Genomic DNA, 135,579 nt, shown 5'->3' with positions numbered 1-135,579 from the left:
ACCGATATACTTTGGCGAACCGGAAGTTGGAAAATTAAATATCCAGCCCTCTCAATAACCATCACCCCACGCCATTCGAGCTACAGATATGTCATCTTACTTAAAGAAAGGTCGTCACTTTCAGGTTTGAATTTTGTTTCAATATAATTATCTCCCAAATATGCATTAATTATAAAATTTTGGATAGAAAAAAAAGTCAATAATAAATTATCTAATCATTTCCTTTTTAATTTAAAATAATTGGAAGGTGTTTTATTAAGTTTTACCAATATCTTAAATGCTCGCAGTAAAAATTAACGCCAGATAAAATTTTGCGAAAAATTTAAATTCTTTTGACAGAGCATTTCTTTCTATAAAACAAACAATGAATAGCAAATGTATGAAAACTTTATTAAAGTCATAAAATAAAACGATGATGCATTAGAGAGATGTTCAGTACAAGACACAACCGCAGCATCAACGTTGGATGGAAATTCTTCGGATGGCCATAAAAATTATGAGATTGATGCATGAAGTGCTCTTCAGTACTTGACGCAGATGCCAGGGAGTTGCGGATACTTCGGATGGGGCTCACAGAAATAGCCCCAAGCACAGATGCCTGCTAAATTATACATTCCCCCGCAGCTCTCACCGGGACCCTAGAAGGAAAAATTATTTGTGACATTGACTACTTCTTCTAAAATGGTGAAAGAATGATGGTTTAGACTTTATTTACTACAACAGAAGTTTCCGACATGTGGTATACACTTATCCCTGGAAGAAACTAGTTTGGATTACTCAAAAATAACATTGGTGTTGGCAGACAAGAGAAAGAAAAAAAAATAATAGAATTTCATATTCATATTTGCAATATGCAACCTTGAAAGCATTCTGAAAAGCAATAAGAGTACAAGAAATCAGTATTAAAACAATAATATATTTAATATCTTTCACGAACAAAGAATTTGTGGGAAAAATATACTCATTTTATTAATACTATCGCAATAAGTGTACACAACTCCAGAAATGAGATTATATCCACCTTCATTTGAACTTATAATACCGAGTAAAGATTGCATTGAAATTGTCCTCCACTGTAAAATATCCACCCCTCCTCTCATCACACTCCACTTGAGTAATTGATTATCACAATGAATAACTATAAACTCTCATCATAAGAAAATGCAAAATTAGTTGACAACTATTATCATTTTTAGGACACAGGAAACTAATATTATTATTTCTAAAAAATATAATTAATATAAAATTACGAATAAATCTACAAATGTTAATAAATCAATTCGAGTTTTTGATTTTTAAGTTATCCCCAACTCTAAATATTATTAATAAAAACTTCTTTTCATAAAGAGGTGGTTTAGATGGGAGATATGAAAATAGAAGACACTCAAAAATAAAAATTGATCAAGGGATAGAAGAAGAAGTAAAGTTTGGAAGCCGTGTATTGACTATAGGGAAGTACAAATTTCGTTTGTTATTCTAACTAACACGAAATAAAAACAATCGTCACATTTAAAGAATATGCTGTTTGTTTCAGTATCCTGAGACGACCACTTTTCGACGATTCTATCTCACTAAGGGGCGAGACGTGGAAGGATGAGCGTACTTCTGGGATTCTTCATCATTCTTTGACCTTGATTTCCGTCCTATTAGATATTTTTTGTCCAATTTTTTTTCACGTGTATATGAATATCGTTTAGTTTCTGACCGTATTATTTTAATTCAACCCGCGAGTAATCCAAGTTTACTTTATTATTAAATGTAATCATCTCCTCCTTTCAACTTTCCCCTCACCCCTATTTTGACGAATTAAACCCATCCTAACGCATGCGCACAAGCGCAGAAGGCTTTAGAATCTATTGGTCAATAATAATAATCATTATTTTTTTTTTGCAATCGAATACATCAATTTAGCTAACAATGGTATTCTTAAACAATCTTTACATAATGCAGCTTATTTCCTCTGCTCCTAAAAGCATCGCATCTATAAAAAAAAAAAAAATGATCTGGTGGTAGAGTTTCGACTTCGTTGTTTTAAAATAGAAAATTGCTTTGACTTAAAGTACTAAATTACAAAGACTTAAACTATTTTAATAAAGTGTGTCAACGATGTCTTGTATAAGTCATTGGTTTCATATCCTTTATTTAATCTGGAAATTTTCATGGAGCAAATCTACTTAAATTCAATAATTGTCACATTTCAGTAAAATTAGCAGGATTAACTAATTCAAAGTAGTTGTAATTCGAATATTTACTTTTCTTTCATATCATAAGAAACATATTAAGATCAAACACTCTTGCAAATTTGCGACAAAATCTAATACCTTTTTTCAGTGTTAAAAATTATTGTTATGAAAATTTAATTTTAATTTAAACCCATATAAGTGTCATTTAAGATGAATATGAATTTAAAAAAAATATAACATTGTCTCGAAGATGTAAAGAGCTATGCCGTTAGTTTAAAAAACAATTAGATATATTAGAACGAAGCAACACGCAACAGCGCGAGACTGGGAACTTACCCATTCCTGATGGGGTTCAGTTTTTATACCTATATAGAATGTTCGACAATAATGCTGTTTGAATATTTAAGAAAAATCTAAAATCTTTCAGGTCTTAGTTAGATAAACAATAGATAACACTTTAAATAAAAGAATTCCAGTCTTTGGATAAAACACCACGGTTGGGATTCGAAACATGGACCTACCAATCAGAAATGAGATACTCTGCCGATTGAACCACGGTGAGTGTTAAATCATTATGATTTGTGCGGCAATATTATAATTCAAATATATAGATATTAAATTTCGCAAAAAAATTTCCCTAAATGAACTTTTACAGCTGCATATTCATTTCATAATACGTTTACAAATAGCCAAAAAAGAAGAAAGCAGATTTTGAAAGAAATTACTTTTTATTTATTTATTTTATATATAGATAGATAGATATAATATTGATATAGTATAGATATATTGAAGTGCTTAAAAGATACTGTTTTGGAGTGATTATGGAAGTGATGTTCCTATTAAACAATGCAACTGATTATTCCAGAAATTTCAGTGGCTGAAAAGCTTAAATGATAATAATACTTGAATGATTAAAATTAAGTGATTAGAACATAAGTGTTGTCAAAATATTTTACAGCTATTGGAAAAACATATCTAAAAAGGTCAAGATGATATTTCAAATTCGTTAAGTATATTTAAATCATCTTGGCCGTTTTCTTTTTAAACTCTATATGCAGTACATTAATTATGTGTTACAATAATTATTACTCTATTAAAGTCCTTCTCTGATAATCATACGCTAGCAACACAAGTTGTTACACGCATAGAAATATGTGCCTTAAAATTTTTAGCATTGAAAATTATTTTTGAAAAGTTTTATTAACCGTAAAATAAATTGGGAAACTATTAATAAATGTAAGAAGCACATTAAACAGTTTTTAATAAAATAGTATAATGAGAGAAAACGGGCAATATATTTTATATCTCCATGAAAACAAATTAGTTATTTCTTTTCAAAAGAAATTTAGACGTTGTGAGGGATAACATTCTTTTGGATTTCAAGACGTACAGTGGCTCACATTTTCTTTTGGACACTTGAGTTTTTGAAACGTACTTACTTTTAAAGAATATCATCTAAACATTGAAGTATTTAGTTCAAAATTTTTTCATTTAAATTTTCTATTATCTGTAATAAAACTGACATATTGAAATAAAAATAAATTTTACAGTTGTTTTTTTTAATTAATTTACCGAGAAGGTATTAAAAGCAGTCTCACATAAGTAACAAGACACTTTAAGCAATCAACAAATATTTTTAAAAAAACTGAGAAATAATCAAACATTTTAATAGTTTGTTGAGTATTCGTTAGCTGAAATTGCCTTTTTAATATGTTCTAACATAAACTCAATCAGATTTTTTCGAACAAATAATATGATTTGTTGTTCTTTTCTCTTGTACCGTACTCATTTGTTTATATATGATGCATTCCTTATTAGTAATAACGTCATTAAATCATTCATGCTTTTATTTGTCCTCTTATATTTGTTTGTTTATTTTTGCATCGCATTTAATGTGGAATTTTTTATTTACTTTGTATCCATATTTTCGATTTTAATGTGCACTGTAACTCTGAACTGCATACTTTCATTCCATTTTCTTGTCAGGTTAGCTGCATGTGTCTTATCTGATATTATCCGTCTCTATAATACCCAGTCGAGAAAGATAGTGTCGAACGGGGCAAGTTGAGGAACGGAACTAGATTTTTAAAAATTACTTTACGTTCATATTACTTCACTATCTTTTGGATACTGCTAGCGTTCCTCACTGAAAGACGCTATATATTCACAGAACAAAACCACTGCATTAATTTCATTCTTGATGATGCTCGGATATTTTGAATGATGTGCTGCAATTAACAATGTCTGCAATGTACAAGCTGACCAGAAGGGAATATATCTGGTTGTTCTTTGTTATACATGACTTCGACAACGCACTTTTTGTAATCACCAGGTATTTTTTTTCTTATTATTGTTAATCTTACAAAAAAATTGGTCTTTTAAGTTTTCCAGCCTAGGTAAAATGATTGAGGTCAAGTTGACGATCTCGTCATCTTGCCTCAAATGTTTATTTCTTTTCTTTGATGCTTATATACAATTATTACTTATTTTGTGGTTTTTGATCAATAATATCTCCAAATTATTTTAAATTTTGATGTAAGTATGTAAGTCTGTAGACCTACAGATGATGTAAGTCATATAGACTTACAGTTAATATTTTAACAGTTTCACCTTATATCTATATCTATATCTATACTTATAATAAAGCTCAATGTGTGTGTGTGTGTGTGTTGGCGCTCTACAGGCCAGGTCATTTGACATACAGCTATCAAATTTGGTACATGTATACCTTAGAGGTCGGGAATGTGCACCTGGGGTCCCTTTTTTTGAAATTTTAATTAGAATTTTAATCATTAGTTAAAAACTAACTTTCCCGCCAAAAAAATCTTCCATTTTCCAAACCGCCAACTTTTCCGCCAAAAAAAAATCTTCCATTTTCCACAACGCCAAATGAGTAAGGCGTCAGTTATTTTTTTCTCCCAACAGAATTGAGGCTAGGGTTAACATTTTTCGGCGGATTATTTCAAACGATTCTGTTTATTTTCTTCATGTTTTATGCATTTAAAATGAAACATTGTTAATTAATCCATGTTTCAGATTCATTCTGAAGTACTTTTGAATTAAAATAACACAGAATAAAGGAAATTAAAAATGTATAATCTGCATAGCGTTACCCCAACTGGCGTAGAAAAATTCACGCATTTGCGTTAACGTAACTGGCGAAGAAAATTCACGCATGCGCATTGTTTTCTGACTGTTGACATGACAACGAACGGATGATTTAAATTATTTTTAGGTTAGTTGCATGCTTCTTTAAGTAAATTGTATTTATGTTAATTATATATTTTTTTGTATTTGCTTATAGTTTTAAGTACATCGTTTTTTAAGTAGTTTTTTTAAGCTGTTTTCAATGATTTAAATTATTTTTAGGTTAATTGCATGCTTTTGTAATTAAATTGTATTTATGTTAGTTATATATTTTTTGTATATGTTCATAGTTTTAAGTACATCGTTTTTTAAGTAGTTTTTTTAAATCTGTTTTCGACCGATTATTTTAAACGATTCATTTTATTTTCTTAGTGTTTGATGCATTTAAAATGAAACATTGTTAATGAATCGATCTGTTCATGATGAATCTGAGAAATTTTTGTTGACAAATTCTTCAGATATTACATAAATTAAGAAAGATATTCTTTAGTGCCCATAAAGTTTAAACGCTCAGTGACTCTATTATCAGTAATCATATTATTAAAAAAAATGCTTTGTTTCAGTAAAAAATATTATTATATTAATTGCAGATTAATCATTTACACTTTAATTTAAAGCATAAATTCTACGAGGGGTAACAGAAAATTAGAGAGATACATATCACGTTATGACTGAAGGCCTTTATAATATTATGAGTGAATGATATGACTATCAAAATTTGAAGCCTTAAAATATTTTGCTGAAGAATCTATCAAAGTTGGAATTGCATAAAATATTTAATGGTACGACCGGAGTTTAAACCCCTGCTCTGGGCAATTTTTAAAAATCGCCAACAACGGCCTTGCGAAATGTTCAAAAGCAAAGGAGCAGATACTCAATTATAGTGCATAATAAAGATTGCCAGCTTTGGCGCGTTATCGGAACTTGACGAAGAAGGGGTTAAACTCCGGTTCAACCTATTTAATTATTAAAATTTAAACGAACATTAAGATTGGCAAACCGGCTGGTCGCCAAAGGCGGCTAGTAAATAAATAAGATAGTTTAAAAAAAGACACATAAGGAGCAACAAGAATATTTAAAACAACAAGCAAGAAACTCGAAATGTGAAAAAAGAAATTGCGACTAAGAAACTCAAATTTATTTCCTGACAATCATGACATGAGTTGGAACTTCCTAAGAAATTATTTCCAACACTTGCATATTGTGATATCTATTTTTACCCTTCTTCAGGAAACTGGAATAGAATGTTGCAAATATTGTGCCTTACACATTTGCAAAATTACACATTATAACAAAAGGATACTCAAGAGGGAAATTTGTGTTCAATTTTTGATAATAAAAAAAGCACTCACTGTAAGATGTACTAATTTACTATGATCTAGAGTTTGTTAACGCAATAATTCTCTCATTACATAGTATTCCAGAAAATATACTTAACAATGTTTAATAAATGTAAGAATAAAAAAACTGCAACTTTTTTTAGGGATTGTCATTTTGCCGTAGTACCTGTGCAAGATACTACGGCCTTATCTTTTTTAAAAAGCAAAATAAAATTGATTACATTAAGAACGATACAATAGAAGAAAAGGTCATTCTAATATTATATAAAAAAACAATTTACATAAAAAAATTTAATTTATTAAAGATTAACTACCAACATCATCATCTTGATCTGGTCTTCCCTATATCCTTTTTACTTTCTCGTAAACGTAGCATAGAGAAAGTATAGTAATTGTCGAAAAATTCGAACTCTAAATTTTGACGAATTTCCACATTTTAAACCTCCCTGAGTTCCAAAAACACATTTTTGGAAAATGTCGGTATGTCTCTAACAAAGAACTTAAAAATGCTTTGAACTAGACGGGTGAAACTTGGTATACGGTTAGGGGCAGCGGTGGCCTGGTGGTAAGGTCTCGGCTTCGGAACCGGAGAGTTTCAGGTTCGTGACCCGATTCCACCGAAGAACCGTCGTGTAAGGGGGTCTGTTGCACGTTAAATCCGTCATGACCAAACGTCCTCCCGCTGGTGTGGTTTGGAGAAGGGGGTGCCAGCTCAGGTGTCGTCCTCTTCATCTGACCGTGGTTCAAAATTACGAGGTCCGTCCCAAAATAGCCCTTGTGTTGCTTTAAACGGGACGTTAATACAACTAAACTAAACTTGGTATACGGTCTCAGTAGATTTTGTAGATTTCTATCAATTGTTAGCGAAATCTACTCAAAGAAAATCTATCTGTCCCTCTGTTCGAATATAAATTAAAATAATTACGAAAAAAAAGCGCTAAATGCACAAAATTTGGTATATAGATTTATCATCTAAAATATAGATATCAGTCAAATTTTAAGCCAAATCCCACCAAGGATTGACTGTCTATAGGTCTATACTTTCAGAAATATTTAAACTCGATAGCTCAAAAACGCATTGACTTAAATGTATCAAATTTATTATGAGATTTTGTGATTACAAGTTTAGTTTATCAAATTTTTGTTTCAATCGGTTGGAAAAAACATGTCTAAAACACGAATTCGATTTTCAGATACAATTAACTACATATCGCGGATTAATCGCCGATTAACTCCAAGGATGACATTTACTGAAAAATGCTAAATTCAGGACAAAAGTTAATATTTTGTAACTATTGAATATTAATGCCATGTAAGGTGTTCTCTGGCAAGACAAATTCATTAAAGAGTGTGCAAGAAAGTTGTGCCGCTAGTTTAAGATTTGGACTGAACAACTTTTTTGGTGGGGGTGAGGATGGGGTGGGCGGGAGTAAGAGGAGCGACTCTGCTAGAAAATATTCATTAATTTTCTAATATATAATTTGGCAACTACGCAGGTTCATGAAATAACAATTTTTCTGTTTTTATTAACTTGTCCTTTTAGGTGTTTATATTTAATTATAATTCAAGAAAGTTCCAAGAATGACTACCTGAAGTGGAAAGCTCTGATGCCGATTGTTAAGATTAAAGTGATCTTAAGTACTTAAAGTTAAATAATTTCCTCTTAACTTAGGAAAAGTTCGATGATCAACTCTGCGGTATTTCGGTTTCCCAGAAATTTTAATTCCGGTTTCAAACTAGCGAGAGTGGCTTCTCCAAAACTTTTTAGCATTTTCTTTTTCTGTTAAAGGTGTTATCCCAACCCGCAGAAAATTATGAACCTTGGAAAAGACCGAAAATACTTTTCATGGAATTGGCAAACAATATCTACAAAATACCATTTTTAATATATCTAATATATCTATAGTGTGATCTTAGCCGATTCTAGAGGGGGGGGGGATCGATAAATTCTTAACATGCGGTTCAAACACAAGTACCCCAAAACCGAATGTGTATTTCTGGGTTCCTTTATTCATGTCCATTTAAACCAAAATGTGACACAAAACTGCAATTGTAGGCACAAAATCACATTTCAAAATTAATTCATTTAAGCCATTTCTTTCTTCTTTTATTTTAATTATGATGTTTTTATGCATGCGAACGTACATATTGACAGAGGTCAACCCTTAGGTAGATTGGGTTCAAAATTTGCTAAAAATCTGCATTTTAGATTCTAAATAGGTGTATCAAATTTAATTCATCTAATTTTGTAATTATCGAGTTTACTTGTACTCGGACAGCCGGACAAACAAATTTTCCCTAAATGAATTTCATTCAAAATTTGATAAAAACATTTGATATAAATTCTTTATATCAAATTTCATCCGTCAAGTTTAAAGTGTTGTTGAGTTATCTCATTCACAAACAGATAGACGGGCGTAATTATAAAAAAAAATGTTTTTCGGATTCGAGAAGACCTGAAGCGTGGCAATTTGTCAAAATCTTGAGTTCGAATTTTCTGAAGATTACAATACTTTCTCTTAGTTATACTTTGTTTATGAGAAAGAAAAAAAAAGAAAGAAAGGTTCCGGAAGTTGGTTTACTGACAAAGCCTCGGCTTCCAGACTTGAACAGTCTAAATTCGAAACTCGATTTGGCTAAAGATACGTCGAGTATGTGGTTTGTAGCCCATCATATTTGATTTCGAGGATCAAACAAACTTCATTTGGTTTAATGCGAGATTTGTATGAAAATTCTCGATTCAGGCGTCATTGTCATCAGCCATGGCTCAAAAATCACAAGTAGGTATTGCAATACCGGACCAAAATTTCAATATCGGTATTCGGTATTTTATAGATCTTAATACCGGTATTAGAAATTTTAGAAAAAGAAAGAAAACAAGGTGTTTCTTTGTTTTATTTGCCAGTTTTGTGAAAGAGTGTAATATCACAAAAAATAATATGGAACTTATAAATTATAACAGTATATAAAGAATCACAAAAAAGTAAAGAAACAACTTATTTATTTAAATCACAAAAAAAAAAAAAATTGTAAATATCACTATTCAGTCTGTGGTACTAATACAAATTTTTGAAATATGATCTTAAAAAACATAATGCATCAGTTGTACTGTCATTAAAGATGAAAAGTAATTTTGTGTAAAAATTACCAGCTGTCGTAAACGCTCTTTCGGCATCTACGTCTACGTTCTTCAGATAGTGATTTGTGCTGTTCTTTCATGATTGCAACATGAAATTTATTGTTGCATTAGCTGTTAATAAATTAAAATCTCTCCGACATAATGCCTCTATAGTCAGTTTTATTGGAAGTAGAACTGGTATAGTTCTGGATATTAAGACGAATTCACTGTCTGAAAAAATTAATTTGCAGGTTTAAGTTGATTATTGCTTTTTGGATTGGATTTCTAAATTTCAAAAACCGTTCCATCATTAGGAGTAAACTGTTCCAACGTGTCTTAGAATATATTATTGACATATATTCTGTTTTATTTTCAGTTAGTATATATATTTTTAATATGAAATTTTTTGTAGGGGAAAGTTTAAATATCTTAACAATTTTTCGAACTTTATAAATTATAGGAAGCAATTCTTGATGGGATAATATTTCATCCTCATTAGCAATATCTTCTTCCACAATTACATTGTCATTATCTTCATTGTCAATATCACTCTCACTCTTACTCTCTTCAATGTCGGAATCCGAAGTTTCTATATTCACAATATTTGGATTCTTCTATTCTTTATTTTTTGGTATATTTGGTATTTGGTATTTACTCCTAATTGAAATCCATGAGCAAAGCACAATTGCTGATTTGCACCAATCAACTTTTCAAATTTTTTCATAACTGTTGCTCCATGAGTCGTTATAGATACAATATCTTCTTTCAGGGATAATCCATGTTTCACTAATTTAGATTTAAGCAATTAATTAAGCCATTAATTAGCTAATTAATTTCGCCAGTTGGGGAGACATAAAAACAAAAACGTATACTATTTTTCTATGTTGACGATCCCTGTGGAGACAATTTAAAATATTTCTAGTAAATACCGAAAAACCGGTATTTAAACTTGTGAATACCGGTATTACGAAATTGTAAAATGGCTCAAAATACCGGTATTCGGTATCCCGGTATACCGGTATTGCAATCCCTAATCACAAGGTTATATACTATATCCTGTTTTGTTGAAAAAAAAAAGGACTTAAATCTAACTAAACTAGAGAAACAAATAATTATAAAAATTTTCAAAGAATGCTTATATTCTCTCTTCAGCATTTTCAAGAAGAGTAATTCATTTTCAAGTATAAATCTATCGGCAACATAAAATTTCTTTCTGTCAATGGTGATAATATTCCTGTGTGTCAGTGCAATTTTTAACACTGTGGCTACCGCGTGAATCGTCTGTGATTCACATTTACTATCTAATAAGATTACCTTTTTACTACTAAGTTAGGCGATTGCAATGAAGGAACTATGTATTAGTTGTATAGTCCGAATCACAGGCATGAATCATGACAGCGAACTTATTAACACTTTTTTTTTTTTTTTGTTCTAAGAGAAATCTGAGATTGCAGAGAATTGTATCCTAAACATATTACCAAGAGCCTTTCGGCGAATTAATAAAATTTATCAATAAATTAAGATTTATAATAATCTTTTTTTAAACTTCAAAACAAATTATTTTAATACATCTGTCTTTTTCTAGAAATCGAAGACTTCTAAAACTTTTGTAAATGAGAATGGTAATACTGATTCAGAACAATTTTCACAAGATAGCTGAACCCGCATTAATTGTAAACAAGAGATGACCTCAATTCTCAGTCTTGTATCTCAGTTTAGAAATCCACTCTCACGATGTTAAGTACCCACAAAAGTGAAAGTTATCTTATTGGCATTTTGATATCTTTCGAGCAAAATAAACAAACAGTAAATAACAATGAGCTGTAACCGAACTTCAGAAAAAGGTTTTTTTGAGATCCCAGTTTGTATATTTACGGTTTTCCATTGAACATAGCATACATCTGTAATTTAATTTGTAAATGACACGGTCTTTTCTAATTGGATCAAATAATTAAAAAATTTAGAATATGTTATATTGGAACAATTTCCTTTTTTAATATTGAAATATACAATGCAACATTAACAGTATGAAAAAAAGTTTTAATGTTAGAAATACTTTTACCTTTTTCTAATGAAAGGAATTGAATCTTTCATTGAAGGAAATCATCTTCACTTTTCAATAGTATAAAATGAAATTAAAAATAGATATGACAGTATTTTATTTCATCTATGCAACCGAAACATTCATATCGAGGAGAATAGATACTTTATTTTATTTATATTTTTAAATTTCGTAGTATGTTAATGCTTGCTAGAAGTACAGACTGAAAAAATTAACGATTGTTTCCTTGTGAAATTTTTCTTGTACTTCACGTACTTCTTGTTCCCGAAGTTCTGATTAAAATTCAATAAATTATATTCTAATCTTGTTAAGAACGGCTTTGTTCGAAGATAATCATATCAGTGTATCTAAGTACAGATTTTATTCAAGGAACAAATTAACCTCTTCGTCGTCCGTAACGCGTCTAGCACTTTCAAGTTAAACTTCTGCTGGGCGGTCGTAACGCGCTTCAAGCATTCTTCTACATTTTAAAACTTTTAAACGTTTAAAACACTTTGTAAATGTTGTTTGTTTGTACTTGTTTTATTTCTGTTTGTCCTAATGCAGCGAAAAAAAGAGGAGAAAAGAAATTTCGCGGACAGGAGAGAGCGGCGAAAGGGTTAAAACAAATTTTTCAATTTCAGTATTCTTTACAAACCAAGATTTAGTCTTTTCTTCTTATTTTCTCCTCAGTGAAATCACTTAGTACCATTACTTAAAAAATAATCGTATTTATTTTGTTATTCATATGGCTTATAATTTTTCAATAATAAATGATATGATGTGTTGTAAAAATAGATCTTTTTTCTTTTAAGCTTATTTTTTAATATTATTTCTGTTAAAAAATTTGAACATATATTTCAAAATATGAGAAAAGAATAGAATTATTTAGTGATAATATTAATATATTACGACTCTATAACACCATTTCCCTGATATATTAATCTTATAGTTAGAAAGAGAGATTTACAGATATTCTTAATAGATGCTAAGCCAATAACCACCAGCCTTAGTAAAAAACTTGGCTGAAAAAATGTAGGCTATGAGAAATGTAAAAAATATAGTCATATTTCTATTAGAAACCGAGATCAGAAGATTCTTCTTGAAAGTTCCATTATGCCTTAAAAAACAAAAGAAAAGGCTTAAAACCAATCACCACCTTTCTAGAGCTTTGACCACTGAGCGAGCAGGTAAGCTACATGCGTTGAGCGCTATTACTGCTACATAATTTAGCGATTTTCTGTTTATGTTGTTATTTTGTACATGTACTGTTCTTTTGTACAGCTCAACTGAATTTTTGTTACTTGGGCTTCGTGTATTCTGGAATATTCGTGGAATAAAGTCTTATTTTACGTTATCCAGCTTGTTGGATTTCATTTAACATGCTTCCATTGCAAGATTTTTGTAACAATATTAATCAGTAGCGGACTGATCAGTCCAATAGCAAGTGGGGCCCTCTGACAGATGACAATATGAGCTCCCAGAATGTGTAAGGAAAAGACAAAGCGAAGAAGTCGACTAAGCAAGATTTCTGCGACTATACTAAACAAAAATAGCAAATAACCTTTAGGCGAGAAATAAATTTTTGTTGACTGTTCCGAATATTCAAATTTTTATTGCTTTAAAAAAAACCATTCATGTGGAACCGTTTAAAAACCATTAGCGGGAAAGAGAAAATGATATCTCCCTTTGCACGGAGCAACTATATATTAAATTTATGAAACAATAAACCAATTTGTGCAATGACATTTGTTTTGTTATAGATTTGACTTCTTGTACTGTTACCAAGTGGCACTATTATCTCCTATTATTAATTAAATATTTTATTAGTTTACTTTGTAATGGATTTATTGATTTATTGGTATACTAGACGCCTTTGGCGACCAGCCGGTTCGCCAATCTTAATGCTCGTTAAAATTTTAATAATTAAATATTTTATTTAACTCCTATTTTAATAGCTTCTTCATCAAAATATTTTAAAGCTTCAAATTTTGATAGTCATATAATTCATTCATAATATTATAAAGGCCTTCAGCCATAACATAATATGTATCTCTCTAATTTTCTGTTAGCTCCCATAGAATTTATGCTTTAAATTAAAGTGGAAATGGTTAAATTGCAATTAATATAAGAAGCTTTTTTTACTGAAATGAAGCATTTTTTAAAAAAATATGAGTACTGAAAACAAGAGTCGCTGAGTATTTAAACCTTATGGGCACTAAAGAATATCTATCTTAATTTATGTAATATCTTAAGAAGTTTTCTACAAAATTTTCTCAGATTCATCATGAACAGATCAATTAATTAACAATGTTTAGTTTTAAATGCATGAAACTCTAAGAAAGTAGAATCGTTTGAAATAATCGGTCGGAAACATGTTAAGCGTTCAAAACCAAATCCGTATCCGTTGAAAATAGAGTTGTCAACAATCAGAACACAATGCGCATACGTGAATTTTCCAATTATGGCAACGCAAATGCGTGAATTTTCTACGCCATTGAGGTAACGCTACGCAGATTAGAAATTTTTAATTTTCTTTATTCTGTTTTATTTTAATTCAAAAGTACTTAAAAATGAATCTGGAAGATCGATTCATTAACAATGTTTAATTTTAAATGCATCAAACACTAAGAAAATAAACAGAATCGTTTAAAATAGTGGGCCGAAAATAAGTTAAGCCTATCCTCGATAGCGTGGGGAAAAAACTGAAGCCTTACACAATTGGCGATGAGGAAACGAAAACATTTTTTGGCGGGAAAGTTATTTTTAATTAATAATAAAATTCTAATTAAAAATTTTAAAAAAAGGACCCCAGGCGCACATTCCCAATCTCCAAGGTATGCATGTGCCAAATTTGGTAGCTGTAGGTCAAACGGTCTGGCCTGTAGAGCGCCAACACACACACACACATTGAGCTTTATATAAATATATATATATATATATATATATATATATATATATATATATATATATATATATATATATATATATATATATATAATTTCATTTTCATATATATATTCAAAACAATGTATTGTTACCTGTTCATTTATGAGTATGCTTTATTAAATACTAGCCGCCTTTGGCGACCAGCCGGTTCGCCAATCTTAATGTTCGTTAAAATTTTAATAATTAAATATTTTATGCAATTTCTACTTTAATAGCTTCTTCATCAAAATATTTTAAAACTTCAAATTTTGATTATCATATAATTCATTCATAATATTATAAAGGCCTTCAGTCATAACGTAATATGTATCTCTCTCATTTTCTGTTAGCACCCGTAGAATTTATGCTTTAAATTAAAGTGGAAAGAATTAATCTGCAATTAATATAATAATATTTTTTACTGAAACAAAGCATTTTTTTTAATAATCTGATTACTGAAAATAGAGTCACTCAGCGTTTAAACTTTATGGGCACTAAAGAATACCTTTTTTAATTTATGTAATATCTCAAGAGTTGGTCAACAAAATTTTCTTAGATTCATTATGAGCAGATCGATTAATTAACAATGTTTAAATTTAAATGCATCAAACACTAAGAAAATAAAAGGAATCGTTTAAAATAAACGGTTGAAAACAGGTTTTAAAAAAACTACTTAAAAAACGATGTACTTAAAACTATAAGCATATACAAAAAATATATAACTAACATAAATACAATTTACTTACAAAAGCATGCAACTAACCCAAAAATAATTTAAATCATCCATTGATAACGGTTGTCATGGCAACAATCAGAACAGAATGCGCATGCGTGAATTTTCTTCGCCGGTTACGTAACGCAAATACGTGATTTTTTTCTACGCCAGTTGGGGTAACGCTATGCGGATTAGAAATTTTTAATTTCCTTTATTCTGTTTTATTTTAATTCAAAAGTACTTCAGAATGAATCTGAAAGATCGATTCATTAACAATGTTTAATTTTAAATACATCAAACATTAAGAAAATAAACAGAATCGATTGAAATAATCCGCCGAAAAATTTTAACCCTAGCCTCATTACTGTTGGGAGAAAAAAATACTGAAGCCTTTCTCGTTTGGCGGTGGGGAAAATGGAAGATTTTTTTGGCGGAAAAGTTGGCGGTGGGGAAAATCGAAGATTTTTTTGGCGGAAAAGTTGGCGGTGGGGAAAATGGAAGATTTTTTTGGCGGGAAAGTTAGTTTTTAATTAATAATTAAAATTCTAATTAAAAATTCGAAAAAAGGAACCCCAGGTGCACATTCCCAACCTCCAAGGTATACATGTACCAAATTTGGTAGCTGTATGTCAAACGGTTTGGCCTGTAGAGCGCCAACACACACACACACACATTGAGCTTTATTATAAGTATAGATTATAAAAAATTTTATTTATATTTAAGATCATTTCTTTAGATTTATATTTTATTCATATTTCCACCAAATTTCTGGTCATCTTCTTATTTTAGGAATGACAACGGTTGTAGAAATAGGAATAATGTCTAGATACTGTAGAGTGAAATGTGTTATGCATTGAGACCACTTACATCGCTGCCTAGCGATGAAATTCGACGCAAACAGTATAAGATGTCCAAAAAAAAGAAAAATAATTTATTTTATGGAAGAAGACACTATGTTTACATTAATATTCATGTTAGAGACGATAATTTTTTTTTTTTTTAAATCGAGAATTTCAAATCTGCGGCATTGCGAGTACACTGCGTTTTTCTCAAATGACAAATTTCTCGATGAAATGACAATTTTCTCGAATTTCAAAAATCTTGAACGGATTTGACACTCGACCGTATTGACCAACATATCTGCAATCGTTACAATGTAAAGAGTGATGAGAAAGGTTACATATTTTTTCAGTTTCACCGTAAATCACTAGACGTGCAGCCAACGTTCTATGCAGAGATGATAAGGAAGGATGCGTCCATTACAAGGCAGTAGAAAATTCTAGATATACTGTCGAAATTTGGTATCAGATGCATGGGTCAGATGAGTTGGTGAGGAATTTGTGATAACAGAATGATGGGCCTAATCAATAATTATAATGCAGATATACTTTGTGGCAGCATGCCTTCTGACAGTTAAATGCTTCTTCAAAGTTCATGAAACACAGTTTTTGACCGAAGAATGCGGGTTTTATATGTTCTATTCTTAATCATAATGTAATATATAAGGCACCTTTTGATACTAAATTGATGATGCTCTACAACTCTGTAACTGTGTTTCTGAAGAATTTAGAGATACGAATACCAATTACAAATCTTGAGCTAAGATGGTGCTGTAAATGATCAAACTGCCTTTACTCTATATTCAGAATTGTATTCCGTCCTTGTCGAGACCATATAGATTTCAATGCATGTTACTTCGAAGGCAGCCCAACCTACGATTATGGTATTATAGTACGCCATAAATAATAATAATAATGAAAAAAAACTCAATCAAATTCGTCACTATAAAGCCTTCCGAATAAGTCATTTTACTATATCATAGCTAACTACTCCAACCCGCCCGTAAACACACGAAAGACTTTGAATGTCCAAATGACACGATAACAGAAGTAGAAACTATGATTGTACCCGAAGGGCCTTTATAAGCCATAGTACAACCCCTCCCGTAGGAGACATGTCCCGCCATCGGAGGAAGTAGTCACCCCATACCATTTTTATAAGCACCAAGGTGGGGAGAACCAACCACCAAGTCGAAAGCTTCTCATTTCCATTTTTGAGGTGTCACTACGGGGATTATCTCTGCTGTATATAAAAACATCACATTTATGATTGCAAATGTAGCTATTTTGAAATTAAGTCGGAGTTTAGGGCTTAACTGGGTACACTATATATTGCAAAAATTATTGTTATATCATTTGATCTCAACTCGTATATTTTTAAAAAATATTACCTCCCCTTATAAAAATTGAATGACAGAACAGAAGATATAAATGAATTCTAAGTGTCTCCTAGCAACCAATTTTGTGAGACTCAAATGACCACGGATATTAACGCTACATTGTATACTGGTTCACATTTCACGCATGTAAGCTTTGACTTTTCTCAATTAATCTTGAAGAGTTTGATTCATTGATTTATAGTTCCGTATACAACATTTTTTCTTTAAAAGAGAAAATTATTAGTTGAGAAATTTTAATTAGACTATTAATGGACTGAATAATATATTTTAACAAATTTCTGAATGATGACCAATTTCTTTATTTGATTATATTATTTTTATTTTATGTCAGCAACAATTGATTGAAGTCAGAAAAATTTGTTTTATTCTTCTGAATTTTTTTATCCAGAACAGTTTTGATTTAAGGAAAATTAAATGTACACATATGTGTCAATATTTTTATCTGTACATATATGTTAATTAAAAAAATATTCAAAATGAGATTTTTATTTATTTTGATCGCCATTTTAAATTGATATAGACATGGGCAACTTTTGGTAAATATTAAAAAAGAAAACATTTGGTTGATTAAATATATATAATTGATATTATTGGCATGTATAATAAAAATAAATAATTATTATTAATTGTACCTGAAGATGCAATCCTTTCTTTTAAATTAACCCTAATCTTCCATTTGGAGCAAAACTTAACAGGCAAGTCTATCTGATTTTGTTAGCGAAATCTTTTTAAAATAGAAATTATTTAAATAAAATTTGTAAAGTTTCATCCAATATACCTTTAACAATAAAGTTAGTGTTTTAGATCATTATAGTGGAGCCTAATTTACTGAACCTGGTTTGAATCATAATCGCCTCGAATAATCGAAAACTTGGATAATTGAAACTAAATTTTAAATAAAGATTTTATTTTCGGCAAATATCCCTAAAATTGTTTATTTAAAATCATAAAAATAAATTTGAATGTAATACCACATATTAATATATTAGCATTCTTTTTTTGGTTATTAAACTTCTTCAAGCAATTTTCGAAGCATTAACTAGTTCTATAAGATTCATTGTATTTGCGCTTTTGCAATTTCAACACCTTGAAATTTTTCATCACATTTTTTCAATGTCATTTTTTTCTTAAAAAAAAAAAATGCATGGAATTTATTGACAACACGATTTGAAGTACTAAGAGGGGAACTGAGCTTCTTTCTCTCCAAATAAGAAAGAATATAAGAAATCAATCCCCGATAAATGATATTTTAAAGCCATCTTTTCATTTACATTCAAGTAGTTTCTTTTTCAAATCTCTGCATCAAGAAAATTGGCTCAACCTCCATATTGGACATTTCTTTTCTGAAAATCTCGATGATTTTATGCAATTTATAAAATGAAAAACGGCAGTTCTATCTTCTAGTACTGATTTTTTTAACAGAGCCCTTGGCTGATAAGGAGTTCGATCGAATAACCACGATTCTACCCAAAAAGTGATTGCAATTTACAAAAAAAATATTGTTGTGGTTGTTAATTTATCGCAGAAAATATATTTTACATACACAGAAAATAGTTTGATAGCCAAAACTATCATAACAGCTTAGTTGATTACATGATTAGATTATTATCTTGTTTGGAGATTATAGTATGGGTATTTTGGAATCTATCTCTGAATCATCATTAGATGACAAAAACGTCATCTGATCCAAACTGTTATTGTCAGAACTTCCATTCCACACCAGTTTGATGAAGTTTGAAACGAAACAGCTGATTTAGTCATCAAAATAGAATCACTATTTGAATCTTGGCCCTATATCCTGGAGCCGAGATTTCACCACCAGACTACTGGGCACGTGATATTTTCCTACTTCAATTACTTTATATTAAAACTGATTTTAAAAAATGACCTACCTTGGCGCATGTGTAACAGCATTCACATACATCCGGTACTTCGCCAAATTCACAAGTGTCGACTTCCTGACAATCATAGTCTTCACACGTTATGTCCTCGCACAGTGCTTCTCGGTCGTCATCATAAGCGCTAAAAAGATAAAAGGGAAAAAAATTAATGAAGATATGAGCCTCAATCCCGAAATATCATATTATGGTAATGTTTTAAGCTTTATTAGCTTTTATTTACTTTATTTTTAACATTTATTCTTCGTTATAATGCAAAAGTAACGTGTAGTAATGAAAATGTATTTAATGTCATTCACTATTCGTATAATTCGTCATTCACACACTCGTATAAATCCAGCAACTAAAGCAATTGAAACAACTGTAATAAAAAAAAATCCTTAAAGACATTTTTTTAATGCATTAAGTTTAGATTTTAAAAAACAGGGAAATAAATTTAGTATCAATGAAAATGTAAATTTAGTATCAATGATATAAATTTGATTTAATGTAACATTATGGTGAGAAACGGAGGGATAACATTAAAATTTGGATCTAAAATGTAATCAAATTTTTGGAATACCTATTTTTAATGATAATATACTACCGAAGAAGCAACTATGTATAAAATTTGGTAAATATGCGTTAAATGCAAAAGTGTAGAACGATTTTTTTTCCTTTCATCTTGCATATAGCATTCTGCGCGCCCCTATTTACAGACAATATGCCATTCTATAAACATAAATAAGAATCGATCCTTCCTCTGATGATTTCATCCAAAATTAGATTCACATTCAAAATTTTTGTGTACAGATCCTATGATCAATTTCATCCACTTAACTCTTTAATTTTTTGAATTGTGTTACAAACACGTAGACAAACAGATATAAACATTAAACTTTAGAACATTAAAAATTAAACTTCGGATTCCTGCAAATATAAAGCTTAGAAAACAATTATGATCTCAAGAGAATCATTTCATGAGAATCATTTTTTAATGCGTATTTCATATACAAGAGAGTAAATTTAAATTATTTTATGAGGCTCCGTATGATATTATTTTGACAACTGCTTGACGCTGTATTCTTACCAAAAACTCTAGTAATACTAGAAATATAACAAAGATAAAACAGAAAATGATTAACTTTTGAAAAATAAAGTATTACAGTTTTATATATTTTTTTAAAAAGAGATTCACTCAAAGGAATGAAATGTTACTACGCAGTCGATTTTAAAACATTTCCAATACAAGCGAAACTTCAGAACCATGTAGAATTTCAATTCATTTCAGTTAGAGATAAGCTGCTCTTGCTTCATTTTATGTTGAAACTATATACTTTTATTATCATGCGACAAATCACTACAATTATGATATAAAGACCACGAGAAAGATAAAAAGTTGAATGCCTCGATGCTAGATTTAATAGTCACGCTGTTTACAAGCAATGGTAAACAAACGGTGCTTTTCATCGAGAACAAAAAAGAAATAAGTCAACGAACAGTATTTAACCTGAATAGTTCTTTCTTGAAAACCAGCCTCAGATAAGAATTCTAGCTCTCATGCATACATCTAAGTTAAATTCGTTACATAACGAAATACCGTGTCCAGTACTGTTGCGCATTTTAACCTAATGCCAACTTCATGAACCATTAGTTAAACGTGATAATTTACTTAAATGAATGTTAGAGATAGCGATATTATCTTTAAATAATCATTGAAAAATTGTGAATAATGTACAGAATGATCCAATAACTAATTTCTAAATGGTTAGAAACCGATATATATTACCAATTTTTAAAAATGCTGTTAGTAACGTAAATTATATTATATTTTGTTCTATTCAATGAATGTGCTTCTGAAAAAATTACGAAGTCTATTTTTATACAATATTTTGGTCCTATTATTCATATTTGATAAGTTGTTTTTCATTTTATATATACACGCACGCTCACAAATGCTCTACTCTTATCGCACTAAACTGATTGAGTTGTACAGTTTAGAATTTCACTATTTTAGTTCCATCAACAACCACTACAAGAATCTAAAATAGTGATATTCAAAGCTTCATAACTCCATCAGTTTCTGAAGATGAAATTTTCGTTTAAAGTGTTTGTACATAAAGAATATATTTTTTAAATATGGCTAATACTTTGACAATGCATAAAAATTTAGATATCTTAATTTTTTTCAGCAATTCATTTATGGTTTCAAACAACATCAAATGTAATTGTTTACATTATTCAAAAAAATTTTCAGTTGGAACTGTTACATACTTATTCCTAACAGTTTTAGAAATAAATTATTGGACCATGGTTAAAGTGAACAACAGAGAATATGAAATGGCATGGTGCTGACAATTTTTGGGGAGCCAAGCAATAGCTCCAAAAAGAATTGAAAAAATTTTTATGATAGTTTTAACAGGATTTTTAAAAAATCAAAAGTGTCGAATTAAATTTTAAATCACATTTTAGCTGATTCATATTCATGATTATTTTTGAATATTGAGCCAGAAGCTTTCTTTAATTATATTCTTAGTGAATCATACTCTTAATTTGGAATGGCATAAATAGCTGGCTCAGCATTTTAAGCATATTCTCGCCCATTGGGACAAGACGTTGGAAGTTGATAATATTTTTAAATTAAAAGGGGCTTTTAAGAGAATATTTATTAAACTCCAGCCGCCTTTCGCGAGTAGCTGGTTTGCTTGTGTTGTCAGTTACAATTAATAAGTTATATCAATAAAATTTGTGAAATGTTTAAATTAGTTCAAATTCAAAATTTTATATTAATAATTTGGAATTAAAACTATCCAATGATGAAATTTCTATTTGAAGTTTTAGAAAATAATAAATTGTTATTTCTGAAAAAGCACTATTTATAGATAAAACTGAAGATTCCAAGAATGACTATAAAAAATAAAGTAAAACTGTTTAAAACAATGAATTTTTAAATGAAATAATAAGTTCGAAAATAAAAAAATTATAAAAATTAACTTGTATATTTAATTATATTTCAGCAAAGATCTGTATTGGAATATAATTAAAATACAATATTAAATACAGTACATTCAGAATGAAATAATAAAGATATAAAGTTCAGGTGTTAACTTTCAGCAAACTAATTAGAAAAGTTTAAGGAAATGGTTTTAACATATTTATGACAATGTATCAACAAAAAGCATAAATTCTTACTTCGTATGTTTTTTATGTCATTCGAAAAAATAAAAAATTTTTAAAGTATAAAAAGTTATGAAAGTTAACTAATTTATTTAATTGTATTTCAGTAAAAGTTTTTAATGTGACATGCTCTTGAAAATAATTTACTTGATCTAGAAAAATTATAGTAATAATTTCTATTTAAATCTGAATATGTAAACCTTATTATGAGATTTTATTACGGAGTTTAGAATGTTTACTTAAGATTTACTTTGGCTTTCTCCTTAGATTACCAAAAGACGCAAATGAGAATTTCTCATGAAAAACAATCAAATTACGAAAGATGCTATTAGAGTCATCCTGTCAACAATATATTAAATATTCTATCTTTATGTTCAAACTACATTTAATTATCAAAATATTACATGAATACAACAGAAAGATTATTTTATTAACTTACGTTGTTAATGATATGACTGTGAGCAACACACCAAACAAACGGAGGAAAAGCATTATCACCTGTAAAAAAAATCCGAATTAGAAACAACAGCAATTGCATATTACCTTCAAATTTCTTCATATACAGATTTGAGTGAATATATATATTGCTAAAGGCCATCATATCCTTCAGCCCACTTACCCCATACGTGAGCCCACATAATTATTTACAGCCAAAGAGGAAGGCCTTATGCATAGTAATATTCTACAAAAGAATTGCATCTTGTAATATTTGCATATTTTTAGTAAATATTGTAGTGAATTTGATAATAGCTCTCAATATAACAATGTCAAAAATTAGAAGATTTTTAGATTTTTTCCCTGCTGCCTGGTGGAACCTTGAAAGAACCTATTTTGAACTTTAAAAATGAGTAAGTTTTTTTAAAAGTCAGTAAAATTTTGTATGGTTAAAATAATACTTGCAAGAATGCCAGAGAAAAGACAACATATTGAATACAAAGAAACTTAACCTTTATTTACGAAAAGAATAAATATAAAACTAACAGTGGTGAAATAAATAAACACTAACAGTGGTGTTAATTCATGATGCGATGCACGGAAAATATACCTCACCAGTTAAATTTCGGATTCCACTATATATTTTTTGAAAGAAAAATGGGTAATAATTGCAAATGAATATATACAATTAAATGTTAGATAATTTACGCAAGTACACTTTCCATGTGATTGTGACGTCACGAGAACTGATTTCATAACCTATTATAAAGAATATGTACTATTTTTATAAGAATTAATCTACTTATAAGAATATGATGTAACAAGAATGGAAATAATAATCAAACAATAAAGGAGTAGTAGGTATTATTTTATATTTATAGACTCAATATATGTTGTTAAATGCTTATATTTCAGAAAAATTGTCCATTCATTCATACAGAAATTTATAATCTGTACAAAATAATATTTTTCACAAACTCTCAATAAATATTTTATTAAAAAAAATTCTCTCTTGTGACTGAAAATATTTGAAAAGTGACACCAAAAAGTAAGCAAATTTCTTTTTAAAATTAAACCCTTACTTCATAATAAGCATTGAATTGCATGTTGGATTTTGTCATACATTCGGAATCCAATTATCATTTTATGGATTTCGGATTCTCTATTGCAGATTGCACCAAAAAAATTTATAGTGTGCTGTGCAAAATGGAACTCCTCCACCATTGCACACAAGCGATAGAAATAAACTAATAAATTTTGGAAAATGCAAGAGGCTATTTAAAAGGCAACGGTTCATTTTTTAGAAAACGCTAAATTATAGATTTTTTTCCCATAATGTTTTTGAAAATAGCTGTATCTTAAAATGTATGTTTTAAAGATGATTCGCTATTACATAACTTCTACAAATTCAGATTCAAAGAAAAATTAATTAAGAAAGAAAATTCTTAGACCTCTCCATGTTTATGAATAACATGTAATAATACTGAAAGTTTTCTAATATACAGAAAACCTAACACAATTATTTCAAATTATAACACAAGTACTTATCATACAAGAGAACACGGAAAGTCAGAATTACCTATCCATGAAAAAACAGATCTGTTCCAGAAATTTCGAGTTCATAGATCTTCATAAAGAAATATTACAGAATTTTCTTATTTGTTGAGAATGTTGTAAAGTTCACATTTACATGGTATAGTGAAATATTAATAAATAAAATAAAAAATTTCTTTTTCCATTGGAATTTTCTTTTATAAAAATGTTTCTTTTTTACCTGATATCCCTTAAAATACAATATTGATACCATTTTGTAGATTGTTGAGAATTTAGTTTAAAAAAATAGTTAACTTTCTTTTTGGTACTTTATTCATACAAGTTTTTTTTAACTAATAAAATATTCCCAACTTGGGGGTCGACTCTTTTAAAGTAAATTATTGATGAATAGAAGAAATATAAGGAATATGATAATGGTAACTAATTTATATCTTCTAAGGAAAGAAAGGAAGGATTTGAAAAATTCTAGAAATAAAAAAATATTAAAACAAAATCATGCTGACTGAAAAAATAAAATTATGGCCCAATATTATTCCTTTACTTCTTAACAAATTCACTGTGTAAATAATAAAACTCGAAAAAAAATTCTGAAAAAATCTTTAATTATTTTTTTTGTTTTAAAAAATTGTTTGTCTAAAAAACAATGTATTTTTTCCTGTTTTTTTTTTTTTTTTTTTTTTTTTCGTATTTTATTTTTAAGTTCCAACAGAATGAATGATTCTGTGATTATTTGAGTTAAGAATTCTTGAAGAATGTATTTACAAATCGAAAAAAGAAATACAATTTAAAGAAACATTGAAATTTCACTTCACTTTTATGTTAAGCAATTCAAATAAATTTCAAAAAACATCAATTTAATAGAAACCTCTATGCATTCAATCAATTTTATTCCATTGCATACAGAAATGGATTCATAGATATTTTTTCAAAATCTACAATGTATAAAGAATCTTTGTATAATATTATCATCGCAAGCACACGGCAACTTTTATACTAGAGCATCATTGCAGTCTTTTATACTGAACTATTCTAAAAATTAAGCCATTATTCTAAAATTTTGTAATTCGAATATGTTATCCCTCTTCGTTGCATTTCACTTATGAAACAGGATATTGATATCTTAAACAGTTGGTTCACCAGTTTTCTTCAGCACTATCAGTCTCTTATATATATATATTTATTATTTTTTTTCGTATGCAAATCAAAACAGCCGGCAACATTCAAAATCAACAATTTGCATTCTTACCTTCTGTTGATAATCCAAATGAGAGTGTCACCAATAGTTTTGTTACTTTGTCATATTCTTCAAGAACTGTTAGCATCTCCTATTTATTTAAGATTCTAATGAAACTTCCAGGAAATCTTAGATTTATCTCATTTCCTATTTCCGGAACCTTTCGGCCTCCTTAATGCTCGACTTCTTACTCTTGACATTTGGATTTAATGACGTACGATAACAATTAAACGACGGAAATTTTATTTGCAAATGGCGTGGTGCATTTATGAATGAAATCGGAATACAAATTTTGTACGTCAGGTAATTTGAACATTACTAATTCAGTGAAATTATCCACATAGCGATTGCATTTGTTTCAATAGATAAGTCTTATATATTTCTACATTTTAATAGAGTTCTGGATGGATTTAATGAATTCAATAAATGGATATAAATTCAGATTTTTTAAAAGATATTTACTAAAAATAAAGCAGAACGTGTGTCTCTTTGTATGAGTGTCTCTATTTCTGTCTATATATCTCTACTGGCGCTCTATAGATCAAACCAATCGGTCTAGAAATTTCTAATTTGGTGTAAATATACTTTAAGAGGTGTAAATGTGCTCCTCGTGTAGATTTCTTTTGAAATGTTAATTAATTGAAAGTTTATCTAAATTCTGGCATTGTTTTTGTGATAATTTCCGAAAATATTATTACTGAAAAGTAATTTTCACACCACTGTAAAATCTTTAAAAAATTATCTTTCACTTATGCCAATTTAGTTGGCATGCAACTTTTTTTCTGAATTGTTAATCATCTGATATTCTTCCATCATTAAAAGTTTAAGAGTAAAGATTCCGTATTTTTTAAAGCAATTTTCGAAAGGAATAAGAAAGTTACAAAGTACTGCGAAAGACAATGTGCAGTTAGAAGATAAGTTACCTGGATAGTTATGTTTTTAATAGCGCCAAGATGTTTATGAGACTCGGCTTTATTAGGAAGGTTCATGAACGCCATAAACAAAGTAAGTGTAGGGCTGCTAAAATAAAGACTTTAAAGTGTATTTTACTTTACATGTGTATTTACCTAAATCAGATCATCAGTTTGTTTCTATTGGAATGAATACATTCTTTCAGCGTATCAAATGTACATTATTATTCATAGTGAATTCATTATATGTACAAATTCTAAAGATAACACTGAAACCGATGGACTGTTACTGTGAATAAAGGCATTCGAATCAGAATAGGTCTTGCTACATCCGATTCATGCCCTATATATCTATAGGCTTCATATTGCTACAGAATTTACTCTTCCGTCGGGGTTCTTTTAAGATTTGATGGTCGATGCAGAAATAAACAGTCCTTTAGCAGAAAACAACGATGACGTTTATTGCACACGAAGACGATAAATTATACACGAAGAGACGAATACACAGAGATGACAAATATATACAGCCGAGACGAACACAGGACAAGACACAGCAGCACTCTACAGCAAACAATAGCCCACAAGTCGTAATCGGTAGTAATAACAGCCATAGCACACAAAGCGGCCAGACAGAATTCAGCAGGAGAGGGAATCTTCATAGCTTCACTCTACGGTCTCTCCAATTCTCCACTGTCTCCTCGCTTTAGTTGTGTCCAGCTGCTGACACACTACTACACGACTGGCTACTCCTCACAGGACTCGATGCTACTTCCACAATAAACAGCAGGACTCCGACTGTCTACGATTCATTTCGGCTTGAGACTACCGGCCTTTTATAATTCCCGGGAGGCGGGCCGAGAAGGTTCTGAACCAATCAGGCATATCTCAGTTCCTATTGTCTGGATTGCTAAAATTCTGGAAGTTTCCAATAATATCTATTTTGACGCCCAAATTCGTCGCCAAATGGTCTCCATGTTCTGAGATCACTGAAGCGGCACCCGATCAACACCCAACAGGGCTCACCGTAAAACGGTCTTTCTTACGATGAAATTATTCGTGATGGGAAGCAAAATTACAGGTTTATAACAATATAAAGTGCTCGGATACTTCTCTGTTGTACCGTGGTAGTTAATATTCGAAATCCCTTTCTTCGGTTACTCTGAGTAATAGAATTCGAATCAGTCCTGGTCTTTCTACATCCAATTCATGCCCTATCTCTATGGGTCTTGTATAAAGTGTCCGCGTACCTACCTATTGAACCGTGGTAGCTAATATTGGAAATATCTTTCATTTGTTATTGTGAGTAAAGGTATTTAAATCAGCCTTGCTCCTGTAACATCCGATTCGTAGCAACCTCTCTACGTAGACATCATATAAAGAGCCCGGGTACTTCTCTACTGTAACGCGGTAGTTATATTCAAAGCATCTTTACTACATATGCTACAGCTACTACATATACAAAAGCATATACTACAGCAATTCTTTTGCTGAGACGTCGGTATGCTTACTTGTTTCGTAGATGCAGCTTAGCTATCAAATTGCCCTTTGGAAAGGTAATGCTTTCCTTCAACTATTCTTGAACCACAATGACTTCTTCTGTCTTGACCTTGTGAAGCCAATAATTTTAAAAACACGAAGAGTTTTAAAAAAATATCTTTATCTCACACCTTGATTCAGGGCATCATGTAATTTTCAAACGCTGTTAATTCTAATCAAGAGCAGTCATAGGCATATTGTTAAATGTCTGACAAGATATTTAAAAGCCCATTGAGAATAGTAAATATTATTTGGCACCTTATACATTTTATAGGAGTGAGCATCATATGTAAATTTACACACACAGCTTTATGCAAATTATGTAAAAGCTCTAATAAACATTACATCTGAATGATCATATAAGTTAATGTCATTGTTGCATATCTGCATTCAATGTACCAGAAACCGAAATCTAGGACATGTGCGGCATGATATTACCCTATTCATCCACACACACAAGTTTGACTACTAGAAATCTACATTTATAAATCCTCACTCTTTAAAGAGTATATTTCAGAACAAGTGAAAGAATTATTCACTATTCGTTATAACTATGAAAGGTGTTCCTGGCATTATAACGAATTTCTACCTATTCCAGGTTAATTTAGTTTTTTTCATTTTCCATTTTGAAGCAATACGAGAACACACATAGTAATATGGGACAGTGATCAGATAACAAGGATGCCCTCTGAAATGGCTCTCTCTTCTCCGGACTTCCGTAACACATTAATAGGAAGATGTTTGAGTCTCAACATCAGATTTGATGAACACAAGAACCGCAACCACGACAGATCTTAAGTGGACTTTAAGGGTCTCGAACCTGTACCTCTCCGACCTCAAAGTCTAAGCATTACTGATAGGCTTTGGCGGCCTTGTTCATTCCAAAAGCATTGACAAAATTATTATTTTCATATATCATATTAAATTATTTTTCTCATATATTATATTAAATTATTATTTTCATATATCAAAAACATGTTCAGCTGTACATGGCATATCTATTATTAAGAATTTATGAATTACTAACCTTTTTCCTCAATTTTTACTTTTTCATGTACGATACATGTACGATAAAGTATTGCAATCACCAAAAGATTCGAACTTAAGATTTTAACGAACCCCCACGTTTAGACCTCTCTGATTTCGAAAAACAGGGCATTATGTCTGTCTATCTGTAAACACGATCATTCAAAAACGCTATAAGTTAGACGGATGAAATTAGATATATAATTTTTGCATCGAATTTATAGATTTCTATCAAATTTTGAACGAAACCCATTCTTAGAGAGACTGTTTGGCTAGCTGTCCAAATATAATGCTATAGTTACAAAATGAGAGAGTTGGATAGATAAAATTTAGTATTTACATTTAACATTCAAAATGTTGATACCTATCAAATTTGGAACCAAATTTATTAAGTGTGTCATTTCACAAGCATGCAAGTGTAGTAACTCAAAAACATAATGGCTTAAATATGTGTCATTCGATTTTTGATTTTGTGACTACTTTGTAGTTCTGTGTCTCATTTTGGCTTCAATCGATTGGAAAAAAATGGCTTCCAAAATATACTTTCTGTGCTCGTTACTGTGGATTAACCGGATTCCAGCGATTAGTAAACAAAGGTTGCACTCTAATAGAATTTTTCACAACTATTATTGGCCAAGCAAGCGGTTAATAATCCACATTTAATAGAATATAACAGAAGGTTCCGGGGGTCTTCTTCCGGGGGTTTTCTGCTGTTAAAAACCAGGGAATGAGAATTTGTTTTTTTAGCAATCCGTATGTTGAATGATTATAATTGCAATTCTTTAATTTTTTACTTTCTTGTATACGCAGTATAAAGAAAGTATAGTAATCGTCAAAAAATTCGAACTCGAGATTTTGATGAATCTCCATGGTTTAGACCTCCATGAGTTCAAAAAGTACACTTTGGGGAAATGTCCGTCTGTCTGTCTGTGACGAAATTAATTTTAAAACGCTTTGAGATAAATGGCTGAAATTTGGTATCCGGAATTTACATCAAATTTGCAGATTTATGCTAAAGTTTGAACAAAGGCCGTTCTGAGGAAGTCTGTCTGTCCGGCTGTTTTATTAAAAGTTAACACGATAATTACAGAACGAAGAGACTACAAACTACATGGATAAAATTCGACATACATATTTCACATCTATAATTTAAAAACCTCTCAAATTTTGAGCCAAATCCAATGCTAGGTTAAGAAACTGCTGATCTGTACTTTCAGAAACATACAAATGCTGTAACTCAAAAACGCAACAACATAGTAAATATATTAAATTTGGTACATCATTTTGTCAGTACAAGCGTAGGTTTGTGTCAAATTTTAATTTTTATCGGTTGGGTGAAGCGCCTCTAAAATACAAATTCGAGTTTCTGATACTATTATTCGCATGCCTAAGGGAAATCGCCAAAAAACTCGCCAAGGACTATACAGTTGATTAAGAAAAAATGCTAATTCACGCCAAAGGCTAATACAGTACTGTGCAAATTAATTGGGACAAACTCTATTTTTTATAATTTCTTCATTTCTCAGGAATTTTCAAACCGGTTTCAACTGCATTTTCTTACAAAAAAATAAAGTTCTTGGCTAGTCTAAACTGGTTTGGCCATGTGATCATAACATTTAGAGCATTTTACCATCAGTTTTGTTTCAGTCGCTGCAGGAGGTTGATTGTGTGAATTGTCTAGTTCTAAAGCATATTGGAAAATGTATATATCACTCCCAGGAAAAGGATTGGTATCCTCAGTCAGCACACTTCAATAACAGTGAGGGATATTGCTGCAGCAGCTGGAGTTGGAAAATTGAGTGTTTCAAGGATTATTAATCAGCAAATTAATTTAGTTTCTACAAAACGAAAGAATAAATGTGGATGCAAACGCAATACAACACTTCAGACAAACAAATTTCTTGTAAAAAATAGTAAAATGCACCCTCTCAAAACAAGTATAGATCTTTAGAGCGACTGGTGTGAGCACTGATTCATCAATAATATGACGAAGGCTTATTGAAGCAGGGGGGTGGGTAGGAAACTAGTCAAAAACAGTTGTTAACACCTACAATGAAGAGAAAACGTTTGTATTGGACCAAGAAATATCAATCCTGGACTGCACGAGACTGGAATAAAGTTGTATTCAGCGACAATACATTTTTTGTGCAAGGGATTCAATCAACATTTGTCAGACGAAGTGCCGGAAAACTCATCAGAGATCAACATCTTAATCAAAAAGTTAAGCATCCTCAGAAGCATATATTTTGGGGTCATTTTACAACTGTAGGATCTGGTAACTTACACCAGTTGAAGGGATGATTAACTCTAAAAAAAAATGCATTTCAATACCAGAAGAAAAAATTGTGCCGCTGATGTAAAAGTTTGCGGGTAGTGTTTTGCAACAAAAGTTTGCAACAAGATCTTGAGAGCAAGACCTTGCTTTTGCTCTCAATTCTTTACCATCATTCCAAGGTGGTAAAGAATTTTTTTCAAGAAAAGGTATTAACAGTTTTGGATTGATCTGGCAATTCCCCAGATGTAAATCTCATCAAAAATTTATGGTGCATTGTGAAGAAACGTGCGAGTAAAACGGACTGTTAAACTAAGAGAAATATGATTGAGAATATCATAGAAATTTGGTTTCATTTTGATGACATCAAAAACGTATGTTATAAATTAGTGGAATCCATGTTAAAACATGTACAGGATCTCGTTAAAGCTACTGGAGGACATGTTTGCTACTAGATTGCTATACTATGCATGTAAGTGGACCTATACTAATTAAACAAAAAGGTGAAAACTTTTTGTGTTTGTCCCAATTAAATTGCACAGTACTGTGCTTCGCATCTATTATATGTCAATTCCATGTAAGACGTTTCTATGATAACACCTTTATCAGAGAGATGCAAGAAAGTTTTTAGAGAGACCCCTTCAGCTGGTTATCAGCATGTTTCAATGCAATTAACGTGCTGTTGCACATGCTCTTAAAATAGACGCTAACTGTATTACATCAATTTAATGTTTTAATCAACAGCAAGTGAAGAATTAGAAAGTGAAAATTCCTCACAGCATGAAACAATATACAATTAAATGTCCTATTTGGTGCTAGATATTGCCGATAGCTGAGATTTTGGCATTTCCCTTGATTTCATTAAGAAGGTTCATGCAAACAATGAACAAAACAAGTGTAAGACAGCTAAAATAACTTACTTAAATTTCTCTAAATTTCGATCTTAGATTCTTCTAAATGTTTCGTTGAATATCAAGAGTATAAGAATAAATCGAAATCAGTTTCAATTAAAATTTCAAGCAATTTAACTAATCACAACCAGCAAACTATTAGTTTGTAAATAAATCACAATTTTCTCCAGTGTTTCCATTAAAAAAAAAAAAAACCTAAAAGTCAATAGTCGTTTTTATAAAATTAAGAAAAAAAGCGAATTCAGAATATTGGTAAGTAGACACCATAATACGCATTGAGTTCTATAAATATCTTGGATCAATTCAAAAAGACGAAAAAAGGATGTCTCAATCAGCAGATCATATTTTTTCTTTTTATCTCATTCAGGGCTTTCGGGGAGTTTCCGTGTAACTTTTTTCTTTACTTCTTGCCACAGGATGTCTTTTTATAGAATAAGAAAGGAAAAATTCTTATCAGGCAGAAGACAGCGCACCTGAGTTCTCTGATAAAAGGTTTCTGGAAGAAATCACTACCGTTTCATTTGTTAGATAAGCTTCAAAATATCACTTTTTTTATTATTATTATTCTAACCGATCGGTTGATGCACTTTCTTGGAGATTTTTTTTCACTCTAAGTCTGAAGAATGTTTTCCTTTCTGTGGTTTAACCAAATATGGGTTACACTTCGAGAAATCAACACGAGCCTGATCGAACTTCAAGGTACTCATGGCCTTCAAACTTTCTGAAGTACTTCAAATTTAAATCAAGAACCAACTCAAAGCGAAACATTTTTATGTTGCATTTAGGTTTATACTTGAAAATAAATTAATACTCAAGAGACCACGGAGACAAGGTTTAGGTTGCAGAATCAGGTTCGAGACCCGATTCCACAGAAGAACCGCTGTTTAAGCGACTCTAGTGCACGTTAAATCCGTCAGGGTCAAACATCCTCCCATTGATGTGGTGTGAAGTTTGGTGAGAGGATGCCAGATCAGGTATCGTCTTCGTCATCTGATCGCGGTTCAAAATTATGAGGTTCGTCCCAAAATAGCCCTAGTGTTGCTTTAAAACGGGACGTTAATATAGCTAAACTAAACGCAAGAGAAATAATAGGTTTCCTCTGAAAAATTTCCAAGCCATTTTTTTATCTGGTTAGTGTGCTAGTTAGTTTAGTTTAGTTTTAGTTAGTTTATTTATCTAATTTAATTACTTACGACCATATTTTCAACAAAACGGGAATATTTTGGGACAAACTTCGTGATTTTGAGTCATGGCCAAGTGACGAGGACAACACCTGAATCGAAAACTTTCATCCAAACCTCGCACTAAACCAAATGAAGTTCGTTTGACCCTCGAAATCAAATATACCACATCCTCGAAGCATCTTCCATCGAATCGAGTTACGAATCTAGACTACTCCATCAGGAAAGCCGAAACTTTGTCAATAAACCACTTCTGGCTCGGCTTTTTACTTTCTCATAAACAAAATATAACAAAAGAGAAAGTATAGTAAATCGTCAAAAAATTCGAACTCGAGATTTTGACGAATCCTCATGCTTTAGACCTTCCTGAGTTAGAAAAACACATTTTAGAAAAATATCCATTTGTCTATGACAAAGATAACTAAAAAATACTTTAAACCAGACGCATCAAATTTGCTCATTTCTATCAAATTTTATGTAAAATCTATTCATAGGAAATCCGTCTGTTCGAATATAAGATAACTACAAAGCGAAGAGAGCTAAACAAATAAAATTCGATAAACAGACTTCCATCTATAGTGTAGACAATTATCAAACTTTGAATCAAATCCAACTACCGGTTGACTGTCTGTCGGTCTGTACTTTCAGAAACATGTAAACTCAATAATTCAAAATCGCAATGACTTAAATATATCGAATTTGATATGATATTTTGTGACCACAGGTGCATTTTTATTTCAATGTTTTGTTTCAATCGGTTGAGAAAAATGTATCTAATATCCAATTTCGATTTTTGGATGCTGTTAACTCATGCTAAGGATTATTCGCCAAGGTTGACACGATACATTCAGTAAAAATGCTAAATATAAGCCAATGTCATGCAAGAGCATTGTTGCATAACAAGTTTATTACAGAGTATGAGAGAAAATTTTGGAGACCACTCCCGTTGATTATTAAATTTTATTGCATAAAGTATATAAAATTAATCTATCAGATTCGAAACTTTGCAATTTTTGACAGTCATCCAAATTAAATCGCAGATGCAGTCCCCTTTTATCTGTATTTTAACTCATTTTTATTTATGATCAGAGTGTTCATAAAAATGTAACAAATTAGTTGAATGTTTCCTCTTTAGTTCTGTCTTATAATTATGGATTTGAGACCCTCACCTTTGATAGATGAGTGGTAAAATCCTAGATGGGCCCCCCTCTTGGCGACTTATTTGAAATCTCGCCAAGTTGACTATTAATTGAATATTTGTTATTATTATTATTTTTCAATTAAAAAACGATACTTGAAGGCCAGAATAATAATAAATATAATATACTGTTACGAACCTGTGATGCTGCTTCCCAGCATAGTTGGTTCCATAGGAGCTCCCAGAGCTTAGCGACAAACTTGGCGACTTTGGCGTCAAAATAGATTATACCCGAAACATCAAGAATTTTCCCGATCCGTCCAGTAGGAACCGAGTTACGCCTCGAACGTTCCTGATTGGTTGAGAGGCGTCTAGCCCCGCCTCCTGAGACCTATAAAAGGAGCAGCCTGCAGATGCCGAGTAGTCGTGAACCGGGGGTGAATTGAGAAGTCGTGGACAAGTGGAGTCGTCGTAGTCGGGATCGACGGTAAAGAACTGGCCTTCCAGAGATTAGCAGAGCAGCGACGGAGTGAAGCTAGTGCTGCACTAAGCTGTGCGCGACTGTCTACAGTAGAGACTTGTTGTATGCTGCTGTTTATGCTGTTTTGTTTGCTGCACGTCTCGGCTGAAGATAATCGTCTATTGTACTGTATATAGTTGTCGTCTTTGTGCTGTCCTGTGTGTCTTTGTGTAAATAAACGTCGTTGTTTTATTTCCTACTGCCGCCTGGTGATTGAGCGTTCTCCACACCATATAACTCCCACTTTCCAAAAGAACCCCGGAAATTTCGTAACAATACAAAATTGAAAGTGAGCGCTATAAATTAAAGAAATGAATTATAATTCATTCCTCTAATTTGTTGCGTTTTTGAGATACTGTTTTTTCATGCTCACGAATAACCAGAGAAGCTGTTGAAATGTCTAGATGTTCATATATCGTTTTCGGTGTAACCAATCAATTTTTAATATTCTTTTTCTAAATTTTGTAACGATTATTAAATAATAAAATAAACACAAAAACTCTAAATCGAAATCACAGTAAGCATTGAAAAATATTAATCCAAGCCATTAGTAATTGAATTCTATAAGCAAGAAGATTCGATAATGAATGCATTCAAATAAAAAGAATGAAAAATCTTCTTGGCGTAATATTTTTGGTTAAGATTCCGAAATGAATGTATATTGTATAAAAAAAAGAATCTTTATAATTCCAAATAAGTGAAATAGCCTTAAAAGGTCAGAATTTCAAGAATGTATTGTTACGATCTGTAATGTTGCTTCCCAGCACAGTTTTTCCTATCGTAGGAAAGGCAGTTTTACTGTCAGCTCTAGTGCATGAGGATCAGATGTCTGATCAATGACCTCCAGGTTTGGCGATTTTGACGACATTAGAATCTTCTGGAATTTTGGCGATGGAATCAATAGGAGGCAAGTTATGCTTGATTGTTCGAGACCTTCTGTGTCATACTCTGGAAGTTATAAAAGGCCAGCAGTTCAAGCCGAAATCAGTCATGTCGTGAATTAACGATGAATTGTTGGATCAGTCCAGCGAAAAGAAAGCTTTAAGAGAAGCTCAAGAAATTAGTGGATTAGGAATTGGTACTGTTCACCACGCATTGGAGACTGAAGCAGCGTATTGGAGCAGCATCGAGTCGTGCGTGGAGTAGCTAATCGTGTAGTAGTGAGTCGGCAGTTAGATACAGCTAAAGCGAGGAAACAGTGGAGAATAGAGGGCGTTTCGAGAGGCCTTAGTGAATAGTTACATAAATTCTCTCCTACTGCTGAAAAGAAAAAAGCTTTGGCTGCTTTGTGTGCTATTGCGGTTTTTTACTACCGATTACTACTTGTGGACTGTTGTTTGTTCTAAGTGTGCCGCTGTGTATCACTTGTGTACGTCTCAGTTGTGTTTTGTGATCTGCTTTCGTGTTAATAAACGTCGTTATTTGTTATCGAGCCAGTTGGACTGTTACGCAATACATCCACTACAGGCGAACCCTTTACGGACTTAGTGGTGGAAGTTCCGTAACAATATATATTACCATTAGTTTTTGAAAAAAAAAAGGGGGGGGGCTACTTAGTGAGAGAAATTTTAGAAAAAAAAAAGTACTAAAATGTAATAGACCACAAGGGAAACAAAAATTATTTTAATAAATAAATATTTTATGAACATTTAAAGTTGTCTCTAATGATTTTTTTAATGAAAATTCCGCTATGTTTAGAACAGGAATTGACTATAATATATTACTGTATGAAGCTATCTTAAAAAATCGGTACTCAATACACTCTCAAAGGTTCTTAAAGTATGCATAACAAACTTCATAAAATTTTACTGAATTGTTTGCGAGATAATCACATTACCCGCGAACTAATCTTAGTAAAATATTCTTGCACCAGAAAAATGCACATTAGTTCATCTAAATATATTAGAAACAAAAGGCCTTTTCAAGCTTTCTTTAATAAATTCATCTAAAATAAGTAAACTTCGACTGAATAAAAAGAGATTTAATATAAACCTTTCAAATATTATTTTTGAAATGCTTATATAATGAGCTGAAGGATTCCTAGTTCTCAGAATTCCTGTGGCCATGACGAGACACAGTCCTTCATAGCGTCCTTAAGTTCACCGTCCGAGTTGAAGCGCTTCCCTTTCAGGTGTTTTTTCAGGGGACTAAACACATGAAAATCGCAGTATGACATGCCCGGTCTGTAGGGCGGATGGTCGAACTGCTCCCACTTGAATTTGACCAGTTCCGAGTGCGTGACCCTGGAGACGTGTGGACGCGCGTTATCATGGAGCAGAACCACACCTTCCGTGAGTAGCTCCGGTCTTTTTTCTTGATGGACCTGCGTAGTCTTCAGATTGGCTTCTCAATCGTCGAATTTTGCAATGTGAGCGCCATCCTGTTTTCACATGCACTGCCATGTCAATTCGACGGCGATCTTTATAAGAGCCTCTGCTCTCTCCTGTGCATGCGGGCGACCGCGCATGCTCCGATCTACCAATCCCATCCCTAGATGTCTCGCTACGTTCTCCCAAAGCGGCATAGGCAAATATGTTAATGGTTACGATGTTTCGTACCTTTTCATTTGAACACCCCTTGTATCACGATTCTTAGCTTCAATTTTATCTGTAGTGCGTTACCGAAACTGTTGTATCACTAGTTCTATTTTAGGTAGAATGAAAATAAAAACTATTGCAGAAACTACAATTTAGTCTTTATTTTTAGATCATAAAACAAAATTTTCAGGGGGAAAAAAATTACAACCTACTCAGATACCTTAAATTTACTTTCACACTTATGTATTATTTAATCTAGAATATTTGGAGTAGAGTTTTTATATTCAAAAATACACATCTCCCAAAATGTTTTTATAGGTTGGTGATCATGTATTGATAACCCATATCAATATTTCACAAATAAAAATAATTACGGATTTGCTCTAAATAATAGAAATTAATCGGTTGTAGGTCAGAGTGGTTGAGTATTATAGTTGTTCTGAAGGCAGATGAGAAATTATTTCCATGCTTACGAATATTTATAGGTATGAACAGTAATAAACTTTTATCTCTATCTTTACAAATAATAAAAAGGACTGTTCATATTTTAGGGTACTTTTAAGTCTCACTGTCAGAGCTAGAATGTCGATTTCAGTACACTTACTGAGTTATTAATTATACTAATAAATAAATACAATATGTTGAATAATTATACTAGATATTTTGTTTAAAAAAATGTTTCGATCCACATGCTTTAATCCAGCTTACACGCTATTGGATATGCTTATATAGCTGGTCCTAATTTAATGCTGGATCGAGGGATAAGAGAAGATAACAGTGTAAGGCAATATGTAAGTTAAAAAATGCTCACAGTTATGATTTTGACTTCTGACTAGACTCTTGAGAGATTTGTGTTCAGAAATAGTAAACTAGATATAAGAGAGATGATAGAAGTCAAATTTCTATCCATTTGGACATGCTTTGGCGATGAAACCATAGTCATGAATACAAGAAATAATTGGAATCAACACAACAATATTTCAAGAGAAGCAGCTGTTTGCCAAATGTGGGTAGTATATCTTCTGAACTGGGATTACAGTAGTGTTCATTCAGGTGAATCCAAGTAACCATTCTTTCATTACTTTCTAGAAACCTGCAATCCTGAATTGAAGGAATTTTTAAAGCGACCTAGGGAGGCTCTGGACTAATTTATTCCATTCATGTAAGCATTTGAATTTTTAATTCATGTTAACAAGAGCTTGTAGTGGTTGTTAAAGTTATTTCATAACATTTGGGTTAGTAATGATTTTGTAAATGAATTAAAAAAATGTTAACTTATAGTTAATTCTTAATTAGAGTCGCACATCACTTGCCTCCTCTGTTTGGTTTTTGTGAGAAGGAAAAAATATATATATATTTTCGATAGTACATTACATCAAGATCAAAACAAAATTATTGCATTTTCAGAGGAATGCTTTGCATACTGAATAAAATCATATAAATTGAAATATAATCAGATGATCCTAGAAATAGTGCTTCAATAAAAGGGGAGAATGTTATGCATTTGACCGATTTAATGCATTTTTTAAATTATTATTATTATTATTGGTTTTGTATTAAGTTCACAATTCTGTAGCGAATGCACATCTTAACTCTGCTCAGTTTTACATTTTATTACATCTTCTAAAAGACCCACATTTCCAATTTTAACATTTTAAATTCTTTTTTGAAGATCCTTACACAATGGTCAATAGAACAGCATATATACCGTTAAGCCGAGCTTATTGTAAAAACACACATGAGATAGCTATTTTTGATTAATATCCAATTTTTATATGCAAAAATAAATTATTTAAAAGAGTTTACAGTTTTTTAAAAGTTTGTTCTTTTTAGAATATATTAATTATGCTGCTATTTAATAAATGAGAAAAACCTTTACTGGGCTTTATAATCTGGGGAAAAAATTATAATTACTTCCAGAATTCATCTTTTCTTTAACTATTTTGTTAAATCAGCACCCCTATAAATATATATATATATATTGTTACGAATATATATATATATATATATATATATATATATATATATATATTGTAATGCTGCTTCCCAGCATAGTTGGTTCCCTCATCAGAAAGACCGTTTTACAGTCATCTGTATTGGACGGAGTCCGGGTGTCGCGTCGGAGGTCCCAGAGCTTGGCGACTTTGGCGCCAAAATAGATTATACCCGAAACATCGAGAATTTTCCCGATCCGTCCATTGGGGACCGAGATACGCCTCGAAAGTTCCCGATTGGTTGAGAGGCTTCTAGCCCCGCCTCCTGATACCTATAAAATGAGGCAGTCTGCAGCTGCCAGAGAGGGTAGTCGGAATCGACAGTAAAGAGCGAGTCTTCCAGAGATTAGCAGAGCAGTGACGGAGTCAAGCTAGTGCTGAACTAAGCTGTGTGTAGGGATTGCAATACCGGTATACCGAAAACCGGTATTTTGAGCCATTTTACAATTTTGTAATACCGGTATTCACATGTTTAAATACCGGTTTTTCGGTATTTACTAGAAATTTTTTAAATTGTTTCCACTATATGTTCAGCGATCGCTAACATAGCAAAATAGTATGCATTTTTTTTATGTTTCCCTAACGGGCGAAATTAATTAGCTAATTAATGGCTTAATTAATTCCTTAAATCTAAATCAGCGAAACATGGATTATCCCTGAAAGAAGATATTGTATCCATAATGACTAATGGAGCAACAGTTATGAAAAAAGTTGGAAAATTGATTGGTACAAATCCGCAATTGTGCTATGCTCATGGAATTCAATTAAGAGTAATAGATATATTATACCAAAAAAAAATAAAGAACAGAAAAATCCAAATACTGTGGATATAGAAACTTCGGATTCCAACTTTGAAGAGAGTGAGAGTGATATTGACAATGAAGATTATGACAATGTAATTGTTGAAGAAGATATTGCTAATGAGGATGAAATATTAACACATCAAGAATTGCTCCCTATAATTTATAAAGTTCGAAAAATTATTAACATATTTAAACTTTCCCCTACAAAAAATGCCATATTACAAAAATATACACTACCTGAAAATAAAACAGAATATATGTTAATAATAGATTCTAAGACTCGTTGGAAAAGTTTACTCCTAATGATGGAATGATTTTTGAAATTTAGAGAAGCAATCCAAAAAGCAATAATCGACTTAAATCTGTAAATTAATTTTTCAGATAGTGAATTCGACTTAATATCCAGAACTATATCAGCTCTACTTCCAATAAAACTGACTATTGTGGCATTATGTCGGAGAGATTTTAATTTATTAACAGCTAATGCAACAATAAATTTCATGTTGCAGTCACTGAAAGAACAGCACACATCAGTATCTGAAGAATTATATATTACATTGAAAAATCGCACAGAAGAAAGGCATACCGAAATCGAAAATGTCTTATAGTATTTTCATAATTATAATGGTTTTAAAAATGAAAATGAAAAAGAAGAAAATAAAATAATCAATTCAAATCTAATTAAATTTATAGTAAATCTTTTTACAATTTTTTACCCACAAACCTATTCACATTGAGAAGAATTCGGTTCAGTTATCGAAGATTATGATGACACTAATGTCGATAGTGAAAAGGAATTGTGTCTTGAACAAAAATAAGAATTAGCGATAAATAAAAAAAATTCAACAAACCAAAATACAATAAAGAAATTAGCTATATCCAAAACCATCCGATGAGAAATTGATTTAATTGAAGATGAGGGATTTAGAGGTAAATACTTGGTAAAAGTATATGACGTATTGCTAACAGTATCATCAACTAGCGTAGATGCCGAAAGAGAGTTCTCGACAACTGGTAATTTTCACACAAAATTACTTTTCAGGCTTAATGACAGTACAATTGATGAATTGTGTTTTTTAAGATCACATTTCAAAAATTTGTAATAGTAACACAGACTGAATAGTGATATTTACACTTTTTTTGTGATTTAAATAAATAAGTTGTTTTAGTTTTTTGTGATTCTTTATATACTGTTATAATTTATAATTTACATATTTTTTGTGATATTTACACTCTCTAATAAAACTGGCAAATAAAACAAAGAAACACCTTGTTTCCTTTCTTTTTCTAAAATTTCTAATACCGGTATTAAGATTTAAAAAATACCGAATACCGGTATTGAAATTTTGGTCCGGTATTGCAATCCCTAGCTGTGTGCTACTCTCTTTCAGTAGTCTTGTTGTGTGGTTGTGTGCTGCTGTGTGCACGTCTCTCGGCTGAAGATAATTGTCTTCTCTGTGCTGTATATAGTTGTCGTCTTTGTCCTGCCCTGTGTGTCTTCGTGTAAATAAACGTCGTTGTTTTTTTTTTACTGCCGCCTGCTGATTGAGCGTTCTCCACACCATATAATTTCCACTATCCAAACGAATCTGGAAACTTCGTAACAATATATATATATATATATATATATATATATATATATACAAAAGTATTAGAATCAAGTTAATAGAAAAAACAAAAAATCAAATAAAAATTAAACCAAAAAAAATATAAAAAAAGAATCCGGCCTGAAGACTTTTTCAAGGGTCACCATCAGGCAGGGATTCAAAGAAAGGGATTTTTTCTGTGAGGAAATACAGACATTGTCTAATAATGATTCCTCGTGACCCGAAAATCCCCTGAAAATATGCTCAAGAGATATACCATTTTAACAGAAAGGAAATATAAAACAACAAATTAGAAGAAATTAACCACAACAAAGTAAAAATACAATAACAAAAATAACAATAAAAACAAAAAATAGCACTAAAATTAAAAACGAAAAGGCCAGTACATGCCATCAACAGTCAAGGAAACTTTAAACTATCGATTGTGATTCCCTGTTTTTAAAAAATTAACGGTAAATTATGTAAACTGATGTAGGCTCCCAGCGCCATCTATTGAGTGATCCTATATATATATATATATATATATATATATATATATATATATATATATATAAACATCATAGCCTGTATGTGGAGGGGGGGGGGCATTTTATTTTAAGAGCATCAATGTCTATAAAGCTAGTTCTCATGACTGTTCTGTGTTAGTCTTTAATTTAACTTTTGATCCTTCTTTATTTGCCCTATTCTTCACTGAACCTTTGGGAAAAGTTCTCACATTTTCAGTAGGGATGACGAATATTTTAAGAGCGGTTATTACGTAATATCAAAAAGTCACAAATACAAGTGATCAATACTTTTCAAAGAGGGGTGTGATTCAAATCCTTGATACGATCTTACTGGTGATATTTCGATTACAGGTTTTGGATCACGATAGAAAGTAACAATCGAAACGATATCACTGAAACTTACCGGAGCGGTGAGTCGAGGCCGTGCGCGAAAAAGATAAACAGAAGTAGCTATGCAGGAGGCCGAAAGGTTGAATTCGTGACGTCCCAGTCGAAAGCCTCTGCTTAGCTCTGTTGGTGATGTAGGAAACGCTATTCCTATGCAGAAACTAACTATTTCGTCTTTCGATAGAAATTTTTCTATCTTTTTTTACGGATTCAAACTAACCTCGGAATGAATAGCCAATAAAAATTAAGAATTCATAAAACCTCTTTAATTAAACATTTATTTTCTTGCGGATTAAGAAGACCTTTGAAATGAATAGGGGATTTGTATCTTTAAATCCATAAGTTTCCTTTCAAATCAAATCGCATTTACAGAAACACAACAGAAGTACAAAGTTTTTGGCATTTACTTACTACTGAATGAATTTTTAACATCGACGATTAATTAAAATAAATATTTGAAAAAAAATAGTACAAGTAAAATAAAAAAACTTTTAAAGAGGCTTTGACACAAATTTCAATTGCAAGAAATGAATTTTGATAGATGATCCACCCATTGTTTAGAGAAAAAGTACCAGAAACCAAAAAACATTTTTTTTTTTTCATATTCATAAAATAGCATATGCAAAAAAACTGATATTTCATTAAAAAATCAATTTTAAAAAGATTAATACAAAGCAGGAAATTCTGATGATGGATAATCCAGTGGTTTGAGAAAAAATATACAAAAACGATAAATTATTTAATTTTATTTACAAAAATTTCTAATTAAATTGTTAGAAACAGCTTTCCACATCACCCTGGGGGTACTGTTTCTAGATGCACTACCCCTTTTCAGAAATATTAAGCGACGGTGGGTTCCCCAGTAGGTCTATTTCCTTCGTTTGCTAAAAGATTAATATCCTAAAGTTTATCCTACTAAGAAAAAGTTGACAGTTTTCTTTTCATATTTTTAGCTCTAAGCTGGTCATTCTTAATAATGGGGCACAGGTTCTACAAAAAATGTAAGATTAAAGCTAACTAAAATTAAAAAAGCTAAATTAGCATTAAGTTCAAGGATCTCGACAAATTTAAATTATTACCTGTAATAAAAATAATATAGGAAATATTTCATTAAACTATTTCAAATTAAAATTCGTCATTCTGTATGTTTAAAAAATAACTGCGTTTCTGAATAATTTTCTAGCGATTTCCTCCAAAAACCTATTATTTTCTTTTGTCCACAATTGAATTTAAAAAATTATGTATACTTTACATAAAGAAAAAAAGTCCGTTAATTTTCAGCCGAACAATTTCGTTTTGCTTGGCCCGCACAAGCGAGTTGATTTTTTCCGTACTTTAGGCTTAGCCGATCTCGGAGAGTAACATTAATTTCTAACCATTATGAAATGCTTACATTTAAAAGAAGCTATTGAAATTTCTAAGCTTTAGAAGAACCTAAGAAATGCTTACATTACATAATTAAATAAACGATAATGTAGAGGTAATATAATCAACAATTAAAGCATCAAATTAGACTTGTCACCACGTAAGTAAATACAAGAACAACTTTATATGTAAAAATATTGCAATCAAAGTTAACTCTAAAATATAACTAGATTATATTTTTGTATGGAACTAACATAAATTTAAAAAACTTACTTTAGAATGAGTTAATCCAAGAATACACCGGAATTTCGATATGTATTTCTTTAAATCAAGCGCGCATTCCAATCGCAAGCACTCAAACGAAGGCTTTACGCTGTGACGTCACAGCAGCCAAATTTCTCATGTTAATGGCCTCCTCTAGGTAGCGCTCTTGTCTTTTTCGCGCACGGCCTCGGGTGAGTTCACTGGAAAGTAACAATCGATACGATCTGTCCAATGGAAACTCTCGAACATAACAGAAAAGGAAAAATCTGTGAACGAATTGAAAAGTGAACGGACCGGTTATTGGAATCATCGTATCACTGAATTGCATATCACTGAAATTTATCGGAGCGGTGACTTCACTGGAAAGTGTGAAGTCGCCGCTCCACTTCATGAGAGTAACCGGTCTTACAACTATTCGTATGTGTTGATGCACTGTTCCATACAAATCGTTCTCAATTGCTTGTGATTTGACTTTGCATATATTCCATTTACTGCTGGCGCCATCTATTGGTAGAATATAGAACTAAAGTAAACAATTTAAAGAAATGATATTTATATTTATTTCACATTTTTCAGAAAATGGTTTACTCCAATACAGAAATTAAATAAATAGTTTTGAAAAAAAATCAAATTTAAGAAGTAAGCTGAAATAGATAAATTAATTCAATCACACGTTACTTAAATTAGTAAATAGAGTATTAATTACAATTAATAAATTTTATATTTAATGTTAAATAATAATTTTAAATTAATAATATGATTGAAATAACAGATATTTGGACCAAATATTCAAAAATAACAATAGCAAAATTATTTGTTTTTCAAAAAATCGTGGATTATGCATCTCTAATTTTCAGGGGATATAACTGAAGTGGCCAATAATATATTAAAACTGACAGGATTTTGGATCAGAACATGAACTTCCAATGGCTCTAGCATGTTTGAAATTTGGATGAATCATATGTCTGTTAGATATAGAAGAAAGCAGGAACTCATTATGAATAAAAATATTCTTACTAAAGGAACAAAACCAGTACTTCCAATGCTTACATATCATTTCGAATCATAGGTTTAGTATGTCAATTTAGTTACGTCATATAGTTGCAAACCTGTAGTTTTGGCTTCCCAGCACGAATAGTGTCATTGTAAGAAAGACCGTTGTACGATCTGTCCTGTGCATGCTGAGCGGGTGCCGTGTCAATGACCTCAGAGTTTGGCGATAAAATGGATCATACTGGAAAGTTCAAGAAGTTTGACGATCCATCCAGTAGGAACCAAGATACATTCAGATACGCCCTGATTGGTCTGGAAGATTCTAGCCCCACCTCCCGGAACTATAAAAGACAGGCACTCTGAAGCTGCAGGGAAGTCGTGTGTGACAGTAGTCGGAGTTGCCGACAAATAACAGATTTTGGAGGATTAGGCAGCAAGCAAGCTGCTGAACTAGCAATTAAATGCGCTGCGTTATTACGATTGATTGGCGGTGTTTTTAGTAGAAAAATTTTGTAACACTTGGTGTCAGAAGTGGGGTTAGTTGAATTTTCTGTGTATGCCTTGGACCAGATAAATGGATGAAAAATTCGCAGTGTTACTTGCCATGATGGCAGAGATGAAGAAATGACAAGAGGAATTGAACGCCGGATATGAAGAAATAAAGAATGAATTAAAGAAAGAAATTTTAGAAGATAAAGGTAACAAAATCGAAGATGTCCAAGATATCACAAAAGAAAGTGAAGGAAACGGCGAGAGCCAAGTGGAAAAAGAGAAGACCGAATGGAGACCGGTGTCACTGAGGAGAAACTTATCCATCCGGAGGATGAACCAAAGTTCAATAAGGAGATGCACAAACAGGAAGACTGTCAAATAATTGCTGAGCTGAAACAGGCTTCTCCGAATGAGTCCCCTGAAGTGAAATTGAAGGAGCAAACACTTGGGATGGAGAAGATGAACTCTGTTTGGACGAGTCTGTTAGTATCGACCCATGCTCGATGCCTATGGATGCAGGAGTTGATGTGACCCTGTTTGGATTGGATTCATCCCAGAGCTTGACGAGACAACCTCTTTGCAAGAATCTTAGTATCTCCTTGCATAGCGATAAGGAAGAAGACTACGTGGCTGGAATTGCTGATCCCTGTAATCTCGGCCTCGATTTCCTTCAAGAATTCGGCTTTGCTGTGGATTTGCAAAGGGGTGAGATGCAAATAGAAGGCCGAAGAACCTCCTGTGTATCTGGTCAAGCTACGTCGTCGCAAAAGAACCCTTCCAGCAAAGGCTGATGAGCTCTTTAGAAGATCCTGTGTTGAGAGCTGCGGACAGTTCTCAAGTGTCGAGAATAAGCCGGGAATAGTTGGAAATACTCCCGTGAAAGCTTTGAAGACGAAGGCGAATCCCTGGCTTTCCAGTGGGCTCCGGAAGACATTATTGGACCATCCTGACATTCCGTTAGTTCGATGAAGGAAGTTCAAAGTGACCAACCGACCAGCCTGGCTAGAATTCGTTCCGGAGAACTCTGCTGCGATACGGCGTTTGGTTCCATGGAACATCTTGCATTTGAAAAAGAGAAATCAAGCCTGGAAGTATAATCCGAAGCTACGAAGAGGTCTGAGTCAAAAGCATTGAGAAGGTTTGGATGGATCTTTAGCCGCCGCCAAATTAGTGAATGATGTCATCTTCGAAAGTGCGGAAGTAACCAAACGCATCATCATCATCACATCGTTAGTAAGCTTACGCCAGCTGTTGAATGGAAGTGGGACTACCGGGTCGTCAGTCTTTGAAGAGGGGAGCAATGTTGCAAACCTGTAGTTTTGGCTTCCCATCACGAATAGTGTCATCGTAAGAAAGACCGTTGTACGATCTGTTCTGTGCATGCTGAGCGGGTGCCGCGTCAATGACCTCAGAGCTTGGACAGCATTTGGCGGCTTGGCGATGAATTTGGCTACAAAATGGATCATGCTGGAAGTTCCACGATCCATCCAGTAGGAACCAAGATACATTCAGATATGCCCTGATTGGTCTGGAAGATTCTAGCCCCGCCCCCGGAACTATAAAAGACAGCACTCTGAAGCTGCAGGGAAGTCGTGTGTGAGAGTAGTCGGAGTCGCCGACAAGTAACGGATTTTGAAGGATTAAACAGCAAGCAAGCTGCTGAACTAGCGATTAAATGCGCTGCGTTACTACGATTGATTGGCGGTATTTGTAGTAGAAAAATTTTGTAACAGTATATAGTAACATGTTTACCAGTGTTACATGGCATTAAAATCCAGTTGTAATGCTTCTGCCTGGCTGAAATAAGTTTTGAATGGGTTGAATACATCCCTTTCTAACCATTTGGTTTGGCATCTCAATGATAGGAATAACAATTAGGTTTTTCAGGACTTGGCAAGTTATGAAAAATAAATTACTTAAATAACTGAGGAAAAGTAATCCTTTAAAAGTCAAAAAGTAATCTCGCAAGAAAAAAATAAACTAATTGTAACCAAAAGATTAATACATTTAAAATTAAAATAATGTACAATATCTTAAATGATAGATTGAAATATACTAAAAATAAAAAGTTTTTATAGTTTATAAAAGTTTAAAAAACTTATACTTGAAAGAATAAATTAAAGTGCTTTAAGTAATCTTTCTTTCAAGAGTAAACTTTTAATACACAGAGAAATGAAAACACTAAATTTACTTTGAGCTCCCAAAGTATATTTGCATTCCCACTGGGCACTAGAATGGAGATCTCTTATAAAAGCCTTAAGATTAAGAGTCATATACATAAAACCAAATTTCCCCCAATCTCAGAAAATAAATGAAGTGCTCTTAGTTTCTTCTAAATAAGATATACTGATACTCTGACCTAGTCAATGGAACAACATATCATAAGGCAAAATAGTAATATGCTTGTTCCCAAACTCATTCAAAAAAACTTTAATCTTTACACTCATTTTTGATTAGGCATAGTAAAATCTGATTAATCGTCTATCTATATAGTAAACATGTACTAATATTTCTTAATTGTATTAAAAAAAATGTTATGAAGCAAAAGTTATGTTTGAAATACTTTGTTTTTAGTTGTTTAGAAATACTTTGTAATATTTTTTATTCATCCCAGTAAGCATTTCCTTAAACCTGCAACATTAAATATCTAGTATTTAATCTTTATACTAAATTCTAAAACGTTCAAATTGTGTCAGCCATTAAGCAGAAACCAATGCAAAAAGATGTCAAAGGAACAATACTCTCTCCTAATAATAGTAATCTAAACTACTTGTAGAAATCAATGCACTAATAATTCAACCATCTTTGCATAAATCTTATAGTGCAATATATATATATATATATATATATATATAACCAATCTAAAGTAAGAAAAAGTTTGAAAACGAAACTAAAATGAAAACGAAACAAAACAGTTTCGAAATCGCAACTAAAATTTATTATCTATTTAAACTAAAACCAAAAAGGAACTTCATAGTATTTAGAGAGCGCAATTGCAGCTACTTCTAAAACACAGATGAATTTATACAAAAGTATTAGAATCAAGTTAATAGGAAAAACAAAATCAAATAAAAATTAAACCAAAAAAATTATTAAAAAATATTAAAAAAGAATCCGGCCTGAAGACTTTTTCAAGGGTCACCCTCAGGCAGGGATTCAAATAAAGGGATTTTTTCTGTGAGGACATACAGACATTAAGTCTAATAATGATTCCTCGTGACCCGAAAATCCCCCGAAATTATGCTCAAGAGATATACCATTTTAACAGAAAGGAAATACAAAATAACAAATTAGAAAAAAACCACAAAGTAAAAATACAATGAAAACAATAACAATAAAAACAAAAACAGCATTAAAATTAAAATTAAAAACAAAAAGGCCAGAACATACCTTCCAACAGTGAATGAAACTTTAAACAATCGATTGTGATTTCCTGTTTTTGAAAGTTAACGGTTAAATTATGTAAACAGAGGTAGGCACCCAGCGCCATCTATTGAGTGATCCAATATGCAAGTAAATTTCTATTTTTATTTAAGCCAAAAGATTAATCCCAAACCATACCTTGTTTAATTAAAAAATTGACATTACAGTAATTTCTAGGAAAATCATTTTTAATTAAATTTTTAAGGAGGATATTTGATGCTTCAATATAAGAATTTTTATTATTGCAAACCCTTTTGATCCTGTTAACTTGTGAGAAAATTAGATTTTTGAAAATTTTAGAGTTTAGATTGGAATGGTAGTTACATAGTTTTGTTATTTTAAAGTTGAAATCATCCCTTTTATCGTATATACCAACTATTGTTTTATCATTAGCAATTTCGATTTTTAAATCCAGAAAGGTAGCCTCAAGTTGATTTATATTTGTATCTTTTAGAATTAAATCTTTTGGATAGCAATTAGTAATAATATTAGTATTGTCGAAGTTAATCAAAAGTAGGTCATCAATATATCTCCACCCGTTTATTAAATTATATTTAATTATTTTTTTCTCATAGTAATGCAGGAAAATATTAGCTAAAGCACTTGAGAAAGCTGTCCCCATTGGAATGCCCTTGACTTGTTTATAAAAATTAATACCATTAAACACGTAATTTTCAGTAATATTAAAATTACATAACTCAAGCCAGTTATTTTTAGGAATGATATTTTCATTTAAATATTCGTCATATATAAAAGTGCAGACCTTTATTAATTTTTCATGAGGTAGATTAGTGTATAAATTTTCGAAATCAAAAGTATTAAGTTTATTAATGTTGTTATCTTTAAGAAAATCCAATACTTCTTTGTTACTAGAAATAATAAAGTTGTCTTCATTTTTTATTTTGTCCAGGATAATTTTTAAGTATTTAAAGAAATGTTTACCCGTATAGTAATTATAACTACCAGTGCTACAGGTTACGAATCTGAATTTTAATGGATTTTTATGAAATTTAACTGTTGGGAATAAATAAGGATAGTTAAGAGAGCAAGTCTTAGTTTTGGTTTTTTTTGCAAAAGCTAGCATTCTTTTATCTAATTCCTTTTTTCCGGTGTTCTTTAACATATAAGTTGCATTAGAGTTATATTCATTAATTAAAAGTTCTTTATAATAATATTTACAAATTAAACAGAAATTATTTGCTGATTTATCTATTACTGTAATAACAAATTTTTCTTTTAAATTTTTTATTTCATTTTTTAATGTTTTACTAAAATAAATCCCACGTTCTTTAGATCTGTCAAAATCAGTATTCAATTTTATTTTAATTTCCTTTAAAATTCTCACTTTCCATTCCCCGAAACCTTCCGCAGGCCAGTGGTATTTTCTAGCTAATTTGGCAATAAAAACATCCAAATCATTACCAATAGAAATCAAAATTTTGTTATGGTTTATTTTTTCTCTTAATCTAAATTTTGTTCCTCTTCCCATCAAATCTCTTAAAGAGTTGGATTCAATAATTTTTAAATTACCTGTAATAATATGACCTTTATCAATATCTATAAAATCTTTATATTTTTCCTTGTTACAGTAACAATCTGTTTTATTTATTTTATCTAAATTTTTGCTATAGTAATTATAATTACAAATTTTTTTCTTTAAAGTTGAAGTGTAACTAAACGCTATTGATACATTAGTTTTATCTGCAAGAGGAAAAAATATATTATTATTATGTATAATTTTGGGTAATTTTAGATATTCGAAGTAAATATCCAAGAATTTAATCACACAGTATTCTTTGTAAACATTATTTTTATTATTAAAAAGTAAATCGTTTTTTCCAATGTTAAGTTTACATTTAATAAGATCTAGAATAATACATTTAGTGTACGAATTTTTAAACTCTAATTCCCCGAATTTATTATTTAAAAACCATTTCATTTTATTATTTCTAAGACCAAAAATGTATTTCCTAATTCTGTGAATGTTTTCACTATTGTGTTCCAGATTACAGTAATTTTGAAATTCCTCAAATATAATTTGAAAATTGCCTCCTTTCCCTTTACCTCTTTTAAATCTTTTAGAAAAGTTATCTTTATTTAGAAAATTTTTAAAAATGTTAAATTTGTTATAAATGCAATTATTGTTTAAATCTGCATAACCTTCCCCATTTAATTTACTATTGAGACCATAAGGAAATAAAGTTTTCAGGTTGCAAATATAAATGTTTTCCAGATCTAATCTTTTGTTTAATTCGTTAATATTGTCTTCTAGAATGTAGATATTAATATTGTTAAAGTTATGGTTTTGAAAATGCTCCAGTTCGAAGTCAGTGGTCCTATTTTTTATGAAGTTTTTTATATCGGATCTGTGATTGTTAATTCTTAAATTAAGCTCGGTGCTAGTTTGGCCAATATATTTTAAATTACATTCTGAACAATTAAGGAGATAAATCAAATTTTTGTTTTTACAGAATGTTTGTAATTTTGAGTTTTCATTTTTGATCTGTTCCTTATCTGCCAAAGGACATGTCCTACACTTTCCGTTTCCACAAATTTTATATTTTTTTGTATTTTTAAGATTTTTTAAACAAAACAATTGTGTCAGTAATTTTTTCTCCGTGAATGCTCCTGACACAAAGCTATCCACAGTGCCCCTTGGTAGAGCGCGCGACGGGCCATGCGCTATGATAAATTCGTTATTAACTTTTTGCATAGTTTAATTTATTTATTAAAATGAAAATATATCTCCTAAACGCCAAAAACAAGGAATTCTCGAAAAAGTAAAATCAGGAAAAATGATCTGAAAATTCTTAAATTTTTTAGGCAATACACCAAAAAACCTATTGAACCCCCCACCACCACCAAAAAAAACTATTAAAAATATTTTATTTAAAAATTTTGCAGTTCGTTCTTTTTTAATATTTTTTAATAATTTTTTTGGTTTAATTTTTATTTGATTTTGTTTTTCCTATTAACTTGATTCTAATACTTTTGTATATATATATATATATATATATATATAGGGGAATATAGAATTATGCATGTATATAAAGGGGTATAATAATATAATCTACAGTATACATTATTAACATATTGTTTTTGAAAAAATAATTGCAATTTAATTACTTCTAAGAAGCAAAATTAATTTGCCAAGAAATTATTTATAAATTTGGATAAAAATGTATAGTGTGATGTATCAAGTACAGAATTCAGACACTTATTTTTTCATTTTGTTTATTAATGCAGTATTTTCTGTTAACTATACATGTTTAATTATTTGATGTTTGTTTTGATCAATTTTGCAATAACAATAGTAAAATCTTACATTATTATATCATACAAGAGTATATATATATATATATACTCTTACGCTGGCTTATCAAACACTCCACATGTAAAAAAAGAACCATCAGCATAACAAAAAATTAGCAATTGCAAAGAGGAAATTAAAATTTCATCAAAATAAAATAATCCAATTCATCACATATATCACAAAATTTATAATGATAAATTCTTATTTGTACTTTCTTCCTCTTAAACAATTTTGTATAGATTCAAATAAATCGCAAAAGCAATTATATTTAAGCAAAATTCAAGAAGTTGAATGTGTCCAACTGCACAGAACTGTTTAAAATTTACCCTGAGAAATAGCCCACACAGATGTGAATAAGAAGTTCCCTACATTCCAAACAAGATAAAGTAATTTTAGTAGAAACCATTTATGAAAATTAAAAAAAGGAAAGAAAGAAAGAACAGATTTTAAAAAGTAATACATAACATACACAACCAAGACCTCAGTTAGAGTTAAAGCTCTTAATGCATTAAATTGAGAATGTAACAATTGCTAATGGAAATATTTTATTCAATTCATTCATTAGATAAATATGACTTAGCATTATCACTTTGGTACTTAACCAAACATAAGTGAAAAGGCAAGCACTACTTGGCAAAAGAAGAAGGGGGGGGGACAATTAAAAATTGTTCTACATCCTAAATCAAATTAATCTATTTGTTTGCATAAGGCAAAGATTAAAAGAAAAAAGTAACGGTGCTGCGAAGTATTTATAAACATAGTACTATAAAAATAAATAGTCTAAAATTTTGCAGAAGAAATTAAAATTTTTCCTTTAAAAAAATGTACTGAATTCAATATTACTTTACTGGTTCTATCAAATTTTAATTGCTGTAATATTTTATTCCTAAATTTTATTACTAACAGTCAGTGGGGGGAATATATTGATATGTAAATATATTAAGTTATTCTCCTTCTTAATATTAATAGGATTAAGAACTTTAAAATAATTCAAAAAAAAAAATTAAAATACTAATTCAATGGAAATTAATTCTGAAGCATTTTGCTGCAAAATCCAAATAATGATAAAGATGTACTAATATGAGTAATAATCCACAATTAAGCACAAAACTATTGCATATAAAGATTGTAACAATAAAAATTTTCAAATTCATTCAGACTACAGGTTTTTATAACAATTTCATATATCAACAGTTTGGAAGGTAAAATAGAAAAAAAATATTTTTCACCACAAAAAAACATTGTTCTTAAAGGTTAACTGTATAGAATTATAAGTTAGATTCCTATAAAAATAAAATCTAGATAGAAAACACAAACATCACTGATTGATAAATTATTGCCTATATATTTCAGACAACATTTATTACAATAATTTATTATTAAATTTACAGAACAGAGTAGAAAGAAATACATATCACGTACATAATTGCAGATAAATAAATATTGTCTTTAAAAAATTCCTTCAAATAGAAAATACAAGTAAAAAAAAATTAAAAATCTGCAAACAGAAAAATCAATACTGCTGAAAGAAACAACACAATTTTTTTTTTCTCCAATTAAGTATTTAATACATGCTTACAAACAAAATTAGATCAATCAATCCAAAAAAACACAAGTCGATTCCTTTTAAATACTGTTCTACCTTTACCAAGTAGGTATTGCTACAGAATTTGTTTTTCTTTTTAAGATTCATTTCACTGCGAGGAAGATGACCAGGAAATTCTTGCACAAAACAGAAGGTATATGATGCAATCATTACCCATTACCACTTCAAAATGTACAGCTACCGTCCATTAAAGCTTCATTTATACAATGCGTTATTTGCTTGTGGTATCAAATTTTGTTGCTTACACACTTTGGCTGAGAAGCTACCAAAATGCAAGTGACAGGTGGCATCCCTTTTGAATGTTTTGCAAAACTTCACAGAGTGAGACTTTACCTGTCACTGGCGTTTATATTCAAGGCACTGCTGAGGAGGAAGAACCTACTTTATCTTTTTTCAGAATGTCACCCAGATTTGTATTGGAAGAGCTTTTAAAAATTTGCAATGGTAACTAATCTTTAGAAAATTGAGGTATGCACCTCGAATAATTTGCAACAGTACACATCATTATCAACCACCGGCAAAATGCAAAACATGAGTTTTCTCCCCAGCTGAATTATTAAGAAGTGCTGACAAATATATTCATTGTTATTACACTAATGAATTAAGGTGAAATAAATACTATTATTTATTCACAACAATATATAATAAGTGAATAACCAGAAACAAAAAATTTGTGATATTAAATACTCTTGTAGACAGTAACTGCAATAAATTTCTGAGTTTGTAATATTTTTACAGCAGAATCTTAAAATTTTCATTGATTTTTCTGGCAATGTTTATAATATACGTAAGTGTGATCTAAAATTTTTACAAATAAGAGACATAAAAACATTAGAATGACATAAAACACATCACAAAAACTGATCTTGTTTATGTGACAGCACTTTCTAATTACAGACATGACAAACATATGCATTTGGCTAGAAGCAGAAAATGTTGCATTAATGATAGCCGAAGTCTTTCTCTTTTTTTTTGCTTTTATTTTCAATTTGGTTAACTTTTATTATATATTGTCTTTGACAACAACTGCACTACTTGAGAGGGTAACACTTTTCTGCACTGCCGGTGTAATGAAAACTACAGTGAACAGATGGTAATCTCAATCTAATATCTACAGACTTTGACTGTCACGGCCGGAAAAAAATTGCCTGAGTTCATTTTTATCTTTCCGAAAGTATGGAGATGATAATGATGTAATTCTTGGTCTACATCCTCCCTGTATTAAAATAAATAAGCTGCCCGTCTGAAAATAGTTGGTATGTACACAAGGCTTGCATTACTAAAATTGCAAAACAGTAATATTACTGCTTTTCATTTACTAAATTACCAGCCATAAATATTACACACTAATGACTTCTATAGTTTTTAAGTACAGATGAACACCATATGTCATGTAGGAATGTTGGTTCTACTGAAAGCAGCAACATATGCAGTCTGAAGAAGCAGATATAAACTGCTCACAATTAAAAAACAAATTCAAAAATGATTGATTTTTAAAAATAAAATTTTATAAAGGTTATTTTTGCTTTCGGTATTTTAAAATTTACATTTTGTCGATATGAAAGCCATTGGGATTAAAAACATTATAAGAAAACCTTTTTTGAACAAAACACACAGTGCAACAAACATAAAATTAAAATGACACAGGTCCATTTTTTCCTATTAGGAAAAAGAATGCATTCAAATAAATAAAAAATTTCACCTTCTTTACAAGCTGCATGGTTTAAAATTACTAACACATAATTCACAATTCTGATTCTTCATTCATTCCTAGCCACAATCATAATCACAATGGAAGGAAATGTTTAAAAAAATTAAATAATATACAGCTGCATCACAGTGTCCACACAGAAAAAGTTTCATGTTTGTCATTTATTTTCACTAAGAATGTTTACTTTCAGTGTCAGTACTATCTGAGGTAGGATCATCGTGCATTCCTCTAGATTTACTTGATTCTACACTAGGATTTTCATTGTTAGTTTTTGCTAAAGACACACTTTCAATGTCACTCTGCAAACTTTTCGCAGATGTGTGTGTGATAGTACTACTAGATGCTGGGCTTCGCCTAGAAGAGTCCCTGAATCCTTCTTTATCACTGTCATCTTTATCGGGATTGTCATAAATCTCCATTTTGCTATCATCCAAATCATCGTCGTCGTCATCATGATTTCCCATTAAGGACTTCAAGCTCTCATCGTCAGTTTCCTGTCCATCTGTTAAGTGACTTGGAGTTGAGAGCTGTTTGCTTGGAGATGTGTGGGTTAAAGATTTAGAAACAGAAGGCGCCGAGGACAAAATACTGTGTGTAGAAGGGGTAGCGACAGTGGCAGATGACATTGCTGAACTAAGAGTTGTGCTCAACGAGCTGGTAGTAAATAGTGGGTTATTCAAGCCAAGTCCATTAACCAGGCCACTCTGAGTAAAGGAACCGAAAGAGGCTGGAAGATTTGGAGGAAGAGTGAAACCTCCTAGGCTTAAGGGATTGTAAAGAAGTCCAGGAGGATATAAAAAGGGAAGTGTTGATGATGGTAGGCTTGTGGCAGCATTTATGCTACTAGAGGTGGAACTCGAAGAAGCAGGGGTGTTCTTCCGTGATGATGAACTTCCTGATTCCTTGTCATTTCGACCTTTATCATTGTCTTTAGAATGATCTTTTGAGCCAGGCAAATTAGCTGCACCTAATGGCGATGAACCTTGAAGTCCAGGGAAGTTGAACCCAGGAAACCCAAACAATGGATTCGTCAAACCCATACCAGCCAAACCACCAAAAGGCAAAAATATTGGAGGATTGGTTGAAGTTGTAGATGAAGCAGAACTGGTTGTAGTAGATGTTGTGCTGGATTTAGGTGGATCCATAAAGAACTTCATATTCGGAAAACCACTAAGCATACCAGTATTTGCAAAGCTTAAGGGGTTCAAACCTGCAGTTGAAGGAAATGACATCGTTGTAACAGGTGGAACCAAATTTTGATGTGCACTTGCGAGCAAAGAAGCAGCAGTTCGTCTCCCTCGTTTTTCTGAAGGAGTTACAATTCTTTTTGACATATTATTAGGAAGATTGCCCTGTAAGTGAAACATGTGTTATAACCCAAACAATAACTTAGCCATATCACCATCTATGCTACAAGTCACTTTCTAAAGTGCATTTATTCATGCATCACTAAAGTATTATACTAATTCAATTGAAAATACAATATTAATTATGAACAACTTTTTTTAGATAAACTGCTCAAAAAAATATTAAGGGGCAATTCTTGAGGAAAATAAAATGGATATTCTACTAATCATTTTTGTGGAACTTTTTAAATAATAATTGTGCAATTTGATTTAATACTTTCTTCCATATACCACCATAACAATATGAATTTCATTAGCATTAATAAAAACCAAAAATGGTCTCACAAATTTAATTTTAAAAAATTATATATATTTGATAGAAACTAAATCAAAAATAATGATTATATGCAATGCATAGTATGATGCATTATTTTACTACTGCTTTAATATGAGCTATGATGGCCATTACAAGACAAATGATCAAAATTAAAAATGAACACTGATGGATGTGAGATCAATTATGTATATTCACATTAAAAGAACATTTTTTGAGCAGTTTATTACAAAAATGAAGATATGGCAGCACTCAGATTCGATGTAGTTCTAACCACCATACATCATTAGTAAAGCTGTGATGGCAAACAAGTAAATTATAAGGGATAAAGTGGCATGCAAAGCAAAAAAGCACCTTTTCGCGGACTAACGGTCCCCATTTCGGATCAACGTCGAACATAGGATTTTTGTCCAACCATTCTGCAAGGTACTTCAAGGGAGGAGCTTTGCTTCCAGTTATCTGCATCAGATGTTGGGGAAAAAATTAGCAAAAGGTGAAAATTGTCAGCATCTTCATAGCAAAAGAAAAAAAATTTAAACCACCAAGAATATTACTGTGCAAGAAAGAAACCAATGCACCATACCCATGAAGGGGGGGAAAGCGTGCTAAGAAAAATAAGCAGGAATAAAAAAAACTAATTAAGCCAAGTTAAAACATTAATAAGCAATTTTTAAAAGAAACAAAAACCATAAACCAGGAAAAATTTATGGGACACAAACAAGTGCGGTTCTTTAATTTATTTTAATTAGGTTTCTTATATGGCTCGTTTTCCCTTAAATCTGGATTCAAAGTCTGAAAATCTCAACACATATAATAATTATCTTTTAGCAAAGTTATAACAAGTACAAAAGAACAAGAAAAGTCAGTCAAACCTTCTTTCCAGTTAGCCTGTTTATAACTGATACGTTTTCCTCTCCTGTGATTTTATCATAATCGAGTTTGGTGGGATCAAGACGTGGCCTCCTTCCCCTTCTCCTACCTTCTGGTAATTCCAAGAGTTCGGTCTAATGCACAAAAACAGAATTAGAACATAATGTTTATGGAAAACATAAACCTGGATGAAAGAATCCTTAGAATAAAACTTATAAGAAACAGTCTTGTAACATCTCTACTAATAACTATTAAAAGCATGAACTCACATGAGAAGGAAAAGATGATACAGGACTGAAAGCCATGGCAGCAGCTGCTGCTGCTACTAAATTGGGATTAGCAGCAACCAGTTCAGGATGATCATCGATCCATTTCTTAAAGTCATGGTGCATTAAGGAAGATGGATCTAGTATCGGTGTAGTACCACTTGAATGATCATCAGATTTACCTGAACCTAAAATTAAAATAAGAATTTCGAAATGCATTATTGTACTGAAAATATGCTGGATTCTTAAGTATAACTAAAAATAATATATATTAAAAACTGCTTATATAAGGGGAGAAATGCTTAGCTGAGACTTATTATATGATTACTTAAAAAATTTGCAACAGTGCATGTGTGAGAAAGGAGTATACAGATTTCCGATTTTATAAGTACAAAAAAAAAAAAAAAAAGCTCTTCAAAAAGAAAATTTATTCAATCAGTCACAATTAAGATTCATAAAAATTAACTTCGAGATTTTTTTAAAAATATGTGATGAGAGTAAAGCAAAAAGTTCAAAAACATCATACAATCACTTTGGATCTTTCCAAATAATCCAGATTTCTAATGACAGATAGAGGAATCAACAACAACTATAACACTTGAAAGCAAAATAACTTTTAAATGTTGGTTTAATCAATGAAACATTTCTGTAGTCTGAAATAATATTTGGAAATATTTTTGGATTGAAAAATTAATTATAATTTTAACAGGCAGACCACAAGATTTCCAAAGTTTTAAAGAATATTTATATTATCCCACTGACATATAAAGGTGTAACCTTTCATCACAGCAAGAATATTCAAACACTGATATTTTTATTTCTTGAATCAAAATTATGATTAAAATTATCATAAATAATATGCCTTATGAATTGACTTGCAGAATAATAGTATATAATTTTAAATCAGTCCAATCTCTTGTTTCGGATTTATACAAATGGTGCAATTAACACCTCAATGGTAAGATATGAAAAAAGTATATATTTTTTCATTCTTGATTTGTTCCCGATTTCTACCATCATTACTTAATATCAAAAACTCATCTGAAATGACATCATCCTCCTAAGAATGTCCAAAGGGGATTTCCAAGGTTCGATCTGCCTTTTGAGAATGAAGAAGAGAAATTATTAAGTTTTATTTAACAAGAAAATTTTACTTAAAATCATTTCAAGTATTGCAAACTATGCTCAGATTTTAAAGAATCAATACCTAAATTCATTCTGCTAGAACCAGATCCCATGTTAGGACCCAAAAATGATGAATGCGCAGGAGCAGGTGTCATATCAAAGCCTCGATTTAAAGCCTTCCGTACAGATTCTTCACTGTATTGAAGCTAAAAAGAAAATAAAATAACATATTATAAATAGTAAAAACTAAAAAATATTTTTTTAATTCAATAATTATACAATTATAAAGTCCTAATATATGAAATATGGAGATACTAATATGGAATAGATAGTTCAAATATAAATCATAAAAAAATTACTAAAGGAAATTAATATTTTAAGTGCAAACAACAATTTTAACATTTTTAAATTAAATAAACTTAGTCATGCTTATTTCGTTTGCTAAACACATCATCAGTTAATCAAATTTGAACTAAATCAGAATTGAATTAAATCAGAAAAACAGATTGAATAGTTAAATTTTATTTTCAAAATAACTACTTAGTAGCTATAGATAAGTAAGCTGTGTGTGTGTGTGCAAATCTAAAGCTAGCTTGTTAAGCAAATGCATTAGTTTCATATTCAGTTTCAGCAATTTCTTTTACTATAGAATTTTTTTTTTTTTCAGTAAAAAGATAGGAAGTCAGATCATTTCTTTATTTTTAAAGTTATTGGCAGAAATTTCTTCAGCCCCGCATTCCTTTAAAAATAGATATTTTCTCAATATTCTCAAATACTTAACAATATTTCTAACTTTAATTTTTGCAATCCATCAAATATTATGTATTCACTTTTAGAAGACCACAGTTAATTATATACACATTTCTCTGACTAATTGTTAAAAAAAATAATCTAAAACTTTTTTACAAGAATTATCCTTTTATTTATTAAAAATAATATTGAAATATTATAATCAAATTTTTTACAAAGACAAGCTGAAGTCACTTAAAAACAGACTTGTGTGATTTTGAAGAATAAATAAAATTATCTCCGTAAGTAAATAATTGTTTTCATATTTAGATAAGGAAATGGGGAAGAAAGAAGATTTGAACCAATGAAATGTATATATTTTCCCAAAACTGAGATAAAGCCTTTTACACTGACTTCTGGACCCATTGGCATCCACTAAAGATAAAGCTCAATGCCCGAAAGCAAATATTTTCATGTAATTAGGCAGATATAGCATAAAATATTATATTATATGTATATATACAGAAAAAAAGAGCACTTTTAATACTCTTATATAAAGATAATTAAAATTAAACAGTTTCTAAGGACTTTTAATGATGCTATACACTCTGACACTAACAACCCATGAATTTAATTATCCATAATTAAATACATTTTCTACAGAAAAACAAAACAAAAAATGACTTTTGGAGAAAAATGTACCCTTCTTATAGCAAAAAAAAAAAAGCTTAAAAACAATTGTTAATTAAAATGAAGATGCTATGACTCCCTTTTTAAAATAAATAGTTTGCTATATAGTGAAAAAGCATTCAAATAATAGAAACTAACTCTTTTTTTCCTCAACTTAGCTTCTTCGTCTTCTATTCTCCTCTCATGATGATGATGAGAATGGTGCCTAGATGACACAGATTGCGTTGGGACATCATCCATTTCACTATGATCTTTACTCTTGTCTGTAGCTCTTTCCAACATGGATCCCATATCCGCTAAGGGATGATGTTGTTCTTGCATTAACTGCTGCTGTTTTCGAGCCTGAAGATTCAAAGCAAGTGCATCAATGCGACTACCTCCTTTAGCTCCCCTTTTTTCTTTGGGCTTAGAATGCCCCTGACCTTTAGGTGCACTTGGTTGATTTGAATTACTGTATGGTGCATTTGCCTGATTTGTGGCTCCAGTGCCACTGGATGAAGCACTCAGGTCAATAGGAGAAGTTGGAGATCCCCCGGCACTAGCAGGCGATTCAATTGGAGCTGGCTTGCTTTTCTGAGGGGCAGGCATAGGAGTGAAAGGTGTTGGAGGAGTGATAGTTGATTTCACACGAAGATCTAGAGAACCTAAGTTGGTTGCCATCCTAGGAGACGAGTTTTGATGGGCTGGAGGAGGAATAGTTGGCGATGCTGTAGGAATAGGAGGTGCTGGAGAAGGCACATTAGGATGCTGAACTTTATCTTCAACATGTTCGTCCCAGATTTTGTTTCGGAGGGAAGAAGAGGCCAAGAACTGTTGGACATGCTGTAATTGTTGCTGATGATGATGTTGTTGCTGTTGCATGTTGTGTGATAAGAGTTGGCGCAATTTTGCTATACAGAAAAAACATTTTTTTAAAATAAAACATATATACAGAAACTTAACAAATGTTTACTGAAAAATAAAAATAAATAAATTTAAGATTAATATACCACGTTCAGCTTCTATCTCAAACCTCCGTCGGCGCCGTCTTCTGCGATGTTTAGATGAATCAGTAACAGGCTAGAAAAAAAGTTTATACATGTATCAATATAATAAATATCATTTTAGAAAAGAAAAATATTCTATTTGCAAAAAATAACATAAAACTCTAAAAATGCAAAAACAAACTTACAGCTTGTGGAATATGTTGGAGAGGACTTTTACGCATCACATTATATTCTGGTGGGGTTGGAGTTGGTATTTCAGGTAGTATAGTTTCTCTTTGAGGAGTGTGTTCTGGAGTAGCTTGTGGTGTAACTTCTCCACTATGGCCTTGGCTAGAAACACTAGGAACTGGAGATGCTCTGTGTGAAACAGGACTTGCAATCACAGGTGGGTGAGGAATGGGTGTTGTTGAAGAAGGAGGAACTGGAGGAAACGTAGGTAAGAAGGTATGCCTGATGATAGGCCATTCATTTTTCTCTACTGCATGGACAATATGTTCTAGCCGAATCTGAAGAACCTTGTCCTGGAAGCAATACAATGAGAATGCAGCCATTTAGAATAATAATAAATGAAGATGGTCTATGTTAAAAAGCTTGTAAATAAAACATTTATTTAAAAATTGCAGTTGAAAAATTTATTTCATTTTCAGAAATTTAGTAATATAGGGCAATTTAAGGATAAATAAAACTCCACATTTTTAATGCAGTACTATCCTGTGTTGAAGTAGCATACATAGAAAAGATCAAGTTATAATCAAAAAATATAAAAGTTTAAAAAAAAAAAAAATCAAAACTGGCTTAGAATGATATTTAAATGGAAAAATACACAGAAAAAAAATGAATGAATTCAGAATATTTCATACATTTTTCTTAAGGGGAACGGAAGGAATGCAGCAACTTACTTTAGGCCATCTTACAGCATTTCCATTGGTAAAAGCTAAAAGCTGTGCAACAGTGGGTTCACCCATTTCTGATTCTAGATTAAAACTAGCCTGACTCAGTACATCATCATTTTGTGACATACATCCCTGTAAAAATGCAATCATCTTAAAAAGATGAGGAAAAAATCACATTAAAACACATAAAACTGATAAATAAAAATACATGGCAAAGATATTTTTGCATCATAATTATTTGTACATAAAAGTAATTCTATCATTTAATTTTATCTTTTTTTGTTCTATTTTGCTATAACTTTACTGTGAGGTATCTTAAAATATAATCAATTAAATAAATTTAAAAAATTGCTACAATTTTCTACATTTTAATTAATATTTAGAACTAAAAGCCATCTTTTACCTGTGAATCATCAACATGAGAATGAAGATCGTCCTTTGGAAACATTTTCCTTATATTATATTTCTCTCGAAGTCCATCCTCAAACATTAATTCTTCCTGTTTAACCTTTGGTAACATTTTTTCAGAAATCTCACTATCCAATTTTTCAGATTTTATGGCCTTCTCCATTTTAACAAGTGGCGATTCTTCATTCTCTACAGTCTGTGTCGGTTCAAAATTACATTTGGACTCAGTATCAGTATCACAGTCATATTTTTGATCATCTTTTTCAACATCTTCCACAATAGCAGGCGATGCCTGAGGACTTTTAGTTTTGGAGGCAGCAGGTGCTTCTTCATTCTTATCAAGAGTAGGTAGTGCATCTTTGGCATCATCCTCTTCTTTACGCAAATCAGTCTCTATATCAGTTTCTTCATCTTCGGCTTTAGCATCTTCATCAATTTTCAATTCACCACTAGAATCAGCAACATTATCTATATCCATTAATTCAGTTGTAATGGATGTAGAATCTTTATCACCTTCATCAGCTTCTTTCATATGGACATTTTCTATTGTGCTTGCTGCTTCTGTAGTATCTTCAATTGTATTTGTATCACATACTTCCATAGCTTCGCATTCATCTTTAACTTGTGTGGGACAAATAGATTCTTCTTTGGATACATCATCTTGCACAGCATCTGAATTTTCTTCTATCTTTACTTCATCCTGTTCAGCATCTTTGGTTTCATTTTTTATGCTACTGTTTGCCTCCAGCAAATCTTGATTGATTTGATCATCCTTCTCACTATCAGTAATGCTATTTTTATCAGTAACTATTTTTTCTTCTTTCTCTGCAATGGAGACATCAACTACTTGCTTTGGTTGCTGCATTTCTTCCTTAACACTAAATTCATCAGCAGAAATAGGCAATTCTTCCTTCAATTTACGAATATTTTCATCTTTAAGTACTATGCTGTCATCTGTGTGGTATATATTTAATGGACTAGAACAACCTACAAAAAGATAACATTTAGTAAGAAAACAAATTCAGAAATATGACAAATAAGCAAATGCAAATCTGACATCTTAAAGGTTTTGCATTTATATGAATAAGGGGCCAGAAATAAATACATAGTTACTAAAATGAAAAATAAAACAATATAAAGCAGAGAATGCAGATAATAACAATTTCATAAACAAAACATTAACGGGTATTTTGCATTGTGTTTAAATAAAAATGCATAATTTAGATACTCATTTGTCAAAGTATGATAAATGATTGTCTGTTTGTATATCCTTGCAACAAAAATTATCCCAATTATAGTAAACTAGCTTTTACCCATGATTTCGTACACATGGAAATAGATTGGAATTTATAGCATCAACGGCTTTATCTTTTGTCACTACTGTGCATACGTGAATTTTCAACGCCAATTGGGGCAACACAAATGTATGAATTTTTTACGTCAGTTGGGGTAGCGCAATATAGATTACAAATTTTTAATTTCCTTTATTCTGTTTTATTTTAATTCAAAAGTATTTCAGAATGAATCTGAAAGATCGATTAATTAACAATGTTTAATTTTAAATGTATCGAACACTAAGAAAATAAACAGAATCGTTTGAAATAATAGCCAAAATCATGTTAAGCTTAATCTTATTGGCGTGGGGAAAAAAAAACCCTGAAGCTTTACTCATTTGGCGATTTTTGGCAGGAAAGTTAGTTTTTAATTAATAAACAATTAACCACTCAATTAAACGGAATAAATAGTAGTCTGTGTCCTATTCCAGACTATAATCTATATCTCAGCTAAATTTCATCTAATTCTGTTCAGCCATTCTGGCGTGATTGACTAACAAACATCCATCCAAACTTTCGCATTTATAATAGTATAGATATAAATACAGTTTAATTACAAAAGCATTCAACTAACCTAAAAACAATTTATTTACATAGTATACCTGAAATAAAACAAATCAGCAAATCAAGTCCGTGTTTCTTTAAAATCAAGTCAAGTGTATTTTATTTATCAATCGAGATTGAGACAGCTAAACATAATTTTAAAACTTTCAATTAAAATGAAAATACAGTTGTCACCAATCAGAACACACTGCGCATGCAAGACTTTTCAACGCCAGTTGGCGTAACGCAAATGCATGAATTTTCTATGACAGTTGGGGTAACGCAATACAAATTAGAAATTTTCAATTTCCTTAATTCATGTTTTATTTTAATTTAAAAGTACTTCAGAATGAATCTGAAAGATCGATTCATTAACAAAGTTTAATTTTAAATGCCTCAAACACTAAGAAAGAAAATCCTAATCATAAAATCTTTATGTATCCTATAATAATTTTAATAATAACATAACCTTTTAAATACTTACCAACAGGTGCAGATAGCATATTGCCTATTTGAATGGTTTTTGCATTAGGATAGTTTTTTAGAACATCTTTGAATGAGAGATTAGGATCATGGAGCAAATGATAATCCATCCTACTAAGTCCATGCCTAAAAATTTTATTTAGAAATTACATCAATGTTAAAACAAGCCGATAACTCAATAAAAGAATATAAACAGATATTTTCTGTTTAAAAAAAATTCAACTTAAAATTTTCTTATTGTTTTACAATTATTGAATACTTACCACTTATAAATTAACAAAAATACCAGATAAAATAAGATACAAGAATGATAATAAAAAATATTTTAACTAATGTTTATATTCATTATGACCATTATGAATGATGATAGTCATAATCATCATTCATGATTACGACCATCATCATTCATAGCCAATGTTTATATACATTTATGATTCAATATTTATGTTTAATTCAAATCAAACTTCAAAGATTGCATTAATATTTGGCAAATGAGAACTATGCTTAAAGTTAAAAAGAACAAATTTCTGAAAGCGGAAGTTTGAGTGAGATTTGACAAATGGCACATTTGAAGATGCCTTTACTAATTGGATTTATTTGCTTGCTTTTGTTCAAAAATATGAAAGAATATGCTAATCTGCAAAGTGATAATTAAAAGCAATAATTGAAAAAAATTAAAATCAGGAATAGTATAGAAAAAATTGATATATGGAGAAATATGTAAGTATTTTTTTCATGCATATAACTATCAATACATGCAAAAGAAAATAATTAAAAGATTTCATACAGGAAAACACTTACTTAGCAGCACCTATTAAGAGATCTTTATCATGTTTTCCACATATCCACCAGTCTGGAAGGTCCATTGATGGCTGGCATAATTTTAACCTCTCATCAAGTTCAGGGTGACATAAAATTTCCTCCCTTATTTTGTTTAGTAACTCAACACGCTGCAAACACCGACTAGCCCTTTCCTCGGATATAGGCTCAACATTCATAGAAAGTTGTTCTGTAAATGAAAATAACTTCATACAGGATACAAAAATTAAACATAAAATTGAATATAGCTCAGAAACTGAAACCTAATAAATGAAAATTTTGCTTATCACATTCTACATCATGATAAATCTCATAATACTATTAATAACAGAATTTTTTATTAACTTTTATTTGACTGATAGTCAAATGACATCATGGAAAACACACATTTTACATTACCAATAAAAGTAAGTTAACAATCTCAAACATTTTTCTTTAACTTATTCTGAGTATATTTAGTTAAAATCAAAAACATAACCACAGACTGTTAAGTATTTATAAAGATACAAAAATATATCACATGATTTTATAATGTAATATTTTTTTTTTTTTATCCTCCTTTTTTTTCGACTAATTTCAAAGATTCCTCTTGAAAGTTCCAGCTTTTAAAAAAGCATTTTGATTATCGATTTGAGGTATTTAATTTTCCTTCTTGTTAATCAGTTTCTTTTTAAACAGTACTGTTTAGTTAGATTACTGAATTAATCGTTTGCTCATATATAATCAATAGCAAATTTAGCAATGCGTAGAATGATTGCCAAGCAATCCTCCTAAGTCTGATATGTAAACTCCGACTGTCTCAATGAGCACACTGTGCATCTTAGCATAGCTATTCAGAAAAACCTTGTTCAATTTAATTGATTTCCTTCTGGTACTTTTATTTAAATCAGCAAAACAAAATTCCCTGATCTTGAAATATTTTCTTTCCATTTAATTTTCAAAGCATGAAAGAGACAAATTCAACAGTTAAATGAAACTAACAAATAAATAAGTGCAAAAAAAGTAAATACGTTTTTTTTTAAATATATAAAGTAATTCCTAAAAACAAATTATAAATTTATTAATTAAAAATTTATTGTATGGATTTTTAAAACAATTATCTTAGTTATAAATACTAATGTTTTAAAAGAAACAATATACTAATTGATAGATTGATATGCATGAGAATTTTCTAAATAATTAATATACATTTAATAAATGACATTAAGCAACAGAATAAATTTGATCTGAAAAAAATTTTAAGTAGGAATTAATGGTACGAAATTTAATTTTACTATTATTTAAATGCATATTTATTGTTCTAAATATAATGAACTGTATATATCTAAATATAGCAAAAATTAAAACTGATAACTGCCATTGGGTTTTTTATTACTTATTTTCTTATAAACTCACTCTATTTTTCATACCAGTGTGTTTTTTTTAAATAAAGGAAAAAATGTTTTTGATTTTGCCTTAAATTTTACCAAATACAAAAATTTTGAATATTAAAAAGAAAATCAAAATTGCAAAATATTTTATAGTCATTATATTCATTTTCAATGATATTTTCAAAAATGAATATTAATATCTTCTACAATTAATATTAAAGCCTTTGAATAAATGCAATAAGACAGACCTTAATCAAATATAATAGAATCAAACACTTATTTATGAAAAACAATTTTAATAAACTCTTCTGAATGTAGTTTAGTCCACACACAACAAACCTTTTACTCTGTGCAAGCCCACAAAAGCATACAAAACAAAAAGCAATACAAATAATTTACATGGGAAAAAAGGAAATGCAATTTTAAAGAGCAAACAAATGCATTTAGCATGTCTAAATTAAGTAAAGCAAGGGAAAAGAAAAAAAAAAATTACAGTTGCTTTTTACTAAGAATTTAAAAATTAAAATTTAAGAGCAAATAATGCTTTTTTAAAGACAAGTAGTGACCTAAAGTAACACTTGTCAAGTCAATCAAAATGTCAGCTGCTTGCTACTAAATCAATTATTTTTCAACATGACTTTTAAGTAAAAAATCGAATATTTTAAAAATAAATTTTCAGTAGATAGGGAAAAAAAGAAAAAAAAAATAGCTTTTTGATTTTTTCATTATAGTTTTCAAACTTCCCAATGCACATATATTGCTCAGGTTCATGGATCAGTTCCTCACGAAAATTCATATAATCATCACTGAAATAAATCTGATAGAGGGGGACAGTTCAAGCAGTATCAAGCACCTACCTTCTTCTTCAGTCAGCTCTCTTCCACACACCCTTTTGCACATGGCATAAAAACATTTGTAATATTCAGCAAGAGTTTCATCATACTTTCTTTCTAAACGTGCAATACCTCGAAATTTGGACCAATTGTATTCTTTAGTTTCATCATTATACTCCACACCAAAGGAGGAGATGGTGCGGTAAAAGTCAGCTTCTTCCCTGCGAGACCATTTACTATGAAGAGAAAAAGGATATTTTTTATAAACAAGCAAAAAAGCAATTCAATTTAAACTGGAAACATTACAATGACAATGCAACTAAAAAATTCAAATAGTCTGCAATCTGTATAAATCTTACCGCTGTTGCAACTCTCTCTTCTTTAATTCCCGTTCTCTAATTGCAGCTTCAAACTTTTCACGTCTTTCTATCTTCTAAAATTAAGAAGAAAGAAAAATGAATTGATTGACTATAGAAAAAAAGGGGGCGGGATATTTTTCTGGTGAAACAAATTCTGAAGGTTAAGTTATTTTAAATGCTATTATGAAAAAAGAAAAATTAAAATAATAAAATTATATATTAATTTCATTATTTTAATTTTTCTTTTCCTAATATATACACACGGAAGACAAAGACAATAATTAGAATATGAAAATTTCAGAATTATCATAAATAAAAAGTAGCTGGAGTTCTTTATAAGGTAACCACTTACAATTTCATGCCAATAACTTAGAATTTAATATTTTGCAAAGGTAAGCAAACATACAAAAATATTAATCAATTAAATTTTAAATAACCTAAATAAAAGATTGACATTTATCACTATGCATTTGGAATTTATTATAAGCTACAGTATTATTACACTTTTTAGAAATTAAAAGATGTGCCTGTCTAGAAGAGCTTTACCCTGTTTACCTTAGAATGATTGCCACAGATAAACAAGTGAAAGTAGTAATGGAAAATTTGATACTTTCCACAGACTGAAAGAATGTTTAAGAAATAAAAAAATTATTATTTGCACTAGACAAGGAAGAGAGAACATAATGATTGAGTTTAAATGCAAAATAATTAAAATTGCAGGCCTCAGCTCATTGTCTTTTCCTACAATCCAGTGAAGGAAAAAATGTAAAACTTCTGTTCCCACAATTAATTGTTATTCATGCTTAGCTACATTCATAAATTGATAAATCAATCAAATTATGGTTATATTAATAATTTCAATATTTTTTATTTAAATTGATAAATCAATCAATTTAAACAATAAAAAGAAAAACGTCTGCATTGCTCAATAGCATAACTTAGTTGAGGTAGGTGTACCAGATGCTATTACCAGGGGGTGCACAATTGTGAAATAAATTAGCCACATTTAACAAGGGGGGGGGGGAATGCCTTTCATCAATTCTTAATCCACAGAATTAAAATAAAACTTTAAAAATTAAAATTACTGTCTTTCAACTTAACATCTTAATATACTGCGTTATTTTGAGAATTTCCAAATTCAAATCATATTTGAGTTCTAAATGGGTATTTAGAACTCAACTGTATCTGAGATTAACAATTGAAACATGAATGTTGAAAATATTTTTATGATTAATAATCAAAGACTGATATATGGCCATAATGTAAACATATCATGCAAGCAGCATTTAATAAAATTAGTTTTAATGTAAAATCAGAAAACAATTAGTGTTTTAAAATTGTTGAAACTTGTTTAGAATTGCTGTAAACTAAACAAGAAAAACTTTAAAATAAACTTCATTAATAATAAAAGTGCTAAAGACAAATATACACAAACAAAATGCATTGAGGTGATAAAAGATTACATTGTTTTGATATTTGCCAGGGCAACACAGCATAGGGGTATGGCATTTTATGTTGCCAAAAAAGAAGATGGGATTTGAGTAAATAATGATGTAAACCAAAGTGTCAAGGTTATTCTTAACTCCACTTTGTGTTACAGATGTGATTAAGCTATTCTATTATAGATCACAGAAAACTTTACTAACCAATCTGGAATTTATGAAAAAATATTTCCAAAAATAAAAATTAAACTAAAATCAGAACACAAATTAAAACATCCCTAAATTTATCCTAACACATAGGTAACAAAAATCACAAGTACAACAAAAATAATTGCAACTAATATGGCTGATGAAATTAAAAGACACAATTTTTGATGTGCATGGTTCTACTAATTTCAAATCTATTACTATCAATGAAAATATTCAGTTTGCATTAGAAATGAATGCAATATTGTTTGATTTTAAATTAAAATATATATATATATATATATATATATATATATATATCAGTAATTCCAAAAAAAAATGTCAATGTACAGAAAATGGAATTGACCTTCAAATTCTTCATTTGCTGAACAATATGTGATAACAAAAACAAACCATACAGAATACAGTCTTTTCTATCTTATCCTTTCTAATAAAAAAAAAAAAGAAGAATAGATTTTGGAAAGATCTAGAGTTTGCCACAGTTAGCAATAAATGCATAAGCAAAATCTTCCAAGTATACATATATCAAACAGCTATAGAAAAATTGCATGCTTGAATAAAATGTATCTATAATTCTGAAGAATGACTATATGAGGAATTTTGTAACCAAACTGAGATTCACTTATAAATAAAGGTCACATATCAATTTATCACACTGAATATTTGAAATAATAAATAAGTACAGAACTCATGTTTAAGAAATCATTATAAATTGGGGGGGGGGGGGTTCTTGCATAAATGTCTTAGAAAACATTTAAATAGAATAGCAATAGTCAAATCAAAATTTTATTTAATAAAATATATTAAATAACTAATATATTTAATATCCACAGAATATGAAATAAAAGTCTTAAGTGTAAATACCCTTCAGATTTAGGCTTTAGCTAGAAGCAACAAAAATGAAATAGTGAGCAAAAATGTTAAACTGCTGTGTTTATCAATTGTGCAATCGGATAGTGATATATACTAGTTATCATCTTAAATTTACTTACTCGAGCCTTTTGTGCATTTCTAATCTCCAATTTCTTGTTGTTTCGCTGGAAAGCTGTAACCAACCTTCTAACTCGCGTATTAACATCTGTCACAGAAGGAAACTGTATAACACCCATTTCATAGCCTAAAAAAGTTCAAAAGTATGAGATAAGACATCCATATAAATTAAAAGAATATGCAATTTTCAACAAATTCAGAATAAATGTTAAAATTATATCAAGAATGAGAACTTTAAATCTAAATCTTACCTTGTGGAGCTAAATAATTATTTTGAATAGGTTTTGGTGGTTCATGTTCACTACTGGGTGATAATGGTTCCAAATCTTCATCCTTATCTTTGGGTGCAGACGGATCCTCCATATCATCCTCGGGATTATTTCTACAGAAAGTATGAAAATGTAAAATCAAATGTATCTATAACTAAATAGACCACATATAATTTGGATATCATATATGCAAGACATTTCCTAAAATGTAAACAGACTTGCAAACAGAACATTTTCAATAAATAAGACAATAAATATAAAGAAAAAAACATTGATTTAAAAATTGCTATATTAAAAAAGATTTTGATAAATACAAAAATGAAAAAATTACTAACACATTATTTAATTCAGCCAGCAATGCAGCACCATCAGGAGGACCACAACGCGATAGGAAGCACAAGGTAGGATCTTGTCTCATTATATTATACCGTTCAAAACCTTAAAAAAAATCAAACAAAAATATTCTTACACAGGATGAAACAAGTGGTAACACTAGTATATACATCAATATATAAATCAATCATATATATAATCAATATATTAAAAAAATGCTGAAATAAAGACTAGCGAAAAGAAGCATTCTGATAATTTCTTCTATGTTGTAGATACTAGAAAATAAACATGTCACTATGTGTATGATTGCAAATAGAAAAAACACACCATGTTTGTAAATGCCGAGCAAAAGACTTTTGTCAAGTTCAGTATCCCACCATGGAGTTGGTGGCTCACCATCAGCAGGAGGAACATAAAGGGGAATTTCACTGCAAAATAAAGAGTAGTACATGAACCTTTAGACTGCATTATATTTAAACTATTTCAAAAAACTTCTTAACTAATAGACATTATAGAATGAACTTTACATCACAATTTAAAAAAATTAATATGCTTCATGATTTCTATGAAAATGTAATGCTGATATACGATCTGAAAGATGAGCCTCATAAAGCAGCTAGTTATAGATATAACTTTCCTGTAAAAATCTTTAACATTGCCCACTGAGAGTAAAAAGAAACCTTCTATTTTTAAGTAAGACTACAAGAAATTTATGATAAAAGTTTAATTTTAAAACTGAACTTATAACTATAAAGTTTTGGAATTTTAATTTACAGAAGAAAACTTTAATAAAATATTATGTATTAAATGTCATTTTACCTTGCATGCTTTCCAGAAAATACCAAATCATGCAGATCTCCAATAATTTCATGTTTTAAATAATATAAGAGCCGTACACGAAGAAGAACTCTGAAACAGGAAGTATATAAATATGAATTTAAAAAAATTAAAATAATAATAGTAACAAAAAATAAATAAATACAGAAATTAACCTACTTGTTTGAATGTCTGTTTAAATGCCTTTTATAAATTTCATCATTCAAAAGAGAATCAGGATTGCTAACCTCTTCTTTGGTCCACTCACATTCTTCAATTATTTGATCAATTGTTTTAGTTTCTTTTTTTATTTTTTTACCTTTACGACCCCGCGGTACCGGTGCAGATAAACCTAAAATTGTATCTTAAATTTAATAAATATTTATAATAACTAGTGTTAATCATGTGTATTGCAAGGAATTTTTCTTTCTGCTGTATACTGCAATTATTTTACTCTAGTGCAGTGCACTCTTATAAGAGAAGTATTTACAATATTAAATGCTAATCAAATTTATTGTTCAAAAAATTTAAATTAAAAAAATATTTTTCACGAAAATTACACTTAAAACATTCTGCAAAATTAAAAAATTTTAATTAAATAACAAACTTACAACAAAAAAATTTTTTCTGTATTCTTTAATAGAAATAAATGTATAAAACAAAAAATTAATTTAAAAAAATGGAATCACAACTGTTAGTAACACTCCATATCAATATATGCCTCTGCTTTTTCTGTCACACATATAAAAATAAATTATTAGGAAAAAATTTAGCAAGCAGTTATTTAAAAACAGAATACAATGCAATGCAAATCTATTATCTGCAAAAAAAGTAAACAGCCACTGCTTTTTTCAATTACAATGAAATATTGCTTGCATTAATTATGAACCTATTTAGGTCCACTCACACCAATATTATGCACACACAGAAAACATAGATCAAAAATTATAACAACAACAACAACAAATGGACAAAAAAAAATCAATGATTCTTATTATTTTAATAGTGTAATGCAGAAAAAATAAATTACACACACATACACACATAACACAGTAGTATAACATCGCAAAAAGGAGTCCCAAAATGCATCACAGAACAAGACGTACTGAAACTGGGAATCATGCATGTAAAAAAAGAGAGAAAAGAAAGCCAAATCATGACAAGAATGTGAAACAGTTCAGCAGCAAGCACAAGAGAGAATGCTAAATATTTCTAGCAAAAAAGCAAACAGATGCACTAAAACTATAATAAACTCTGGGAAGGGCCAAATCGCCAAAGCCTCATTCAACAGATGACTGCAATCATTTCCGAATTTCATCTTACCCTGATCATGAGCAGAAAATCCATCAAAAATACAATCTGGTTCAACAGGAGTTTCAGACTCTGGTTGCATGAAAAAAGGGCAATTTTTTAAAAAAACATTCATTTTATTCTTTCTTAAAAATTTTTTAACACATCAAGACATAAATTAAGACTGGCCTACCAAATCTTACAACAACTTTTCTTTTTTACTACATACATTTCTCCCCAGTTTCAAAAGAGAGAATAGGTAATTGCATTTTCTTTGATATTTGTATTTAGTAACATAAAACATTATAATTTCTTTTTGTGTAAAGAATCGGTAGGGGAAAAACATTTTGATAAAAAGGGAAAAAACATCCATATATATAAACCTGGCAAAAGATTTCAAAATCATTTAAACAATTATGAAAAGAAATGTTTTTCATTAACTCACCAGAATGGTTCTTATGAATTCTTTGCTCTCCATCATAATTTGGACAAATTAAATCCCAGATAAAACTTTTAATTTTCTCATCACCTTTGTAATGTAATAAACAGTAAAGAAGCTGTAAAAAGTTTCAAAAATAAGATTAATAAATTTCTCCAATCATAGTAAATCTATTAACTACTAAACAGTACACCATATTTTAAAATCCATCCAAATTTTAGAAATTTTTTTTAACATATTCAAAACTTGCAATTTGTCTGGTTATAAAATAATCTGTAAAATAAAAAAACATATTTATGATGAAAGAATTTAGACACATCAAATTTCTACTAAGAATATATATATATAACCAATCTCGAAACGTACATTTAAAAAATCATTTCACTTGATTTAAGTTAACAAAACAAATATGGGTGGGGAGGAAAAGGAAAAAAACACACAAAGGAGTTTATAAAATAAATGAAACTTACAATAGTTCTGGAAATCTCTTCACAATCCTTATGAGATAAGCGTCTTCTGAATTGCCCTAATGCCATGCATTCATCCCAACGACCCCAACTGGTCGGAAAAAATAAAACAAAATTTATAAATAAATGATGTTTCTTCCCTGAAATTGTTAATGATCTTTAAATTATTTACTCATCGTTTAGAAATAATTTATTCATTAATTAGAAAATGGCAAATTACAAAATGTAAAACAGTGAAATAGATATCTGTTGACATTCTTCATGCACAATGCAGACAATTATGTGCAAATACAATAAATTATCTAGCAGAATATTATTTTATAAAAATTTAAATAGTCATTCCATAACATTGCAAAATAAAAAAAGATTCATTAAAAGAGACAATATGAGAAACTAAAGATTTAAAAAAGAAAGATCATTCCATGTCCAACACTAATATAAAGAAATATTAAACAATTAATCAAATTTGTTTTTAATCATTTTGTTAAAATATTGATTTAATAGAAATTAGGTTTCATTTTAATAAATTCTTACCCAAATGTAAGCAATCCTTTTTCCATTTTGTAGCACTCAGCACGAGTCCAGTTTCCAGGAGGAAGATCATCCATATAATCATCATCATCCCGTCCTCTGTTTTTAGATCGATTTTTAGAACCTTTCCTAGATGCTCTAGTTCGGGCAGAGATAGATTCATCATCATCATCACTACTTTCTAGCTCTGATAAGTCAATCAAATCATCTGTACCAAATCTCCTTGTCTGAGTACGTCGTCGAGGTTCTTGGATTATAAGCTCATTCTACAAGATAATAATAGTGATGACGAGAAATAATCTAATATATTCACATTTCCCATGAGAAATTTTTTATATCATTACTGCAATTAGATTAAAAAAGTAGAGAATTATAATGCGAGTAAAAAAAAAACTTCACAACATAAACTCAAATACTATTTTTTACAAAGACATACAAAATCATCATGGTGAAATCCAATTTAAGTTTTATTTGAACTTAGAACATACATGTAACATACATTAAACATAGATTTAATATAAAAAATAAATACCCTATTTTTTAATTCATCAACATCCAAGTTAGCTTTTTTAGCCCATTTCTCCCAGAAGTTTGGATCATCAATCTCTATGTCTGATCTAGTACTGGCAGATGCAAAAGTAGCTTTGGAGAAAGTAGAACCTTTAGTTCCACTCTCTAGGGTGATTACTTGAGTTCTTCTCTGAAGAATTTGATCAATATCTTCTTCACAAAATTTATCTCCAGCATTGTCATCTTCCATGAGAGCACCATATGCTCCCTTGCGTAACAAATCCTCAATTTCTTTTTTTGATAACTGTTGATTCTGTATATAAAATGTTGAAATCAGTGGAATATATGAGGCAGAATGATTATTTAAAACAAAATTAATAAATGATTTATTTTTTAAAGTAATTGTTTAAAAACTAAAAAAAAAAAAAATTATAATGCAATACATTTTTAAAAAGTCAGAATAAGAACTGGATATATGCATATTGCAAGTTAATAATGAAAGGTTGAAATTCATATATAGGTTATTAATTTTTGCATCTTTGAACAAAATACAGTTTATCTCACTTCATCTTAATGTAGGAAATGTAGACTGAGGTATCTCATAATTGCAATAAAAATACCAATAACAATCAAATAAGGTTATACATGAAATAGAGTATATTACCATAAATGCTTCCATGCTGAGACAACAATTTTTTCAAAATTGTATTATAATAATTTCAACTCCAAATAGCAGTCTGGTTTCTTAATTGGCCATTTATGTATATATCCAACTAAAGAAATAATTATTCACTAACTATTCCGAACATTTAAAGAGTTGTGCAAATTTCCTGTAGTATTGGGAGGGGGGGAATACAATTCTTCTCCAGAAACATTTATGGAAGGAAGTTTGAAAAATATTCATTGCAAACAATAAAATACTTTAGTATCATTTGCCCTCATAATATAATTTGTGATGGATTTAAATTTCCTGAAGTATTGGGGGAAAAAAACAATTCTTCAACAGAAACATTTATGGACGGAAGTTAGAAAAATATTCATTGCAAACAATAAAATACTTTAGTATCATTTGCTCTCGTAATATAATTTGTCCTCAAAATTTCTACATAGTAAAGCTACAAATGATTGATAGATTCAGCATTCTGAAGATGACAAACATACAGCTTTGGTCAATTGGATTTGTATTATCAGTAAATTTCAAGTTTGAACAATAGGGTGAACATTATTTAAACATTAATATATAAGAAAACTTCAAAACAAAGTGAACATAAATACATTAAATGAAAAATACACAAAAAAGAATTAAGTGTGATACTTACCATGCCAACATTCTCCTTCATTGACATGGATTGCAGAACAGCTTTATCCAAACCAAGTTTAAGACTAGCCTTATCAAACATTTCTCTTTCATATGTATTACGACAAATGAGGCGATAAACTTTTACAGCTTTTGACTGACCAATTCTGTGGCAACGAGCTTGAGCCTATTATACAAGAGAATTCATAAAAATCACATATTTTTTTTAAATATATAAATTGCAATTTTTTAAATACATACTTGTAGGTCATTTTGAGGATTCCAGTCTGAATCAAATATAATGACAGTATCAGCAGCAGTCAAATTAATACCTAAGCCACCAGCCCGAGTGCACAATAGGAATACAAACCTATCAGAATCTAGATATATGAGGAGGAAAAAAAAATTAATACAGAAAATCTATACATTCCAAGCACATCATTTGCATTAAAATAAAAAAATGGAATTAAAAATCAATATAAGATTAAACTTTATATATAGATTTTTTATATCATGCAAGATGGCTTTAAACAATTTTAATAACTCTACATTAAGATAAAAACCTTCAGAAAGAACTGCCTTTTAAATTCAACTCACCTGGTTTACAAAAACGATCAATAGCTGCTTGTCTTAAATTCCCACGAACTCTTCCATCTATTCTTTCATAAGGATATCTAAAACAAAATTTATTTTTCATGAAAGATACAATACATTCTTAGATATTAGCATTAATAATTAAATTAACTAACAAACTAAAATCATATATAGAAAGAGAGACTATATTAGCTTAGATTTATAAATAGAAAGAGAGAGATGAATATCCATTTACCTTCTTTTTTTTAATTTTTACAAAATGACAATTAAAGATCATTTATATCATGTAAGTATATAAATTACTTTATAATTAAATTTGAATTTTAGTAACACTAAACTATACCTTTTTTGTACCAAATAATCTTCTAAAATATCCAGACATCGCACCATCTGTGAGAAAACCAGTACTCGATGACCATCAGATCTTAACCTAGGTAACAGTTTATCCATTAATACAAGTTTACCAGATGCTTGAATCATGGCGTTTAAATGACCATCAGCACTGCCTTCATGTTGTTGTTTATAATCATTGACTATCTGCTCCTCCGCACCTAGAAAGATATTAATAATAAATTATCTCTGACCATTTTCAAATGTAATTAAAATTAAGTTGGTGTTTTATTTAGTAACAAATTTTTTAATACACATGTCCTTTTAAAATGCAAGAGCAACTAATTTATAACCATTGAAATTGAAAACCAGTAGCTTGTCATATTATGTTAATTATATATTTATTTTTAAAACATTCATAAAACTCAAAGAAATAAAACCATTGACCATTTAAAGATATCAGTACAGGTAACAGATATATTCTTCAAACACTTGCATAAATTTATAGCCCACTTCTACTTCAATAGTTTTGATAAAAACGACTGTACAAATTATTACTGTATGAATACAAAATAATTATATACAATTTCTATTAAAAATTTATTAAAATAAAGCGGGTTAAAGTGCAGTAGAGAGAAGAAAATGTTTAACTGTAAACTTCTTTTAAAACAAGTGGACTTAACTCTGAAGAGAAAAAAATTCATTGTTTATAAAATGCATAAAATATGAATTATATAAATAAGAGGTGAAGAATGATAATAATAAATCAGTAGTAGTAAAATATATAGTCAAATACAAATTAAAGATTAAAAAAAAACAATTTCTGGGTTAAAAAAAAAAGCAAGAATGCATTTCAATGATGATACACTAAATGAAAAACTACAGGTTTCCACATCCTACCCGCATGCTCAAAACTGTATAGTATAGTATAGTAATTCACCCATATTTCCTACACAAAGTCTGCTCATTCCACTTGCTACAATAAAAGCACTGTATATCCAAGCAGAATAAAAGTTATAAATTGTTAAAAAAAATCTATTTAGTTTGAGCTTAATGTATTTGATTTTGATACTTTAATTAAGTACAAAATAAAATTTGTTGATCATGCAAAGAGTTTTTTTCTTGCCTTTTTAAGCATTTACAGGACAAATTCAATAATCAAATGAAGTTGACAAAAGTAATTATGAAAGTGAAAAAAAAATTGAATGAAATTCAAGATGAATAAAAACAATCTTTAAAATCTATTAACACAGAAATTGCAGAGAAACAACTTAGCACATATTTTTAAAAAATGACTATATTAAAAAAAATGACAAATTTATAAATTAAACAAAACTTTAAATTGATTTCCTTTTAAACGAATTCACTTTAAAATAAAATTTGCTGGTCCTGAAAAAATACTTTTTATATAATAAACTCTAGATTTTTTTAAGAATTACTTAAGCTAAAATTTATTTAATACATAAAAATAAAAAAATATTAATATGAATACATACCATTAATTAAAAAAGGATGAATGCAACATTTTCTTAACTCCATCATAGTATTCATCAAATTTGGAACATTAGAATAACAATTTCCTTTGGTTAAAAATGTAAAATTACGCTCCAAAATAGCTCGGTAATATTTCTTTTGAATATTGGTCAATTCAACCTTTAACACACAATAAAAAAAGAAATTTAGAAAAATTGAATAATGATTAAATATTATATATTAATAAACATTAAAACTAAGAAATGCAAATACTGAACACTCAAATATTATTTAGAGCACTCTAATAATTCTTTCATTCATGAATTTTCAAAAATTAATAAATTATAAAAATAAAATTTCTCTTACACATGACAATCTAATTTTGTGTCTTATTATATGGTACACTAAGACTGAAGGAATTTAAATTTGAGTGAAAATATATAATGGATGTTGCTTTACCTGTCTTTAAATATATAATAATATTATTTAGTATATTAAAAATTGGACATTAAGACAAATTTTAAGCCTAATTTTGGTAAGTTAATTCAAAATGTCCTAAGTAGTTCCTTTATTAATAAAACAATCTACTAAACTCAATGGCACAACAGCCCATGTGGGCCAAGGCTTACAGTGCCCATATCTGCTTTCTTGACTGAGGGCCATGGGTGCAAGGCGTATGTCTCGGTTAGAAGGTCAGTCTAATGTGGAACCTCCAGTGTTTAGTTCCCAGGCGTGCTTAGTCCTCAGTTTATTAACCAAGTGAAGGGATGAAAGGCTTAGTCGACCTAGCCCAGTCCGAGGATTGAATTTCGGACCTGAACTTTGGCAGCGTGAAGCGCTACCACTACGCCATTGGACTTCAATAATATAATCAATTCATCTCAAATTATCAATTTCTATGGACAGAATTGTTCAATAAATATTATTACAGTATGGGAAAAAAAGTAATTCATAGATGAAAAATTCGAATTTCTTTAAAATATAGCATAGTTCCTGTTAGATAGGAGTAGAGCAGAAATGTTATACACAAAATTACTAATATACACAAGCAGAAACATTAACAGTGGCAGAATAAAATTTGTCTTAACAATACCAATAATTTTTAGGCTGTTTAATCATATATTCAAAGTAATAGTGATAAATGGAACAAATAAAATTACATAAGTAAATTTCATTTTTAATAACCACGATTTTTTTTTTTTTTTTGCATGCTTAAAAATATAAAAACTAAGTTTTCTTAATTTCAAAATTTTATTTTTCTTCCATACTTTTTAACACAGGTAGAAACGGAATTGAAAAATTATTTGCAATAAATAAAAAGATTTTAAATCAACCAAAAATATATGTAAAATAAACAAAAATGTTATTTACCTCAACTACGGTTTCTTCTTTGGGAGCTAATGATTTTTCCACATCTTCTTTTAATCTTCTTAACATCATAGGTTTTAAGAGCTGAAATAATTATTGAAGAAAATTAATAAGATAACTGCAATTTACCTACTAAATACATTTAAATAAACAATGTAATGTTAATATTTTAATATATCCACAGGGTAGCTACTTACTGCTTTCAATTTATCTACTTGGGATTCAGTTTTTAAGTTACCAAATTCCTCAAGGAAAGCTTCAGTTGATGCAAATCTATTGGGTTCCAGAAAATTCAAAAGACTGAACAATTCTTCAACATTGTTTTGAAGTGGTGTACCAGTAAGTAAAACTCTGTGTTCCTAAAACATTTAATAGAAAAATTTATTAAAATCAGATAGAAATTATATATTGCTAAATTAACATGAAGTATTTATATAATTCCAAACTGTTTATTCACCAAATACATGAATTAAAGAAGAACATGATAAATATAAAAGAATGGAAAGTTACAGTAAGGTGGTGGTTCTAATCCTATTTGGTCTATTACCATCTAATTAATCTATGAATCAAGGATTCATAATGAAGAGAAAAATGTCTTTTCTAATGATGAAAACACTGATCGGCACCTATGCAAAGCCTACAGCAAAAATCTGCTATAAAATAAAGAATTGGCCATCCCCCCGGAAAAACTGATTAGCATTTGTGCTTCATTCCCAGTAAATTAGAAAAGCTTACATCAGCCAATACAAAAGCAGAAAATTATTTATTACAAAAAACAGATATTGGTTCCTCCACCAATTTTTGAATTCAATTGATTATGAACACAAACAACGAAGAGAAATTATATTTTTCTTTGATTCATGTTTCTCAGCTATGGCATGATATAGCTGAATATGGCACTACTAAGTATGTTAAAGTGTAAAATGCTCCATTCAAGCCATGCAAGGAAGCACAAAAGATGTTACCATAGCAAATTACTAGTTTTTATTAAATCAGCAATTGTTTTAATTGCTAACTTTTATTATTATTCTAATTACAAGTATTTAATTTTTTCTCTCCAATAATGACAATTTTTTACTTAAAATAATAAAAAATATATTTAAAATTCCAAGCTTTTGAAACTATACAAAGCTATCTTTTTTAATTCATAAATAATTAAAAAAAATAATGACATGCAATGTCAGTAAATATTTCACTTACAGTATTTAACATCCTCAACCCTTCTAAAAGTTTGCAATTTCTATTCTTCAAACGATGAGCTTCATCTATAATAACACACCTCCATGGTATAGATTTTAATTCCATACAGTCTGTCAGTATTATCTCAAAAGTTGTAATCATGACTTGAAATTTAAATACATCCATTATACGTTCGCCCTATACAGGAAAAGGATAAAAATATAAATACTAGAACAAATCAACATTTAAAATAATAATTACAGGTTCAGATAAATATTTTACCTTTTCATTTTTCCAGTACATTTCATATTCCAAAATCATATTACGACTTGGGGAACTGAAAAAAAAAAAAAAAATACATTTCATTGTTTTGAAGAAAATTTTAAAATCAGTATCATATTTTCTAATTTAAAATAAACAAATATGAAATTAAAAACAAAGAATGAAAACAAAAATATAGTTTGCTGCTAAAATTCACCTTCTACTTTCTACCTATGAATGAAAATTAAACATAAAGATTCTTCTTTCCCTCTATATCAGTTGAAAGTAAAAACTGATCAGTTAATAACAGATAAGAGACTGGTGATTATTTTTACAGTAAAAAAATAAAATAAAAAATTACAACCATTCTAAAAATACACACATATGCAATTTTTTAAAATAACTAATTTTATTTATCCAGCAATTAAATACAGTTTAGCATGTTAATGCAATATTTAACAAAAAAAAATGGAAAATACAATATTCTAAAAGAGTTGCATCAGAATTAGCACATTATATATATATATATATATATATATATATATATATATATATATATATATATATATATATATATATATATATATATATATATATAAATTCATATTACATAGGAAAATTAGTGTCATCACATTACAGAAATTTATTCACAACTATTACTCAAGAGCAATTCTATGGAAAACAATAATTGTTTCTTGATTTTTAAAGACATTTTCAACATATCTTTAATAAAACAGACTCTGATAAAGAAATAAGTTTTGTGTCCTTTCCATCCATAATTCATCAGTTAAAAAAATTCCCATAAGATTTAAAACCAAGTTTAAGCAGTCATTAATGTGAATTAATCAATTTCAATGAATTTATTTACCTCAAAATTGCAAAGACTGAGGGAAAACATTGTCACTATTCCAAAGCAAAAGAAAACCATAAAATGCATTTAAATAGACATCAAATTTCATTCACATTGCACAGCACTAGATGTCTATATTTAAGTCAAAAATTTGAAATAAATTGACTTATATTAATTGATATTTGTATAAATTTATAACATGGAACCTACGACTGCAAAACAAATACAGGCTGAAAGGAAATCAATTAAATTCAAATACCTAAAAAAGTTGAAGATTCATTCATAAAGCTAAAATATTATATTGATATTTTTTAAATACTTAAAATAAGTTATTTAATTTACACTAAAAATTTTAATAAATGAAGAATTTTCATAAAATAAAAAAAAATTAGAATATGGAGGCCTAGATTTTGCAAGCTTTCCAAGTTATTTCTAAACTCTAAACAAATTTTTTTTAAACTTTTAAGTAAAGGTAAGATTTATTAAAGATCCATATTTTGAAAGTGATGAAACCAAATTGTAGGGGGGGGGGATTTTCTTGCAAATAAATAAAAGAGCAAAAAACATACTAACCTTCCATGATAAGTTATTGTATTCAAATCTGTCCATGTTTCAAATTCTCTTTGCCAATTCCCGATTGTGGATAATGGTGCAATAACTAAGAAGGGTCCAGGAATGCCATAATTATTTATTTCATTTAAAAAAGTGATTGACTGTATAGTTTTGCCAAGACCCATTTCATCAGCCAATATACAATTTTGGCTAGAAAAATTAAAATGTTAATAAGTAAATTAGTGAAATATTAAAATAATCTTTAAAATAATAACATTCATTAAAACTATAGGTATATTACCTGTTATACCAACAAAAGGTCAACCAATTTACACCTTCTAGCTGATATTCTCTCAAAGTATTGCCTCCCTTATAAACTGGAGATTCAGCAAGTTGATTCCATTCTGATGGTTTAGGACGTTTCTTTGTCTAAAATAATAATTTCATCAAATCAAATGAATACTGTTTGTAACATATATGTCCATTAACATACAGCAACGAATGGTTAAATTTTTATTATTAAAAATCCAATTTCAATCACAAAAAAAAATCTTGTAAAATATGTTCATTAGAAAAATATTTTACATTATAAACAACATTGGGGGTGGGGGGTGGGGGGGGGGGGAGTAAACTGAGTGCCATAAAAAAAATTTGTTGATTAGAAATTAGACCCTTTATATATCTAATTTCTAATGATTTTAAAATTCATTAATGTATCAAATTCGGAACTTAACGTTGATATCAGAACTAACTTTTGATTTTAATTAAACTCGTGTCTTTCTTTGAGAAAATCAGTCTTTTTTTAATCTTTAAACTTTTAATATGCAATGTTTCACTACATGGAACGCATAACATTGTTCAGTTATAAAGGGAAAAAAGTAAGTTTAGAATTAATTTTTTTTTTTTTTATAAATTACTGAACAGGTGTTAGGCGAACCCGAGTTTAAAATTTAAAAGATTTTGTGCCACAAAAGGTTAAAAGTACTCCATTTAAGTATTAATGAATGGTAAATTTTAATAAATTGTTTTAAATCAGGATTTTTTTTTTACTAATACGGAAAATTTAGAAATCAGCTTTCTCAGACATTTTATAATCAAATGCTAGCTAAATTTTTGCTCTTTATAATAGTATAAGGATTTTTTTTTTTTTTTTTTACAATTTACTGAATCAAAGAAATTTCTGTTAATAATCCTCCAAAATATTATGTAACAATAAAATATATTTTGTGATATACACAAATTATTCTACTTTTTATCATTATGAACACATTTTGATTTGAAAAACATGTTCCCATTTCATAAGAACATTCAAATTTTAGATGAAATGATAGTAAACTAGAAAGATGCATAGTACAATAAACATAACTATTAAAGGGTTCTAAAAGAGTAAAAGTTTCAAGTCTATTAAAATTTGAAGTTAAAAATACTTTTCCGAGAAAGACATTAAATTATGTATAAACATGTTAATTAAAAAATTTTTTGAGGTCAATAATCTAAGAAACCAGCTGATCACTGCAGTGACTAATATTAAATAAATGCCCTTTATATAGTGGCATTTTAAATTTTCAAAATAGCATACAAAATTACTTACTTTCCATTTTTCTTTTGGAGGTGGATCTTTAAAGCGCAAAAATTGTTCGATTTTATCTTGATCAACATCATCTTCTAATTCCCAAGTACTTTCTTCATAAGTTAGAGCTCGCCATTTGACTAAATAGTGACGAGTCACTTTACACTTTTCATTTTTCTGTTCTGGTTCTTTATTCTCACTCGATGCTGCTTCCTTTTCTTCATCGTCAGCTTTAACAACATCAGCAGCAGAGGTACTTCCATCAGTTTTGGAAATTTCCTCATCAACCATTTCTTTTGATTCAGATTTTATCACATCAGATTGTTCAGAAGTATCATCAGTTTTAACTTCAGAATCTTCATCATCCTTCACATCTTCAGGAAGTGTTTTATTTTCAAGACTAATATCTGAGTCTTCTGGTTTTACCTTATCTTCTTCATTAGATTCCTTATCTTCTTCATTAGATTCCTTATCTTCTTCATTAGATTCCTTATCTTCTTCATTAGATTCCTCAACCTGAGGCTCACTACTGGCCTCTTCTGGCACAATTTCTTTGCCGGAATCTTTTTGTTCATCATTTTGCACTTGTTCTTCAGATGCTGGTTTTGGAGATGCTGCTTCAGTTTTTGTAGAATCATCTGTTGCAACGTCTTTTATTTCATTCACATCAAGCACTCGGTCCACTTCAATGTAATCAGGGTTGAAAGGTTCTTCCTCCAGCTGAAAATAAAAAAAGAATAAGAGCGTACAGTTTCATACCTACAAGCCAGTAAAAACTAGAAATTTCATTACTTACAAGATTATTTGCTTAGTTGAAAGGTTGGAGACAATTTTTGAGAATAAAATATATATACAGTGTACACAGCAAACTTAGTTATTAAAAATTTTAAACTTAGAATCTAAGCAAAAAAAAAAAAAAAAAAAAAAAAAAAAAGATGCTATGAACATAAGGAAAGGTATTTCAAAATTCTACTAATTCATCAACATATTCTATGAAAAACAACATAACATGATAAAAGCAGAAGTAAAGACAAGCAAGGAATGAAGTTCCATCTTCTATTCAAATCTGTTTTACTACATTTTATTTCTATAAGTTGCACTCTGATAAAAAGGGTAAATTATATTAGGCATTAACCATATAAAATGGAGTCTGCTTAATGTGATTGCAATTAATCTTATATGTTTTGTAGTATGAAAAACTTAGGCTTCGGAACCAATGCATTTAAATACATGCAAAAATATTCGTTTAGTACAATCACTACAACTTTTAATGTTATCTGTTTTGAAATACAGAACTAACCAAACTTTCACTTTCAACTAGTATTAACATTTGAAGAATTTTTATCCATATTTGTAAGGATACATCTGGTGATCATGCCATGTCACCACACAGCTATCAGGAATTCTGTGTTGAGAATTTTCTTCTACTTCTACTTTAAAAAACATGCATTTAGTATGCAGAGATGTGTTTTGCATTTTTTTTTTATTTGGGCATCTTTAAATAAACTAACAAATCTGACTTGAAATCAGTTGAACAACCAAATACCACTATTGTTGGTTTGGTCTTTGAATTATTAATGAAAAATGGATTAAAATAATAATTAAAAATGACTAATTTCAGAATTGGATAAGCAAAATGCAGAGGTGCAGTTAAAAATTTCACAGTCTTTTGTCTATAAAAGGGGTTCTAATAATAAGAGTAAAAGGAAATGAAAACACCAATTGTAATAAAAGCATGTGATAAAATGGAAAAATTCACAAAACTTTAGTTTACAAATCTAAGTAAACAGGATATACCAATCAAAGGTCACTAATATGAAAAACAGAAAAAAATTTGGCAGGGAAAAAAAATAGGCCAAAAAGAACTGCAGAAAACTGGTAAGCATTGTTTTCTTAAACAAACTCAAGGGAAAGAAAAATTAGTTGATGTAACTGTGGCAGATCAATAGATAAGAAAATAGAGACTGGAACTCATTGTCATTTGCTCCAAAAAAATATGTAAATCAAAGATGAAAATGGACTATATCATAAAGTAATGTCAAGTCAAATTTATCTTTCTAAGGATAAAAGTACGTAAAGTCATAAAGCTTAAAAGGAGCATATGACCATTCTGTACTGCAACTAAATGACCTGAGAGAAAAGATAATTTTTATGTAAAATTAATTCTGTAAAAGCAGCAAAAAATTGACCATTATGTTTCAAAGGCATAAAAAGGCATTTGGTTGTCTAATTCTCAAATGACATCATATTCAACATTTGGTTACTATATATATATAAATATATATATAGGTTAACCTAATTATTATGAATAATAACTATTTTTCTAATCTGATGAGCAAAAACAACTGTTTTACTTCAGTTGCATATCAATCCATTGAAAAGTAAAGAGTTTTCAAGCAAGGATAATGTAGTGATTGTCTGGTACTTGATGTATCAAAAGAAAAAGTTAGAGAAAGGTGCACTTATTATGTTAATTACAAAACAATTTAAGTGCAATAGAATGATCTATCAAAATCTCTGTAATGTGCTCAAGAAAATAATTGTCAAGGTAAACCTTATGTTAATGTTGATTCTTTTAAAAAATGAAAGTATGGGCATAGATGTAAAGATAATGGAGAAAAACCTCTTCTTAGCATATTTCTCTTGCCAGGCGAGACACAATAAAATAAACAACTCATGGCAATGAATTTCCCAAGTTTACTTTGTTCAGAAATTTGATTACAAAAAAGTCCATAAAACAAGCTTCAAAACCATCAAACTTTTTCTTCCAGAAAAGAATGAGAAAGTAATACTTCACAGTTAAAGGATCCAACCAGCATGTTTACAATGGAGTAACAATAATTATTAAAAATCCACAAACTATCTTAATACTCAAAATAAGGAATAGCATTTTAAATTTATTTTTTAGTTTAATCTAAATTTTTAATGTGTGCTCAAAAATTATTTTCTTTCACTACTATTATTATGGGACAAATTAAATTCATTAACTGTAACTATTTTTAAGGGTTAGAAGAAGGAGATTTTATTCAATTCAGTTATCATTATTAATAGGTTAAAGTTATCAAAATTCTTGAGAAAGGAAATACTAATATTGAATTGAACTGATACTGATATTGAACTGAAATACAGTTACTGAATAAAAATACAATTTCAACCATCTAATTTTAAATAAATAAGAGCAAACCAAAATTAAATATTAACTTAATAAAATCAATACACCATTTCAAGTACTCAAAAACAAACACTGTTGCCTTTTAAAGCACCAAAATCTGATTTGGGAGCAACAAAATTCCATATTTCTTTTTGAAAAGAATCTTTTGAAGAAAAAAAAAAAAAACATATATTAATCAAATACTATATAACAGGTCTATAATGTATCAAATCTGGGGAGAAAGCAAATAGCAATATCATATAAGTTGATAGGCCACAAATTAAGATTCATTTTCAAATAACATTATTTACAAATTATACATGACGAATTCAAATTTTCAAAAAATCTTGCAACAAACAAATGCTCAGCTAATTCTTCTAGGATCTGAATATTTTGTGAATCAAAATAAATATATTATGTCAATTCTTTACTTCCACGAAGAAAATTAAAATTAAAATAATTTTGAGTGAAAGTAAAAATAAACACAGTAAAAAAAATAAAAAAAATTATACGTACAAAATCAAAAAAGTTAAAAGTTTCCTTCTTCTGTTTGAATCTTTTAACCTTCTGGATGAACCGCCTATCCCCCTTTTCCAACTCTTCCAAAGTTTTCCATTCACAATGAATATATGACCTGAAAATTTATAAAACTCATCAATATAAGGAATCAAAAATAAGAATACATCAGTAAATAAACATGGCAAATAATTTTTTTTAAAAAAATATAGACAATGTAAATTTAACTTAGGAATCAATAAGAACCAATAATTACAGATTTTTATATTTCACATAGTACTCTTCAACACCAACAGTTTCTGGAGTACTGTTTTCAGCATCACTTCCTGCATTATTTTCAACCTGTAAATAACATTTAATTAAAAATTATATATTAGAATTTAAACAGAATTAAAATATAATAAATATTAATTTTTCTTAAAATTTCCATTTTTTACATAATAAATATACTTATATTGTACCTCCTTCTGAACAGTTCTAACAGCCAATATCTTTTCAACAACCATGTAGTCTTCATTGTGATTATCCTATAAATCCATATGAAAACATTATTGTTATAGGTAAAACAGCCTAAAAAAATTCTAATATGTATAAATTCTAACACTCAATTAGAATGAATATTTGAATAATTAAATGAATTTGAATCAAACAGCTACTAATACCTTAAGATCATATAACTACTTTTGATTCTGTTTAAAATCTTAATACTATGCTTTAATAATTTTTGTTGAAAATATTCAGCAAGTAATTTCATATATAATAATTTTGGAAATAATTTTATTTTTGATTTATAAATGATTTTAAGGCTCACCTTATTAGTAACAATATTTATGAGCATATATATTTATTTTGTTCTTGAATAAAATATCACTAGAATTCTAATTAGTGTGACAAAATTATAAAATGGATTTATGCAGGGACATATATTCAGTTTAGATCATATGTAAAGCATAAAATTGTTAAAATAACTATCTATGAAAATTAATTACCAAATTCCTAATTTAAATCTATTAATATAAGAGCATCTATCACACAACTTTTTTACATAGTATATGAAAGAATTTTGCAAACTATATGATATTCAACTTAAGTATTTATTTTAATATTTTAGGAATCATAGTCTAGGCTGCCCTAAAACAACAGTCCATCAAAGAATAAAGCAACATACATGAAATTTACTGATTCAGTCAGTAGGAATAATCACTCTATGAAAATAATAATAATAAATACTTTAAGTTTTCATCACTCACCACAACGACTTGAACAAGTTTTCCATCTTGTTTGGATGACTGTGCAAAATCCATCTCTATTGTTTCATCATCAGACAAATGAAGTTCAATATCATCTGTATACTTTTTTCTCTCAGTATTTCTAGCAGATCTTCGTTTCTAAAATATTAAATTTTCAAATAATTTAAAATGAATTCTTTGGAAAAGTTTCAAGAAGTTTAACAGTATATATAACGAATTTTGACAATCTTTATTAAGATAACGAAATAAAATGTCATTAAAATATCAAAAAAATAGTCAGATCCAAATTTTTGGGGAAAACAATGCAAATTAATCATAAATATTTTTAATAAGATAATTATCAAGATCCTGACAAGAAAATATATAGTAGAAAATTCTAACAAACTGTATATCACACATCAAAAAATGAGTTCCAATTTACAGTCACTTAAGTAAATAAATTGGTATTTTAAATCAATTAATGCAATTACTGAAAAAAATAAAAAGATCTTAAACCAATTATTACAGTTAATATATCACAAACAGTGAACAAAGCAACTCACAAATACAATTAAAAATTGGCATTATTGGCAAACAGAAAAAATAACATATTTGTATGCAAGAAACAATATAACTTTAAAGATTTAATTATTTCAATAGCTAAATTAAAAATAATATTTAAACTAAAAAAGCAAAAACATTTATGAAATTTAAGAAGATAATTTAACAGTTACAAGAATCAATAAAAGCATATTATATGGTTTTAATATAACATTTTTAAGCTAGAACTAATGAGTTTTCATTCTTATTTTATACTTAAATGGGTATTTTTAACCTTTCCAAATATATCTGAAATTTTGAAATGGTGTTGTAAATTTCTTCTCATTACAGAAACTCGTGAATTTGCAACAATAAAAATACTTATTATAATAAACTACTTGCTAGCTTTCAAGTCATTGCACCTTTAAAATATGCAATAAAGATGTAATTGCGCCTTCTTCCTTATACAGTACATGCACCATAATTTAACCATTTATAAATACATCTCATAGCAGAAATATATCAAAATGAATAATATATTTTACTCACAGTTATTCCCTCTGCAGCTTCTGGAGATGGTGGTGGTGTCTTTTCTATATCAGAATTATCAGACACAGCTAAAGGTTTTTTCTTCTTTTTCTTACTAGTGAATTTTAAGGCAATCCTATTAAAAAGGAAAAGAAAAAGAAATGTTATCATAAACAGAAATACTGCAAGGAAAAAGTATAGCAGCTAAAGTTGGAGAAGAATTTCAGTTAAATTAATCTACCAGTTTCACAAAAATATTTTTATGGCATGCACTATACGGCTTTTTAAGATACTCAATAGGCCCATGAAACTTTGTTTCAAAAAATGTGAGAATGTTTGTTGAAAAACAGGAAAAATTGAATTGATAATGCTATTATATTTGAATATTATATTAGACATTAGAAGCACCCAATTATAAGATTCTGCAATGACAGTACAAATCTCCTATGATTAACCCCTTCAGGATGAATGTTGCATATATGTATTTTGCTTGGATTCCCTCCAAGAATGAATGCTGCACCCTGCATCTGGCTTTAGGAATGAAATAAATTCTATCAAAAGGCATACCTAATTCATGTTTTTATCAAGAGACTGTTCCATACATTAGTATTTCTCTACCACAAGGTCAAATTGGGGTTCGTAAAGTATTTGTTAATCATTAGATTTTCGAGGGGAGGGGAGATAAAAAGAAACAAGTGTTTGCTAATGTAAAGACAAACAAAAGCTGACTTTGAAGCAGCTGTTATAACTCATACTCTCATTCAGGATAGAATATTATTCTATCAAGGGCTTATGCCCAATTTCATTTGTGTAGATATGGCTACAAGAGCACTTATCTTTTCAGGGTGTGTGTGTGTGCGTGTGTAAATTTATGAATGATCAATCTATGGATTTTTCCAACAATAGTAAAGAAATATTAAATTTATAGTAAAATAAATTATTGAAAACTTAGAAAATGCACAGTTTGCTTAAAGCAAAAAAAAAAAAAAAAATCTGCTGTCTATGAATATAAATTGTCTAATGTCGAGCTCTACAAAAATTTGTATCTTTGAGATTTCTCATACTCAAAAGCATTAATTATTACAATTTTTATTAAATATTTAAAAATATTATTTGTAGATATTTATTTTTTCTTATGTTTTTATATTTTGTATCAGTAATTTGGTGTAACTATTAATCATAAAACTATTAATCATAATTTAAGTACTATTAATCATAAAAAAATGCACTAAATATATTTTTTTAGTATTAAATGTCAAGTATTTTTCATTGTTTTTAATCATGATTAGAAATATATCAATTGTCATATATTTATAAAATTATTTCATTTCTATGTAAATAATACTTTTTATGAACCATTATGCATATTTTATGAAATACAACTTGCATAAGGCTTAGTGGGATAAAATGCTCTGGTCTATACTGATAGTCAATGTTTGCTTGGCCCCATCTTGTGGGAGCACTTTTTTCCACAAGTGTCTGTCCAAAGGGGTTAATCTAAACTACCAAATTCAGAATTTCATAAAATAATAAATACTTTTTTAAATGAAACTATTTATAAAATTTCAGCGTATTAGAAACACTAAGTTTAAATAGCATTCTTCATTACAGGATACATTTCAGGACAAGTAAGAGAAAAAATTTTTACTTCGGAAGTTTCTTCTTCGGAGAGGATTTCTTAGGTTCTTTAGGAACACCATCTTTGGGAGTTTTAGGAGACTTGGATTTAGAAGGCTTCTTTTCTTTGGTTTCTTTGTCAACTTCAATGTTTTCTTTTGTTTCATCATCACCAGCAGCCACACCATTTGCTTCTGCTGAAGAATCTGTAGGTTTTTCCTCATCAGCATTTTCAAGACTATTATTGTTGCCATCATTGGGGGTATTTTCAACACCTTCCTCTGCTTTTGGTTGCTTAGGTTTCTTTTCAGGTCGTTTCCGTGGTTTCTTAGGCTTAGGTTCTTTAGGTTCCCCTTCATTTTCTTTAACTTTCCTTTTTCTAGGTTTCTTAGGTTTTGCAGGGGGAGCTCCAGTATCAGGAGGTAATTGTTCTCCTTCAGGTAGTGTAACATTATTTTCAGATGTACCTTCAGTAGATGGCTGTGGTGGAAAAACATCCAAATAAATCCAAAAACATTTATTTTTAATTTTACAAAGAGAAAAATTATTCAATTTTATCGAGTGCAAATACACTGAACTATAATGATAAGAAAAACTACTTTCTTCACATTACAAATTATAATTCAATAAACAAAAGTATAAACAATTATAACAATAAAAAAAATTAGTAATCTGTATTTTGTTTTTCTTGTATATTTTTGCAAAATTATATTCCTTAGTTCGGTACTTTTCCATTATACCAGCGCAAATCTCGGCAAGCAGACTTTTTGGCGACAGCACACAGTCGCCGAAACAAATCACACCAAGCAGTTACTTGTTACGGTTACCAGCGGGGATATTCCGTTTGGCGTTGGTTGCATCATTATTGGCGACTTTATCGCCAGAACTGGTAAAATGGAAAAGTACCCTTAATTCTTTCCTAAATATGCAATTTTGAAGAAATTAACAATATTTATAAAATCTACATAAAATTTTTAACTCCAAAACTAAATTTTCATTTATGCTGATTTTTGCCCAATATATATGGATGATTTAGGTAAAATTCATGTATATTAAAGAAGAAGAAAAATAATAACAAACATCAATCTACCTATATGATTACACAATATCTATTACTTTCTTTAAGATGAATAAATAAAATTTTGTAAAATAGGCCCAGAAAAAAATAACAAATCAATCACCAGAAACAGTAATACCAACAATATTCTTATCAAACAATATGGAGACAAGACAAGTACATTTCTAAGAGCAAAACCAAGATGTCCGCAATAAACTGCTTTTGATTAAGAAATGAAAATGCTAAAAAGTTCTTCTCTGAATCATAAAAATTAATAATATTTTAGTTATTTTCCTGTTATTTTATGTTATATATTGTAGCATACTGCTAACTTCAAATTTTTTAGTTATTGAAAATACACAATAACTTAAAAAAACTTTCATGACATGGAAAAGTAACTAATATCTCACCAGTGTTTTATTTAAACTGCTAGAAAGAAAATTTAACACAAAATTACTAAAAAAATCTATTCATATCCTATGTTTCATGCACATGTAGCAAATTTTACTATCAAGGAAATATGTTTTTAGTTGATCATTCAACTTAATTTATATAAAAAGCTACTATATAATTAAAAAAAAAAATCAAATACTTACTAAAACATTATCTTGAAGATTAGGGGGCACAGCATCAGCAGGGGGTGCTTCTTCTGTTTTTTTAGATTTCTTTGGCTTTTTTGGTTTAGGAGATTTAGGTGGTTTAGGTGATTTCGGCTTCTTGGGTTTGGGTTCTTTGGGTGGTCGTCGTTTCATTTTAGGTGGTGGTTCATCATTGAAAGTCATTTCATATGGATCAGGTGTTATTCCTGGTTGTTCTTGCAGAGATAAAGTAGGCATTACTTCAGACCCTGATGCAGGGTAATGATTAGGTCCCACGTTTTCAGAATCAAAGGTGGTCTAAAAAAAATAATAAAACATTTTTTTATCAATAATTCAATATACAGTGGCTCAAAGAATTGAGAGTACACCTTACTTTTACTTGATAAATCCAACATTCAATTTAAATAACACATTATTGAGAAGTGCAAACATATTTTTATTATATATATATTTATATTATATATTTATTTTATTATACATATTATAAACAAATGGTTCAATTTAAAATAAAAACAAAGAACAAGCAACAAAAAAATTTTTAATTGGAAAGTTTCAGAAGCATTTTAAATAAACATATGCAGATTTTTGTTTCAAAAAATTGAAAATACACCAATGAAATTTTTATAATATCTTGCAATGAAAGAAAGTGTCAATATTTAGTTGCAGGTCTTTTGGCTTTTATAATGAACATTAAACATCATGGTACCGATTCGATCAATTTTTGATGGCATCTGAAGATATTTTATGCCATTCTTCTTGCAACACTACTTTAAATGGGTTTTACTTTTAATTTTGTATTTTTGAACTATTATTGAGTGTGGTCCACAGATATTCAATGATAATAATGTCGGTAGACTGTGGTAGTGTGCGTAACTACCATTTACAAGGGGAAAAAATCAGCACATTGTGACGTTACATGCATTCTATTTGGGGTCATTGCCCTGCTGGAAAATGAAATTTCCATCTAAATCCAAATTTTTATCACTTTCCTTTAGATGGCTGTGAAGTATATTCAAGTAAACCATATGGTTTATAATACCATCTATAAGAACTAAATTTCCTACTCCAGATGAAGTCATACAACACCAAATCATGACGGAGTCACCACCATGTTTAACTGCAGGACGTAAATTTTTTGGATCCAAAGCAGTATTAGGCCTTCTCTGTATGGTGCAATGGCTGTTACTATCAAAAATGTTGAGTTTTCTTTCATCACTAAATATAACTTTCTTTCAAAAGTTATTGGTCTTCAATTCATGAGTTTTTACAAACTTCAAATGCTTTTTCTGAATTTGTGATGAATGGTTTCTCTCTAATACTTCGACTTTTATATCCAGCTTGTATAATTACATTTTGCACAGTATCAGCACTTGCATTTTTGCCTATGATTTGAGAAATTTCCACAGCAAGTTGGACAAACCATATGGTTGCAACAATCTAAAGGAAAGTGCTAAAAAATTTGTTTAGATGGAAAGTCCATTTTCTGCAGCATAACGACCTCAAAACACACTGCACATAATGTCAAAATGTGGTGTCTTTTTCATTATAAAAAACAGTTACACCCATCACCACAGCACCCCAGAATCAATGCATGAATATCTGTGGCACACACTTGAAATAGCGGTTTAAAAAGCCAAAACTTTAAACAAAACCCATTTAAAACAAGTGTTGCAAGAAGAATGGGGAAAAATATCTTCAGATACCATCAAAAATTGTCATTATGAAAGAAAACAGACATACATTTAAATACTAACACTTCTGTGAAATATTACAAAATTTCATTGGTGTATTCAAAATTTTTTTGAGGTAAAAATCTGCGTATGTTTATTTAAAATGCTTCTAAAGCATTTCAATTTATAAGTTTTTCGTAGATTGTTCTTTATTTTAATTTTAAATTAAACAATTCGTTATGTGTTCAAATAAAAACATGTTTGAACTTCTCAGTAAAGTTTTATCTATATTGAAAGTCAAATTTATCAAATAAAAGTAAAGTGTACTCTCAATTGTTTGAGCCACTGTATATCTAAACAGAAAATATGCTGAAAATCTTATGGAGTAATATCTTTTGTACTCTAAAAGATATTAATATTTGTGTCAAAATCAGCAATTAATTTAGCTTTAAAATGCAGTAATTTTTAAAAAAATACAGATTAAACTCTGCTTAATTCTAAAGTTTCTTTTAGCATAAAAAGAGTCATTAGAATAATTTTTGTTAAAAAAATTACATCAAATAAACACTATTTATTTAATATTTGAAGTGTACATTAAATTTTCTCTAAATAAACAAAATAAATATGTTAATAAATATGAAAAATATGGGTTAATATTATTCATTTCAGCATACTAATTTATTTCAAATTAATTTATGTCTTTTGAGTCATCAGTAGCAATACACAATATTATAAAATATATGAAAGTACAAAATATTGAAAAATTAAAAACTGCAAGTATGCTAAGCCCAACAATAATATACTATCACTATCTAGAATTCAGGAAGAGATATATTTTTAAATCTCCCAAAGAAATACAAAAAACAATAGTTAAAATTAAACTGACCTCCCAACCAAGAAAAAAATGAAAGAAAATATTTTCATAAACTCATAATGTTTAATTATTCCCTTGAACCAAACTCCCCTACGCACATATCACAATTTAAATACAATTCAAGTTCAGCATTTTAACAAAAATAAGGAGCTTTTTTCCCAAGATAAAATATGCTATCATACCAGGAAATCTCTACAATATATATATATACAGTGTCTCACAAAAGTGATGGGACACTTGTGCTTTACAAAAGGAAACTGTAATAAAATAAATTAAAAAAACATGTACAAATTTTTTGTGGGTGTGTTTCATACTTAAATTTAGTAACAATTATTACATAACATACATTTTATCCAAATATTAAAATATTAATTTAATAAAAATACAATAATTTAGAACGGAGCAAAAAATAGCTCACATAAGTGATGGGACACCATTAGATATGCAACAAAAATAATCTGAAATAAGCAACAAAAATATTTTTGGTGGTTTTATTTTTACTCAAAAGCAATTGGCAATAATTTATAAAATCGTCTGCAGTATTTCTCTTCAGTTTGTTTTGGAATTTTTGTGTTTTTTAGCTCTGTGCAGCCATTAATGCTAAATAAAAAGAAACTTCGCCTGAAATTCGAAAATTAGTTATTAATTTGCATATTGAACGTGGAAAATCTATTAGAAAAACTGCTGAAACAGTTAACTTGAGTCATTCAACAGTTTTCAATATCATTAAACGATACAAAAAAGAATCATATTATTCAGGATAAAAGAAAAGACCTGGCCGACCATCAAAGCTATCCAATGGAATAAAGCGATCGTTCGAAGTATTAAAAAAATCCAAGAAAGAGTGCTCTTAAAGTTGCTGCTGATTTACAAGCATTATATGGAATAATTGTTAATTCTGAGACTATTAGAAGAGTAATTCGATCTGCTGGATATCACAGTAAAGGAGCCAGGAAAAAATTATTCATAAGTGAAAAGAATAGAAAACTCAGACTAGCTTTTGCAAAATCCAACATAAATAAGAATTCTGATAAGTGGAATAAAGTTATATTTGCTGATGAGAGTAAATTTAATATATGTGATTCTGATGGTAGAATCTTGGTGTGGAGAAAACTCAGGGAAGAATTTCGTAAACAAAACTTGTTGCCAACAGTAAAACATGGTGGAGGAGGAGTTATGGTATGGGATTTAATCGTCCGCAGGAGTTGGTAATCTTGTTTTTATTGACAGTATAATGGATCAGTACAAGTATATTGACATTTTAAAGCAAAATTTGAAATCTTCAGCATGGAAATTGAACCTTCATAACGATTTTAAATTCTACCAGGACAATGTTCCCAAGCACACTGTTTTGAACGTTAGACTCTGGCTGCTGTATAACTGTCCTGAAATAATAAAAACACCACTAAAATCTCCAGAGTTAAATCCCATAGAGAATATTTGGCAAGAATTGGAATCAAGAATTCGCAAACACACCATTTCTTCAAAACAACAATTAAAATCGGTGCTTGAAGAAGAATGGGGTAAAATCACTCCAGAAATCACAAAAAAATTAGTCGAATCCATGCCAAGAAGATTAAATCATGTTTTAAAAGTAAAAGGAAATCCAACAAAATATTAAGACCTTTTAAAAAGTAAAATTTTTGGATAAATATTTGATGGAAAAGTAAGTGTCCCATCACTTATGTGAGCCATTTTTTGCTCCGTTCTAAACAATTGTATTTTTATTAAATTAATATTTTAATATTTTGACAAAATGTATGTTATGTAACAATTGTTACTAACTTTAAATATGAAACACACCCAAAAAAATTTTGTACATGTTTATTTATTTATTTTATTACAGTTTCCTTTTGTAAAGCGCAAGTGTCCCATCACTTTTGTGAGACACTGTATATATATATATATATAAATTTTTGGTAAAGTGTGCAAACAACACATCTCATTCTTTAATTTTACTGATTTAATTGATTTGTGATATACATTCACATATATATGTCAAATAATTTGCATATAATAATTTTTTTAAATATTTAAATTTAATATTCTTAAAAGGACTTGGTCCATTTCTAAGAGATATTTGAAAAAGCAATAAAAGAAAATTGGAATTTCATTATAAATAGTTTAATTCCTTTTTCTGACTTTGGTTTTGATAAAGTGATTAATTTATCAAAGTTTAGAATAAAAATATAACAAACATATAAATAATGTATAAAACATTTTACTCCAATTAAATATTTTTATAAATGGTATTTATTCTCTACTCTCAACAGAAATTAATATATTATGTAAGATAATAGCAATAATATAAGTAATCATGACAAACCATCTTAAATAAAATGCTTTATTCTAATTTTTTTTAATTCTTATATAATTAATTGATTTTGCTATCAAAAAAATTTAAATAATATCATATTTTCTGAAATTTTAAATTTGTCTGAATATATGTTTAAAAATTAGTGACATGATTACTTGTTACAACCATTATGAAAACATAGAATGTGCATTTTTTTCTTTTATCACAACTTAATAAAAAGTATAGTTTAACAAAAAGTCAAATGATTTATGTAAATAAAAACAATAAAAAAAAATTTATGAAAATTTAAAAAATTACCGCTTCAGGAATTGTAGGTATATTTTCAGCAGGAGCAGCATTCATGCTATTAGTGTTAATTCCCAACTGGGTGGGAGGCACAGCAACATCTTGAGGTGTACTTGTCTGCTGAGCTTGAGGATTATAATGCACTGTTTGAGGCTGCATCATTGGTTGGTGACCATATGGAGCTGTATTCCCTGAGTTATATATCATTGATCTTGGATAATGGGAAGAGGCTGGTGTAACAGTTGAATTTAATGTTGAAGAAGTTGAGTTACTGACAGTGCCTTGTTGGCCCTGTAAGTATCTCAATCTTTCTTGTAACACCTTGACCTAGAAATAATAATAACCATCACCATAAATATATTTTCTATGAGGAACTAAATGGCAGAATAATAAAAAATATATATATTGCTATTACAGATGATATCTATACATATTATTTCATCTTGGAAAAGATCAGATGTAAAACAAATGTTTGAAAATATCAAAAAAAATTTCCTATGTATTTGATGGTGGAAAAAATGTAAACAACTAACACTTTTAAATAATTTAAAAAAAAAAATACAAATTATAACAACAACCAAATTAGAAATGAACTGATTTATAAAACACTATTAATAAATTATTTCTTTTCTTGGAAATCAAATAGATTATTTCAGTTTTTTTAATTACCATTTATTCTTCAATAAGAAAATACAGTTTCTAATTGGCCAGAGCTCTTGGGACATGCAAATTTGTTTATATGGATCTAACTATATATGTAAGAAATAAAAATGAAGCATTGAAGGCTAATAAATCAGTATAGTAATAGCTCTTACACAGAAAATTAAACCATCAACTGGCCAGAGCATAAAAAGTTGTTCTTTATACATTTAAACATCACCGTTTTCAGGAAATTTATGTTCTGGAATATTTGGCAGTCAAAGGGGTAAAATAATAAAACAATCTTTAAAAAAAAGCCTTTTTTTCTTAGGTAACTAATATAAATTGAATGTAAAGTTTGTACAAAATTCTTAATTCTCTGTTCTGATAGCCACTAGTATAAGCAACCACACTAAATAGCCTTCTCTCTCCACTTGAATGCAATTTTATATAACAGCTGTAAACAGTCATATAAACGTTTCAATACAATTTGTATGACTATTTAACAAATTGACAAATACAATTTCAATTTAGATTTGAGCTTTATTTGTCACATTAATGGAGTTACAAAATTTCAATTGAAATTCTTTGGAGAGGACACGTCCTTTTTACCAACTTGCCATATCATCAAAAACTCCATTCAATTGGAGTAAAAAGATGCACAAGAAATCAAAATTAAAGAAATGAGTATCAAACAAAATTTAATCAAGCATTAAAATAACCTAACCCTCATTAAATGAATAACTGCTATGACTTATATATAAAAATTGATATTTATGTTTTCCAAAACTATTATCTAACAAAAATGTTGTTTGCATCATCTTAAAATTCAAAAAATTAACTTTTCAATGATATAAATTTCATTTCTTTACCATTATTTTAATTATAAATTGGTACACAGTCTGTTTTCAATGTTATGGTAAAATTCAAACTAATCCATCAAAACACTCAATCATGTCTTTTTGCCAATATTAAAATTATTATTATTATTATTTACATGAACTCCTTAGTAGGATTTTCACTTCCACTTTTATTTTGTTACATATATACTTAATTTTCACTAAAATGATTTAAAATAGAAAGATTCAACTAAAGTTATGTCTTTCAGTCATTTCAAATAGCAAGTGGCATTTTAAAATGCATTCCATATTAATCGTTTAACAACCTAAAAAAATGGATAATCTAAGCGAACAAGTGGCCCAAAGTGGTTAGTACAAGAATAATATGCAATTTGTAACAATCGTACTTCTTCTAGCGTATACTTATTTTGGATTCAAATCTACACTGTTAGTTACCAAAGATACTTTCATTATTAAGTAAGTCATTCCAGGTCAAATCAATAAAAATTTATAACAAAATTTATGTCATTTTCTCAGATTTTCAAGAAATTTAGTATGGACACATTATTTATGTAGATTTGGACAAAATATTAAATTTCATTGCCACAACTGGCATTTTTTGAATTACTCTTGAATTACTCTCTTATATTAACATAGATTTTGCCTCTTCAATCCAAGAGGAATCAGATATGCTAAACAGCAATAACATGGATTCATTTCCAAAATTATAGGCGAAATGCTTTTCAGATGATTTGCAATTGGGCAAAAGTGCCAAAATTTTCACATAAATTAGAAATTACATCAGGCTATCTATAAAGGAAATTGATGGCCAAAGTATGTTTTCCAGAAAAATGAAGAACTTAATGAAGAAAAATTTACGTTCCCCCCCTCCCATCCATTTAGACCATTTAAATCATTATCATATCCAAGAAATTCTGGTATTCTGTAAGTAGCAATAATAGAAGTTCTGACAAAAGTGAAGTTCTACTGAAAGTTTAGCAAATAATGATAATCATATCCTACTAATAAGTTTATATTAAGAGTATAAACTTAATATAAACTTACTATTAGTCTCTATTCATTTTTTTTTATTATTATTTATTTATTTTCCTGAAAGTGTAAAAATTTGCAATCCTCTGTTAATCGGCTAAATACAGATAGGATATTACTTTAAGGAAACTTTATTACTTTAATACTCTAATACATTACTTTAATAATTAAACTTTAATTTCCATTTTTTTAACAATTAACACATTGTCATTCCAAATTTATATTTTGCCAGGTAATTTAGAACAATATTAACTATTCAAGAAATTAATCTAAAATTTTAAAATATGTAAAAAAATTACATTTAGATTTCGACAAAAAAAATTGTGCATTAGTCTATGATGCGTTATATATCAAAAAAAATGCATAATTTCCAAAAAAAACATGAAAACTGCAGCAAAATGACACTTTCTCCAGATCTACAGCAAAGTTATGACAGCTCTTAGAGCAATTAAAAAATTTCCCATTGATGGTTCATTTATAGATTTTTGAAAATTTACAAAGCTATAGTTCAAAATTGAGTTGGCATATATGCTAGTTCGCCAAGGCTATACAGATAATGTAATTATGCAAAATTTTATGACAATCTGAGATGGTCTGGTTTATAAAATGTATTTAGTTAATTGGGAACGACTCAAGTTGGAATTAACTTAAATTTTAAATAATGCACTGCAAAATTTAGTGCATAATGCAGTAAACTTACACATTTTATAATGATTATTTATCTAATGTTTGTATTTTTTTTTAAAGATAAAATTGTCATATCCTCACTCCTCCCTTCCTATTAAGCTGAATTTTTTTTATATTTTATGTCATTTATTTTTTTAGTTGACTATCACAAAACCTTCTTTCTTCATTATTAAAAATTAATTTTACATACTTATTTCTTATAATATAAAATAATTTCAAGAATCAAAAAGGAAACACAACTCATAAGCAGGGTTGATTTTAAAGGAAAATATTCAAAGGCATACACTTCATTTAAAATTATTGTAGAATGAATAAGAAATGCTCTTTGTGTTTATTAGAATATTTCAAAAATGGGGGTGTGACCTTTTTGTATTTATTAGAATATTTCAAAAGGAGAGAAAGGCGATCAACCATTTGCTGAATATTTGTCATAGCTAAATAGGCTGATATTAGCTGTAAAGATGTTAAATAAAATTTGATCATTTATTTAGACATTTTAATAAAGTGAAGAATTTAATAGAAATTTACAAAGTGTACATAATAAGAACATCTTGCAGTTATATAATTTTATTTCATTTCTAGGCAATAATTTAAAACAAAAATGCTAATTTTGAATTGTATTCATTGCTATATTTCAGATGAAATTAATAAAGCATTATTCAACATGTCATATAAAAATGCAAACTCTTATCTTAAAAAAAATCATTAAATTCCTATGAAAGGGGGGGACAACTTTGATATAGAAAAGGAATTAAATCTTATTAATTACCATAAACTCAATCTAAATCATACACACACAAATATATATATTGTTTAGTTTTAAGGCTTAGAATTTTTAGCACATATCAATTTACCATTTTATCTTACTTTTTAGCAATATTTGCCAAATTCTGTAAGGTATTTTGTTATTTAATATTCAAATGGTAAACATACGACCTTCACTCAGATTAGCCCTATAGTATTAACTCAAATAATAGTGTTTATTCATATCTATTTCACAGTCAAGAATTACAATAAAGCAATTATTAAGATATAAATATAGTTTTACAAACAAAACATTTAATATTTTTTTTCAAAATAAACTTTAAAAAAATCTAACAATTATTTATAACAAAATTCAAAAACCAATTTTCTTCTGCTTTATGAAAGTAAGCAAAATTTTCCAGCCAGAGAAAAATTTTGCAGTTTTCCTAGGATTAAAAATTAACACATTTTTCCCAGATACTAACTTTTTATCAATACAGTTCCAAAAAACTAAATGAAAACAAAAGGAAAATTACCAACCTTTTATTCAAAGAAAATAGATAAATTTTATGATCAAATCATACTTTATTATTTTTACTTCAACTTTTAGTTCCTTAATTCAGTTCCTTTAGTTTATTTTCAAAATAAACTAATTATAATAATTCAAAAATAAGAATAGGTAATGAATTTTTTTTCAGCTTAGTCTTAAGTCTTTCAAGCTATACCAACTCCACGCATTTTTTAAATCCTGGAAGCAGAATTATTTCATTTTTAAAACCATAGAGAATTTTTAAAGTTTATAAACCTTTCAATTCTAAATGCTGAAAATTGAGGGGTAAATTTATTGCCAGTAATCTTAGTGGCTTCATCATAAATTCCAATTATTTCAAAAGGTTAAATAATAAGAAAAAGTTTAAATAATTGATAAATATGAGAGGGTTTTTTTTATGTTATATTTTACCAATGTTTTTAGTTCTGTGAAAGTTTTATTATTATAAATTGTGATAAAATTATTCATTGGTCATATTTTTTAATTACAAATGAAAATCAAAAATCATCTCATAGGAATCTGATGCAAAAGTGAAAGTACTAATCATCACCTAAGAAAGAGAAGTTTTACTCTGAATGATAAAAAATATTGAATATAGTGCATGCATAGCAAAATGACGCATATATAGGTGACAAATTGTCCTTTCTTTCAAGAATGCAGATTATAAAAATCTTTTCAACAAGAAAAATTACAGATTGACTTGAATTAGACCAACAGTTCTCTTTCTCTAACTAAACTGTCCTTCAATGGCTTTGTTTTCTGTAATTTTTTTTAGCAATTTTACTTTTATGTTACAATGAAGGATAAATTGTTTAACATATAACATTTAAATTGTCTTTAGTTTATAAATGAATAAGCTATTCAGATCAAGATTTTAAAAACATTATCTTAAAAGGTAAATAACTTTTAAGGCTAACTAGAGGAGGTTTTTTTTGTATCAGATAATTATTTTAAAGAAACAACACTGAACAGTTATCAGCTCAGCTAATTGCAAAAAATTATTATCATGCTTTGAATGCAAGAAATTATAGATTGATATATTTTATATAAATACATAATTTATATAGTATGTGCACATTAATCAAATAATAATAATTGACATTGGCAAACACCAGTAAATAAGCATCTACAATCATATGCAATACTAGCCAGAGTTAAAAATATCTCCACCCTTTTGGTCATTCAGATTGTAAAACAAAAGTAACAGACATGCTACTTAAAATGATGACTTTTATCAAGAACTGATGTTCTTCTAAAATTCTTATGCTTTTGTATTATTGTGCTACTCAAATTATAAAATGCTCATTCTGACAATACAGAAATTGTGCCATTAATTTTAACAGACAGTTTCTATAAGAGTATCAAGAATAAAAAAAAAAGTCATTCAGATCTTGAATATACTTACATAATAAACAATAAAAATACACAATTGGTGTAAATATATATTTAGATAGTTTTGGATTCTGTTTAACTGTATTTTTCAAGGCAATGTCATGCAATAAATACATTACTATAATAATTACTATTTATATGTTATTATTTATAGACAATTCAGTATTCAAGATTATTAGATAAATATACTTTTGACACATTATTACACCTATTAATTATTTTATACATGTTTTTAAAATAAAATGCATTGTTCAAATATTAAAAATAAAAATTTAAGAACTAATTTTTTATAGAATTTTTTCCATTACAGATTGTGGATCAGTAAAATTTATACAAAAATCTAGTATCTGCAGTAAATGCAAAAATCTAGCCTACAATTTTATTTTAATACGAAATTAAGACAGATTTAAAACATATCATTGATATCCTCATTTATGATTTTCTTTTCCCAAATGTTTTGAAAGTTTAATAAATTCTTTTTAAAATGCCAAAGACAAATGTTTGTTAAATATCTTTTCCTTTTTATTTAAAAAAAAATCTCTCAATACGCAAGCCATGAAAATGCTGTCAGATCTATTATCAATACCTCATTTTGTGAAAATATTGGGGGGGGGGACCTTTTACATGATAAAAAAATATAAAAAAGATAAACTGGAAAGTGATGGGGAAAAATTCATACTTTATGCAACCAGAGCAATATTATATGAAATCTAAATAGTTCATTTTGAGACACATAATTAATCTATGCAACTGCTATACATAATATATAGTTATTTCAAAGGAAAGAACATGCTATTGACTTTTATTTATTATCATCAGTAAATAACAGCAGTCAGAGCATTATAACTGAAAATATACAAATATTGATCTAATTTTAACAAATAGACTTTTAACTTTTGTATTTAAAATGATCAAGGGACCTGCTCTTATTATCTGCAATTAAACCATTCACATACCAAAATAATGATTTAAGTTATTTACTGATTGAAAACACGATTCCTTGCCTTAGAAAAAATAAATTATACAGAAATTGTACTTAAAGCACAAGAACGAAATTCAATCAATAAAAAAAATCATGTTATTAGAATTAACTATGGAAATCAAACTTTTGAGAAGAAGAAAATAGAGTTGGCAATTAGGTTTTAATGACACAAGAGCCAAGCATGACCATGCTGCACTAAAAATACAGTAAATACCTAGGCACAGGCTAATCTGAAATTTTGGTGAAATATTTTAAATTAAAATCTACTCACTGACAAATATAGTTGAGGTGATTAAAAGCAAGTTATATGAAGTAAATGTAATTGTGTAAAAAAGCCAACAAGTGACAAAAAACAGAAGACATTAGGGTAAGAGCTTTTTTCCCTTATTATAAGAAACAAAACTATTGTCCTACAAAAATTATTGACATTGGAATTCGAAAACTTAGCATTTGATTAAAATATATGCAAATGAACAAAGTATTTGGCACGAACTACATGCAAGTGTGGTCAATAAAAATTAAGTACTTAGATGTAATCACTAAGAGGGAAAGATTTCAATAGAAGTGAATAAGAAATATGCGATTTACTTGGAAGTGAATTAAATATTCAATTACAAACAACTAAATATTGTAGGGATTGGATCTTTGCTTAACATTCTATCAATTTTATTCATTTGTATTTGATTAGTGTTGCACTGCCAATCAATTTTATAGTTTAAATCAAACCAAATACTGAGACTGAATTTTCAAAAATCAAAAAATTTTTAACAGTGTAAAAAGGAAATTCATAAATAATTTTAAATACAGTAATAAAAATAGATATTTATCAAATTTATTGTAAATTGATATATGTATCTCCAACTTTGTTCATCAAAAAATTGCCTTCCATCTCAGGTTTGACTTGTTATTTTTTTGTTTAAAAAGATTTTTTTTTTTTTTTTTTTTTTTGAAACTAGCAAATTATTTTGTTTTGAGAAATCTCAGTAATTTAAATTTAAATTCTTTAAAACTTTTCCATAAAGAATATATGCAAAACAGTACATACAATATAACTTTAAAGAAAAATCTTAAGATAAATCTTTCATATGCACTTATAAAGATAACATTTAAAAAATTTAGCATCTCTTCATGGTTATTAACAAATTGCAGTTCTGTTGACTTATTCATGTGAGGTTAAGATAGATCTGGTTCCCTGTATTATATTTCCTCTAGTGCCAAGAGAATCTCATTATTTTTCAAAGTAAAAAACATTTTGTAAAAAAGAATTTCTCCTGGGCTTAACTATTTGATATTTAATGCTATAACACATCGCAAGTTCTCAGCATCTTTGAACCTATGTTACCAATTTTTTTAGCTTTTATTTCATTAAATTAGAGGCCAAATTATTAATAACTTTATAATTAATAATTCTGATTTTTTTAAAAATTAATATAAACTGGTCCAATAAGATTTCTCAGAAAATCCAAGTTTATTATTAAAGATAATCTGAAGATATTAAATTTTTTCCCTCTATAATAAGATAGTAATTGTCTAATATTATTAAATAATAAAGATACATTACATACATAATAATATTCTCCTTTTCTAAAAAGAAATAAATAGTGGCTATTTCATAACATTTAATTTACAACAGAAAACCAGGTTTAATCAGATTGGTTGATCTCTTATTTATGATTTTTAAAAAAATAACTTATTCTTAAATTAAATATTATACTTTTTAATTTCTACCACATTATTTCTGTAGTAAAACAATCATATTATTTCATTACTCCAATACAAAGATTTTCTCTGTTATACCAGAAAAAAATTTATGCCTTTTCTTTCATATATATATTTTTTTTAATTCTATGTACCTTTCCTTTTAATTCTTTTCTTATGCTGTCAATATCTAAGTATAATTCTGTATAGAATATTAAATTTGAAACTAGTAACCACTAAGATTAATGCTAGATGACAATGAGGGTATAAAAGGTGCTTACCTTTTCATGAGTCTCAGGACTTTGATGCATTCCATATAATTGCTGAATTTCTTGTTGGATTTGCTGCATTTCATATGTAACTGAAGATGAGCTCCCTTGATAAGGACCCTTTCCAAGCATATTATATTGAAGAGATGATGGTAACACTGAATCAGATGAAGTACTTGAAGTACAAGATATCTGGGTAACTTGATCCGAGGTAGGCAGAGGTCCAACGTTTGAAGGGATGCTTGAACTTCGAGGTACATTAGTTTCAGTTACACTTACACTAGGAATGCTGGAACTGTTATCAGAACCATATGACACTACACTATGTTGGCTTGATTCTACAGGCATGCTTTCCTCAGACAGTAAACTTGAGTTAGATAAAGTTGACATAGTAGAAATATTAGATTGTAAGGGCTGTGAATTTGGCACACTACTCACAGTAGGAGAGGGCAACTGACCCACAGAATGAGGTTGGTTAAGATAAGAATGATGAGAATGTTGCTGAGATATATGAGAAAAGGCAGGGCTTTGAGGCTGAGGACGGGCATCACCAACAGGAGGAAGATGCATCTGATGCTGCTGAGGAAGTTGAGCATTAGAAAGATGACCATAGTAATTTCCACCTGCACCAGAATTATGGGTCATGCCTGCACTGGGACCACTAGGACTAACACTAGAAGCTGTAGGTGTCGTTGAAGGACCTGTACTCACTCGGGGCATTACCATTTGTTCCAAATGCTGCAAACTGGACGGAGCATTGGAATTCCCTGGAGAATGACCTTGACTTGGACTTGTCAGGTGAGTAGTGCTCGGGCTATGATAACTTCCCTGAGACTGAGGTGTAGATGACTGTAACACTCTTTCTGGAGTCAAAGGTGGTGGCACAGAAACTTCAGTAGGAGGAGTTGGAGTTAGATGTTGAGGCGAGTGAGTCACTTGAGAAGGAAAAGGGTTTCTATATTGTGGGCTCATGGGTGCTTGGGTATGTGGCTGGGAATTAGAATAATGTAGATGTGGAGGTGTTGCAGTTTCAGGATTTGTAGGTCTTGGTGATGGTTGGGGAGCAGAGTAGGTTTGATTAGGTGAAAAAGGTGGGTGGTACTGTTGCAATCTTGCTGGACTGCCAGGTGGAACAGAATTTGCATGTTGCTGACCTGAGTTGACACGAGAAGCTACAGGAGAATATCCCATTTGATGAACAGTGGGACGAACATTCATCATTTGTTGACCCACCACATGTTGTTGAGATGTATGCCCCACTGAACTACCCACTGCAGTAGCTGCATTGTAATGTGGTCTATTAGTTGTCGTTTGTGACCCTACATAATGTCCCTGAGGAAAAGCAATTGCTTGGTCTGTTTGTGGTAAAGAATTAAGTGTTTGTGACATACCAGATTGAGGTGCACTGTTCATTTGTCCTACCATAGAGCCATTCTGATTAACAGATGTAGAATTCATATTATAAACAGGAGGTCGTTGCATTGAGGATTGCTGGTTTGGGGCATGTGGAGTATTATATTCCTGATTAGTCATATACTGGCTTTGATTTGGAGTAGCCGATCTTTGTCCCTGCATTGACATAGAATTATGATTTAAAGAAGTAGCTGAATGTTGACCAGGCACCATTTGATGCTGAGAATAACTCTGAGAAGCAGGCATACATGGACGTGTCATTTGAGAATGTGGCATTGAATTCTGCCACATATCTGTGTTCTGATTAACCTGCTGTACAGCATGTTGTTGCATTGAATGGTGTTGCACATTACCATAATGACTTGGATACTGAGCAGTTCCCTGAGTCATTTGTGATGCAGCTGCATTGTGTGGAATTTGTTGACCGTAGTGACTACCAGCCATATTTCGATTTTGATACATTTGGCTGGGAACACCAGTTCTTGGAGATGTTTGTTGTGGTTGATCAGGGAGAGATGACATAGGATCACTAAGATGATGAAGTCTGGGACCACCAGATACATATTGGCCAGTCATGTTACTTGCTTGTAACTGACTACCATAAACAGAATACTGATGAAGTTTTTGAGGCACTTCACTTTGTGGATAGCCATGCATTGCTCCTTGATGATATGAGCTCATGCCTCCAGAAGAGAGTTGAGCTCCACTTTGTGCTTGCTGCATTGATACCATATTTGACATCATCACATTTGGGTTCTGTCCAGGAGTATTTGGAATACTCTGAGACATCATACCTTGTCCAGCAGTATTTGCAGAACCAGAATGACTATAGCTTGCAGCATTTACTAAACTTGCTGTTTCATCCATAATATCATTTCCTCCCACTCCAAACACTCCATCATTTAACATATGGTAGTCAGCCATTTCTAATGAGATGGCTTCAATCAATTACATTTTCATCAAACCAGTGATGCAATAGATCACTGGTAAAAATGAATCTGCATAAAAAGTCCATCTTTAAGTCAGCCTTACATATCTAAAAGTAAATAAAACACAAAATTAATAACAAAATATTAATCTGATAATTTTTTAAAAAATATAACAGCATCAAATATTTGCATCAAAAGAATGGACTGCTTTTCAATTGTTTACAATTATCTGATAGTAGCTTAATTTTTAGCATTAAATTAAACAAATTTTCAAAGCCTCAAATATTTATAACATTACATTATTAGTTCCATTCAATAAAATTAAAAATATTTTAATTCCTTAAAAAGGATTAAAATCTCAAAAATCTTTAAAAATACCAAAAAATAAAATAATCCATGACTTTGCAGAATCCCTTTATGACAGGATAGATAATACAAAATAGATGCTTTTGAAATGCTGCTTAGAAGGCAACAAGCATTCTGCATAATATTAACTATAAGTCACAAAAATCTTAATGCATTGCTTTTAAAGAAAATTATTAGGAATTTCAATTAAAAATTAGAAAAATGAAGCTCACATTATGATTTTCACAATACCTTCATAGAAAATAAATAAAAATAAAATGCTCTATATATAAATAATATAATAAAACCAACTTCAACACTTCTCAATAATATCAAAAAAGGACAAAAAAAAATTACTTTCATTTCATGAATTTTACCAACAATTTGGAAGAACATTTTTGTCCTACAAATGTTTCTCCTATGGCTATAAATAAAGCTGGTTTAAATATTTACTATGCTTAGGACAAATTTGAATTAAAGTATTAATAAAATAATGAAATGTCTTTTCTTCTTCTTTTTTATATTTGTATTTATTTTTATAAGACAAAAGGAATAAAATTCTATAGATAGTTTACATGGTAAGGTAAAAAAATATTTTTGTAGGTTAATTATTACTGGAATTCATTAGCTACTCTTGAAGTTTGTAAACAGAAATATCATCACTAACAAGTATATCAAAGAAGTATATCCAAGAAATAGTCTTAAAAAAAATTAGAAGTAACATATTAGCTTGAAATCTATTAATAGTAACATGATAAAATGTACATACATCCATTTCACTATGTTCTTTGAAAGTGTTTTTTAAAACTTCAACTCAGACATCAAAAAATTTTAAGCAAAAACTTATTTTCTACAAATGGATATTTTTTCAATTGTATCATCATTAAGGTTAAGATAACGAAATCTAAAACAATTTCATGAAACCTATTCTTTAAAAAAATTAAAAATCTTCATTTTAATAGAGAAGAATTTTTAGTCAATTTCCTTTAGTATTTAAATGAAAAAAATAAAAAACCATAAAATGCATCATTGAAACTGTTCCTGGACTCTTTATTTTGCTACTGAAACATAATACAAGTTCAATCAGTTTCAAATATTCATAAAATAAACTGTTAACAATCATAAATCGCCAGCAGTGCTTTGTCAATTATGTCATGTATAAAACTTTATGGCCTGATAAGGATTAAAAACTGGCTTGTTATGTAAAGAAGAGGTTCATAATAATATTCATACATATTTCAATACAAATTTGTCATATAAACATTCAGTAAAAGAAGGAATTGCTCACATTTATGCTAAAAATGTTCTTTATATAAATTTTACCCACTTCTACAAGTGCTATTTCTTATAAAAGAAAGAGTATTCTGTTTGTTGATCATCTATAAGACAGATTATTGAAAATAAAACTATCAAATTTGAGACAAATATACTTGGGAAGAGACATAACCCGCCGTTTATCCATCAAATCAACAAATAATTTATAGTAAATTTTCCCCAAATTAAAAAATTAAGATACAATGATACATTTTTTCTTTATAATTTATTCTTATTAATAATTTCAGAAATAAACAGTGATGAAAATTTGTTCATTTCTAAACAGCAGTACTCTTTCCTGTATCATGATTTGAGATATAAAAATATTTTATCATTCTTTGAAATTTACTTACATAACAGTAATTTTTATAACAGAAGTAGTTTTTATAGAAAAAAATATATGAAATTTTTATATCAAACTAATTTTAAAATAATTAGTATAAATAAGAAACTGTAATTCTGAATTTACTTAGGAATTTTATATATATTATAAGCATGTTTCTATTCAACAAGATAAATGGTTTAGTTCAATTTTCATTATTTTTAGCTGCTCAAATTTTGTTATTACCACATTTTAGAGTTCTAGAAATTTTCTGTAAGAATTTTTCTGAAGTGTTTAGTTGTTACTGCTAAAATGCAGAAGCCCACAGAAAAAGAAAAAAAAAAGATAAGAAGAATATACTGATAACATATTTTAAATTATTAACCGTATTTCTCTCTAAGAATAATGCAGAAGAACAAATGTCACTTTCACATTACATTTTTATTCTAAGTTTAAACATTTATTTTCTTTATACTAACATACAAAAAGTTACTAGCAAATTAATGCCAAGAATCAAAGCACTTTTATAAAAAAATTTAAATTAATTTACTCTGATCAATATTTAATGAAACATAAAATGCTATTTTTTCAAAACATTTACAGATATCTTTATAACTACAAACACAGCATTAGACAAGAATAGATATAAATAATTGATTGAAATGGAAATTGAATGAATAATACTGAGATTGAAAAAGGGAATTTTTTAAATTAATTTGATATGCTATAAAAATTATATATATTTGATAGGGTACAAATTACCATTTTCAATTTAATTAATATGAAATAAAAACTACCAAAAAATTTAATGTCTGTAAATATGCTAATTATTTTATTAACAAATTACATAACATAAATATGCTTGTTTATGTTATGTAATATGTAATTACATAACATAATAATGTTATAAATAAATATGTTATATAAATATAAGAAAGCACTGCATCTATTGATGGAACACATTTTGTTTATTTTGAATAATTTCTCCCAGAAATAATGACATCATCATATTACAAACAAATACTATCCAATTAAGCCCAAATTGGATTCAGCAAAAATCCAATAAATAAGCACAGAAAATGCTCACAGCTTATTTTCAAATATATATATGACCACAGTTAAACAGTTATAAACAATACTTTATACTAATTTCCAATAACAAGGAATTCCAATACCATAAAACTTTACAATTACGAAGTTATAAAAAGCTTTAAGACTTTATTAAATCGAATTATCCCATATAAACATTTAGTTTACATCATAAAATGTAAAGATGCAATTTGATTCAAAAGATGAGTACATAAGATAAACATTCAGAATCTGATTAAGATAAACATTCAGAATCAAATTAAGATAAACATTCGAAATCTGATAAAGTTAAATGTGTATTTTTAAATCAAACATTAATTTTTAACAGCAAATTAATACAAATTACATTAACAACAGTTATTCAAATTTATTTATTTATCCAAGAGCAAAATATTATAGAACCGAATCCTTCACTGAAAATTAAAGAATTGAACAAAAATGTTTTTAGAAGTTCATAATATTTAAAAGATATTTTTTGTTTTAAATGCGTACAAAGAAATCAGACAAGTTAAGATGTGCACCAATCCAGAGTATATATTTGATATTGTTTATATGCATACATTTGATTAATTAAAATTTATGAACTCAAATTATTCATATCTTAAAATTTTATATCTATTTACAAAAAGGTTTTCATTCACAATTTTAAATCGCGTCTAACTTAACAATACCTAATGTATAGGCTTAACTTTAATCGGGCTGTGTATGCTCCCTAGATTCTGTAAACAACCGGTAAGTAGTGATATTTATAGTCCAGACAGTGAAATATAGATCATCATATACAAATATATCCATCTATTTTGCAGTTTCTTAAGAAATAATATTACGAAGAACAGAATCTTACTTCGGCACCATGTAATTATAGCAAACCAATGAAGCATAACAAAATATCGGAATAAAGTAGCACAAAAGAAATTTAAAATGTTCTTTAGAATACAAATAAACTTTTATTTACTCTATTGAATAAAATTTTCCATTGAAATTGATCATAAAACAGTTTATAAATAAAGTTTCTAGAAAACCATCGAAATCTATACTAATTGATAATATAAATATAGGCTTATATTTTAATTATTAGTAAACAAACCCAACTGTCAATAAACCGAAAACATTTACATGACATAGTTTAATGCTAATAATAGTCATTTAGGCACTTTAGCAACAATACCTAAGCATTTTACCATAAGCTACTGAGGTTACCTTGTTTATTAATTGATGCCAATATAAGAACAATTAGTTCAATGTGAGTGATTAGTTAAATCTCGAGCATATAACTGTGATTTCAATGATGTACTAGACATAATCTGTTCATTCTCTTGGGATATTGATGCATTTATAATTGTGAATAATTATATCCTTACCATATGAATGATCATATGCAAGCTAATCAACACAAACCGCACATCCGAACAATGATCATACAAACACGGAACGCCATTTTCAAAGCATCTTAACATCCTCATTCTATGATCACTGCTGGCGTTGTGCCAGATGATCAGCGTCAGTCTCATCTCAAATCACAAAAATAGAAAAGAATCACATCGAAACTTTTTGAGAAATTTGTTGAAAAGTATATCGCAACATCAGTATTAGTACTTACCTAAGTATAACAATAAATAAAGTTTTCTTCCGAAACACGTTTTTTGAAAAATTTTTTAGATGTAATGGCTAACATGGAAACCGTGAATGAAAACCATGACCGAATAAAACGATGTATCTGATTGGTCAAATTTCTGTCAATGTTTTCATTCTATGAGCAGGTTTAATGCCCTGTCTCTAATTGTCAAAATCTAATGGTTTATCTCTCAAACATTGTTGAATATAAAAACTTACTTTTAGCATCAATTTTGTATATGAAACCATTTACTGGTATGATAAAAGTATAAACATGATTAAATATAGTTGAAAAATTAATGTTTTTCCATTTATCTTATAGTAATGATATTCCCCGTAATGAGTTTATAGACTTCTGAAGCATTGAACTTGCGATAAAACATTAATTGTAACAAAAAAATAATTTTTAACAAATTTTACTTCGATGGAGAAAAAAATAACTAAAAATGCAAGATTTTGGCGTACTTTCATGAAGTTCTATTTAAGTTAAAGCTTTCTTTTCAAGTTCATCGCTCTTACCAAAACTAGCACCTCTTCTCTTTTTTTTTAGACCAAATTCATAAAATCATATAAACTGAAATTTATTGAAAAAGCCAAGAGCAAATTAATAATGTATTCAGAAATTAACACAAATAATAGAACAAAATGCAAGTTAAAAAGCATTTGTAAATCGATCTTTAAAAAACAATAAAATGAATTAAATTCTGCACCTTTCAGAAGAAAAAAATAGCTTTAAGAACAAAACGGTGTCAAAACATACGAGGCAGAAAAATTTCGATTATCTTCGATATCTGGAACATATTTTTGAATACCAAATAATACCTAAAAATTTGTTAACATACAGTGTATAATGTTCATTCAGTGTATAATGTTTATTTATTCAACTGCCAAATATTTCTTTTTATTTAATGAAAAATCAAAAACATAACTATCACTAAAAAGAAGCATTGTTTTTATTATATTTATTTATTTATTTACTGAAAATCCTCTAAATAAATGTTGAAACTATAAGTATGCACAAATACGTTATTTTCAATTTGTCCTCAAAATAGTCCTTTCGGTGTATAATTTTCAATATAGAGAATAGAAAAGGCGGCCTTCCTTAAATATTTAAACAACTTTGTCTTGCTATTCAGGAATTAACAGCGTTTTAAGTTATAAAAATCGTTGTCATGGCATGCAGGTCATATCGTACTCATTGTCATGAAAATAATAATAATCATTCAAATTTTCTATCACACTTTAATATAATTAAACTAAAAGGTAAATTTCCTTGCGAAAATTTTCTTAATATAGGATGAATAAAGAGTACAAACATCAAGTAAACACGTTTCTCATAGGGTGCTAGTCACCTACATGTCATAGAGAATAGTGAAATTTTCTTTCCTATCTCAAATATTGAGTCTCTAAGAATGCAGCTCTAAATTATCGTTAAATCTTTCGAAATTAGTTCAAATATAACCAAAATTTGCTACATTGAAAGCTTACATGAATTTCTAATTATTATAAACTGTCCATTTACTTTTTCTTGAATCAAAGAAATGCTTTCTTAAAGGCATCCTGGAGCGGATCTTTTTCTTTTACTATTTTAAAACCTGTTGTGTTTCATGAGAAAAATATTCTCTTTACTGTCAAATCTTTCTTTTTAAGTAATTGTCTTTCTAAAAAAATTAAATTTCTTTTATTCTATTTTTGAAGTGAAATTAAATGCTTTTTGTTCATTTAATCTTGGTATGATAGAATAAAATTTCTTCTACACAGCGGATTACCGAAAATTTAATTCCATTGTCCGTTGTCTTTATAATAAGCATTCTATCACTACCAGCTAGTCTGGAAGAACACTTTGATCCAATATTTAAAAAGTGCTATAATAAAGATTGACAAAAGTACTTACTATTTGATTGGTCAGAAAATTTAAATTATAATCTCAATACAAATAAAATAGGTATAAATTTCTACGAGTTTTTTTTTTTTTCTTTTTTTTTTTTTGTATTTTTAGTAATTTTTTTTTAATAACAAATTGTATAGGAATAATAGAAGTCTCTAGAAAGAAAGTTTTAATTATCTCTGAATAAAAACTCACTGCGAGAATTTAAACTAAGTTTAGATGCCGTTTGTACTTACGGAGGATTGTGGGTTAAGTCCGAGAAGTGACGATCTGCTAGTCCAAATAATGTTATTCTTTTCTAAATTATTAGTTGTTAATAAAAAAATGAATTGATTAAAAATTACTTAAACTTAATAGTACAAAATATTTTTCGATGTTTGCACAATATTTTCAATGGGGTACAATATCTTAAAGACATCGTGAAAATATTATAGCTCATCTCATACTAATAGAGAAAATGCTTCAGGATCAGAATTTTTCCTTTCATCAAGAATAATTAATTAATTCAGAATATCCTCCAGAATATCATCTTAATTAATTAATTTAAATCATTCATTTTTATTTGTTTGTATCCAGCTCATGTTACCATCTAAGAACATTACGTACAAGTGGTGATTCTGTTGATTATTAAAAACAAGTAATTCTGGTGGGGCCAGATTACATTATAGAATCTGACATGATCGAAAAATAAAATGTATGACATCATATACTTCATCATCAGCAGCACATTTATAATTTTCAAAAATATTATTTATTTCATACTCATTCAATCAAAAAATTGTGCAATACATACTTATGTAACTAGACATAAAAAGCACCTGAGTACTTCTAAATATGGCTAATGTGAATTTCCAGATCATACAATGGTAACATTTGATATATTCTTCTCTCTAAAACAATGATCACATCTCCAACGGCATTAAGACAGTTGTAAAAGAGAGGTGTTTAACAGATAGAAGACATTTTTTTGCTTACAGTCTGAGACGATAGTCAATATAAGCTATCAGTGAGTGGACTGTTTAGATTGCCAGCTTGCCTGATGGTAAGTGGGTACCTTTCACTTAAGAAAATATGAGTATTTGTACTTTCTTAAAAGTTTCTTCGGATCGACTTAAGAAGTTAATATTGCAGCAGAATGAACTTTAGTGAACATGGGCACAATAAAAATCTTCACAGACAGTTTATCTCACAGGTTAAAAAATATTGAAATATTAAAAAAATATATATAAAAAAAAATAAAAAATATTGAAATTAAATCCAAATTTGTATTAGATATAGATTAAAGTTCTCAAATGCATGAATTTAAAGTATTAAGTATCAATTGCAACTAAATGCATTTTGGAAACTCGTAAATGAGTTGACAGTCATTTTGATGAGACTGCTCCCGAATATCATCAAATATTAAAAATTCCATGCTCTTATGCTTTTATATCTAAAAAATTTCTAAACACCATATTTGTTAGAAATTTAATGAATTTTGAGGTCATTCTTTCTCGTGTATTTGAAGAATAATGTCCTCAATAATTATGAGAGCCAATTAATAATAAATATTTAACTATCACTGTACGAGATAAAGGTTCTTTTAAGATTTATTTATATACGATTTAGTAAATAGTCTTAACTATATTTGAGGTATACTCTGTAATGCCAACAACTATGCTTGCTTTTGATCATCCACGTAGAATATTCAACTTTTTTTAATGGATCGATTGAGAATATCAAAAGAGAAAAAGAAAAACCTTGCGATTACAAAAACTGATATCTAGTTATGAGTCTATTTCTGATTCATTTTTTCGAAGTCGGTATTTTTTAAATTTAGTATTTGTTTACCTGTACTTTATATATTATATTAGGATATCCTTGTAGTTCAGTTGATTTTTGTTCGAATTTTTTAATTTAAAATACACTTCTGCATTTTTGAATTGTTAATATTTTAAGAACTTTATTTAAAGATATTAAAGAAACTCGGAGAGCATGTAATTAAGAATTCTCAATATAGTAATATAATATTTAATCATCAAAACCATTAAAACTTTAGTTACAAAAATAATGCTCAGGAATATATATAAATACATTTATATTGTAATATATCTAACAAGTTTTCAGATTAGGAATATATTAGATTTACTTAAAGTTATTGATGTTTATATATATATATACTTGCATATTAACTGATACATTTGATGTTAATCGGAATAAAAACACCGTAATAGTTTCATTAATGAAAAAGTAATACGTAATTGCCATATAAAATTAACACACAATTAAACTCCCTTTATTCTTTTGTATTATTACTAAAATTTTTAAAAAACCTATAGCACATGACAAAAATTACAATTATCACATTAGATCATAATTATGGGATATGTGATAAAAATACAGTTTGAAATAAAAATAAAACTATATGAAATAATAGCAGTTTGAAAGAAAATAAAAATATAGTATGAAATAATAGCAGTTTGAAAAAAAATAAACATATATGAAATAATAACATTTGAAATACTACCAATGTACACCAAAATAAACGTCTTTTTTAAACACATGTAATATTTTTATGTGAAAAACATTGTTATATAAAAACATAATTTTATAATGGAGAAATTATATCTTTTAGTTTCAATTCAAGCGTTTTTATACGTGCTACTGATTCGATATAAAACATTTAAGCATTGTAAGTGTAAAGGGGCCCCTTTTGTATATTTGCAATCAATTTTTTCCAGACATCACTGTATTCTAGAGAGTGTAATTGCAACAAAAAATAGTTAGAAAACTTTAAAGATTAAACTAAATAGAGTTAATTTCTATTTAATTTCAATAAAAAAACCATAAAAAAAATCATTAAAAAATATCCCGTCGTGATTTGGATCAACTGGATACAAGACCTTGGGGAAGTTGGTACTAATATATTCAGCGCAGAAACTAAATAAAGTGCTTTAAAGCAATTTTCGTCTGACTTCAGATATTTTGCTAAAATATCTGTAAAAATTTCCAAATTCATAACTCCAGCAGAGAGGCCCATACCATTAAATTTTGAGAGCCATCAAAGTCGTATTTAGCCTGCTCTGTTAATAAAATAACTGATTATCAAGTACAGTGACATTAGCCCTCTTCTCATACTTCGCATGTTCAACAGCAATTTAGAGTAAGTGGGCCTAGAGGTATAAAAGGCCGATACAGACAAAACTTTTGCAAGCGGTGAAGAGCAAACTCAAGAGGGAAGAAAATCACCTAAAGATTATTTTCTTAAAGTAACAAATTAAATCTCAGATACTGTAGCTGCAAATATTGTCATAAATTTAAATCAACAAAAATTTACGGTAAGTGAAAAAAAAAAGTGTCAGAGTACACTGTAGGCATATTTTAACACCTCTGTGCAAGCACACTAAATAATTAAAAAGATAATTATCATATTAAATAGCTGCTTCTATATAATACAGAATAGGTGTAATGCTCAGTGCTTACTACTAAGGAAGAGATCCATATCTCTCTCATTTAGTCTGAGAGGCTGGTTTTTAATAAAGTAAACAGACAAGACAGCTGCTAATGGCTGCTGGGCTCAGGTTAGGCACAGACAGATTGACTAAACAAATTGTCGTACAAATAAGTTAATAAAAAATACAGATTCTATGAATTATAAAATATAAGAACAATAATTTATAATTAATTATTAAAATATTTTTGGCATTTAATTATAAACATCGTTGCTAAATAAACTAAAAAAACGTTATTGTTTAATTAAAGGCAGGGAAATTCATTGTTTGTTGTATGTAATAATGTTAATTCTTCATTTAATTGGTTATGCTACATTGCACTTGACAATTCCTGTAAAATAATGATATTACATTTGTTTGAAATTTCCTATCTCCTTGTAATCCCAAAATAGCAATAAAATTTTTTAATCGCAAATAAAAAAATCCTTAATTAATAATATTTTCTCCTGAACTTTATTACTTTAGTTACGTTTAACTTAAAATTAAATTGAAATTAATAACTAACATGTTGAACAAATTTGTTAAATTATGAAATTTTGTAATTGTAAAATTGTGTAATTTTTTGAATATTTAAACTAAAACACCAATTATTAAAAAAGGAACCTCATAGTGCGCACTGCCTAGGATGGCAAAGTGGCTGAATGTGTCACTGTTTAAACTACAACAAAAAAGTCATTTAAATATTGTTAAATAACTCATGAATATCCCAGATTGTAAAAAATTACTCTCTTTCTACGACGTCTAAATTTTAAGGTTGAGATTCTCAACTACTTCGATGATATAGAGAATCAGTTGTCTACGACTACATATTTATAAACTATTTTTCATTTAAATATAACGATTAATTTCAAACAAATTTTTATATTATATTATTAAAATCTTTAAAATATTATAATAGTGAAAAAGGGGGAAATCATAGATAAGAAAAAAGTTCATTCTCAAAATAGATCAACTAATAAATTTCAACCATCAACTAACAAATTTCAAAGTTCATGATCTCTAGGTATGTCATTAATGCTTGCCTATCCTATCCCCTCCAGTTTTAAATCTCAAAATCACTATTCATTGAGCATTTCTACAGAGGAAAAACTCCGGCAGAATCCCCTAATCACATCGATTGGACCGATTTCGTAATTTTGCATACATTTTTAACATCTATATTTATTTTTCAATTTAAAATAGGCGTTTTGTTTGTCGTAATTAGGTGCATTTCATTATAATGGGTTGGAAATACTAAATTGAAGATATTAATATGTTGAGTGAACAACTGATTACCGAAGATGTCTAATAAATTTTAAGGTATTTGTCTAATAAATTTAAATGTATTTAAATAAATCAAAGAAAAAAATTGAATAGAAATAAAACTGGAATCTGTAAAAAGCTAATTTTTAAAAAATTTAGAATGTAGTGAAAATAATTTTTGTTCCATAATATGCTTCGACGTTTAGAGGCAAAATGTTTTTTGATTAATCTAAAATTTAATCATCACTTTGGAAAACTTTTCTTGGTGAGCCTGTATTACCCAAGAAATAATTAATGACAAATGAGAAATAATTAATGACGACTTACTATGATTTGTGTTCTCCGAAAAAAGAAGAAGAAAAAGAAAAGAAAAAAAAAAGGAAATAAATAAATAAAAATAAATTTATATATTAAATTTATAAAGTATCACGTCGAAAATGACATCTCAGCTGCAAATTCATTGGAAGTAAATTTTGTACTTCATGTAATGCTTTAAGTGACCATAAATGCAAAAAAAAAAAAAAAAAAAAAGGGAAATGTTTTATTAAATTAAAATTTTCTTTTAGTTATGCTAGTAATCATAAACATTTTGTAATTAGTAAGCACTCTCTCTAGTCAACATGAATTTATTTATTTATTCTTCAGCTATTATTCCTTCAGCTATTCATTTATTTATTAGTAGCCTCAGGCGACCAGCTGGTTCGTCCAAAATTTTTGTTATATTTGATTTCAGATAAATCGTTTAGCTATAAATTTAAATCGTTTAACTATAACTTCATGCCCATGATTCTGCCAAATTATCTGATTGTAACGCCATGTTATTTAAAGGTCTTACTTAAGTTTTATTTATTATGTGCATGAACATTTCTAATGACGAGAGTCTCATAATATTATAGCGCTACTAAAAACGTAAATATTCGGTGCATCTATCTTCAAAATTTTGAGATATTGTAATTTTTTTTTTATTGACATTGTAAACTACACAGATATTAAGCAGAATCCTTCTTCCTTAGTTTTAAAAAATGGAAGGAAATCATGCAATCAAATATTTGAAGAAACAATGACAGCTTTTTGAATTTCAAGGCTACAATGTAATTCCATTGGTGAAAATTAAGGAAAAAAATATTTTTAGAAAATTTCCAGCATTTCCATGAGGCACAAAATTGGCGAATCAATTAATTGTATTTACGAAAAAAGTGTTTTTCTTATCAAATAAATTTATATTCTCAAGTTCCTTAAAAATTTTACAGAACATGATAGAATTTTTTTTACAATATAGAAACCAACACGATCTACGTTTTTCAAAACAAAATAACAAATAATTTTGTATTATATAAATCCCATCTGTGAATGGAAGTAAAGAAATTCCTCTCTAAGATTTTTTTCTGAGATTTTTTTATCATTGTGGGGCGGGAGGAAAAGGGAATTCCTTTCTTTTCAGAAAAGAGATAGATTAATTCTACTGAGTATTTTAGAGTTTTCCACGACACAACTGAGATTAATAAAATATTATAATTTCCATATTTAGACTGATTGGATATAGGCTTCTTTTGAATTTTATAACAATTAGGAATTAAGAAAAATTTGTGTAAACCGACAGAAAAAAAACTTTTACTTATTTGATAAAATGTAAAAGGAATCCATTCCATTGTATTAATATTTAAAATTTCTTATTTAGAATAAAAAAGAATGCATCAAAAGTTTTCATCATTATTCATATTTATTGATTTTTTTTCCCAGTGTTTAAATGATTTACCCTCATGTTATCTTAAGACTTTTAAAGTACGACATCAATGAACTGCACACTTGCTTTATATTTTTCTAATTTATGGAACTTTTTACTTAAACAGCTATTATAATTTCTTATTTACGCAAGTTTTTAAGTGGTTAAAGTTGTAGCGAATCAAATTTTCTCAGAAGAAAAAAATCAAATTTTATTAAAATGTTTTTTGAAAAATTTCATAAAATTTGTTTTTAAACATTTTTGTAGTATATTTTTATTGTGGATGCCCTTAAGATGAAAAAAACCCATCCGTATTTAAGACCTATTGTGTTATTATCTTGAAATTAGGAAAAGAGAGCGTGTCTGTTGGCACATTATAAAACATACATAAATAAAGCTTGATTTAAAGTTATCACATTTAGCACAAAAATGATTTAGAGAATAAGAATGTGCACCAAAATGAAATATTTTAGAAATTTTACTCATTAAAAAGGGTAGAAATCTCAATATTTTTTTGAAGATAATTTTTAAAAATACTCAGAAAAATCATTTTTACTCAATCTCAAAATTCCAATTTTTTTCCATAAATTTAATTATGCAATTTTCTGCAATTAAAATTAATTTTTAAATATGATTTTTAACAACAGTTTTCATAATTAAAATTTGAGTTAATATTATTTCTTAACTAGTCGCTTTTCTCGATCAGCTAATTTGCAGGGATTAAAAGCTGCTAAAATTTTCCATTGATATAAATTTATGTAACTTGGTCTTAATGGCTTTTTCAGTAAAATATTTTTAAACTTTAAATTTTGATAGTCATATAGCTCTGTTTTAAGGGTCTATTATAATTCTGTTCATTGCCTTATGTATTTCCCTAATTTTCAATCATCTCTAAAATTTGAAAGGAAGTGATAAAATTTCAACTAATGGGAAATCTGTTTTGTTGAAACCAAACATATTTTTTAAAATGCGAGTACAGAAAAGAGAATCGTTTAGCATTGAAATCATTGTACTGCATAGTATCTTTTTTAATTTTTGCAGTATCTCAGAGTATTATTCAATAAAATTTCTCTGATGCAACACAAAATTCGGGTAAAGTGAAGAATAGAGTGACCCTGAGTTTGTCGCCAATATGGCAACCCATCGGAACGCTCTTCTAGCAACCCTAATGCTGTTTTGTTTACTACTTTTTGCAATGTTTTTGTACATGAACTACAGCTATATTATGAAAAACGTTAAATTAAAAATATTAAAAAAATATCTATTAAAGATTTTAATTTTGTTCTTTATTATAATTAAAAGTTTATTAAATAAAGAAAGTTAAGCTTATAATTAAAAGTTATTTTCTTCTTTCTTTCTTTTTTTTTAATGTGAATACGAACAGAAAATATTTATTCTTTTGCAATTTTTAACTGTCAATATGCGCTTTAGAAAAATCGTCTGAATTCTTAATTTATGAAATCGTCTACATTCTCACTTTAAAAGACAACTGCAATGGGATTCTTCGCAGTTCTCGTAATTCTTTTGGTGCTCTAACGGTTGGTTCCCTCGACAGTTTGTTATGTCGGTAATTGTGCAAGAATGGATGTCGGGTAAATGGGATAGAAAACAGTATTTCGAACCTGCAGAATGGATGAAGGGTGAGTGGAATATATACGTATATTTTTTGTACGAGTTGATGAAGTTAGGAGATGATGCTTGTTTGAAATTTCGTATGGAGAATGGTTTGATTGCATCTAAGTGTGTATGTACATTCTTTCTTTTCATTTGATTATGTACTATTCCTGTTATCCCCACAGTCCTTATGTTCAATGTGCTAGCGAAGCTACTAAGTTCCCGCTCCCGCTGCTAGCGAAGCCATAGGATGTTTTTTTTTTAAGTTAAAAAATTCTGCCGGGTGCCTTCTACAGATGTCTTCGGTATCTTATAAAACAATACTTATCAGTAAAAAGTCCTAATTATTTGGCGGGAAATGCAAACCGTAACTGTTCTGTGGAAGTATTAGTTTATTTTGTCCGCCATCTTTATTGGTGACTTGGCATTGTTGGCGCAGCTAGGGGCACACTAAAATTCACTTTTACCTAAAATTCAGTTCATTATATTAAGAAGGCAATTTTCAAGTGAAAAAACGATAATATATTTTTATACATCGAATTATACAGGGGGGGGGGGCTTACACATTTTCAGAACGATTTTTAGGAAGTTAAATTAATTTTTAAAATTTAAAAACTAATTGCTTGAATATTCTATCTGATAGTTTTCTTACATTATAAGATCCTGATTTGTACAATAGAAGAGCTTTTCGTAAATATTTCCTGTAGTACTGATTTCCGTTTCTCTTTTGCTACTTTCAGAGTCCGTTAATAGTGGATTTATCTTTACAAAGAGCTATTTTCAAAAGACTAAAAGCACAAATGACAATTGGTCAGGGGACTATGTCAAACCAGCGTTCCAGAAAATATCATGCATGGCATTGGTGCACAATAGCTACGAAATATTAACCTTTGTTGTAAATTTAGCATTTTTACAGAATCTATTGTGTAATCCTTGGCGACTTTATTGGTGTTTAATTCTTGTCATGGAATTAAAAGTACCGGAAAATAGAAATTGAGTTTTAGACATGTTTTTTCATACTGAGTGAAACAAAAATTTGACACAACATGACATTCGTATTCAAAGAATCCCGTTCCAAATTTGATATATTTAAGTCATTGCGTTTTTGAGTTATCACGTTTACATGATTCTGAAAAGACAGACCGACAAATGACCAACTTCTTGTTGGATTCGGCTCAAAATTCGACAGATGTCTATACTACATAGATTTTAAATATATGTACCAAATTTCATTTATCTAGCTCTTTTCGTTTTGTAACTACCGTGTTAACTTATATTCGAACAGCTGGAAAGACAGTTTTTCTCTGAATGGATTTTGCTCAAAATTTGATAGAGATCAACAAATTTGGTGTAAATGCCGTATCCCAAATTTCATCCATCTAGCTTAAACTTTTTTTGAATTATCTTTACCACAGAAAGGCGGACATTTCCAAAAATGTTTTGTTCGAATTCAGGAAGGTCTAAAACGTGGAGATTCGTCAAACTCTAGAAGTTCGAATTCTTTGGCGCTTGCAATACTTTCTCTATGCTTTGTATATGCGAAAGTAAACAGTATATATGTAATACTTGTATACGTTTTCATTTTTTTAAAAAAAAGAGCACAATTCATTTTTAAGAAAGTAAGACTTAATTTTGTCATGCTGAATTTTCGATCTTTAAAAGTCAATGGGATAAAGAAATATAATTTCTGAAAATACCGGGAGCAAAAATTGTTCTTCATAGTACATACAGCTGAATTTAACACTTTTCTTGTTTTTAATTTTCTATTATAGAACTTTGCGACAATCAAAAACCCTTTAATGAAACAATCTCTGTCTTGACAGTATCACGTTTGCACCTCCCCTTTTTCGTTTTCGATAGTAAATAGTTATTGTTATTGTTTAGGTAAACCCTTGCTCAAGGATACAATGTATTTCCATTTATCTCTTGTTAAATAGTTTTCATACAGGTTTCAATAAATTGCATTACGTTCGGCCATATTACTCAGCAAAAGCTGGTGAACATTATTTTTTTAGCTTTTTTTAAGTTGTAAAACTTGTTTGTTATTTCATTTATTGTTGCTAAAGATATATTAAATGATTTCTCAATTGATTTATAAGTCGATAACATTTTTCTTATTATCAAAGTAAATATTTGTTTCGAGTCTTCTTTCTATATGGGTGTAAAGATTGGTAGCTTTTCTCTTTTGTTAATGTTAGTATAGTAATGTTACTTATTTTACATTTAGAAAAATTTTTAATACCGCAATTTTTCATCATTTTTGAATTATAGAACATAAATATTTTTCTCCGGAAAGTGCAAAACATAGCTTTTCATCCACAGCAAATTAGAAATAGTAGACGATATTTTCCACTCCAAATAATGAGTTGTTGCCAGAAATTTTTATTGCAAATCTTCTGTCCTTTTTAAAATCCTTATTGAAAATCGTTTTGAAAGTATGCAAATGATCTCTGTATTACAGGAAAGAGCAACAAACTTCAAAAATGAACTCATTTAAAAAAGTATTAGATTAGAATGGATACCCTGTATTTTTAAATCATGTTTGCCTTAAATAATACAAAATTAATAATAAGTACTTTAAAAGGTTACCGTCGCGTACACGATTTAATTTAAACTTCTCAACTTAACATTTTTTTGTAAAAAACGCAAACGATAATTTTAACAAATTCTTTCAGAACTTCTTTTTGTAAATATTAGTTTCATTAAAGCTCTTTTCTTACAAGTGTGAGTGTTATTTTGTCACTCAAGCGAATTTGCCTAGTTTCATATCAATTTTAGGATTTGAAAGAATCTGATTTTCTAGCATTCTGGTAATTAGAAGAGTTTTATTTATAATATTTTATTGATACTAAGTGTTGATGCAACAGTGACAGAAATCCTTTTATTGCATTTATTTTTCAAGAAAATATCATGTTTTGTATTTATTTCATTTCATACAGGACATGGGCTGAAAATTAAAGTTTTCTAGGTTTAGTTTGTAATTTGAATTAACTTAATCTTTTAATTTGAGCTTTTGTCATCGTGATGACAACATGTTGAAACTCATGAGAGCAAAGCATAAATTTTATATTAAATATATTATTGGAAAATATGCTTTAAGGTATTTATGAAAATTAATTTAAAACAAGGAAAGGTATACGGGAAAATAGAAGGTCATATTGGAAAGATAATTTTCTGAATGATGATGGAAAAATCTCTTTGGTGCAATAATGTTTTCGGAAATTACTGGTGGAAAAACGGGAACATTTCGCTTAATTTTTAATTAATTAAAATCCTATTTAAAATTTTTTAAAAATCATCACGGGGTGTAAATTTTCATCCTCTAATATATATACATATGTGCAATTCTAGGTCAAGCGATCTAACTTGTAGAGTTTCAACACACATACACGCATGCACGCACATATTTATCTGTGAAATAAGTAAAAATTTAACCAAGTGTTTGTTTTCTTCAGGTGAAATTATATTTAAAAACCGTTTTTAATCTAAAATTTTGTATCACTCTTGAGTTATAAAAAACTATATTTTAAAATTTTGAGATTTTTTGACATGTGTTTGCGTGAGAAAAAGTGCAATAATCTTTAAAAAAATTAAAAATCGAATTCGAAATTTTTACGAATCTCCATGGTGCAGACTTCGCTGAGCAAGATAAGCTCATTTTAGGAATTATATCTGTGAATACGATAGCTCAAAATGCTTTATGTTAGATGGAAAACAATCTGTGTGACTTTTATACAAATTTTGATCGAAATACATGCATAGAAAATCTGTCTATTAATTCCGATTGTTATTATTATTCACTTGCATTCCGATTGTTAGCTGTATTAAGAATCGAAATACAAGTGAAGTACAAAATAAAAAATGCTATAGAAATAAGATTTGCTACAAATTTTAGCATCTAAATGAAGATGCGTATTAAATTTTGATTCCGTCAAGGGATTGACCACATGTCTATCTATCGGTTTGTACTTTTGCATACAAGTAAACGCGTTAGCTCAAGAATGCAAGGACTTAGATAAATGAAATTTCAATTGTTAACTCTATACTAAAATCGTAGTTTTGTGTCAAAGCTTAGATTTAATTAATCGGGAAGAAAAGCTATCCGAAATGAATATTTGATTTTCTCTTCTATTATACTGCGAAGCACAAAACTCTCATTTGATGAATATTAAAATCAGAGCCCTCGTTGTGTTTTCTGTCTTGTTCAATATCTGCAATTTTACAGGGGCAGGGAGATAGCACCTCTGTTAGAGATTACGAGAGAAATTTTTCAGAAAATCACATCTACTGATTTATTTGAATAAGTTCTTTTTCTAAACTTAAAAAAAAAATGATATCTGTGTCAAGAATAATTTTTAAAATTAAAAATTCCTGTTTAATATATGAATACTTGAGCATTGCTATATCCATCAAATTTAGATAGACGGAAAGACTAAAGAAATCAATATCGCTTTATTCTTTCATAATAATAAATAAATTTATGTGACAAAAAATGGAGAAAAAGGACAACAGAGGCAGAAAAAATAATATTATTCAATCAATTGTATTTTTTATTTTTCTTCTCCGAAAAAAAATAAAAAGAAATGGAGGTTCATTTATTTTTTCCTTTCAGTACTTAGTGCTGTGCATGTGTAATTTAAATTCACAGTTGCTGAAAAACGGCACTGAATTCTTCTTGGTCAATTGAAAACTGGGATTTTCCATTGACGACGATTTTTATTGTCTGAAAAATATTTCGTGAGTCCAGAAATGCGCAAATAATTAAGAAAATGAAGGAAAATAATTTTTCACATTTATAAATTACACCATTTTAATTTATACTGAACTACTATTATATTGTTCTGCCGCAATCGATTGGAATTTCATAAATGTAGAAAGCTAACATATATTTTGTTTGGTATGCACTCAGCATAAGTAGTCCAGTTAAATTATGCTTTGATGTGAAAAAAAAAATGCATAACTGTAATTTCACTCTATGTAAAATGCTAATGTAAGCGGTACATTATTACTTATTGCCGAGTGGCAACAGTCAAATGTAAACAAATCACTACACGAACATTTCATATTCCTTCATTGAACGCTTTTGCAGCTCACTTATTCGCAATTTATTGAGAATTATAATTAATTACTATAAATTGCGTATGTACTTATTCACTGTCTAATTAATGGAACTGCAATTAATATTAATGTACTTATTCACTGTCTAATTAATGGAACTGCAAAGTAATACTAGAAATGCTCTGAAAAGAGCGCGCTATTTCATCACAATTTCATTCAGACGAAAGAAAGAAGACGTAATAGAAATCAAGATATAGGCGTCAAACAGAAAAGTTAATCCAACATGAAAATAGGCTTAACCATCATCACATGGATAAGCATGGTGAAACTTAAAATTACAGTTCCTTTCTAAGCGCTTCGAAATTTTGCCAATCGTCTTTCATTAAAAGTTTTCCATCTTAGATGGATAACTAAAATTATAACAAACGACTTCAAGGATTACAATGAAATATTGTTCACGAGTATATTTGGAGAGATAGGTGGTTGTCTCGTTTTTTTTTAACGCAATAGCCAGAAATTGCCATGCTGCACCAAGCAAATGGTAAAATACATTTGGCGAGAAGTCGCCCCAAAATAATTTACCTTTTGTGTCTTTAATCACTAATCTTAAGTCTAGCTGGTAATCGCTATAACTTATGGAAATTGAATATTCAACCATCAGCAGTGGTCTCCTCAAAGCTTTTTCGCATACTGTCTAATGAACTTGTCATGTCAGAGAACGCCTTGCATAGCATTGCCACACAATAGCTAAGAAATATTAATTTTGGCGTGAATTTAGCATTTTTACTGAATTTATCGTGTCATCTTTGGAGAGTCATTTCGTGATTAATCTCTAGCATGTTGTCAATAGTATCCAAAAATCGAATCTGTATTTTAGGTGCATTTTTCTTAATCGATTGAAACAAAAATTTGACACGAAACTGTATTTGTAGTCACAAAATACAATGCCTAATATGAAGCATTAAAATCTCTGCATTTTTTAATCATCGCGTTAACTTGTAATTGAAAGTACAGAACGATAGACAGTCAGCTCCTAATTGGATTTGGCTCAAAATTTGATAAGTATCTATGCTGTATATGTTAATTTATTAAATGTCTTTTCGTTTTGTAATCGTGTTAATTTATATTCGAACAGCCAGTCAGACAGACATATATTCGAGCAACCAGTCATACAGACATCCTCTGAACGTATTTTGCTCAAAATTTGATAGAAATGTACAAATTTAGTGTAAAGATCGTATACCAAATTTCATCCATCTATCTAGAAGAATTTTTGAGTTCTCTTTGTCACAGACATACAGACGGACATTTTCAAAAAATATATTTTTCAAGTTCAGCGAGGTCTAAAACGTGAAATTCGTCAAAATCTCAAGCTTGTAATTTTTGATGATTTATATTCTTTATCTATACTACATATACGAGAAAATTAAAAACTGTCATTTCGCACAAATGACATTCATACTATGTTAAAATTCAAAATATGACCTTTTTAGTTATATCAATTTCATTTCTGTAAAATATTTTTCTTTATTTTTTTTAATAGAAATTGTAAATGCCATACGGAATCTGTATGTTTGAGAGACAGGTTGAAAGATGTAGAGCAGTTGAACACAATATGGAATTACATAAATTGATGAAGTTAAATTTTACTGGCTTTGCCAATGAACCTTTAAACAAAGTAAGTGTGTAAGTTTTTAATTTTATGACTTTTATATATGTTTTATATGTTAACTCAAGTTCAATCATCATAATATTTAAACAAGTGCTTTTGCTAATATTACAATTAATATTTAAAAAAGGGCTTCCTTTAAGCATTTACTCTTTTGCTTTTATTTCGTAATTCCCTTTTTAATTAACATGTAATAGTTTTTTTTTTTGTTGTTGTTGTTGTCTATTCCTAAATTCTAAATAAGTCCTAAGTCTAAATCTATTCCATTATAATTTTAAAGCAATCAATGTTTTTTAATCAAATTAGAGTTGGATATTAACATTATAAAATTAAATCTGAGTATTGATTTTGAATTTTTTTAAACTTGAACAATTGTAAAGAAGATATTAACTGAGTCAAGTTTTCACAAAAAGTGATATGCTTTGTTATTAAAAAAATATATTACAATGAAAAGTTATCGAATTTTTGAATTAAATTTACGAAAATAACTGCATAATTCACATTACAGACATTGCAAAGATTAAAAAAAATGAGACCAATGAAAGAAATCTCCTTCTCTGTGTGAAAAACTTTCTTGAATAATAAACAAATTAAACTTAAATTACTTTTTATAAAAAAAATCGAAAATAATGTTTTAAAATTAGAAAACGATAATTTTTTCAAGAAAAAGCTAAGAAACTGCATTAAATGAAAATGTTTCGTATTTTTAAGTTTTTTTCCATGAGCTCAATAAGATTATTATTAATTATTTTCTAAATATTTTGCAGTTATTAAATGTTATATTAAAAAAAAAAATTGTCTTTTTGGTATCCTAAAACAAAAATTTAAGCATTTTTTTTTTTTTTTTTTTTTTGCGAACTTATCACTTTGTTTTTAGGAAAATAATAATAATAATAAATAAATAAACCTGACGAAGTTTCTTTTGTCACTGTTTTATGATTCGATTGCAATTTGTTTCGCCCTCAAACATCGGTAAAAATATCACATTAATAGTTAATTATTTTATCCACATCGTCTTTCATTCAGCATATATTTTTTTTTTCTTTTTCGACTGGTCACCTATTTTTTTTTCTCCTTTTCTTTTTTTTTTAAAGAAAATTATTCCTGTCTCATTACATTCTGTTTACCTTATAAAAATATCGAATATCTATCAATTTTTTCAGAACACTAAGCCCTTTTTGCTGAATAAAATAATTATTAATGAATTTTTAATGAATAACAATAAGATCTTTTCTGACCGTTCTATACCATATTGATGTTTTTTTCCTTTCTGAATAAAGAGTCTACGTTCAAAACAGAGTCTAAAAAATCTATTTTTATCAAATGTTGATCAATATAGTTAGCTCCTATTACGAGGAGCTTATTAATCAAGAATATTGTACAACACTCATGAGTCGATTATCAAAGTAAGAAACCTCAATATATCATTTAATTCTAATAAAATATTTTCAAAATATCACTTAGAGGTGCATATTCCAAATTTCCAAAATAAATTTCGAAACTTTGCCTCAAAAGCTCCACCTTGTTATGTGCATCTGTTTATACAAAAATATAGAAAGGTAAAAGATCTATAGGCAAAAGACACTATAAAGTTATGTAAAAAGCTGTTCAAAAACACATTTTTTTCAAATCGTTTCGAAAGTTTTCGAAATTGTTCTGAACTTGCTCAGAAAATTTGATGCATCATTACTTTAATCACTTAAAAATGGTTAAAATTCTTGATGGGTTTGTGAAAATTGTAGGAAAATATGATGCAATAGAAAAACATAAAACAAGTATACATTCCATTGATATCACACTTAAAAAATTAAGACAAAACATATCCAAATCATTTTTTAAAAAAACTACGCTGAAAAAATAAACTACAATGATAGATAATGAGAAAATTGATATGCATTACTTTTTAATTTATTGAAATTCTAATGGTTGATAACTTTGGAAGAGATTTCTTTTACACTTTGTCAAATATTTAAAAAATATTTCTTTTCACAATTT

The 135,579-nt window shown here is 29.1% G+C and overlaps 2 protein-coding genes across 7 annotated transcripts; both read right to left on the bottom strand.

The window, feature by feature from the left end:
- Positions 1–371: 371 nt before the first annotated feature.
- LOC129962547 (single insulin-like growth factor-binding domain protein-2) lies at positions 372–26,137 on the bottom strand. The gene is made up of 4 exons (XM_056076307.1): positions 26,001–26,137; positions 23,205–23,263; positions 19,604–19,733; positions 372–638 (listed from the first exon to the last, which is right to left on the bottom strand). The coding sequence occupies exons 2-4, from the start codon at positions 23,255–23,257 to the stop codon at positions 522–524; spliced, it is 300 nt and encodes a 99-aa protein (XP_055932282.1). The 5' UTR covers positions 23,258–23,263; positions 26,001–26,137; the 3' UTR covers positions 372–521.
- Positions 26,138–53,102: 26,965 nt separating this feature from the next.
- On the bottom strand, positions 53,103–117,005 carry LOC129963189 (chromodomain-helicase-DNA-binding protein 7-like). 6 transcript variants are annotated; one of them, XM_056077353.1, is made up of 47 exons: positions 116,886–117,005; positions 109,886–112,322; positions 101,036–101,350; positions 95,875–96,174; positions 94,253–94,701; positions 92,626–92,740; positions 91,558–91,695; positions 90,769–90,834; positions 90,564–90,649; positions 90,308–90,425; positions 86,662–87,360; positions 85,372–85,499; positions 85,092–85,280; positions 83,690–83,744; positions 83,429–83,605; positions 82,426–82,587; positions 82,232–82,312; positions 80,884–81,040; positions 79,401–79,608; positions 79,061–79,137; positions 78,725–78,843; positions 78,486–78,650; positions 77,189–77,479; positions 76,660–76,922; positions 76,129–76,216; positions 75,665–75,776; positions 75,253–75,312; positions 74,110–74,281; positions 73,933–74,022; positions 73,441–73,541; positions 73,116–73,218; positions 72,763–72,893; positions 72,514–72,638; positions 69,873–69,946; positions 69,538–69,749; positions 67,293–67,500; positions 66,493–66,617; positions 64,127–65,118; positions 63,730–63,873; positions 63,016–63,351; positions 62,834–62,903; positions 61,983–62,734; positions 60,508–60,631; positions 59,304–59,488; positions 59,037–59,168; positions 58,519–58,623; positions 53,103–57,836 (listed from the first exon to the last, which is right to left on the bottom strand). In XM_056077353.1, the coding sequence occupies exons 2-47, from the start codon at positions 112,208–112,210 to the stop codon at positions 56,655–56,657; spliced, it is 12,306 nt and encodes a 4,101-aa protein (XP_055933328.1). In that variant the 5' UTR covers positions 112,211–112,322; positions 116,886–117,005; the 3' UTR covers positions 53,103–56,654. The 6 variants fall into 6 exon arrangements, with proteins under 6 accessions (XP_055933328.1, XP_055933327.1, XP_055933330.1 ...); XM_056077352.1 differs by lacking the exon at positions 116,886–117,005 and adding an exon at positions 116,647–116,768; XM_056077355.1 differs by lacking the exon at positions 116,886–117,005 and adding an exon at positions 116,647–116,768 and having other exon boundaries at positions 63,730–63,855.
- Positions 117,006–135,579: the final 18,574 nt, after the last annotated feature.

Source organism: Argiope bruennichi, chromosome 3 (assembly GCF_947563725.1).
Source record: "Argiope bruennichi chromosome 3, qqArgBrue1.1, whole genome shotgun sequence".
NCBI classification, from domain to species: domain Eukaryota; kingdom Metazoa; phylum Arthropoda; class Arachnida; order Araneae; family Araneidae; genus Argiope; species Argiope bruennichi.
The sequence above is the reverse complement of the archived record's forward strand: the minus strand, read 5'-3'. Positions and strand labels throughout refer to the sequence as shown.

Bases quoted from the DNA above. Each gene is read 5' to 3' on its own strand.
- LOC129962547 (XM_056076307.1), bottom strand. From the start codon at position 23,257: ATGCTTTTCCTCCGTTTGTTTGGTGTGTTGCTCACAGTCATATCATTA. The intron at 19,734-23,204 runs GTAAGTTAATAA...TTATCTTTTTAG, and splicing joins ACAGTCATATCATTAACAAC to CGCTTATGATGACGACCGAG. The intron at 639-19,603 runs GTAGGTCATTTT...TTTTCCTTCTAG, and splicing joins GCTGTTACACATGCGCCAAG to GGTCCCGGTGAGAGCTGCGG.
- LOC129963189 (XM_056077353.1), bottom strand. From the start codon at position 112,210: ATGGCTGACTACCATATGTTAAATGATGGAGTGTTTGGAGTGGGAGGA. The intron at 94,702-95,874 runs GTAAGTATTTGA...TTTCCACCACAG, and splicing joins ATCTTCAAGATAATGTTTTA to CCATCTACTGAAGGTACATC. The intron at 74,282-75,252 runs GTAAGATGAAAT...ATACAATTTTAG, and splicing joins ATTTTCTGCTCATGATCAGG to GTTTATCTGCACCGGTACCG.